This window comes from Lampris incognitus, chromosome 1 (genome assembly GCF_029633865.1).
Source record: "Lampris incognitus isolate fLamInc1 chromosome 1, fLamInc1.hap2, whole genome shotgun sequence".
NCBI classification, from domain to species: domain Eukaryota; kingdom Metazoa; phylum Chordata; class Actinopteri; order Lampriformes; family Lampridae; genus Lampris; species Lampris incognitus.
Window position 1 is genome coordinate 145,878,829 of NC_079211.1, and position 144,179 is coordinate 146,023,007.

The window sequence follows — 144,179 nt, forward strand, 5'->3', positions numbered from 1 at the left end:
ACTGTGATCCTTGGCTTCTTGGGGACAGGGAAAATGGTGGAGGCTTTGAGGCAGGCTGGTACTCTGCAGTCCTCCAGGGATGTGTTAAAAATGTCTGTGAACACTGGAGACAGCTGGTCTGTGCAGTGTTTAAGGAGTGAGGGGGAGACAGCATCGGGGGTTCTGTCTTCTGAACAGCCTGTTAGCATCTCTCTCCTGCATCAAGAGATAACATATGGTAGGGGGAAGGGGGAACTCAGGGTGGAAGTTGGGGGTGAGTTGTTGGTAATAGTAAGAGCATCCTTCAGAGCGGTGGGAGAATGGAGCTGCTGGAGCACAGGGGCTGATGGCTGGGGGTTCGCTGGGGGGGGGGGTTCGGAGGTATAGTCCAAACTGTCCTTTTGTCTTTCCAAACGACAGTAGAACTCATTCAGCTCATTAGGAAGTCTGGAGTCATTCAGCGTGGGGGAAGGTTTGGGTTTTTAATTGGTGATCTGTTTCGGTCCTTTCCAGATTGAACAAGAAGAATTGGCTGAGAAGTGCCGTTCCGTCTTCTTCTATTTGGCCTCATTCACACCACCTTGCCAAACACGCACTTTGCCACTTTAAACCCGTCCTTGTCCCCGCTCCTAAATGCCTCCTCCTTTTCCAAATGACACTGTCTTGAGTTTGACTGTGAACCAGGGCTTGTCATCGTTATAACACACCCTGCTGTGTTGACTCTACAGAAATGAAATTAGATCTCAGATTTAATCATAATGACATTTAGTCAATAGCAAACCACAAGTGTTTAAAACCAGACCAGAGCTCAACATCAGAATAAGGTGGAGGTACTGGGTGGCTCCCAGTTGGACAACAGTAGGCTACCGTTGTTGTACTGGGTGATTCCCAGTTGGGAACATACAGTATGAATGTGAAACAGGTTAATTCAGAGTGGCCAAATCATTGGATTAATTCAGATAATGTAATTAATCAACTTACCTACCGACCTACCTACCTACCTACCTAGGTTATCCGTCTGGACGCCCCTTATAGGGTTTCGGTTGTGCATGTTTGTTTAAATCACGGAGCGCTACTTCACATGCAGTTCTATGGTTCTCTGCTAACCATTGTCAAGATGCATTGATCATCTGCAAAGCCACGATGTCCCCCGGTCAATAACATCAGTCTATCCATGAATTCACCAAGGACTAATTAATCAATTAATCTAATAAATACAAGGGCTGTGTTAAACCAGTGGTTTTTAAACTACGGGTCAGGACCCACAAGTGGGTCACAGCAGGGATGTCCACAATAAACACGTTTTATTTGGAGACAGGGGGGGGGAAAGGGCAAATTTATGTTCCGACGTTATGAGTCAATCTAAACACTGAAATGATTAACTTGTATTCCCGAAATGTCGCTTATATAATGTTTATTTAACGTGATCGTTAGTGGGCCATGAATCAGACTCAGAACGCTTCATTCATCCCCGAGGGGAAATTGGGTAAAGGGAAGACTGAAAATGGGAATACTGCACTGATGAACAACAGAGAAAGAGTCGCACATGTTGACAGGTATTGGGTATTTATTGCTTATTGTACTGCACAGGATCCGGGGCCAAAAAGCCGCTGAAGGGTTGGTGCAGGGTGGGTAAAGGCCCGGGGGCCGCTGTGTTGAACGGTGAAAGCTATCACCAGAAATAGCATCACGCTAACCTCAGAATCCAGCGCTATGAAGAAGAAACCGCGTCACAACATGGAACAGCATCCAAACCCACAGTAACGTTTAAAATGGCAATGACAGCAGAGGTCACGACCTCTGTACCAGCCTGTGTGTGTTTGTGCGTGTGTGTAATTGCACCTCTGTGTTGTCTAACAGTTATTTCTTGATGATGACTTTATCACCCCAGACAGAATCAGCCCGCGGGTAAGGATGACATGACAGAGTCATCTCCTCATCTCCTCGCCTCTCTCCTTGGCTCTTTCCTCCTCTGATAATTCTGTGCCTTGGCAAAGAGGCACACAACTCTGTACACAAGTGTGTGTGCGTGTGTGTGTGTGTGTGTGTTTTCAGCAACAACATGACTGAATGCAGATGCGCAGTAACTCATCCGTCTTTGCGTGTGGACGCGTCGTGTTGCTCCAGCGTCTCCTGAGGCTGCGACCACAGAAACATACTGAGAAACTTCTGGAATGTCTCCCATCACTTTGATCCTCACATTCACTCTCTGCATGCCCTCAGTCACTGCACACAACATACACACACACACACACACACATACACACACACAACATTGTATAACTTATTAAGTCACGCAATACTGTATGCTGTAGGTCACCCACACGCCACACTTACCATACAGTCAGCCTGGAACACATGAACTTGAACTTACCACCCATTTATAACTATCTAGCTAGCTAGCTAGCTAGCTAGCTAGCTGTCTGCAGAACGTCTTGCTGTCCTAAGAACTTGAACACTTCTTGTCTATTCATGGACAAATTCCACACCCCTCATAATGGCCTACACTAAAGCCCACGCCTCCAACACATCTGGCCACTGATAGCTTAGCAACCTTTGCCCTCTTGACATTTTCGCCTCTCAGAAATCAGAAACACAGCCCGCAGCAATACAACACACAGACAAAAACACACATAACACATATATCTAAACTAAACAAACAAACAAACAAAAAAAATCACTGTCCACGGGAACGAACGCCAGCCAGGATGACTGCTAGCAGTTAGCTTAGCCCGCCCTGCTTCCGGGTCCTGGCAGACCACCCTCGGTGTTTCGTCTTCGGCCGCAGTTTAGTTTACTTTAGTTTAGGTTGTTGTTTATTTGACCGGGACAACGCACAATTTTACAATTGCACCAGAGTTAGCCGGCAGCTAATTTGCATCTGCAGCCGGGAGAGCTGGCGCTGGATCGGCTGGGAGGGCTTGGTCTGCTTCGTCGGGTGGGCCTGGGAACCACGGCCCCTGCCTGGAGCTGCGCCCGAGGAGGAAACGCCAAGGGCGGTCTGACAGGACGCGGAAGTGGGGCGGGCTAAGCTAACTGCTAGCCCATGCAGACCGGCAGTTCCGACAGTCATCCTGGCTGGTGTTCATTCCCTTGGACAGTGATTTTTTGTTTAGTTTGGATATGTGTGTTAGTTTGGATATGTGTGTTAGTTTGGACATGTGTGTTAGTTTGGTTATGTGTGTTAGTTTGGATATGTGTGTTAGTTTGGCTATGTGTGTTAGTTTGGATATGTGTGTTAGTTTGGTTATGTGTGTTAGTTTGGGTATGTGTGTTAGTTTGGTTATGTGTTTTAGTTTGGATATGTGTGTTAGTTTGGATATATGTGTTAGTTTGGATATGTGTGTTAGTTTGGTTATGTGTGTTAGTTTGGTTATGTGTTTTAGTTTGGATATGTGTGTTAGTTTGGGTATGTGTGTTAGTTTGGATATGTGTGTTAGTTTGGATATGTGTGTTAGTTTGGGTATGTGTGTTAGTTTGGATATGTGTGTTAGTTTGGATATGTGTGTTAGTTTGGGTATGTGTGTTAGTTTGGATATGTGTGTTAGTTTGGATATGTGTGTTAGTTTGGTTATGTGTGTTAGTTTGGATATGTGTGTTAGTTTGGACATGTGTGTTAGTTTGGATATGTGTGTTAGTTTGGTTATGTGTGTTAGTTTGGATATGTGTGTTAGTTTGGGTATGTGTGTTAGTTTGGATATGTGTGTTAGTTTGGGTATGTGTGTTAGTTTGGGTGTGTGTTGTAGTTTTTGGGTGTGTTTTTGTCTTTGTGTTGTGTTGCTGTGGGCTGGGGGAAACGACAGTGTCCCTGATTCCTGATCCTGATTCCTGATCCTGATTCCTGATCCAGATGTGGATGATCTGTGAAAAACAGAATCGCGGAATCATCAAGACGGATTCACGTTTCCATGGCAGCACACAACACAGCGTTGTCCATATTCCTTACTCCTCATAGTCCAGTGGTGGCCATTTTGAATGTACCAGAAAATTCCCACCAAGAAGCAATTAAAATCCCAAACGCTTAGTTGCCAGGTAATTTATCTCTGGGATAATGTACAGAAATAATTCTGACACCTTCAGACAAAGAGCGTGGGCCCTAAGATATGAGGGTTTGCTTGAAAAGGAGGAATACCTGTTAAAATAAATCAGGGCACCTATCTCGCCAAGTATTCATGTCTATAGTGAATAGAACAGTCTCGAAATGAAGCGGCAGCTTGTCAGATTCGGCCGAGGCTGTCGGGATCCCAGCAAAACCAGCTCAGCTGCAGGAGCCGGTGAACCACAGAGGCTCTTGAGTGATGGAGGGGAAAAAAAGTGTCGAAGGTCAAGAATAGCCGCTACAGAAAAGGGAACGACGCTGTTTTTGGTTTCTCACGTTTTGAGACACGGTGATGCTGGATGTGGTTCATTCATTCATTCACTATCCAAACCACTTAACCTGCTCCCAGGGTCGTGGGGATGCTGGAGCTTATCCCAACAGTCATTGGGCGGCAGGCGGGGAGACACCCTGGACAGGCCGTCACAGGGCCGACACACCCACACACATTCACACCTAGGGACAATTTTCAGTACTGTAACGACTACGGACGACTAGACTCGCTAGCCCTTGGCTAACGGGTCGGACCCTTTAGTCGACTGGTTAACGTTGTCGCCCTCAGTGAGGGAAATCTGAGTTCGCGTCCTGGCTGCGGCGGTTCCCAGCTGGCCCCCCGATTCGCTACAGTACAGCCGAGTCACCTGGCCTACATGTCTTTGGACCGTGGGAGGAAACCGGAGCACCCGGAGGAAACCCACGCAGACACGGGGAGAACATGCAAACTCCACACAGAGGATGACCCGGGATGACCCCCAAGGTTGGACTACCCCGGGGTTCGAACCCAGGACCTTCTTGCTGCGAGGCGACCGCGCTGACCACTGCGCCACCGTGCCGCCCTGGAAGTCGTCTCACCCCTTTAGATCTTATTTCGCGGAGCAGGACTCTGGTGGTGGGCCTTTTGATTCCTTTCGTTGAGTCAGTAGATGTGAGTCAGGACGTCTCAGTGAACGGAACATTTGGGCCTTGTGACTATTTCGAGATTTGACCTTCGTATGACCTTGGTATAGTATCACCACGTTGGCTGGCTGGCTGGCTGGCTGGCTGGCTGGCTGGACGGATGGGTGTGATGGACCTCCGTCGTTTAAGCGGTTAAATTGTCTTTCTGCAGGCGTGTCACTGATCAGACCACCGAGCTCCAGCCAATCCCGGCGTTCGTACTGTTGCCGCTGTTTCAGTTGCAATTGAGTCAACAAGAAACCTCCACAGCCCTTTTCTGAGTACGTGACGGCGCGTCTCGTCCTCTCTTAATAAAGGGGAGGGCAGGTCAATGCTGTTGTCAAGTCTGATTTTGTCCGGCTTTGTGTCATCTCTAAATCAAGTCCTTTCTTTCTTTCATTCAGAGACCTACCGTCATCCACGCTCCTAATCTCGCCCCGACAACACTTTTGTAATTCCCTTTATCCGCGGATTAACCAGTCATCCCCCGCTCGCTTTCAGCAAACCAGAACGCTGCCGTTTGACTCCTGGGAGGCTCCATTAACCCTGTCCTCCCCCGCACGGCCTCCCGGCAGAATGCCTTTTCAAACCCCGGTTGGTTTAAAGCTTTAAATGGTGCGACCCCCTCCTCCCCTCCCCCTCAAATATATTGCCGCCACAGATGGAGAGAATACACAGAACCCCTGTTTAAATAAAAGTACTGCTACTTTACTTGAGTACAAGTATTGACGAAGAAAATGAGTCGAGTCAGAGTAAACGAGTTTCTTAGGGAAAACACTACTCGAGTGATTACTTTTGTGAGTTACTTTTGTGAGTTACTTTTGTTCTCTTCATGTCAGCCAACTAAATATCATCAGAAACAACCAGGACCAACACACGGGACGAACCAACCACGTTTATGTTGCCATGGTGACTCTCCACAAACACCCAGCATCACTAACACGTAAGATTTATTCAAACCAAGTCTTCAGACCTAGTCTTCAGACCAGGTCTTCAGACCAGGTCTTCAAACCAAGTTTTCAAACCAAGTCTTCAGAACCAAGTCTTCAAACCAAGTCTTCAGAACAAGTCTTCAAACCAAGTCTTCAAACCAAGTCTTCAGAACAAGTCTTCAAACCAAGTCTTCAGAACAAGTCTTCAAACCAAGTCTTCAAACCAGGTCTTCAGACCAGGTCTTCAGACCAGGTCTTCAGACCAAGTCTTCAGACCAGGTCTTCAGACCAGGTCTTCAAACCAGGTCTTCAGACCAGGTCTTCAGACCAAGTCTTCAGACCAAGTCTTCAAACCAAGTCTTCAAACCAAGTCTTCAGACCAAGTCTTCAAACCAAGTCTTCAAACCAAGTCTTCAGTCAACCAACATTCAATTACCGCTTATCCTCTTACAGTTAACACCGGGGGGGAAGTGAGTGGCTGAAAGCCACTTTACTGGACATTGTGTTCTTACAGTGAGACCTGTCCTCTGCCTGTAAGCCATCCTGTTGGACAGGAGCAGTGGGCAGCTGCAGCACCCGGGGACCAACCGTTAGACGGGACTGGCGGTCTGAGCCCCCCCCCCCTGGCGTTGTGTGTGAATGGTACGCCCCAGCAGGAAATGGGGATTTGGATGTTCCGTTTTATTCATGCCAACTACAATAAAGCAGTCATGCGTTGCACATACGCTGCCGTCTCCGTTGTGATTGTTTACACAAACACCAACTCCAGTTCTTCTTTCCATTGCCTTGCTCAGGGGCACAGGCAGGAGGAGTATTAACCCTAACGTGCATGTCTTTTTGATGGTGGGAGGGGGGGGAGGCATGCAAATGTAGCGATCATGAATAAGTGGACTCGCTAGCCCTTGGCTAACGGGGCGGAACCTTTAGACGACTGGTTAACGTTGTCACCCGGAGATCTGGGTTCACGCCCTGGCTGCGGCGGTTGCCTGCCGCCCCCCCCCCCCCTGAATTCGCTACACAAACTCCACACAGAAAGGACCTGGGACGGCCTGGGGTTCGAACCCAAGACCTTCTTGCTGCGAGGCCACCGTGCTGCCTATATATACAGAGGGCAATGAGGGCATAAAACAAAATACAGCTGAGGATAAAACGTGAGGCGGTTGGTGTCAAAAGTTTACAGTAAGAAGAAGCGTCATGTGTGCAGAGGGCGCACGCGCAGCAGTAACGCCAGCCGCCATCACAACACTGCAGTCGGTGAGATTTATGGGGCGATTGTGTAGCGATAGATTACATGATACTTTCGGGTGTAAAGAGGAGCAATTCACCGACCGAGCAACTCCACGTTGAAAACAAACTTGTTTATTTGGCAGTGCGCGACCAGCAGCCTGCGTGCCTCGGGGTTTAATGGGAGACTGCCATGACAACTGAGCGAAGCACAAATACACATTATCCCAGCTGGCTAACTCAACACGGCTGAAGTGTGTTGTGTTGACACGCAGGGGTGAAGAGTGCAGCGTTACAGCTTGCGTGGTGTTGTCCTGCACGCCATCTCAACTCTGCACAGATATGAAGCCCGAGGCCTTCCTGCAGCTCTCATGCGCTGCTCCCACTAATTACCTCAGCTACGCTTCAATGGGGGGCCGTCTGGAGGGATTTGTGGAAAAAAGAAATCCAAAAGAAAATGAAACAAGAAGTTAATCTAATGTAATCTAAGCAATCTAGTATATAATGTAATCTATTATATAATATTATATAACAGTGTATTATATTCTTCATCCTTCAGATGAGACGTTAAACCGAGGTCCTGACTCACTGTGGTCGTTAAAGATCCCATGGCACTTTCCACAAAGAATAGGGGGTTCCCCGGTGTCCTGGCAACATCCCCAGCCTGCCTCCCTCTCCAGCCTGCCTCTCTCCCCAGCCTGCCTCCCTCTCCAGCCTGCCTCTGTCCAGCCTGCCTCTCTCTCCAGCCTGCCTCCCTCCCCAGCCTGCCTCTCTCCAACCTGCCTCTCTCCAGCCTGCCTCTCTCTCCAGCCTGCCTCCCTCCCCAACCTGCCTCTCCCCAGCCTGCCTCCCTCTCCAGCCTGCCTCCCTCTCCAGCCTGCCTCTCTCTCCCCAGCCTGCCTCCCTCTCCAGCCTGCCTCCCTCTCCAGCCTGCCTCTCTCTCCAGCCTGCCTCTCTCCCCAGCCTGCCTCTCTCTCCAGCCTGCCTCTCTCCCCAGCCTGCCTCTCTCCAGCCTGCCTCTCTCCCCAGCCGGCCACCTCATGCTGCGTCCGATTACAACTCGGAGGTCGGAAATTCCTAGTTCCCACGAGGACAAACCGGCACGTGAGCTCGGAGTTCGTAGTCGCGAACCCCCAGTTCACGACACGGAATTATATGACGTCACGTCAACATGGCTGCCCACGGTTGCCGATGGTAGGATCACATTAATCTTTATCAAGCTTTACGAGGTTGTACGCGTTTTAAAAACACCCTCAAGTTGGATTTTCCGCATGGTGCGCTTTTAGATCAATAAAGACACCCCCATACAATGGTTGGCTAAACCTGTGAAATTAAATATGAGTTGTTATTAGCGGTTTGAAGAAGTATTTGATTCCGGCCCGTTGCTGAGGAAAATATGACAGCATTGCTGGCGAGCTGTCACGGAAATCCGCCCTGGACTCCTTCCGCATGGGTGAAACACCTCCGCAGCGTCTGCTGCTCAGCACTGCGAGCGTCCATGTGTTTTTTTTCCCGCCTGGTAGCTCGAACCCAAGGCTGTCGGTAATGACGTGTTCCCGACCTCCCACCTCGAGTGCGGCTAATCACCCCCCCCCCATGTAATTGGCTCAATGGTTCCTCCCTCTCCACCTCAAGCTGGTGTGTGGTGAGCGTTCTGGTGCAAAATGGCTGCCGTGCATCACCCAGGTGGTGCTACACACTGGTGGCACGTGGGAGGGTCACGCTATCCCACCCCGAACAGGCGCCCCGACCGACCAAAGGGGGCGCTAATGCAGCGATCGGGACACATACCCACGTCTGGTTTCCCCACCCGCAGACACGGCCAGTTGTGTCTGTAGGGACCAAGCCGGAGGCAACACGGGGATTCGAACCAGCGATCCCAATGTTGATAAGCAACGACATAGGCCGCACAGGCAGCCAGGTTGCTGAACAGCTGACGCACCCATATGCACCTGACGTTGTTGTGTTATCATGTACTGTAAATTGTGTATACAGTGTATGAGTTCACAGTGTACATAGTCTGGTTTTTTCCATGTGGCGTGTCCTTGTGTCCCTTGTGTTACGGCAGAGAGAGCCAGACTACAAGAATTTCAATGTATTCTAGATGCATATGACAACAGAGCTTGAACCTGAACATTTTGCCTGTCAGTCTGTGGAGGCGCAGCCTCCTACGTGGACCCTGATGTGAATGCGACCAACTTTGACATGAAATTGACAGGCTGTCAATTTCAAAGCTCTCATTAAAAGACTTCAAATAAGAGAGAACGAGAAGGAGGACAGTGGAATGGTGAGGGTGCAAGGAGTAGAGGTGACGAAGGCGGATGAGTTGAAATACTTGGGGTCAACTGTTCAAAGTAACGGGGAGTGTAGGAGAGAGGTGAAGGAGAGGGTGCAGGCAGGGTGGAGTGGGTGGAGAAGAGTGTCAGGAGTGATGTGTGACAGAAGGGTACCAGCAAGAGTTAAAGGGAAGGTTTACAAGATGGTGGTGAGACCAGCTATGTTGTATGGTTTGGAGACAGTGGCACTGATGAAAAGACAGGAGGTGGAGCTGGAGGTGGCAGAGGTGAAGATGTTAAGATTTTAATAGGGAGTGATGAAGAAGGACAGGATTAGGAACGAGTATATTAGAGGGACAGCTCAGGTTGGACGGTTTGGAGACAATTCAGTTCCATTCAATTCAATGTATTGTGATTAAAACAATGTGCAGCAGGCACATGTTAAAAATGAAACGAGGGCTGTGGCTTCACCAAACAGTGCAAGACAGACACAGACAAACACAGCAAACACAGTATAAGATATACACACATGAAGACCAAAAGCTAAAAATAAGCTAAAAAAGAGCTGGAGAACAAAATATTTAAAAAATATCTACAGACATTCTGTGGGTGGCCAGGTTCAGGTGGGCAACAGCTTGTGGAAAGAAGCTGTTTTTGAGCCTGGTAATGCGGGCTCTGAGGCTCCTGTAGCGCCTCCCAGAGCGCAGGGGGGGAGAACAGTCCATGGTTGGGGTGGGTGGGATCTCTGCTGATGCTCAGACCCCTTCAGAGGCAGCCTTGGTGATAAATGTCTTTTACGGCTGGGAGCTGGGTACCGATGATATGCTGAGCCGCCTTGACGACCCGCTGCAGAGCTTTCTGGTCTCCTGAGGTGCAGTTGCCGTACCACACTGAGATGCAGATGGTCAGGATGCTCTCTGTGGTGCAGTGGTAGAAGTTGGTGAGAATGTTGGGGGGATAGACGGGCGCTCCTCAGCCTCCTCAGGAAATGCAGGCGTTGTTGGGCCTTTTTCACAAGGGCCTGGGTGTTTAATGTCCAGGAAAGTTCCTCGCTGATGTGGACTCCAAGACAAAGCAAGAGAGGCAAGATTGAGATGGCTTGGACATGTGTGGAGGAGAGGTGCTGGGTATATTGGGAGAAGGATGCTGAATATGGAGCTGCCAGGGAAGAGGAGAAGAGGAAGGCCAAAGAGGAGGTTTATGGATGGTTGATGCTAGATCCAACGGGGTGTAGGCACAGAAGTAGACGTGAGTGGTTGTTGGTTAGAGTTAGGGTTTAAACTCTTTTTGAATTTCCATTGTTAGCAAGCGTTAACGTTAGCTGTCGTTACAGTACAATCTGGCAATGTTACGGTCAGTTTTAAGCTAGCCAGCTAAATGTTTCAGTGCGCATCGTTTGTTTCAAGTCAGTGCGCTTCAAGGTTCCCCGCTGTCTATTGGCCAACGCAATAGCCAGTCACGGCTACTTCCGTACCTACACCCCGCTGGATCTAGCATCAACCTTTATGGATGTGGTGAAAGGGGACATGCAGGTGGCTGGTGTGACAGAAGAAGATGCAGAGGACAGGAAGCGATGGAAACGGGTGATCTGCTGTGGCGACCCCTAGTGGGAGCAGCCCAAAGTAGTAGTAGTAGGAGGAGGAGAAGGTCGTGGGGCGCCCTAGTGGCTCACCTGGTAGGTCATGTAGTCAGGTAATTGTATCAGTATTCATTGACTGCTATTCACTGGATGATCCAGTGAAAAAGGAAGCCTTCTGATTGGGTGGGCCTCTGTGCCAAGTAGGTGGACCCAGATCCACTTAGGCCCACCCACAGCTACACAGCAGCTGTGACCTTGACCTGACATCTGACCCAGAGAACTTCAGTTAAACTGGAAATATTTGGGGATGTTTTATGCCTATACTGAGATAACGTAATAATTCCGGTGTTTTATTACAACCAGGGTCTTATTTTTTAGGGTTTTTTTTTTCATCATATCAGTTATGATATTATTCTACTCAACATACACGGGACCACCGCTGAACTCAGCTTCATGGGCCAACTGAGCACGAGTGTCAGACATGTTTCAACAAGCCCAGTTTAACCAATTATGTATCTAACTGAAACGAAAGTACAAGTTAAACGCATGATGGCAGCGACTACAAAAATAACACCCAGGTTGTTAAATGTCTGGAATTATCATTTAACCTCAACTATAACCCCTGTTTATGCAAAAATCAACCTTCTCAACTCGTTGTGAGAACTGTGTTGCAAGGCGCCCCCCTGCAGGGCGGCGCTTCTCTCTGTTCACTCTCAGTCAGGAAAACAGAAACCTCAAGCTAAAGAGGCGGCAAGCTATCCTGGGTGCAAGCAAGGCTAGATTAGTACCCCCAGGGGCCCCTGGGCACTGAAGCTCATACCCCCCCACACGCACGCCCACCCACCCACCCCACACCCCACGCCCACCTCACACCCCAGCCCTTAAATCCTACCTTAATTATTTGAGCTTCCAGTCAAGCTGCCGTGTCAAATCCACCAAACCATAATCACACACCAATGTAGCGAATTGGGGGGGCAGCCGGGAACTGCCACAGCCGGGATGCGACTGTGGGGCTGTGGTTTCCTCCCACAGTCCAAAGACATGTAGGTCAGGTGAATCGGCCGTACTAAATTGTCCCTAGGAATGAATGTGTGTGTGTGTGCGTGTTGGTCCGGTATGATGGCCTGGCGGCCTGTCCAGGGTGTCCCCCCGCCTGCCGCCAAAACGACTGCTGGGATAGGCTCCAGCATCCCTGCGACCCTGAGAGCAGGATAAGCGGTGCGGATAATGGATGGATGGGTGGATCTTGAATCCATGCTGATGTTATCAGGGGCGTTTTGAGGTCAGTGTGTCAGAGAGCCGATGCCGCCAGCAGCAGGGATCAGTTTGCCTAACAAATAGATTGAAGTCACACTAACTAGGACTTAAGCCGGAAGCGATACTGTACAAAACATGAGGACAACCTAAAAAGAAAGAAAAGAACACAAACAGACAAAGCCAAGCGAGGCAGAGAGATAGTTGACATGAGGTCCAGCAAGACGGTCTGAAAAGTTCCTACAGTGAACTTCTCTTCAGCTGTAGCGATCTCAACAGAGACTCAAGCTCTGCTGAATTCCTGTTGCTGTAAAACTACCACCCATGGGCGGGTGAGGTTATATTTGGAACAAACACTCCCTCTGGTCTATCAGGATGAGCACGGGCGGGATGAAGTTCATCTGAAAGTCAACACATTTCCCAAACACTTCAGCAGAACTTCGTACTCAATAGGACAAAAACAGATCCACTGCTAAAGGCCGCGGCTCCCTTTAAATGTTCATTTTGTCATGACGGCCTCGTGATAGCTGATAATATCAAGACAACTTGCAAACGTCACTTTTTTGTGGGGGGGGATTTCCCCCCTTTTTTCTTCCCAATTGTATCCGGCCAATTACCCCACTCTCCATCCCGGTCGCTGCTCCACCCCCTCTGCCGATCCGGGGAGGGCTGCAGACTACCACATGCCTCCTCCTATACATGTGAAGTCACCAGCCGCTTCTTTTCCCCTGACAGTGAGGAGTTTCACCATGGGGATGTAGCACGTGGGAGGATCATGCTATTCCCTCCGGTTGCCCCTCCCCCCCGAACAGGCGCCCCGACTGACCAGAGGAGGCGCTAGTGCAGCGACCAGGCCACATACCCACATCCAGCTTCCCACCCGCAGACACGGCCAATTGTGTCTGTAGGGACGCCCGACCAAGCCGGAGGTAACGGAATAGGCAACGGAATAGACGCCACCCGGACTCCCCCTTATCCAAAGTTAAAAGCAGGAAATTTAGTGACATCCAACTTTTCACAGCAGCCAAGCAGGCCTCTCAGTCAGTCATTTGAGTATGATCATCAGCCCTTATAGGCACATCCAGCTGAGTATCATCAGCATAGCAATGGACATTTATTCCATGACTGCGTATGATTTGGCCGAGAGTGGAACTATAGAGAGAAAAGTAGAGGGCCAAGAACTGAGCCCTGACGTACGCCATATTTAATGTAATGTAATGTTATTATCACAGACACAATGTGTTCTTCCAGTCCCCCCGCCCGAACAGGCGCCCCGACCGACCGGAGGAAGCGCTAGTGCAGCAACCAGGACACATACCCTCATCTGGCTTCCCACCTGCAGATACGTCCAATTGTGTCTGTAGGGACGCCCGACCAAGCTGCAGGTAACACGGGGGTTCGAACCAGCGATCCCCGTGTTGGTAGGCAATGAAATAGACCACTATGCTCCCTCGACACCCCGCACATATCACATTTTAAAAGTGCTTATGTTTGATATAGCTCACTTTCGCATAAAATTTTATTACGTAACTTTGACTGGCTTTCGTCAAACATCCAAGTTAAACGAATATCATGATGGTTAGATGATGTTTTCACACTCCCCGCCAACATGGCCGAGCTAGCTAACAGGCACGGCTGGCTAATTCTCATTCGGTTAAAAAAACACTCCACATTTCTCCCAAAGCCAACATCACACTCTGGCAGTTCCAGATAATGTGTTGCTCCGCAGTGGTACAGATTACCTACTATACCTGCCATTATAGCAAAGTGCCCTTTAGCAAGGCATCTAACCGTGACCCTCTGCTCAAAAGAAGCACAAAACCCTGAGCACCATTTCAAGTTTCCTACTCTGTGCGTGCGTGCGTGCGTGCGTGCGCGCGCGCGAGAGAGAGAAAGAATCGGCATAGCGTGACAGCAGTGATCCGGTCTGAGTGCTCTGTCAGTGTTTAGCTCATTACCGACAGACAGGCTGAACTCTGTAATTAGCTTATTAAAACACAGTTCTGGTTTGGCAGCCACATCATCATGTCTGCTGCTATGGACTGTTATTAATACAGCTACACGATGCACGAGGGAGGCTGAGAGAGAGTGTGTGTGTGTGTGTGTGTGTGTGTGTGTGTGTGTGTGTGTGTGTCTGTGTGTGTGTGTGTGTGTGTGTGTGTGTGCGTGTGTGTGATAATCACTGGCTGTTTGTTGTGCACGCCGAGGGACATGCCTTAACACCTGATCTAGTCTCCACGAGGAATGACGAGCTCATTAAATGCTAATTAAATGTTTAACCTGCGTTACAGACACACAACAGAGCGAACTCACAACGCCGTTTTAACACCGTCTATAAGACTCTGATTTGTTGCATAGCGGAAGTTCACAATCTCTCTCGCGTCGTGATGTAGGAACTTTTGGGACCCACCAAACCGTTAGGGACCCACCAAATGTTCAGTGCAGTAAAATAAACGCACAAGTCCTCCAACTCATACGACCACACAGGTCGTACACCCTCTAATACGACCCGCAGGAGCGTTTCCTGAATTACGCTGTCTGTGGCATCTCCTGCCCCCTGCCGGCGGCAGGAGATGCCACAGACACTTTTCACCTCTGCGCATTGTGGGTGTTTATGTACTTGCTGACGTCCTTTTTACGACGCCTCATAGACAGGCTAGTAAAGGTGAGTCGTCAGTAAATAGTGATAAAAACAACTGGAGAACAATCGAATATTGTAGCGAATTCGGGGGATAACGCAACCACAGGAACTGCCGCGGCCGGGAAGCGAACCCGTACCGCCCGCACCGCAGGAGACATCGCTAACCGCTCTACTAAAGGGTCAGACCCGTTAGCTAGGGACTAACGTGTCTTATTAGTAGTTTACAAAGACAAATGTTTTCTTTTTTTTTCTTCTTGAGAACATTTTTATTACATTTTATTCAGATTAAAAACCTTTGATCACATAAATGAGATAAAAGAGCCCCCCCCCCCAGTGTCTGCGGGTGGGTGGGTGCAGTTTCCACACTCACTACGTTCCCGTGACGTTATAACTACTACTACTACTACTACTACTTTCGGCTGCTCCCGTTAGGGGGCGCCACAGCGGATCATCCGTTTCCATTTCTTCCTGTCCTCTGCATCTTCCTTTGTCACACCAGCCACCTGCATGTCCTCCCTCACCACATCCATAAACCTCCTCTTTGGCCTTCCTCTTCTCCTCTTCCCTGGCAGCTCCATGTTCAGCATCCTTCTCCCAATATACCCAGCATCTCTCCTCCACACATGTCCAAACCATCTCAATCTGGCCTCTCTTGCTTTGTCTCCAAACCGTCCAACCTGAGCGGTCCCTCTAATATAATCGTTCCTAATCCTGTCCTTCTTCGTTACTCCCAGTGAAAATCTTATCATCTTCAACTCTGCCACCTCCAGCTCCACCTCCTGTCTTTTCATCAGTGCCACTGTCTCCAAACCATATAACATAGCTGGTCTCACTACCATCTTGTAAATTTTCCCTTTAACTCTTGCTGGTACCCTTCTGTCGCAAATCACTCCTGACACACTTCTCCACCCACTCCACCCTGCCTGCACTCTCTTCTTCACCTCTCTACTGCACTCCCCGTTACTTTGGACAGTTGACCCCGAGTATTTAAACTCAAATGCCTTTGTCACCTCCACTCCTTGCATCCTGACCATTCCACTGTCCCCCCTCTCATTCATGTATAGGTATTCCGTCTTGCTCCTACTGACTTTCATTCTTCTCTCCAGTGCATACCTCCACCTCTCCAGGCTCTCCTCAACCTGCACCCTACTCTCGCTACAGATCACAATGTCATCCGCGAACATCATCGTCCATGGAGACTCCTGCCTGATCTTGTCCGTCAACCTGTCCATCACCATTGCAAACAAGAAAGGGCTCAGAGCCGATCCTTGATGTAATCCGACCTCCACCTTGAACCCATCTGTCATTCCAACCGCACACCTCACCATTGTCACACTGCCTTCATACGTATCCTGCACCACTCCTACATACTTCTCTGCAACTCCTGACTTCCTCATACAATACCACACCCCCTCTCTCGGCACCCTGTCATATGCTTTCTCTAAATCTACAAAGACACAATGCAACTCCTTCTGGCCTTCTCTATACTTCTCAATCAACATTCTCAAGGCAAACATCACATCTGTGGTGCTCTTTCGTGGCATGAAACCATACTGCTGCTCGCTAATCGTCACCTCTCCTCTTAACCTAGCTTCTATTACTCTTTCCCAAATCTTCATGCTGTGGCTGATCCACTTTATACCTCAGTAGTTGTTACAGTTCTGCACATCGCCCTTGTTCTTGAAAATCGGTACCAGTATACTTCTTCTCCACTCCTCAGGCATCCTCTCACTTTCCAGGATTGTGTTAAACAATCTAGTTAGAAACTCCACTGCCATCTCTCCTAAACACCTCCATGCCTCCACAGGTATGTCATCAGGACCAACTGCCTTTCCACTCTTCATCCTCTTCATAGCTGCCCTCACTTCCTCCTTGCTAATCCGCTGAACTTCCTGATTCACTATCCCTACATCATCCAACCTTCTCTCTCTCTCATTTTCTTCATTCATCAGCCCCTCAAAGTGCTCCTTCCACCTTCTTAGCACACTCTCCTCGCTTGTCAGCACATTTCCATCTCTATCCTTGATCGCCCTAACTTGCTGCACATCCTTTGCAGCTTGGTCCCTCTGTCTAGCCAATCGGTACAAGTCCTTTTCTCCTTCCTTAGTGTCTAATCTGTCATACAACTCACCATACACCTTTTCCTTTGCCTTTGCCACCTCTCTCTTTGCTTTACGCTGCATCTCCTTGTACTCCTGTCTACTTTCTTCATCTCTCTTACTATCCCACTTCTTCTTTGCCAACCTTTTCCTCTGTATACTTTGCTGTAATTCCTCATTCCACCACCAAGTCTCCTTGTCTTCCTTCCTCTGTCCTGATGACACACCAAGTACCTTCCTAGCTGTCTCCCTCACTATTTCTGCAGTGGTTGTCCAGCCATCTGGCAACTCTTCACTACCACCCAGTGCCTGTCTTAACTCCTGCCTGAACTCCACACAACAGTCTTCCTTCTTCAACTTCCACCATTTGATCTTCGGCTGTGTCTTCACTCGCTTCCTCTTCTTGGTCTCCAAAGTCATCCTACAGACCACCATCCGATGCTGCCTAGCTACGTTCTCCCCTGTCACCACCTTGCAGTCTCCAGTTCCTTTTAGATGGCGCCTTCTACATAAGTTATAGTCCACCTGTGTGCACTTTCCTCCACTCTTGTACGTCACCCTGTGTTCCTCCCTCTTCTTGAAATATCTATTCACCACAGTCATTTCCATCCTTTTCGCAAAATCCACCACCATCTGTCCTTCCACATTTCTCTTCTTGACTCCATACCTTCCCATCACCTCCTCATCACCTCTGTTCCCTTCACCAACATATCCATTGAAGTCCGCTCCAATCACCACTCTCTCCTCCTTGGGTACCCTCTCCACCACGTCGTCCAACTCACTCCAGAATTCTTCTTTCTCGTCCATCTCACACCCAACTTGCGGGGCATATGCGCTGATAACATTCAGCAATAAACCTTCAATTTCCAGCTTCATACTCATCACTCTGTCTGACACTCTCTTCACCTCCAGCACGCTCTTGACATACTCTTCCTTCAGAATTACCCCTACCCCATTACTCCTCCCATTCACACCATGGTAGAAGAGTTTGAAGCCACCTCCGATACTGCTGGCCTTACTCCCCTTCCACCTGGTCTCTTGCACACACAGTATGCCTACCTTTCTTCTTTCCATCATGTCAGCCAGCTCTCTCCCTTTACCAGTCATAGTGCCAACATTCAAAGTTCCAACTCTCACCTCCACATGCCTACCCTTCCTCCTCCTTCCTCCTCCAGAGGCCCAACAGTAGCATAGTTTCCACCGACACCCTGCTGGTTAACAGTACCGGTGGCGGTCGTTGGTAACCCGGGCCTCGGGTCCGCATATTTGATTTGGCAAAGATTTTACGCCGGATGCCCTTCCTGACGCAACCCTCCCCATTTGTCCGGGCTTGGGACCGGCACTAAGGATGCACTGGCTTGTGCATCCTCAGTGGCTGGGTTAACGTTATAACAAGTGTATTTACTGTGTTGGTCCGGCTACAACTGGACGTTTAAAATCCGTGTAAAGGCGTTGGTCCGGCTGAACTCGACACTTCCGGGAGTGGGACTAACACACCTTTTATATCCGCTTCCATCGGGCCCCGCACCGGCCTAAGCGTTCTGCGCATGCTCCGTAGTTCCCGCGGCGGTCTAACGGTCCAACAGCAACCGGCTGAAAGGGGGCATATCGCCACCTACCGTACCGGGGTCGGACATGCTTCCGTCGATACATCGGTTCTGCCCCGGTTCCGGAACAGTGGGACGGAGGTAGTCCAGTTACGAGGCCTGGTCGAGACTTAACCAGCAGCTCGACTCAGCTGCGACTGTCAGTGATGAACGACAGAACGGGACGTGCAAGAGAGGGAAAGAAGACGGACGCCGTCAGTATGAAAGACACGCGCGCGCGCGTACACATGCGCTCGCTCGCGCTCGCTCGCGCGCACACCCTAATGCTGTGAAACAGTTTTCCATTGAGAGAAGCTTTGTTCAGTCCGAACGGATTCTCCTGATCGACCTGAGTAGTTGTGTAACACAGCCAACCAACCAGGCGACACACTCGGGCTGTGTGTTTGTGTGTGTGTGTGTGTGTGTGTGTGTGTGTGTGTGTGTGTGTGTGTGTGTGTGTGTGTGTGTGTGGAGCGAGAGAGAGAGAGGGGGAAGACAATGGGAGAGAGAGGATTTGTTTTAGTACATTGACCCCATTTAGAACAATTTAGCTTGTTTTTCCTGGTCAGGACAGGACACACAAACACACACACACACAAACACACACACACTCTCTCCCTCCCTCTCTCTCTCTCTCTCTCTCTCTCTCTCCCTCTCCCTCTCCCTCTCTCCCTCTCCCTCTCTCTCCCTCTCCCTCTCTCCCTCTCCCTCTCTCCCTCCCTCTCTCTCTCTCTCCCTCTCTCTCCCTCTCCCTGTCTCTCTCTCTCTCTCTCTCTCTCTCTCTCTCTCTCTCTCTCTCTCTCTCTCTCTCTCTCTCTCTCTCTCTCTCTCTCTCCCTCTCTCTCCCTCTCCCTCTCTCCCTCTCTCCCTCTCCCTCTCCCTCTCTCTCCCTCTCCCTGTCTCTCTCTCCCTCTCCCTCTCCCTCTCTCCCTCTCCCTCTCTCTCCCTCTCCCTCCCTCTCTCTCTCTCTCCCTCTCCCTCTCCCTCTCTCTCCCTCTCCCTCTCTCCCTCTCCCTCTCCCTCTCTCCCTCTCCCTCTCTCTCCCTCTCCCTCCCTCTCTCTCTCTCTCCCTCTCCCTCTCCCTCTCTCCCTCTCCCTCTCTCTCCCTCTCCCTGTCTCTCTCTCTCTCTCTCTCTCCCTGTCTCTCCCCCTCTCCCTCTCTCCCTCTCCCTCTCTCCCTCTCTGATGGTGTGTTTTGTTCGCTTCTGTGGTGATAGAAAGCCTGTTGTTGCAGCAGCAGCAGCAGCAGCGGGGAACATTGACATTGTTTTTGAATTACCCATCAAGCTTTGCCAGTTTCCCACCCCGGGCCCTGCGTGGGCACGTAGGCGGCGGGCCCTGCAGACTGCAGAATAGATGGAATGAAGGGTTTTAATTAAATCAACATTCTCCCATGGACATGTGGCTGAAACTTTGAGGGTGACAGCCACAGAAAGTTCTCACCGGGACAAACGTCCTTGTTGTTCCCAGAGTATTCCCATCCTGTTTATTTGTTTGTTTGTTTATTTATACAACGTATTCTGCTTTCCCGAAGCCTCCTGTGCACGATATAGCAGTCGGGCTCATGCAGAACATACAAGGAATCTGTGTTGATGCAACTGGGGGGAAATTACAGGAAACAGTGACGATAAAAGCTAAAAAGAGCAATAAATAAAACATATATACAAGATAAAATAAAAGCAAAAGTAAGGTACAATAAGGTGCAGTCACCGCCGGTTCAGAGTAGAAACAACAGCCCATGTGGCAGCCCCTGGTGCCTGGCACTGGGTGGCAGGAGTTATAAAAAGTTAAGTGAGAACGTTTAGAAATTATTTACAGAGTAAGAGTAAGAGTTAGGGACAGGGGGGCGTCCGGGTAGCATGGTGGTCTATTCCGTTGCCCACCAGCACGGGGATCGCTGGTTCAAATCCCCGTGTTACCTCCGGCTTGGTCGGGCGTCCCTACAGACACAATTGGCCGTGCCTTTGGGTGGGTAGCCGGATGTGGGTACGTGTCCTGGTCACTGCACTAGCGCCTCCTCTGGTCAGTCGGGGCGCCTGTTCGGGGGAGGGGGAACTGGGGGGAACAACGTGATCCTCCCACGCAAAACATCCCCCTGGTGAAACTCCTCACTGTCAGGTGAAAAGAAGTGGCTGGCGACTCCACATGTATGGGAGGAGGCCTGTGGTAGTCTGCAGCCCTCCCCGGATCGGCAGAGGGGGTGGGGCAGCAAACTGGGGTAATTGGCCGGATACAATTGGGGAAATGAAATATGCAAGGTGTCCATATAAAGAGATCACAGTAGGGACGATAGAAGGGGGGTGGGTGGGGTTGGGTAGGCGGCAGTGTCAGGATCTGTGGATGTCTGGGGGCTTGGTAGAAAGGCCTACTGCTGCAGAGAAGAAGCTGTTCTTGTGGCGCAAGGTTCTGGTTCTGGTTTTTATAGACCTTAGCCTCTTGCCAGAGGGAAGTGCTTTGAGGAGACCATGGCCTGGGTGGGAAGGGTCAGCCATGATCTTTCCTGCTTGCCTCGGTGTCCTGGAGGTGTACAGGGACGGGAGGTTGCAGCCAATCACCCTCTCAGCCGAGCGAATGATACTCTGCAGTCTGCCCTTGTCCTGGGCAGTGGCGGCAGGTACCAGATAGTGATGGGGAAGGTGAGGGGGGCAATTGGACAACTCAGCCTCTGTCTGGGAGGGCCTCACACGGATCACCAGCCGCCCTGCACTCTACTAAGGACTTGCGCCTGGCCAACGATCTGAGTGAGTTCCACCTGGACTCTGCAGGAACCTGTGCCCGGATCCTGTTTGCGGATTTCAGCTCCGCAAGACACGCTGTCCCAGCTGCACATGCCTGTCTCCACCAGCAGGTGTATCACTGACTTCTTATCTGACAGCACGGGAAGCTGGGAAGACACTTCTCTGACTCCCGGACCATCAGCACTGGTTCCCATCAAGGCTCTGTACTTTCCCTTCTTTTATTTGTATGGCTCCCCCCCCCCTCCCTTTTCTTCCCTACAGAGGCTGAGTGGTTTCTGAGAACGGCCGTTGAAGTCTGTCAGAGTAGTCGTTCAGCATCTCTCATCGCCTCGCTGAACCTGTATTTAGACTCTTTAAACCGGACCTCGTCCCCACTCTTAAACGCTTCGGCCTTTTCCGACCAGAGTGTGCAAGTTTAGCTGTAAACAGCGGGTTGTTGTTGTTGTAACTAGCCCGGATGTGTGATGGTACACAGCTGTCCCCCCAGTGTGCTCATCCAGCCCTGTTGGTGGCTGTCAGGGGAACATCTCAGTCAGTACAGTTCAAGCACACGCGAAGATCCTCCGTAGCTTCGCCGGTCCGCCTCTTAAAAGAGCCGCTGCTGATGTCTTGGTGCCGGATACCAGAGGACACCTTCAGAGGTCTTGTGGAGTCCATGCCGTCATGGGTCAGCACTGTTGTAACAGCACAAGAGGGACCTACACAATATGAGGCGGGTGGTTTAAGTATTTTTGGCTGATCGACGTGTGTGAGTGAGCGGTCAGCCAGCCATTCTCCATCAGCGTCCGGCTTCCTCCAATAAAAACACGAGTACCCCTCCCCCCCCCCCGTCCACGCGCACGCGCACACACACGCGCGCTGTGCACGCAGCTCTGTTTGCGTCATTCTAACTTCCTGCCCCGCCCCCTGGCATCTGACACCCAGCCGGTGGACTTTCCTCAGTCCAGTCACACTGCAGTGACCACTTCAGCCTGACCTTTGACCTTTGGCGTCACGTTGTTTTTACATCAAACTTCCTCGTCATCGTGACGGAGTTAGTTCGTAGTTGTGTGGTTGTGTTTGTGCTTCTTAAAACGTGTTTTTTTTTTTTTACGGTGCCTTCCTATGTAGTCTATTCTACGGAATGGCCTGTGTTTTGTCTGGACCCTGACTCTGGACTAAGAAGCCAGCATTCATTCATTCATTCAACCTTTATGTGAATCAGTCTTATGTTGTTTCATTCACTCTCGCTTTCTTCTTTACATATTCATCAGTAAAATACCGCTGTCGTCCATTTCCAGTGGGAACAGTTTGATGTTAGAGCGCCATCTACTGGAAGGTATAGGTAACATTCACAACTACAACTTGTGGAACTTGAACGTTAATGTCGCCTGAAGCCTTTAAAGAGAGGGGAAAACATACAAATGCAAGACCTTTGCAATCCAGAGTCGGAGCCAAATAAACCGACAGGTTGATGGGAATTTTGATCCTTACACTTTACAGTTGTGCTCCCAAACAACGTAAATGTTGTGTATGCAAGTGTGTTGTCAGCATATAGTGTATGTAAACCATATACACCGAGTAACATTTTGTGGCTCTACATGAAGTGGCCCATGAGGAAAGGCCGCCCTGGGTTGATTCTCATTTGTTTGCTGATTTACACCACAGCAGCAGAAAATAAAAGTTCTGGAGTCAAAACTGGAATTTCAAATTTTTACAAACAAAAACGCACCTTCTGGATGTGCTGCATCTGCTAAAATCAAACAGCTGACATTGATAAATAGATAAAAATATATAGTTTTATTTTCCGAGGGACGTTAAAACACACAGGATATAAAATTACAGGGATCGGAAATGGCAAACAGAATTTACATCAAGTTAATTTGTGCTCCTTCGTGGCAGCTTCTACAGAAATGAGGTTAATAAGCCCCAAAGTCCGTTTGGGATGTACGAACTGTACGGGGGGGGGGGTTGTTTTTACACTTACATGTTAAAATGTGTTGAAGATTTCTACATTTGTTGGGACGTTGTCTCGGTGGGTTTTCTGTTTGACAGCTTGTCCACTGGATCCTGCAAAAACTGGTCTTCAATCGCCATGCAAGAAACAGCAAGTACTGACTCAACATCCGGGGTCTCATACCCCCCAACGGTCACTTACATAACGCTGACGCAAGAAAAACATCATTGGTTGGATTTTGTTTTTGAGTCACACTCAGGGACTGGAGACGAGAGTTTACTCCAAACATAACGCCGAGTCACTCCATTTTCCAGGTCTTTCAGCCGCCCCCCCCATCCATCCCATTGCATTCTGCATCAAACCACTTGAAAGTTTTGGTGTTGTCTCTCAACTATCTAAAACAGACAGGTCATAATTACTACATATAATTAATTTCCAACAGTAAGAGAAGTTGTTCTGAGGTGATGTAAGTGTCACGTGCAAAATGGATTTGGGGGTGAAAGACGTGGCTGACGGGGGAACATGACAAGTCTTTCTGTTCACATCGCTAAATGTAGAGCTGTAGAGGAGATGGATGACAGAAGCTTGTAGGAAGGGAAGAAGACTGGGGCAAAGAGGACTTTCACACAGGGAAGCCAGTAAAGGGGACGGACTACAGGTTACAGGACAAAAGTCTTTTGGTGTCTTTTTAAAACGTGCTGGGATGCCATAGTGAGTTAAAAGGAATGCATCACGTTAGAGACAGTTTAGCGCCCTCTGTTGTCGAATTACGGGAAGCTCAGGTTTCCTCAAACGGGAACTTAAAACAACAGAACCTCCTCCTGTCTCAAGGAGAAACTGGATGCCCTCAGATTTAATTCCCACAAGGAGTCACTTGAACTGCTTAATTTGAGGTTTACTTCAAGCGAGACTGCTGACTTTGGCCACAACTGACTGTTAACCGATTGAAGTTGATAGCCATATCAGAAGGATCTAGATTTTTCTTGGACGCGAGGGTGATGATATTGGAGATACGGTCCAGCGCGGATCTCACAGAGATTTGAAAGTGATGCATCTCAAGTCTTAAGTGACCTGCCCAGGGCACTTGTCGGTGTGATTTCTCAGAGACTTGTTGATCTGACCAGGCACAGATGAATCCTCTGTGTCCTGACTTTAAAACACGAGCCAGGACAACCTGACCCCTGACCCCGTCCGGTCATCTCTGGTCAACGGTGAAGAACACAACCATGTTAGCAGATCGATGTACATCTGGACTGAGTTCTCACACCATCTGAAAAATCCCCATATCATCTCAGAGCAGGAGACAGACGTTACTCCTGCTCGGAATCTGAAGACATTCTGGCCAATCAGAATTGTGGCAGGAATGATGATGGTGATGATGAAGACGAGGAAGAGAAGCGCTGCCATTGTGCGGGTGCGAGTCAGTCGACTTTGTATGTGAGAAGGAAGGTGATGATGCCCGTCAGCACTACCATCATTATCACCACCAGGGTCACGAGGAAGGCTCGGCAGGCCGGCCTACCCGTCAGTGTGAGCAGGAACTCGCTCACGCCTCCTTCTGCACCAGTTACCCTGGGACCTCCTGCTGGTGGGCTGGGAAGTCCCACATGCAGAGAGTGGCTAACGGAGTTTAAAGAGGTCAGTGACCTTCGATCCCACCATCTGGGACCTTCAGATGACCTTTAAGACAAGGAAACAATGGTAAGAACATCTGTACTTGGTCCAACAAAGCCCTCTAGTGGCACCCCCTTTTTAATCTCAACTTGTTTGATTTCAGATAGATGGAGTTTCCCCATTTACATAAAACGCCAACTCTCTATGGGCCAATTCTGGTTTTGTTTATTTTCTACAACAAAATATTGCTATAAGTATAAGTGTTGATCAGGTTGTGCGAGTATCAGTGAATCACTCTAGATTTCAAGCCGAGCTTGTCAGCAGAGGACGCCAGACCTTTTACATTCTCACCTGCTGTCAAACGTCTACAGACTGGTCACTGCCAATCTGCAGCCATCCCATGAAGTCAAATGTTTCATAGAAAAGACAAACGTGAGATATTTTGAATTTACCATATTGCAAAGTTTGCATGCCAACTAAAAATCTGACCTTTTGATCTGCAGCTTTCCTTTGCTGCGGCTGTAGCGGACGCTGTAGACTCTCTGCATGGCTGCTGGAAGAAAGGACAGAATATCCGAGTCGGTGGCCAGCTTCGGAAGCCCCAGTGTGGGGAGAGGGGTGAGGAAGCGGCACAGCGGGCACTGGATGGCATTGGGCTGAGCGGACTTGACGTTGATCCGGGCCAGACACTCCAGGCAGAAGGTGTGCCGACAGTGGAGCATCTTGGGACAGCGGAAGATGTTGTTGAACTGGCTAAAACATATGGCGCATTCCAGGTCAGGGCAGGAGTCCTGTGTCATGGATAGACGTGGAGACACGTGGCGGTCCGGGACAAGGTAGGGGTTTGTGGCGAGGGTGATGGGAGGTGTTCCTGTAGTGGATGGAAGCGGGTGGGGCTGAGGTCCAGATCTCAAACCGGCGTTGAGGTCTGGATCAGAGGCCGGCTGGAGGTTTGGGGCTTGGGGAGTTTGAGGTGATGTTTGATGGGAAAGTGGGTTGTGGGTAACAGTGGTGTTGGAGCTCATGCCGGCATGGACGACCGCTGGAGATGGTGGGGTCAGTGATGGGGAAGGTTCACGGGGGTCCAAGTTAGGGCTAGGGGTGGTGCCATTTTGGGAGGTGACACTCAAGTTAATATCTCTGTGGGGATTCATGACCAGGTGGAGATGTGGAGGAGGGGGATTTTTACAGAGGACTGGAGCAGCGATTTAGGGATGAAGGAGAGAACAAAGAGGAGGAGGAGTGGAGGGATGGGAGCAGAGTCATAGGTCACCGTGGGGATGGAGGGAGGGCTCCTCCCGTGGCCTCAGTCCTCAATCAGAGCCTAAACAAAACAGATGTTTAAACCAGCACGTGGTAAAGATGCCACACCGGCAAGACCTGGAAGAAATTGAAAATGTTATAGATTAATAAGGGGGGGGGGGTTACCAGGGCTACAAGGCTACAAGGGTTAAAAAATGAACACGTATAAAAGCAATTTCTAGTAAAAAGGTGATGGATAAAAGCACTCTTGCAGCCAAGACGTGCATGTCTGAAAGCCAGTTTTAAGCAGAATTCCCTCATCATGGAGGATTTCAGGGTAGGCGTCAGAGAAATGCCAAAACAAAGTCAATGTGCCACAGTGTGACCAACTCCTCACCCACGAACCAAACTGAAAGCCATTCAATAGCAAAACACATCAATTAAACAAAACAGTAACGTCTTTTTCTGAAGAGACCTTCAGACCCAGATATCAAAATTGCTGTGGCCTGGACCCGTCCCACACCCGACACGTCATCCGGCCCACCTACCACGTGGAATGATGGCACTTGGGCGGTCCGCTCCCGTTTGCCAGATCTGGGCCAGAACCAAGCCATAGCAATGCCGCATGTGCCACATATTTGCCAAAGATGGCCCATATTTGTTTTGTGATATTTGGGCCATAATCACCATTTACCACACGGGCCACTTCAGGGTCACATCCAGATTACATGTTGCCCAGAGCACCGCATCTTTGCCCAAAAAGGCCCACATGTGATTTGGCATATTTGGGCCATATTTGCCATTATACATGTGGGCCACTTCAGGCTCACATCCATTTTGTCAAGGCTAGAAGAAGGCCATCAGTGCCGCATCACTGCCTGAAGTGGCCCACATCCGGATGCTATCTGGGGAAGAATGCTAATTATGTTAATTCAGCTCTGGGGCAAATGGTGGGCAGCAATGGCTCCATGTGAAATATAATGATGCTCCCCTCTGTTGAAAAAGACGAGCAGGATCTGTTTATGAATAACACAGTGTGCATCTCTATGCTAGCCAGCCCTCATCATGGCTCAGTCTCTGAAAACTTAATACTGGTTAAAACCGAAGCCCAGTTAGGATGACGGTAGGTTCGTTATTTTGCATGTTAACCATAAATTCAGGCGAGCTTGCCCAATACATGTTCTGCTTTTGGCTGATCACACGTTTTGATCTTTCTGGCCAAATGAAAAAAAAACAGTGAAGAGACTCAACAACAGCTGGTTCCTTTGCAGTAATGACCTTGAAACCAATGAAGGGGATTGTGGTTCTGCTGAGATGCTGAGATGAAAGCCATTTTAGGTTTATGGGCAGATTCCTTTGGCTGCATTTGCCTCAGGTCTTCTCCAGCTTCCCTTGGCAGAAACAACCAAAAGTTGAGGGGCTGCGGCCATATTTGCGGATATTGGAGATCAGAGGAAATTGTGACGTGGACACAGGAGGAGTCCTGTATGTGAAGGTCCTCAGTCTTCTAAATATATAGTGTGTACAGGCAGCGGCATTGTAGTGGGGGGGGGGGCTACCAGAGCCTAGAAGGGAGAGGGCGGGGGGAGGGGGGCTCGGAAAGCCCGGAATTAAAAGTTTGTTTTGGTTTGCAAATTTTTATTTCTAACCAATTAGTGCCATAACTTCAGTTAAAATTGGCTCAACACATCGGCTGATGGACTTAAAGAAAACAGTGGAGGCTCTCTGAGGCCCCTCTCACCCCTCCCTGAGGCCCCTCTCACCCCTTACAAAAGGTGCAAAATGGCTTAGTCCGCCCTTCACGAGCGTCTCTCAATGCAGCCCATCTAGTCCTGTCGCGAGTGACTGCTGTTTTCACACTCCGCCCCCTCTTGACCTCCTCAGTGCCAGCTATAAGAAGCTGCTGCAGAGTATGTGGGGAGAAACTTGTCTAGCACTCGGGATTTTCTGCACACTGGCCGTGACTGTTGCGGGGAGGGGAGGGGTGAACGGGCTTTCAGCAAGTTAAACTAGTTAAAACTACCTCAGATCAACGATGTCCCAGGAGAGGCTGAGCAGCCTGGCACTTTAAAGATCTAATCAATGACTTTGCAAACAAGAAGTCCCGTCAGTGGGCATTTGCTGCGGAATAAACGTCATGGGCGTCAGCATCACTACCCCAAGATGCATCAAAGTTTGAAGCGATACTGTACATTTTTTTCCAATCACTGCAAGATAGTTAAGTCAGGTTAAAACAGATTAATGTACTGTAACTGTAAATAACATACAGCATGCTAGAACTCAAACTAAGTGATGCGCGAGAGACAAAAGAGGAAAGGGGCCCTCAGAGACTGCTTACGTATAGGGCCCAGAATTTTGTGCTACATCCCTGTGTACAGGCAACCAACACCAGTCGGTCCAGTTAATAAGAAATAAAACCATTGCAAAGGGGGCCAAAGAGCGGCCCATAGCTTGTGCTGAATGCAGTAAACCTGCGTGTGCTTTAAAACAGCCTGGCTGCAACCAGCATGCAGAAGGAAGCGGAGGGTCTGGGACAGAAACCGCTTTATGAACCGTGACTCTTGCAGTCTGCTTTCCAGTAGTCCCGAGCTTCTTTGTCTCGTCATTAGTCCGGTCTGCCACGGGAATCATTCAGGTCTTCATCCGGGATCAACATGGGTGTCTCCATCATTTAACGACCATTAAGTCTGATCATTGCGGTTTGCTGGTTCTGCTTACCGGCCAGCTTCCGGAGTGAATCCAACTCAATTAAAATAGACACGAAACAAAAATCTAGAACTATTTTTTTTGCTATTTTCGGACCAAAGCACTGGGAGAAAAGAACCTCCACTGGAACGGGAGAGGATTAACGATGTAACGCAGTTTTACGACTCAATCGCGGACGAAGAAAAGAAGGAGACGGACGTTACCATGGAAGCGCAAAGGTCTGGAGGCTGTCGCTCATCCCACGCCGAGGAACGGCAGGACTCAGAGGGACCGACGGCTTATCGGGTTTTTCTGTCGGATCCTCGTGTCTTCTTTAGTCTTTCCTTCCCTCCTCCTCCTCCTTTCTTTTTCCTCTCTTGCTGGGCCTGACCGCACAACTGACGTGAACAGAAAACCGCATCGCGCGCCGACACCTGCCTGCCTGTCAAATCACCGGGGCGCGTGACCGAAGCGTGGCACACCTGAGGAGAGTTGACGCTGATCACCCGAGAACCTCGTTACACGTCCACCCTCCTCACCCCATCCAGCACACGGCTGACCTGACCTGGTCCCGACTCACTGCAGCCTCCCGTTTGTAAACTGCGTTTTTCTATTAAGTGTAAACTACTAATAAGACACGTTAGCCCCTAGCTAGCTAGCGGGTCTGACCCTTTAGCCGAGCGGTTAGCGATGTCGCCTTGTGGTGCAGTACACCCCGTATCGAATCCCGCACCGGGCAAGAAAATAACCGGTTACATTGGTAGCAGCGGTGGGATCCGGAAGTGTGTGGATCCTCAGAAGTCTCTTCGGAGCGCGGGAAGAACCAAGCGCGAGGGCGCGCTTCCGGGGAGGGTGACGACTGTAAACTACTAATAAGACCCTTTAGTCGAGCGGTTAGTGATGTCGCCTTGTGGTGCGGTACACCTCGTATCGAATCCCGCACCGGGCGAGAAAATAACCGGTTACAGTACCTGTATCTATTTTGTGGAAAGAGTTTATTTTCTTGTGTATGAGCACATGCTTCTTTTACGAAGTCAGAAGACATCGCTAGCAAATTGCTAATCGCAAGCTAATATTCTCCACCCATGGCGTACGGGGTTCTAAATGACTACACTTGACTAAATGGTGGAGAAGATTTAGCCAAGTGGTGCCAGCCTCTGGCCTTCTGTTACTGTCCAATCCCCGCCCTCTGCCGTGTTTTCCCGCTCGCTGCTGGAGGGGACGGGACGCGGGAGTCAGCTGGCCGACATCATTCTCCTTGGACGCTGAAGACGACTTGGCCACCATCACCCACCTCTGTTCTTGGGTCACTTGAGTATCACAGAACATATTTCTTTGGTATTGAGCGCTATAATTTATTTTATTTGGGTTTTTTTTGGGGGGGGGGGTTCCCAATTTTTGTTTTGTTTCAACTGTTTATTGGGAGTGTTTTCGCCCTTTCGAGGAGTATCAAATCAAGGATAAAGACATTATTTTCTGGAAGTTTTAACTGATCATTGTTCTACAACAGTAATAATTTCACTTTTGATTAAGACTGAAAGAAAAATATATGGTAACGTGCATGGATAAGACGACACGCTGGCGGCCGGCGCGCGGGTCTGACCTAACAGTCTAGCGGTTAGTGGTGTCTCCTGCGGTGCGGGCGACACGGGTTCGCTTCCCGGCCGCGGCAAATTCGCTACACTATTGAACAAGAATTTTTAAAATTTTCTTTATAGCTAAACTATTGTCGTTCATTCATTCTCTTTCATTTTTAAGTCATAACTTTTACATTACAGCCGAAGATAGTTTATTTTATTTTTATTTATTTTTTTGTGCGTTTACTTAAAAGGCTGACATTCATTAGAGGGAAGATAGGTTCCAGTCCATTAGCTGATTATTTGGACATCAGCAGCACGCTACAATTTAAATCTGGGCTCATCTTGATTTATTTCTCTTTAAAGAGGGACAAATAGAGACTTGGTTACATAATCGCACCCCATATTGTCTCTGTGGGACCATATTTTAAGAGAAATAAATCAAGTATTTAAGTAATCTATATACAGGATGTATTTCTGATAAGGAGATAACTAAGAGGTCAGGTGTTCTGGACCTCTTAGAGTCAGGTGATGAGGTCATGGCCGATAAGGGCTTCCTTATCAAAGACCTGCTCGATGAAATAGATGTAAAACTTGTCATCCCTGCATTTTTAGGCCCAAGTGGACAGTTTAGCTGTGATGAGCTCACAGACACACAGAGTATTGCTGGCTTGAGAATACACGTCGGACGGTCAATAAGACGCATAAAGGGGTACCACATTTTTGATGGAGTCATACCCCTTTCACTAAGTGGAACAGTCAACCAACTGTGGACTGTGTGTGCTCTCCTAACACATTTTCAGGGACCACTGTTTTAAACCTTTGTTAAATTCAGCTGACAAGAAAATAGTGCACACAAACCTTAGCTGGATTGAAACACATTCAACTTCATTTCAGTACAGTCCCATTTTTTAGCCCACACCTTGAGATGAGCAATCACTATCTTAGTTTAGTCAACAATTGATGATTTGAGTTGGTAGCAAGTTCCAGTTTATTGCTACAACAGAACGACAGTGGACCCAACATATTTTAGTTTAAAATGAACCAACAGTTTTGTTAAAGTTAAAGGACAAAGAATGAAAATATTGTAGATGGGACAATCTAATGTATAAATATTGAATGTACAGTATAAAAATGAAATGTATCTTATTTTTTATTTTATTTTGATTAAACAGCTTCTTTGAATACAGCCCTGTGTGTGTGTCTCCTCACTGGCACAGGAGAGGCAGAAAGTACTGGAAAAAGAAAAGATCCAGCTTAGTTTTCATATTGTGGTAAATGACGGTAGGTGCTCGAGGTTGGTAGTCCAAACCATGTTTGCTGCTGCTGGCCCCGGCTGCATTGATTTCCGATGAGTAAGAAGGGGGCGTGGCTAAATTCCCACCACTTCTTTTTTTAATCCAAGATGGCCGCGGCGTGAAATGGGTGTATTGATTTCCGATTGAGTAAGAAGGGGCGTGGCTAAATTCCCACCACTTTTTTTCCCCTTCAAATCCAAGATGGCCGCGGCGTGTCCATTCTTTTTGTCTGTCCAATTTTGTGAGCACAGTGTCCCCTGGGCTCAGTGGGGGCAGAATCCTCACTCCATTCCTGCGGTTGTAGTAATATGCCTGCGTCTGTTTAGTTGTGGCATCGGCCTTTTTAATTTCATCTTCATCGGGCCAGTTTGGTTTCAGATTGTCCTGCAGAGTGGGTAAAGTGGTCCTGAGTTTCCTACCCATAAGCAGTTCGGCCGGACTGGCTCCAGTAGAAGCTGAGGGTGTGGCTCGGTACATTAACAGAGTGAGGAGGGGGTCTTCCTGTCTTAGTATCCCTTTCACTATCTGGACAGCTCTCTCTGCATGCCCATTGCTCTGAGGGTAGTGTGGGCTTGATGTTACATGGACAAAATCATAGTCCTCACTAAACTTCCTCATCTCTGCTAAGCTAGTTGGGGTCCATTATGACTCACTAACACTTCAGGGAAGCCATATCTTGCAAATGTAGCTTTCAGCTGAGCCACTACCTGACTGCTAGTAGTTGTTGGCAGATTTCGGATCTCCAGGTATCTACAGTAATAGTCAGACACTCTGAAGTAGTTTTGCTTTTTAAACTCACATAGGTCTATGGCAGTTTTCTGTCATGGCCAGGATGGGAGCTCACTTGACATTAAAGGCTCCTTTCTCTGTGTGTTCTTGTTTTCTCGACAGAGTGCACACTGCTGTGCTTTTGTTGTGATGTATTCTGACATTTTAGGTTACCAAACGGATTGGCTAGCTCTTTCTCTGCACTTAACTAGACCCAGGTGCCCGTCATGGATTCTCTCCAAGATCCTCTCTCTCATAACTGCAGGGATGACAATGCGACTTAGCCCCCTAACTCAGATAACTCCCCTCTCACCTGGTAAAAGTCTCTGACTGTCTCAGGCACCTTCTCTGCATACTCAGGCCATCCGTGCCTGATGAAACCCAGTACTGTCTGGAGTTGCAGATCCTCATCTGTTTTCTTTTATCGCCTTCATTCTTTTGGGTGTAGCTGGCATCTGGCACATGACAGCATCATCCGCCACATCATCGTGGAAAGCTCCATCTCCAAAGCGCTGCTCTGCCTCTAGAGAGAGCATCGGCCACTGCCAGCATTTTGCCTGTGCATATTCAGCTATGCCATTGAAGAGCGTTAACCTCATTAACAGCCTCTGGCATCTGATGGGAACCTTGTCCAAGTCTTTGCTGTTCATAAGAGGCACCAGAGGTTTATGGTCAGTGACAAGCCTGAAGCTATGAAGTCCGAACAGGCACTTCTCAAATCTTTCACAGGCCCACATGCTGGCCAAGCATTCCTTTTCGATTTGGGTGTACCTTGTCTCCGCGTCAGGCACGGCTCCAGGATTTCAGTTTTGGGTGGGTCAGGCCGATTATGGATGGGCCTGGAATTCCCTAGGGGCGTCCGGGGACATGCTCCCCCGGAATAAAAATGTTCAATATTGATATTTTAAATGCACCAATTTGGTGCATTTTGAGACCAAAATCGAGCTAGATAGAATAACGAATGTAATCACAAAAAAACCCTCATAATTCATGCAACATTGACAAAATGAGCCAAAATGTTAAAAATTACTCAGTGCAAAATGTATGTTGCTTGAACAGCAGCAGTACCATCACTTGCCAACGTTGAAAGCCAGTGAGTGACCATTTTGAACTATAATTCTATCACTGACCGACCAATAGAGGGCGCAACAGGTCTGTGACCAAGCAACCACAGCCCAATCAAAGGCCCCGTCCCGATACCCACCCTACGTGCTACCTAGTGGTGCAGTTTGGTATTACAGCGTTGCGTAGGGCATGCAAAGTTCCCTTTGGGAAGGAGCTTTAAATGAATTGAACTGGGACGCCTGAGTAACGCGAGCAGAGCAGCGAGCCAGTATTCAGAACTCGCTCATAACGTCATCTGTCATGTGAAGACATGCGTGTCTCATGAACTTGCTTGCGCATGAACATCAACATATAAAATTATGTTTATAAAAACTATTTTTAGCACAAAATCATGCGATTATTGACTGATTTCAAATCATTTATGACTAAATGAAAATTTGTAAAAAATAATATATATATAATATTTTTTTTGGGTGGGAAAATTGTAGGGTGGGCCTGGTGAAAAGTGGGCGGGCCTAGGACCGTCAGGCCCACCCATAGCGCCGTGCCTGCTCCGCGTCGCTTAGTTAATGTAGTAGAGGAGGCAACAACTTATGATTTTTTTTCACACTTAAGTTTTCAAAAAGATATAAACATAACAGTACAACAACATCAACACAAAAAAGAATACAGTAAAATATACCATCCATCCATCCATTATCTGAACCGTTTATCCTGCTCTCAGGGTCGCTGGAGCCTATCCCAGCAGTCATTGGGTGGCAGGTGGGGAGACACCCTGGACAGGGCCGAGACACACACTTACACACGCGAGCGCGCACAATTTTATATAGCCGATTCACCTGACCAACATGTCTTTGGACTGTGGCAGGAAACCGGAGCACCCGGAGGAAACCCATGCAGACACGGGAAGAACATGCAAACGCCACACAGAGGACGACCCAGGATGACCCACCCAGGTTGGACTTCCCCGGGGCTCGAACCCAGGACCTTCTTGCTGTGAGGCGACCACGCTAACCACCGTGCCACCGTGCCGCCCAGGAAAATATGCAACAGGTAAAAATATTTTTTTTAAAATAACAAAGAATAACAATAAATAGTTGTCTGGAAATATTTCAATATTCACACAAATATTTTAATTATGGATTAATTTAGTCAGTGTCATTTCCCGTATAAATGTTCAATTTCCCAGTTCTTTTTAAATATATTCTCTTGGACTCTCAAAATGTCCACTTTCCCATAACACAAATGTCTTGGACAATTTCCGTCCACTGTTCCTGTTTTGGGGTGTTAACATTAAGCCAGTTTGTGGTAACGGCTTTCTTACTTTCTGCAAGTAAAACTTTAGTCAAGTAGAGAGCTTCTCTCTTCACAGCATCATCAATGTTACTGAGATACATCACCGGGCAGGTATTTGGGATTTCATATCCCCAAATACTGTTGATACCTATATTAACATTCTGCCAATACAGCCTAATCTTTGTGCATTTCCAGGAAATATGTGTGTGGTCAGACTCCAACACTGTTGTTGTGCAGCAAGTTGCCTGCTTTTTATTTCGGGTGTTATGAAAAAGCGAGTTAGATTCTTCCAGCAGAATTCCCGCCATATTTGTGAGTTTGTGGATGTACATTGTGTGTCACACAATTGATAACCATTCTTCCTGTTATCTGAATCTTTAACTCTGCTTTCCATTTTGCTTTTATGTAGAGCATTGAATCCCCCCTGCTTCCCCCCAAAGCTTGGTACAAAGCAGGGATGACCCCTAAGCCCCTTCTGTTTGTGTGCATCCACAATCACCCCACTCACATTATTTGAGGTTTCATCTGGTTCCCACCTCATCTGTTTTGTGAAGTAGTCTCTTAACTGCATGTAACTAAAAAAAAATATTTGTTTTCGAGATTTTTGCCTTTAAATCTTGGAAGCTCATAAATTCACCATTTTCTAGAACTGTACACATTGCCGTAAGGCCTTTTTGTGCCCATTCTTTGAATGTTGGAGCATACACCCCAGCTTAAACTTTGAGCCATATGCAAACCTCCTCAGTGTGTGAACCCCTCTCTAATTTATATTGTTTTACTATAACATTCATATTTCTAGCGTAAATGCTACTGTTGGATCCATAACATGTTTCATTGCCCCTATCAGATATTTGTCTACCACCAAATCTGGGTCTGGTAACCCTGTATCTCCCTATAACCCTATCTCTGTCTCTGTCTGTCTGTGTCTCTCTCCGTCTGTATGCATCTGTCTCTCTGTATGTCATTCTGTCTGTGTGTCTCTGTGTCTGTGTCTGTCTATATGTCTTTCTGTCTGTGTGTCTCTCTGTCTGTATGTCTGTGTCCCTGTCTGTCTGTCTGTGTCTTGGGTCTATCCCTGTTTGTCTGTCATTACATCTGAAAAGAAATCATACTGAAAAACAGACTGTAAAAAACAGATGTAAGAGAATAAAAACACAAGGCAGAGGAAACACAGATAATCTCTTTACTGTTTAAGAAGACATTTCAGGACAAATGCAAAAAAAATTTTTTTTTCATAACTATGAAATGGAGGATCACAGTGCACACCATTTAGCTCTTTAAAACTTTGTTAGAACTGAGTTATTTGTTAAAATTTACTAATTGGGAAAATAGGTTAACTTTCCATGCAGGACATGGGTTGTGTGCATAGCTTAAAACCCTCTTTCCAGACCAGGAAAATAAAATTCTATACTACACATAAATAGAATCTGTCAAAAAGATTACTAAGGGCTGTGATGACGTAGGCCCGGACCCGCTTCCAGACCATGTAGACAGTGGTTTCACCCAACGTGTGATAATACCTAACCCAATACCATGAGATAAATACAGATAAACTCTAAAAACAAAGTACTCTACTGGAATATAACTAGTGAGTAATTTTACACAATGTGCTGGATTTCAACCACTGAAATACACTGAAACCATCGTGTTCTTGTGTGAGACGGAACCTTAGAAACTCGACTGTGTGCTGCCTCCTCGTGCAAGTTCCCCACTTAAACTGTCCCTCTTCTCCAAGTCAGTCTACACAGAACCCTAAAAACATTATTTCTGACAAATAAACGCAAACCCCTAACAAAGAGAGACCTCGCCCTTTTCCGCTGCGATTTTCAAGGATTTTTCTTAGAAAAAGTGGCACTGTTACAAAACGAGCGATCGCCACACAATTTAAGAAAAATGTCACCTCATTCAAAATGTTCAGGAAAAGCTGATTTTGCATTGGAACCAAGAGACAGGATCTCACCACCGTTGTTTTTCTCACATTAAGAAAAAAAAATTAAAATTTCCTGGTAAAATGGACATACTTGCTAATAAGTTGCTAAAATTTAGTACATTCTGTTAATATGAGAAGCATAAACCAGCCCGCTGGTTAACAACACGATTCTTTGCTTAGGTTTGGAACCGTTGAGCAACGAAGGGAATTCAGATGCGGTCTCTTCTCCGCCTCTTTGGTGTTTGCGCCATAGAAAGAGGATGTGAGTGATGATATCTGTCTGCAGGACCTGAAAAAGCATCCTCTACTACAGGGGTTCTCCAACCTTTTGGGGTCAGGGATCCCTTACAGGAGAGAAAAACTTCTAAGGACCCCCTCATAATCGTAACACTAATTAAACGTATGCTTGACTCCCATTTGTACTCTTAGATGCTATTGGAAAAATTTGTATTCTAAAAATTTCAACCTAAATACTTCACACCTGCTTCATCGTAATAAACAAAAACACATTTCAATTTGAATCATGTTAATACCACTTATTCCCACTGGGTGGGAGTAATGGACACAATATGCTTGTTTTATTGGCACAAATGGTCCCCCTCTGTAGATATGCACTTCTTCTAGCCTAGGAACCAGATGAATTCGCATTTGTGAATTGGTCTGGCTCATCTTGGTTCATTTTCGATTTCCAAGGGGCGTTATCAATGGACCAGAATGCCTCAGGCCACAACTGACTAGACCTACAACCAATTGGAGCAACGAAACGTGTGACATAGCGCTTGAACTTTTACTAAATCCTTTCGGAAGTACGGCAAAGACATCTTCCTTATCAACAAACGCTTTAAGTGCAGTTGTTTGATATTCTTTAAGAGAAAATATACCATCTAGCTCATTTAATACTGAGATCATGGATACAAGAGGCTGAAATGAGTTTCCTCCGTAGGGTGTCTGGGCTCAGCCTTAGAGATAGGGTGAGGAGCTCGGACATCCGGAGGGAGCTCGGAGTAGAGCCGCTGCTCCTTCGCATCGAAAGGAGCCAGTTGAGGTGGTTCGGGCATCTGATTAGGATGCCTCCTGGGAGCCTTCCTTTGGAGGTTTACCGGGCACGGCCAACTTGGAGGAGACCCCGGGGTAGACCCAGAACTTGCTGGAGGGACTCATGTCCATTCTGGCCTGGAAACGCCTTGGGATCCCCCAGGAGGAGCTGGAGGCATTGCTGGGGAGAGGGACGTCTGGAGTGCCCTACTTAGCTTTCTGCCACCGCGACCCGACCTCGGAGAAGCGGCTGAAGATGAATGAATGAATGAATGAATGAACAATAGTGGATTCAACAGACCGTTCCACTTCAGCCGCAGCCAACGGCGCTCCTCTGTATGTCAGTGTTGGTTTTTTTTCTCCCCCACCTGCATTCCAGGAACACCTGCCCCTACTCTGTCTGTGACTGGCTAACCCTATCCCAAACCCCACCCTAACCATAACCAATGGAGGTAACGAGTACTAGCCAATCAGAGGCAGAGTTCCCGGACTGTGGTTGGAAAAAAATAAGGCTGTACGTCATTGTATCAAACCCGCCCCGTATTAGATAAATGGTTGTGATTGGCCCAACCCGGACCAGGTCGGCTGGAAATTTGTCTGAACGGGGGGGGGGGGGGGGGGGGGGGTGACCAGACGTGTGTGCCAGAGGAAATGTAAAACATGAGCTTGCAGGCTCGTCTGGTTCCCAGGCTAGCACTTTTTAATGATACGGCACAATTTTATAGTTTATAGCAAATGATTTTGCAAACCCGCTCGCTACGCCCACTTCGAGAGTCACTGCTCTAGTAAACAATCAAGGGCCAATCGCCCGAAGCCAACAGCAGACCAAAGCTGTGGGCCAACGACATTTCTGTGTGGAATGTTCCATAACAGAACCAAGAGTAGCGGTTTTCAAACTACAGGTTACAACAACGTCCCTTGTAATTTAACTAGCTTAAAAAGAGCGAAACTGGATCCCCCCCCCCCCCCCCAAAAAAACAGTTTCTCTTGGGGATGAAGCCTAAGGTGCAGCAATAATTCAGAAAGCAAGAAAACAAGTGTGAGCTCTGGAAAAAACTAAAGGAACACGTGCGTTACAACGTGACACAACAAACGAAAAGCATCTCTTCACCACTGCCAGCACTAACAAATCAGTCAACCTAAAGCTCCGGGGTCATTTAAGAGAAACTCCCACTTTACAGCTGTGGTCTGTAACCCTGTGCTACGGAGGGGCCGTGGCTCTTTCCAACCAAACGCCGCGGCGACTCAATTCTCCAGTTAGCACATCTTACAGAGAGAGCAGAATTAATCACTACCATCTTCTGGTGCAGCGTTCAGGGGGGAGCAAATATCTGCGCACTCGTGCTGGCACAGCGTTCGACACCGCCGCTTTTAGAGGCACTGTGGCTAAACTGGACCTCCCCGGTCAACGGGATCGGTCCACACACGTGAACGAAAAAAGGCACGGTTCTCACATCTCTGCACATTGTGTCGCAGTGGTCGAACCCCTCGAGAGACGCGTGGTTATCCGATGTGTTTAGGTATCGCCGATGCGAGGACGCTTTCGCCCTGCTGGTAAGCAGACGTTGCACGCATTGTGTTTAGTTTGTACTGCGACAAAAGTGAATGTGGTTCTAATCACTGTGAAATGGATGTCTTTCATCAGAGTTGAACCCGGAACCATGAACGCAGAAGTCATGTTCTATCATGAAAGTCAAAAACATCACCCGGTGAGTTGTTAACCACGACTCGCGTGTCCACGTCTGCACCCGGATGCACAGCGACACAAAGGCAACGCCGACTAAGTGTGTCCACAGGTAAAGGACAACTCGTCACGACAGTTTGACAGCAACCAGAACACCGGCAGGAAAAACGTGTGGCTGCAGAGTTGTCTATCTCGCTAACTACTAAAAGCAAATCCGGAGAAGCAGGAATTGGAAAGTGGACCAGGACGGGGGGGGTTTGTAAGGCAGAGATCTGGACCGACCTGTCCTGCTGACCCAGTAAGTTCCACCGCCTCTACAGAAGCTGTGAGGTCCTGCAAATATGAAGAGGAAGAGTCAAGAGTAACCTTGATTATAGTACTTCCCGCATTTTCAGCTACTTTATGGAGGTTGACGGCCCATCGCACCATCCAACACAGACGTGTATTTGATGGTATAAAACCCATAAAAAAGAATAATAGAAATGGCTGACGTTTGCCCGAGTGTAGCAGGGTATAAAAAAAGCGTAAACATATGGCAGTGTGAGGATGGGGGGGGGGGGGGGGAAGACCCGCTCATACGTGACCCTAAACACCAACGGCACGGCTAAGTGGAGCACAGGAAACATGCGACGACACGTCTGGACATAAAGTGCAAGGTGTGACACGGGGGGCTACGAGCAACCGGACGGTAAACGTTGGTGGTGGCAGCCGGGGTTAAGTTCTCCTCTCACAGCATCAGGTCCACTGATACTCCAGGAAAACCCCGGAGATGCAGGAAGACAGCGGCCGGTCTGCGGGCAGCTAGTGGCTCTCGATCACTACCGGCTCATAGCCGCCAGCAGACACCCTGGAGGGACGAGAAGACACACGACAATGAGACCAAGACTTTGTGTGTGCATCGGATGGGGGCTAATCAATGTGGGGGGGTTTTCGCATGTGAGAGCAAGACAGAACATGAAAGAAGGACAGACAGAAACAGAGACTACAAAAAAGAGACAGACGGAAAGGAAAAACTCCCACCTGTTTCCAAGTCTTATCCCACTAAGCGCAGTGGTCCCGTCTCTGCTGACGAACAGGCGGAGGTTACTGTCTGGAAAGGAGAGACAGGCCAGAGGTCAGCGGTGGAACCCGACGCCAGTGAACAGACCACACAGACTCGCGTAGTTCCACGGTACAAACTCAAAAGTCCACGTCGGAATCGGAATCGTGATTGTTGGCCATGCAGGTTTGCGCAAACATGGAATTTGACTCCGGTTCCGTGGCTCTCTCTAGTATTCCACGTGAAGTACACCACCGCAACACAACTCAGATATGTACTTAGTGACTCATCCAGGTGAAATGAGAGGCGATAGAGTGCAGTGGTGCAGGGAACATATCAGAGATGCTGAACTAGATGTTAGCAGGGTACTTGCATACATGCCTGAGGTAGATGGACATGGCACATGGTATCCATGTGTACACATGGTACACATGGTACACAGACCACGGGACCTCTTAACAGACCGGCCATACTGTGCACGTTGCTCAGCGAGACCTTTATGTCGTCCTTCCAGCAGTCTACCGCTGGCTGTGCTCCCGTCGTTACCTTCAGTGTTGTTGATGTCGGCAAAGTTCTGGCTCTGGACAATCTTCTCCACGATGTCGTCGGCGTCCATGCGAGTGTCGTTCACCCACGTGGGCTGGCTCTCCACCGAATCCTGCTTTCTCCTGGGTGCCGGCACATTCCAAAGCGAAACGAGAATCATAACAGTTACTGAAAATCCCAAAGAACTGCCTTTTACGTTATGCGGCTGTGCTCGTACGGGCGCTGCGAGCAGGATTACAGCTTATAAACAGCAGACACACGTCTCGTCCATTGTTCTGGACATTTCTCACTCGCCGATTCTTCATTCAGACATTTTTCTAAATCTGTTTTTGACGCCAACCTCGTGTGCCTATCCGTAATATATTTACATAAATGGATGGGGTGAGAGAGGAAGATGCAGAGGACAGGAATTAGGACACGGATGATCCACTGTGGCGCCCCCTAACGGGAGCAGCCGGAAGTGGCAGTAGATATTTTTGTTACTTACACTACTGCCACTTTTGTTTTCTTAATTTGTGAGTTGCGTTTAAAGGTTAACTTGACTAATACGCCGGGTCACCTCCCTGGTAATGTGAAGACAAACTCTGATAATGAAACGACACACAGGAAGTCAGTGTATAGTAGAGGGTTTTGCACCTTGAGGGCCGGTTAGGGGGTAAGACGGGCCGTGGGGGTCGCGGGGGTCTCTCCGGGCGACCGGCATCCTTCTCGCCCTCTGCGGGCAGGTCCACGGTTCCGCCCAGACCCCCGGAGGCGCTGCTCCCTGTGGAGGTGTTCCGGCGGTGCGTCAGGTCAGACAGACTGGATGAACAGGAGTGCTCGGTGCTGTAGCCTGTAGAACAGCAGGGAGGTGAGACGGTTTAGAGACAAACGCGTCGCAAAGACACTTGCGCAACACCGCCGCCAGATGGCGCTAGAATCGCAGAACTGGTAAGAAGCCAATGCTGTAGAGACCAGCTGTATGCAGATGTACCCTGGTTGTGAAAATGTCAGTGCTTGCTTTTTGGGCCCTGTTCATAAAAATACGGATCATTCCTTTACTGACCATGTTGAGATACTCTAAAAGATACGCTGTTGTTGTTGTTGTTGTTGTCGTTTGCTGCTGTAGAAAGTGTTTGTTGTCCTCTGCGTTTTCGATTTTGTTGCTCCCAATCAAGTTAAACATCTTGTGTGTGCAAACGTAACAGAGCTGAAGCGAAGGTCTCTGCTGTGTGTGAATTTCGACACATAAGGCAGCTGTAGCCAGTATAAGGTATCATGGAGCGCCACATGTGGTTATCCGGTGTACTGCGGGTCTGTGTGTGTTTGAACCTGCCGTGTTGCCGAAGCTAGTGTTGCACGAATCGGGCGGGTTGCATTGTGCAGGGAAAAAAAATCATCTTGGGCAGGTGGACTGAATTTGGGCTAGTTTTCCACGATCTGTAGTATATTTGGATGCAAGGAGTGGAGGTGACAAAGGCATTTGAGTGTAAATACTTGGGGTCGACTGTCCAAAGTAACAGGGAGTGCAGGAGAGAGGTGAAGAAGAGAGTGCAGGCAGGGTGGAGTGGGTGGAGAAGAGTGTCAGGAGTGATTTGCGACAGAAGGGTACCAGCAAGAGTTAAAGGGAAGGTTTACAAGATGGTTGTGAGACCAGCTATGTTGTATGGTTTGGAGACAGTGGCACTGATGAAAAGACAGGAGGTGGAGCTGGAGGTGGCAGAGGTGAAGATGATAAGATTTTCACTGGGAGTGACGAAGAAGGACAGGATTAGGAACGAGTATATTAGAGGGACAGCTCAGGTTGGACGGTTTGGAGACAAAACAAGAGAGGCAAGATTGAGAAGGTTTGGACATGTGTGGAGGAGAGATGCTGGGTATACTGGGAGAAGGATGCTGAATATGGAGCTGCCAGGGAAGAGGAGAAGAGGAAGGCCAAAGAGGAGGTTTATGGATGTGGTGAGGGAGGACATGCAGGTGGCTGGTGTGACAAGAGGAAGACGCAGAAGACAGGAAGAGATGGAAACAGATGATCCGCTGTGGCGCCCCCTAACGGCAGCAGCCGAAAGTAGTAGTAGTAGTAGTAGTAGTAGTTTGCACGATCTGTAGTATAGTTTTTAACTATATTACAAATTACAACACATTAATGAAAGCCGAAAGCCACTTTATTTGACATTGTATCTTTGCACATAATGTGTTCTCTGCATTTGCCCCATCCTATTGTATAGCAGCAGTGACTCCAGTTCTTCTTTCTACTGCCCTGGCAAGGGGCAACCCTAACATGCATGTCTTTTTCTTTTTTTAAATTTCCCCCTTTTTTTCTTCCTCCCCCCCAATTGTACCCGGCCAATCACCCCACTCTTCCAAGCCGTCCCGGTCGCTGCTCCGCCCCCTCTGCCGATCCGGGGGAGGGCCGCAGACTACCGCATGCTTTCTGCGATACACGTGGAGTCCCCAGCCGCTTCTTTTCACCTGACAGTGAGGTGTTTCACCCGGGGGGGACGTAGTGCGTGGGGGGGGGATCACGCTATTCCCCCCCCCCCCAGTTCCCCCTCCTCCCCAAGCAGGCGCCCCAAACACCTGGAGAAAACCCACCACAGACATGGGGAGAACATGCAAACTCCAGACAGACGACGACCTGAGATGACCCTCAAGGTTGGACAACCGTGGGGTTCGAACCCAGGATCTTCTCGCTGTGAGGCGACGGCACTAACCACCGTGCCGCCCTCTGCCACAGTGACATACATACTGTGTCAGCTATGTTGCTGTGTATTTGTAATGTTTGAGGGAAGTTCGTATCCTGTCAGTGACTATTTCCTGACGCCACGTTACAGCCAGGGCCGGCTCGTCACCGGCAGCTGAGACCAGTGCAGTTACGCAGCACACCAGATGCTCCTCAAAGATGAGTCACATGTTTGTTTCTTCTGCTGCTCGGCTTTCAATAAACAGCTGACACGAGAGACGCCGTCCGTGTAGTCCTTGGCCAAATGACAACCGTTATAAAAACTCGCTTGGCTCAAAACAAAAAAACATGACCATGATTCTCCCTGTATAAAACATCATGGGAGGAAAGCTGCGGGCTGTCGTTTGCAAGGTTTTTGTATACGCACACTTTAAGTATTGCGTATTCTGCGGCTTATCCTATGTATAGGTTTCTGTATCTTCTACCTGTGCTCAAGTTAAGGTCACGGTGTTGCACGTTTACCTATAAAAGGAGTTCATTGGCTGTGTCAACGACCCGGTTCCCCACGGCGATGGTTAAAGTGTAACGAATCTGATAGAAATAATCACGTCGAACAAGTACAGGATAACGAGTACCCCCACCGTCACGCCAGCAGCTACTACCACCAGTAAAGAACCAGCGGTCGTGGATGTAGGCCCTGATGGTGCACCAAAACGAAGCAGTACCCCCACCCACAGGTTTCCAGATATGCTGACGCCTGACTGCATGTGGCACCCCGACCAACAGGGGGCGCCAGTGTCAAGATTTTACATATTCCATTGAAATGAAATCCGTATGGACGAGAAATTACACTGGAGTTTAGCACATGATCAGATTTGCCATAACGTTTCAATTTGCAAATAAAGAGAACACGTAATCCGATTACTTTGTGTTGTTGATCATTATCTAATTTGCTATTCACGAGACATTTTTGCTTTTCGATACTTATCTATCTTTGACATGCAAGTCTTCATTTTTGTAAAAAAAGAAGTTTGGGTTTTTTTTGGCCAGAAAGCAGTGGCGGCTGGTGTTAAAAAATTGTGGGGGGGGGGGCAATTTAGCTTAGCGCAGCACACCTGACAGCTGCTTTAGTGTCCACACAGTCACAGAGTTATTAAGAAGGACAGTGTAGCCTATAGATTTTATCAGGGTTCGTAGACGGTGAATGATTGACAGTCGAGACGAGGCGTCCGGGTGGGTGTGAACACGATTGACAGCCATGAGAATTTTCCAGTGACATTAGATAAAAAAAAAAAAAACAGTAAAACAATACCAATTCACCGCCACCCCGCAACCCTGAGAGCAGGATAAGTGGTTTGGATAATGGATGGATGGAGGGAATTCACTGCCAATAAAAGTGGGCGTGTCTGGGGCAGCACAGAACTGCGCCCCGTGGAAAATCTGAAGAAACCAATCAGACAGCAGCCTCGGGTCACCTGCTCACCACAACTTTAAGGGCTTACATAAGGTCTGGTTTGGCCGGCGCCCCTCACCCAGGAAGTATATGCTATTCGGAACCAGTATTTATTGGCTGCTGACAGGCGCTCACAGACTGAAAAAACACTTTTATTTCATTTTGCATTATACAACTAAATTATATTTAACATGTTTAAGTAGATTTTCATCTCTTGATATTTGCAGGGGGCGGCGCCCCAGCGCCCTGCACTGACCAGCCGCCACTGCCAGAAACTAAGAACCGACTCTAGTGGGGGTTGTACCTGAGATTCTGCTGTGCTGACTGGCGTAGCTGGAGTTACGAGAGTGACCGGACTGGAAGAAGTCGCCTGGACAAGACGCGTTCAACTCAGATTCTTCTGGAAGACCTGGAAACAAAGGAAGGAAATGTGGTTTAAAATCGTTGTATACAGTCTCTACCAGGACCGGACAGTATACATTTCACTGTTTACTCTCACAGTCAGGCTGCACATTTAATCTGACATAAAATCAGGGTCATAACATCACGGAGAGCAACTTCTGAGTCCCAACTCAGGCGTCTTGCTACACAGAGGGAAGGCTCGTCAGAAGACCTGGAAAACGAAGTGTTCTGGTACAATATCAGAATTATAATTATTACAAACCGTTAGTTCAGCACAGAGACCCTGGCTAACAGTTGGTTTTACAGTTTCTTTGGCACGAAAGCCCAGCCAAAAACACTTCTATACAGATCTCTCTCCAGGAGGTTCTGGCTGGGGTTGTGAAACCCGTCTGGCTGAACTGCGGTCGGAGCGGGTTTGACTTGGGTCTGACGGCACCGTTTTTGCATGTTTTAACCCATTTACTACAAAGGGCACACACTTTACATTGCTCCCAATCTTTCTGCAAAGCACACCGTAGTACTTCAGATGTCTGAATGCAATTTCCTGCCATCCAGGCAACCGCTGGTTTGGTGGCACACCCTCCACTACAGAGACGGACTAAATGCTGAAATTATCTGTCGTGGAGTCCAGCGGGAATGAGAACCTGTGTACTCTTGGCCCTCTGAAGCACCTGTTTGAATTCCCCGTGTTGTTAGGCAACCGAGTAGATCACAAAGTTTGCGTGGGAAGTGGCGTACGCCTCTTTCGGTCTCCGTTTCGTGCATATGCAACGGTTACACATGAGACCCCAGATACGCCGCTGGATCCTGGATCATCTGCAGAGGTTTGAGCGTACATGCGGAGAGGCCTGCCAGTAAAGAGCTGCGGTCGTCAGTGTGAGTGTGATATTACGAGAGCCTGTGCGAGGAGTTGTGCTGCATGTTGAGACAGGTAGGGTCTGGTCTTCCTGATGCTGCACGGGGAAAATCCACACGACCGAGCCACTGAGGCCACGTGAACCTTGAAGGTTAGCTGCTTATCGATTTGAGCAAAGACCTTGTTTTAGACTATTTTCTTGGGAGTTTTTGAGTTCTATTTCTGCATTTTGAAGGGTTTCATTTTGTTTTGGCCCCCCCACCCCCACCCCCTTTTGTTCTCCCCCATTATACCCGGCCAATCATCTCACTCTCCAAGCCGTCCCGGTCTCTGCTCCGCCCCCCTCTGCCGAGCCGGGGAGGGCCGCAGCTACCGCGTCTCCTCCGATACATGTGGGGTCACCAGCCGCTTCTTTTCACCTGACAGTGAGGAGTTTCACCAGGGGGACGTAGCGCGTGGGAGGGTCACGCTATGCCCCCCAGTTCCCCCTCCCCCACAAACAGGTGCCCTGACCGACCAGAGGAGGCGCTAGTGCAGCCACCGGGACACACGTCCACATCCGGCTTCCCACCCGCAGACACAGCCAATTGTGTCTGTAGGGATGCCCCACCAAGCCGGAGGTGACACGGGGATTCGAACCGGCGGTCCCTGACCGCCACACTACCTGGACGCCCCTTGAAGGGTTATTTTTGCTCGGACTTGGACTCTGAACACTTAGAAACTGACTGAAATGAGCTTTACTTTAGGCTCTTTGCCAGCGTAGTAACATCCATCTAATCGGCTGTTTGCAGGGACGGCCCGGACCTTCTGCGATGGCAGGGTTTCTACAAGTGAGCTGCTTGTCACATCACAGTCCATCAGGTTGAATATTTAGCCAACTGTATGTTTGGTAAAAGTTATATTATCATCGTGAGATAACCTGGGTGCTGACGCTCGGGAGCTTCAGACTTCACAGCGAATCTCCGGAGCTTCACATAGCAGCGTAACACGTGTCCTCTGATTTAATGAAAGACTTTAACGGTTAAGGATTCGGTGGTTTTACACATTTTCCAAAAGCTTTGGGTGTATCTGATGCGCGTCTGTGATCCCGAGGGATTTGGTTGAACGAGGTCCTGTCTGTGCACTTCTTGTGACGTAATGACTCGTGACATTTTTTCCTTATCTTGGGTGGACTATAGACCTACATAACTGCTGGTTATGACAGGCTGCACACCCGAGACAACGCCCCACAAAGCGCTGCGCAGCAGACGCGCAGAAACGCCATCCTGGCTCCAACGAATCTAAGAGTGGAGATTTATATTTGCTTATCATTGTTTTATTGTCATTTCTCAATACTCGTGAATTTTGTCCTCTGCATTTAACCCTTCCTATACGCTAGGAGCAGTGGGCGGGGCCAACTCCAGTTCCCCAGTTCAGTCAGCTATGAGCCTAAGCCTGAACCCAGCAAGAGTCAAACACAGATACAAAACCCCCATATTTCTGTTATGACAACACGTTTAATGTGGGCTTCTGGGTGGCGTAGCGGTCTATTCCATTGCCTACTAACACGGGGATCACCGGTTCGAATCCCCGTGTTACCTCCGGCTTGGTCGGGCGTCCCTAAAGACACGACTGGCCGTCTCAACAGGTGAGTAGCCGGATGTGGGTATGTGTCCTAGTCGCTGCACCAGCGCCTCATCTGGTCGGTTGAGGCGCCTGTTCAGGGGGGAGGGGGAACTGGGGGGAATAGCGGGATCCTCTCACGTGCTACGTCCCCCCTGGTGAAACTCCTCACTGTCAGGTGAAAAGAAGCGGCTGGTGACCCCACATGTATGGGAGGAGGAGGCATGTGGTAGTCTGCAGCCCTCCCCGGATCGGCAGAGGGGGTGGAGCCGAGACCGGGACGGCTCGGAAGAGCGGGGTAATTGGGCAGAAATTGAAGATGAAAAGGGGGGAAACCCCCCCCCCAGAAAAAAATTTAAAAAATAAGATAAAATAAAAATCAATACTATTAATGAGACAGCCGTAACAGTAGAAATACTCAAAAATTGTTCCGGCAAAGAACTCACAATATTACCCATTACTGACACAGTAAAGAAGGAAAACTAATTATAACACCAGCAGCCCAGCTGGGCTCTTCCGGCATGTTCTCTCCCCTTGACCGGCCGACGTGACCTGGAGCGCGGCATCGCTGCTGTGAGTGAGGGATGTCACGCGCCCAAGCTGACGGGGTGTGTATTTCCACAGTTTAAGAGCAATTAAGAAGTATAAATATAGTACAACGTGCTGACAGAATGTATTGTTGCAGTCCACCTTTATTGGTAGCCTACATTCACACAGAGAGAGAGAGAGAAAAATAATATCCGAATCCCAAAACTGAAAACTGAATGCCGACCCGACGAACAAATATCCGGCGAGACAACACCGCTGAAGTACTGACTGGAGGAGCTTAAAGCCCGCTGCAGTATTCTGCGGCGATAGTTGGGTTAGGGTTAGGGTTAGGGTTAGGGTTGGGGTTGAGTTTCACGCGGTACGGACATGAACGGCGAGCTAACGCTGTGTGGAAGGTGGGGAAAACTGCATGTAAACTAGTACGGTGCACTCCTGAACATGGTCGGGAGCAACCTTAAGTAGACGCCATTTGGACTAAACAGGCTGACGCTTGGGGAAAACATCGGTACGGTTCTTTAAGATGAGCGTCTCAACACCCGCCAGCGGGGAGACGGGGGACATCTTTAAGAAGTGCCCGTCTGTCTGAACGCCGAGTCCTACCTGAGCCGTTGGCGGAGGATCTGGGCTTGGCGGCTCTGCCCAGAGCGACGCCCCCCGCAGGCCCGGGATCGGCCGTTCCCTCGCCCTTGCAGTCCAGCTGAAGGGTGTGCTCTCGGCCCGGGATGGAGATGGACTTGGCTGTGCTTGGGGGACTGCGGGGAGGGGGGAGACAACATCATCAGTCCAACAGAGACTTAGATTACACAAGAAGTCAATGAGCCTGTAGGTGGGCAGGATGAGGTGAATCAATAACAAACTGCTCTGATAGATATCAATAACAACAGGACGTCATCCTGATGCTGCAAACTCCCCGGGACGATGAACGGGTTATCGGATAGCTGCAGTTTCACTTCGGTGGGATGTAAAAATGGGACTTTAAAAAGCAAAGAAGGATGATGAGGGACATTAAAACGAAAGTACTTACGTTTTAAAACAGGGGTCGCCAGACAGGAGGGTCATGCCGATGATCACCTGCAACGGAAAGGAGAACAGCTCACAACTCATCCGGTGTGTCCAACAGATTCTTCTACGTCACTCGAAAGCTGCCGTGCATCTCTAGCGCGAGCCGCCGCCGCCAGCTCTGACTCGGCCGCCGCCAGCTCTGACTCGGCCGCCGCCAGCTCTGACGCGGCCGCCGCCAGCTCTGACTCGGCCGCCGCCAGCTCTGACGCGGCCGCCGCCAGCTCTGACTCGGCCGCCGCCAGCTCTGACTCGGCCGCCGCCAGCTCTGACTCGGCCGCCGCCAGCTCTGACGCGGCCGCCGCCAGCTCTGACGCGGCCGCCGCCAGCTCTGACTCGGCCGCCGCCAGCTCTGACACGGCCGCCGCCAGCTCTGACTCGGCCGACGGCAGCAAGGGATCGTAGCGCGAGTCTGGGAGAGACGTCTTTCCCCCCGCCGAGCCAAACGAAATGGAAAAACCCTTAAAAAGCACGATCCGCCGATCTACTCAGAGACTCCTCTGACCTGACGTGGCAGCGGGGGGGCTGATATTGTGAAACGACGACATTTTATTTCTCTTTCACTGCCACGAGTTGAAATAAAAAACGGACTTAAAGAAAAACCGGTTTGTTGACTTGGAGCTTATCCGTCGCCTTATCCTCCTCTGACCCGATTGGGGGATAACAACAACAACACGTCGTCGTTACTCGAAGACGGCTCGTCTCTCCAAACACATTCCGGCAGGTTCTGAAGTCATTTAACTCTTTAAAATCTGTGTGTGTGTGTGTGTGTGTGTGTGTGGGGTGGGGGGGGGGGGGGTCCTTGGTTTCCAGCTCCTCCTTGCCTTCAGGATGGAGTTGTCCTGCCTGGTGTTTTTCGTGTCATATCCCTCCAGCAGACAGCAGCGCACGGTGGAGCCCGAGCCAGCAAACTCCGCCATGTTGAGGTCGGTGAAGCCCAACTGGAAGAGAGAGGGGGGGGGGGGGAGTGCAGTGAGAGAAAGACACAGAGACACAGAGAGAGAGACAGAGAGACACAGACAAGACACAGAGAGATAGACAGACAGAGATACAGAGAGAGAGACACAGAGAGATAGTGACACAGAGAGAAATAGACAGTCAGAGACACAGAGAGATAGACAGAGAGAGACACAGAGAGATAGACAGACAGAGAGACAGAGAGATAGACAGACAGAGACACAGAGAGATAGACAGAGAGATAGACAGAGACAGAGAGATAGACAGACAGAGACACAGAGAGATAGACAGACAGAGACACAGAGAGATAGACAGAGAGAGACAAAGAGAGATAGACAGAGAGAGACACAGAGAGATAGACAGACGGAGACACAGAGAGATAGACAGAGAGAGACAAAGAGAGATAGACAGAGAGAGACACAGAGAGATAGAGTGACACAGAGAGAGACACAGAGAGATAGAGTGACACAGACAGAGACACAGAGAGATAGAGTGACACAGAGAGAGATAGACAGACAGAGACACAGAGAGATAGACAGAGAGAGACACAGAGAGGTAGACAGAGAGAGACACAGAGAGGTAGACAGAGAGATAGACAGAGAGAGACACAGAGAGATAGACAGAGAGAGACACAGAGAGATAGACAGAGAGAGACACAGAGAGGTAGACAGAGAGATAGACAGACAGAGATACAGAGAGAGAGACACAGAGAGAGACACAGAGAGATAGTGACACAGAGAGAGATAGACAGACAGAGACACAGAGAGATAGACAGAGACACAGAGAGATAGACAGACAGAGACACATAGAGATAGACAGACAGAGACACAGAGAGATAGACAGAGAGATAGATAGAGAGAGACACAGAGAGATAGACAGACAGAGACACAGAGATAGACAGACAGAGACACAGAGAGAGTCACAGAGAGAGTCACAGAGAGATAGACAGAGAGAGACACAGAGAGATAGACAGACAGAGATACAGAGAGATAGACAGACAGAGACGCAGAGAGATAGACAGACAGAGATACAGAGAGATAGACAGACAGAGACGCAGAGAGATAGACAGACAGAGATACAGAGAGATAGACAGACAGAGATACAGAGAGATAGACAGACAGAGATACAGAGAGATAGACAGACAGAGATACAGAGAGATAGACAGACGGAGATACAGAGAGATAGACAGACGGAGATACAGAGAGATAGACAGACAGAGACACAGAGAGATAGACAGACAGAGACGCAGAGATAGACAGACAGAGATACAGAGAGATAGAGAGAGTGACACAGAGAGAGACACAGAGAGACACAGACAAGAGGCAGAGAGATAGACAGAGACACAAAGAGATAGACAGAGACAGAGAGACACAGAGAGATAGAGAGTGACACAGAGAGAGATAGAGAGACAGAGATACAGAGAGAGAGACAGAGAGACACAGAGAGAGATAGAGAGACAGAGATACAGAGAGAGAGACAGAGAGACACAGAGAGAGATAGACAGAGAGACAGAGTGAGACAGAGAGACAGAGACACAGACAGAGAGAGAGAGAGAGACAGAGAGAGAGAGAGAGAGAGAGAGACAGAGAGAGAGAGAGAGAGAGAGAGAGAGAGAGAGACAGAGAGAGAGAGACAGAGTGAGACAGAGAGACAGAGACACAGACAGAGAGAGAGAGAGAGACAGAGAGAGAGAGACAGAGAGAGAGAGAGAGAGAGAGAGAGAGAGAGAGAGAGAGACACAGAGACACAGAGAGAGATAGACAGAGAGACAGAGTGAGACAGAGAGACAGAGACACAGACAGAGAGAGAGAGAGAGACAGAGAGAGAGAGAGAGAGAGACAGAGAGAGAGAGAGAGAGAGAGAGAGAGAGAGAGACAGAGAGAGAGAGACAGAGTGAGACAGAGAGACAGAGACACAGACAGAGAGAGAGAGAGAGACAGAGAGAGAGAGACAGAGAGAGAGAGAGAGAGAGAGAGAGACACAGAGACACAGAGAGAGATAGACAGAGAGACAGAGTGAGACAGAGAGACAGAGACACAGACAGAGAGAGAGAGAGAGACAGAGAGAGAGAGAGAGAGAGAGAGAGAGAGAGAGAGAGAGAGAGAGAGAGAGAGAGAGAGAGAGACAGAGAGAGAGAGAGAGAGAGAGAGAGAGAGAGAGAGAGAGAGAGACACAGACAAAGAAGAGAAGGGGATGAAAGAGGAAAACAGAGTGAAGAAAGGAGACACAGAGAAACGTTGTGGGTTGTTCCTGTCTTACTAATGTGATATTTACAAGGCTTTTCTTTTTGGCTGATGAGCCGAGTCTGTGTCCAACCATTCAAAACACAAAGGAAAATTATACGTCTTTAAATCCACGGGTGCCCGATGTTCCCTGAATAATGACAAAACACAAAACCCGCACTTCCTTCTTGAGCATAAACGAGGTGGCGGCGCTGTACAGGCTCTGTTGAAAACTTCACTAGTGACTTCAATGTGGCCCTCTCTAGTCTCCTCGGTTCAGTCGTACCTCTCACGACCAGAGCCGGGCGACTAAAGAGGCCTACACCCTGGTTTCACGGCGAGACACGTGCTCTTAAGCACGCCTGCAGGAGACTGGAACGTAAATGGCCAAAGTCAAAACTGGAAGTTTTTTTTTACCTGTCCTGGCGTGAGTGTTTACTGGAATACCAGTGTGCTCTATCTGCTCCACAGCCAACACTGACATTGAGATACACCATCATCTCAGCTGTGCCAGCCGGGCCTTCTCAAGACTGAGTAAACCACGACCTTCGGGCCAGAACAAAAACTCTGGTGTACAAAGTGGTAGCACTGCCCACCCTACTGTACGGGCCAGAAACCTGGACCACCTGTAGCAGGCACCTGAAGGCACTCCGGGCATACCAACAGCGATGCCTCAGAAAGATCCTTAAGATCAGCTGGGAGGATAAGCACACCAACTCCAGCGTCCTCGAGGAGGCCAACAGGCCTACTATGACTGTCACCATCGCACAACATCTGGCCATGTCCTCCTCCTGTCTGACTCTCGCCTCCCGAAACAAGTCCTTTACTCTCAGCTCGTGACAGGACGCCGTGCCCCAGGAGGACAAATGAAGCAATATAAAGATAACACCAAGGCCCACATAGAAAGGTTTGGCATCGACCTCAACACCTGGGAGCAAGCAGCAGAAAACAGGGGGGCCTGGAGACTGGCTGTCCATGAGGGTGCTGGGCACTACACCCACGACCTCCACTGTGCTGCTGAAAACAAGTGCAGACTCAGAAAGGAGCGAGTTACCAGAAAGGCCCAAGCCACATCCTCAACCACTTCTTCACACCCTTGCCCACATTGCCCCAACATATGCGGCTCCAGGATCGGCCTCTACGCCCACCTGAAGACCCACAAGGATCTAGAGGGAGGGCAGTCATACTCGACCCAGAGTGACTGCCGATGATGATGATGATGATGATAGAGGGCTTCTCACATGAGGTCTAAGCTGAAACTGTATGAAGTTGTCAATGCCACTTCCCACTGAGTCTTGCTACCCCTATCTTGACCACCAAAAAAGCCGAGTGATCGGAGATTCCTTTAACTATAATGATTCAACATTATCAGTCTCTCAACACACCCCACCCTAGGATTTTATTCATGGACGTTTCTTCTGCTTTTAATACCGTACGCGCAAACACACCCTACTGCACTGCCTAGTGGAGCTTCGGGTCAAACTGACACCGGTTTCATGGATTAAGAGTTCTTTACAGGACAGGCCACAACTGGTGCTTGTAAAGGGTTTTAAATCCAGTAAGTCGATTTTAAACACAGGGCACCCCCAGTGTTGTGTTTTATCCCCCATCCTCTTCTCTGTCTACACTGACAACATCTCTTGCAGTAGTGAAGGAATGACTCTTTTCAAGTACACAGATGACATGGCCCTCGTGGCCCACATGACTGGCGCCAATGCTCTATCTGAATACCATCAGGCAGTAAACAACCTGGTCCAGACATTTTGGGAAAGCTCCCTCGCGCTCAATATTACCAAGACCACGGAGTTGCGCCGTGGGAGAAGAGAGACGCCAAGACTCACAAGAACCACCTCTTTTCCAGCCCCTCAGTATCAAAGGCCAGCTGGTAGAAGAAGTATAATCATTTAAATACCGTGGGACGGAGACAGACACCTCCGTTTCCTTTTCCCAGCACACCGACTCTGTAAAAGAAAGCCCAACAGCACCTCCATCTGCTGAGGAAGCTCAGGACTTTTAGTGTCAGCGAGGACATTTTAACCCTGGTTCACAGGACACTAATCGAGGCTACGCCCACCTTCAACATTTCACCCTGGTACGACGCCCTCACTACCAACCACCAAACAGAACCCTCCAGCATAACGACCCAGTTCAGCAAAATAACTGGTTCACCCCAAACCCCCCGATTCGAACTGCTCACCCAGTCAGGTCAGTAATCAGGAAAGCCAGTCTGATCAATAAGGACCCCCCACCCCCTCCACCAATCCTTCCAGTTACTGCCATCAGGTCGATGCTACCCAGTCCCACAGGCCCGGAAAACCGTCTATCATTGTTTTTTCTCTGCGATCGTCAGCCTGACCAGATTAAAATAGGCACTGCACTCGGACCTGTTCAACACCGTTCTTGTCAGTTGTAGCTTTAACCATTTAAGTCCTATTTTACCGGTGTGTGTGCTTTTAAATGTGTTTTAAATGCACATTATTTAGTCATTGTTGAGCCTTGTCAAAGGAACATTTCTGTTACTTTGTGACAAAGTTATCTAACTATCTATCCATCCCCTCTATCTATTTATCTATCCCCTCTATCCATCTATCTATCTATCTATCCCCTCTATCTATCTATCCATCCCCTCTATCTATCTATCTATCTATCCATCTATCTATCTATCTATCCCCTCTATCTAATCTATCTATCTATCTATCTATCTATCTATCTATCTATCTATCTATCTATCTATCCCCTCTATCTATCTATCTATCCCCTCTATCTATCTTTCTATCCCCTCTATCTATCTATCTATCCCCTCTATCTATCTATCTATCTATCTATCTATCTATCTATCTATCTATCTATCTATCTATCTATCTATCTATCTATCCCCTCTATCTATCTATCTATCTATCTATCTATCTATCTATCTATCTATCTATCTATCTATCCCCTCTATCCATCTATCTATCTATGTATCCCCTCTATCTATTTATCTATCCCCTCTATCTATCCATCCCCTCTATCCATCCCCTCTATCCATCTATCTATCTATCTATCTATCTATCTATCTATCTATCTATCTATCTATCTATCTATCTATCCCCTCTATCCATCTATCTATCTATCTATCTATCTATCTATCTATCTATCTATCTATCTATCTATCTATCTATCTATCTATCTATCTATCTATCTATCTATCCCCTCTATCCATCTATCTATCTATCTATCTATCTATCTATCTATCTATCTATCTATCTATCTATCTATCTATCTATCTATCTATCTATCTATCTATCCCCTCTATCCATCTATCCATCTATCTATCTATCTATCTATCTATCTATCTATCTATCTATCTATCTATCTATCTATCCCCTCTATCCATCTATCCATCTATCTATCTATCTATCTATCTATCTATCTATCTATCTATCTATCTATCCCCTCTGTCATGATCTCACGAGGTCTATTGGAGAATAACCACGTTTCCTTTTTTTCAGGCTGTGCCGTTTACTGACCGAGTTAGTGGTTTTAAGGGAAGCCAGTTTCGGAGGCGAGTAGAGGTATATTTAGCGAGAGGAAGTCTAAATGGAGGATGGGAAAACAAAGGACAGGGTTCGTGCCAGAAAACAACCTGAAGGGATTAATACAACTTCTGTCTCTGTGAGGGGATTAAACCGGGCTGGGACATACTCCTCCTCACAGGTTCAGGGGAGACCTGCTATGGTTAAGGGCGACCGTGATACCGGAAGGATGTTTTAAATTCCCGGGAAACGTGGCGACGAAGTGGACGGGCGTGTGATTTACATACAGGCCAGCAGGGGACACGTGCATGCTAAGGCGTGGCGAGGAATGAGCGTATTTACATGAAACGACAAGTGTTGCCACGTACGGACACGCATACCTCCCCAGCTGGCACTAAGTGTTTGGAGAAGGAGCTCCTTACCTTCATGTAAGCCTTTCCTCCTTTCAGTTCCTGCAGGGGAAAAACAGGAAGAGCAGGATGAACCCAGAGCAATACCAAGTCAGCGACCATCAAATTACAGACGTTTACAATTACAGGGTTTAAATAGCAGGGTTACTGCCGTGCACGCGGTCCCCGTGTGGCGCTCATGGGCAGAGTCTGACACCCATCACCGACAGGGTTGATATTCTGTTAGCGGGCTGCCAGACGCCCCAGGCTGGACCCCGAGTGCTGTAAATGTGTCTCGCAAACCGTCTTTCACGGCCAACTCTGCTAAAGGATTGTCGGGTTTGAAGTTTGAAGTTTGAAAACACCCGGCTGGAGGCTTTTCACTGGCTGTTTACAGACACCGACAGTCCACCCGGACGACTCGACATGAGAGCTACCCCAATAATCACCTTTATTCATGCGACTATCACTTTTAAATGTTCGCCGAAGTGTGTGTGTGTGTCTGTGTGTGTGTGTGTGTGTGGGCGAGTAGTCTGGTGCGCAGTTCCCCTTTTTGCCTCTGTGTGTTTTTAACGTCTCGTACATGCAGGCTGATCGTTTGTATATTTGCTTTAAGGGCCGGGATGGGAAAGTTGAGAGGGCAGCTGCTGTTTTTCAAATAGTAAATCCTGCATATTGTTCTAAAGTCAAACGTGCAACAGATACATTTAGAATAAAATAAAAAGTCATTTCAAAATGCACATTCAAAATTCTGTATTTTGGAGCGTTTTGATTTTGTCACATAATGTTGCCTTTGGCTGGAATACAGCATGAATTATCCTGACTGCCGGGTTAACATGCCCGTGAACAAGGCCGCAGCGGTGCAAGGCTACAGTTTGATCCTCGGCTCAGTTTGCATCATTTAGGCTAAATTCTACCGATTTAAGGGGACACACAATGTGAAGTCAATCTATTTTGATGATTTCACTTCTTTTACTTCTACAAACTGCAGAGCCTGTAGCGAGTCAGACACGCCTGCCGGAGGTTTCCAGACTTTCGGGCTTTTTAAGCCGAGAGGTTGTCCCGCAGACACGCCGCGACACGCAACCAACATGCAAAAACAAAGACGTTCACAGATCTGGCAGCCCAGCAAAGGTGATTTATTTACTTTTCTGAGGGTCTTACCTTCCTGACAGACACCCTGCAGATGGAGGGGTCCAGCACACCGGTGTGCGGGTTAGCGCTCATTTTACACACAAAAGTAAACCTCTTCCTCCAGCGAACACAGTTTTCCTGAACTTCCTCTCTGATGGGAAAAGAAAAAAAAAACACACCGTGTGAAGGCACATATTAATATCGTTACATTTTTTTAACAGATTATTAATAATCAGTTTGGTATTTCCCCCATCAGGTCCTCTCAACATGTTTTTCCTATTGGCAGAAAGCTGAATCAGTGCATCTGGACACAACGTTTGTTGACGGATACGTCTCATCACTCGTCCAAGTGACCCCTCCTCAGTCTCTGTTTTTCCATAACCCTCCGTGGTCCAGGCCGACCTTAATCTCTAGAGGGTTTCTAAGTATGACTTTTAACCTCGTTTGTGGCATTGTCTTGCTAGGTGTGTACCATACTAGTCACTTACATATATAGGATATACACATATGTACTTTGGTGGGCCGTCCAGGGTCTCCCTACCTTCTGCCCAATGCATGCTGGGACAGACTCCAGACACCCATAACCCTGAATATCTCTGGCGAGCCAAAGCAACTCATATATTGTTGTTTATTTTGGTAGAACATGATCTTCAGCAACAGAAGAGCAGCCTGCTCGTATCACCCGGCCAAAACCAGAGCACTTCCTGTTGATCCCTGACTAAACCCGTCCATTCGGGTTTTAAGGAACCATCAGCATGCAGAAGGCTCGGCAGTTCTGTGTTTTGTGACTGGCAGTAATCCCATTAAGGCTCGCATCTATGGTTCATTATGAGCATCTCTCCAGGATTAAACAGGGAAACTTCCAGGAATCCAGGGTCGGGGCATTTGCGGGATTCCGATCCAAATCATCGAAAAGCCGTTATGAAGAAGGAAAAACCCCCCAGAGGTTTCTCTTTACTCCCTACAGCTCATAAACACATTTTTACTCCCGCGCTTCCTGGCGCCACGTACATAAAAATGATGCGATAGCAACCACCATCAGTATGAACTCTTACACGGTTACCTTGTAAATATCTCTACTCCTGCTCAATTCCCATCACGTAAATAAAGTTATGCATTAACTCCATCACTAGTATTAGCAGCACTTAATGCCTCCTTGCACTTGTTTTTCAGTTGCATTAAAATTTGTACTACCCCAAGAGCGTTTGCTTCCATGTTTTACGGTTTGTGTACATTTAATTTGGGCGAGGACAATAAAAAATAAAGGTAACACTTTAATATGGGGAACATATACACCATTAATTAGGTGTGTATTAGCATGCAAATTAGCAACATATTGGCTCTTCACTGGTCTTTATTAAGCACTCATTAATGCCGTATTCTGCACGGCCTTATTATACAACCAGTAAGCCATTAACTATGAGTTTTCCCTCTATAACCTCAGAAGTGTTGCTTATTAGTAGCACCATCTCAATATGCTTTGCTTAGTATGGCCTTTATAAGGTGGTAGTACCACAAGAAGAGTTATTCTCCCTTACTAACACTTAATGAATATGGTCTGTTCTTACATAACAACACACAAAAGTACAAGTGTTCATAGTGTTAAATTACTCTAAATTAAGTTTTTGTTACTTAGCATATGTTCCCCATACTAAAGTGGCATCTTGATCATTACTAATTCACTAGCAATTAAGTTTTTGTTACTTAGAATAGGTTCTCCATACTAAAGTGTTACCAAAATAACAATATAAAATACAAATAAAACGTAAAGCCCCCTGAGGCAAATTTGTGATATTGGGCCACACAAATAAATTTGACTTGACTTGACAATGGTCCACAACTAAAACCCCCACTCCTTATAATAATGTTAGCATCTTGTCCCCCGAAGACTTGAGCTACATACCAACTGAACGCAGCCTGGCTCATTTGAAACCTTACTGTGAATCACATCACAGACAGATGCTGTCCTGCTTACTCATTTTTACAAGGAAAAGCTTTTCCATGATGGGTGCTGGGAAGGACAGATCATCTGGTCAGCCAAAAGTCTCTGGAGTCACTAACACGGAGCAACGACTCCATATTTCCACTGTCAGCAGGTCATTTATAATACACAGCTCCTGGCTGATATTTGGAAAGATATTAAAACAAAGGGCTAAAATTAAAACAACGACAACTTGGCAACATGAACTGATCACCTTGGTATTTCGGTCACTGTGGAGTTTTGTTAAACGAGGCACTGTTGGGCCAGAGTCTTTGTGCGTGCTCAATAGTCCAGATAAGAAAATCACAGAAAGTTGAGTCAGTTCATCTGGACACGACGTTTATTGAGAGAAACGTTTCATCACCCACGTCTATAAGTGCCCTCTGCACTCTCAACTGACTGCCCTTATAAACACTACAGTCAGTACCTTTACATGATGTTAGAAAAAGTGGATTTATTGTGTTAGTCCGACTAAAACTGGACTTTTAAAATACATGTCAACCTGTTAGTCCCACTGAAATCGTACTAAATGGAATTTCTCGAAGTGGGACCAACACGCCTAGATAATGCGGTTGGGGATGGATTTACTCTGGCATGTATACGCTTCAATCAGCCCCGAACTGCATGATCCGTAGTTCCCGCGGGGGTCTTTCACCCGGAAGTCGAACAGTGCAGCATCATCATGGCGATTGCCAGAGAGTGTTGTGTCAGATAACTTGCTGGCGCTCGCTAACTTGTTTGTCACTTGTTTGGTATGTGATGCAACAGGTCAACCAGAAGAAGGTCCAATAGCAACCGGCTGAAAGGGGGCATATCGCCCCCTACCGTACCGGGGTCGGACACACTTCCGTCAATAAATCGATTCTCCCCCTGCTTCTTGTACACTGGGATAATGACAGTAGTCCAATTACATGGCCTAATGGAGCTGTAACCGTAGCTCGACTTCACCGTGCATGTAAACGCGGTCACTGGCATAACGACCGAAACCAACGACTGGTTTCATATGCAAACTGCCATGACCGTTAACTAGACACTCCTTCACGGATGAGGATGTGCACATCCTTGATAGGGAGGAACGCTGGTTTGAACGAGGAGTCCAAGAGGCCACCTATGTGAAGAGGGACCGACCATCCCTGAACCGGGGCGGGCGGGCGGGGGGGGGGGGGGGGGGGGCTAAGAGTACATACACTGATTCAACTTTATGTGATTGTTAGGACAGTTATTAGGAGAGAAGGCTTAATTTACAAGCCAAACACTTTTAAGTGAGTTTACATATTCTGCACATCAGTCTTGGAAGGAAGTTGAACATTAAGACGCGAGGACACAAACTTAAAAGTGCTTTAGCCGAGAGCGTCTACAAAAAAACGATCTACGTGCCTGAAATCAGCCAAAATGCTTCGACCTCTGATTTATAACAAAGTGAGGAAATAATGGCGCGATAGTTTAATCTCGCTCTCGCTCACAGTGTCACCACAGTAAAGTAAACACACACAGTTCTTATCAGGAATCCCATGCTATTCATGGCGCTCCTCCAGCCCAACAGACAGCGCTCCTCATTCACATTCCGATGTCCGGATGTCTTTGTTCAGACGCTATGGAAATCTCACACGCCTCTGATTCCCCGGCAACGCTCGGCCAGGAACGCTGGGGAGGAGGAGGCGGAGGAGACAGACACTTTCTGTCTTCACTCCCGACATGTTTGTTAGGAAACCCTTTACTTTCTCCCTTACCCTCGCTCTCGCTCTCTACATCTGTTTGAGAAATACAGACAGACAGACAGACAGACAGACTCATAACCTCTTTTATAGAGGTAGTGATTAATGACATGAAGAAGTGAAAGGGTATATTTGAGTTGACGGACGGTAATTTCTTGCTGACAGCGTGCCAAAATGACAGAGCGGAGACCAGAACCTCGCCAACCCCGTTAAGAACTGCAACAAACAGCTCTATAGACACAGGACCAGAATAATTACACGAGAAACTGCAACAGACACAATGGAGGCAATTCAACAACCCCCCTGAATCCATCCTGCAATACTGCTGCAGGTGTTCTCTCCCGGCTACTGCACATTAGGCCCATTTTCCTAAACGGTAACGCAAAAGTCTTAAAGATCCTAATTTCAAGCCCCCTCCTTGATATGTCCAATAGCTAGTAAAAGGAGCTAAACCTCATTTATTTCCAAATATGTCCTCTCTTGAGGAAGCTAACAGAGCGCCACAGTGGTAACTTGTTTTTTTATGGCCAGGAATCAGGGCGCTATTTCATTGCCAGTGATGTTTAAGTGGCCATATCCTGCTTACTCCTGCTGTATAGTTTTATTCTGGACTTCCACTAGAGTAGCTTTGCAATCACAGTTAGAAGAAATCCTTATTGATTATACTGGCCCTTTATGCAGCCCCTCAGTCCATCCTGTCTGAAACAAGTCGTTTTAGCTTGTTTTAGCTGTCTCTTTAAGGCCCCCTTCCCTAAAAGCCCACTGCTTTCTTCTGATTGGCCAACCCCCGGAAGCCTGCCAGGAGAAGCAGGCAGTGCTTTTAGCACTGCCTCATCCTCAGGGGGAAACAGAGCTCGATGGCGAAACAGAGTCCAATACAATAATAGGGGTGTAAGAAACTATCGATACACTCGGGTATGGCGATATTATATTTTGTGATACTGTATCGATTCTCAAAACCACTGTATCGATTTTTCATTGTTTACGTGTAAAGGTTCGTGATAAACACGTTATGTTGTGTGTCACCCCACGACCGCTAGATGGCAGTGTTGTAATCTATCTTCAGCCATTTGACTCTTCCACTCCAACCCAACAACGTAAACTTAAGACAGGAAGTAGCATAAGCACAAAGAACACAGGCCTATGACATCACAATATATCACCTTTCTTACAGTATCGCGATATATCGAATCGTAACCCATGTGTCGTGATACGTATGGCACCGCCAGATTCTCACCAGCACACAACCCTATACAAAAACGGTGTAGGAGGTCCCGTGAGCAAACTATAAATCTACTAAGTAGCATAATTTCTTGTCCTTGATTGGAAATGGCAGCTTCTCAAACCCACCCACACATGTTGGAGCCCGAATACGATCCGGAATATGAGAGTGGAGAGCACGATCATCCGCCAAAACAAAGATCACATCAAGATAACGGCGGATTTCCATCACAAGCCTTATATAGAGATGTGTCTCCAAAACCAACCCACAACCATTATGTATACCACAAAAAAGAGCCATAAGGGTAGTTAATGTAGGATATCGTGAACGCACCAAAAAAAAAGCTATTCTTAAAGTCAAGTGAAGTTCAGGGATTTCGTAGAATTTAACGCAACGCAAATAATGTTCAAAGCAACAAACCACCTCCTACCGAGTAATACACAAAACATATTCTCAGGAGGGGAATTCAACTATGCGGTGTTAACGGAGTTTTATTTACCTCTAAAGATTACGACATTTTTCTTTCTACGACACCGAGTGGATATTTGGGGTGTACGTCGCATCAAGATCTGTTTAGTCTTGGTACATGACATTAGGATGTGTTTTTCTTTATTATTTCTCTTGTGTTTTTGATGTGTCTTTTTTGTCCCCCTTTATTCTTATTGTTCACAGTAGTTGAGTTTGTATTGTGCAGCATGACCGGCATTGAATGTGAACTCTACAGTACAGAGGGACTTGAGTTTGTATTGTGCAGCATGACCGGCATTGAATGTGAACTCTACAGAACAGAGGGACTTGAGTTTGTATTGTGCAGCAGCTGAATTAACTGAAGAGTAGGTGAGAAGGGGTAGGAAAAAAACAAGTGTCTACTTCCTCCTCCTCCTTTTCCAACACGGAACAAATAATCTGACGTATATGGAGATTTGTTCGCTGAGTTTGACATGTGGACTTGTTGATCACTTCAGATTATTGGTAATGTATGTTATATCCTGCTCATTTACATGTTCGACATAAATCATCATTCATTCGTCCTATGTATGCCTGTTAATCATGTACGCGTGGGAAAAGCGCTAAAATGCTGACTGAAGTGGAAAATCTCTGCTGACGCGACATAACAAAGGCTACATACACTACCGTTCAAAAGTTTGGGATCACCCAAACAATTTTGTGTTTTCCATGAAAAGTCACACTTATTCACCACCATATGTTGTGAAATGAATATAGAAAATAGAGTCAAGACATTGACAAGGTTAGAAATAATGATTTGTATTTGAAATAAGATTTTTTTTACATCAAACTTTGCTTTCGTCAAAGAATCCTCCATTTGCAGCAATTACAGCATTGCAGACCTTTGGCATTCTAGCTGTTAATTTGTTGAGGTAATCTGGAGAAATTGCACCCCACGCTTCCAGAAGCAGCTCCCACAAGTTGGATTGGTTGGATGGGCACTTCTTTGAGCAGATTGAGTTTCTGGAGCATCACATTTGTGGGGTCAATTAAACGCTCAAAATGGCCAGAAAAAGAGAACTTTCATCTGAAACTCGACAGTCTATTCTTGTTCTTAGAAATGAAGGCTATTCCATGCGAGAAATTGCTAAGAAATTGAAGATTTCCTACACCGGTGTGTACTACTCCCTTCAGAGGACAGCACAAACAGGCTCTAACAGGTACTATTTAATGAAGATGCCAGTTGGGGACCTGTGAGGTGTCTGTTTCTCAAACTAGAGACTCTAATGTACTTATCTTCTTGCTCAGTTGTGCAACGCGGCCTCCCACTTCTTTTTCTACTCTGGTTAGAGCCTGTTTGTGCTGTCCTCTGAAGGGAGTAGTACACACCGGTGTAGGAAATCTTCAATTTCTTAGCAATTTCTCGCATGGAATAGCCTTCATTTCTAAGAACAAGAATAGACTGTCGAGTTTCAGATGAAAGTTCTCTTTTTCTGGCCATTTTGAGCGTTTAATTGACCCCACAAATGTGATGCTCCAGAAACTCAATCTGCTCAAAGAAGTGCCCATCCAACCAATCCAACTTGTGGGAGCTGCTTCTGGAAGCGTGGGGTGCAATTTCTCCAGATTACCTCAACAAATTAACAGCTAGAATGCCAAAGGTCTGCAATGCTGTAATTGCTGCAAATGGAGGATTCTTTGACGAAAGCAAAGTTTGATGTAAAAAAAATCTTATTTCAAATACAAATCATTATTTCTAACCTTGTCAATGTCTTGACTCTATTTTCTATTCATTTCACAACATATGGTGGTGAATAAGTGTGACTTTTCATGGAAAACACAAAATTGTTTGGGTGATCCCAAACTTTTGAACGGTAGTGTAGCTGGTAAAATGTTCCCAGCGAGGTGAATCAGTTCATCCGGACACAACATTTCGTCACTCATCTCAGTGACCTCTTCAGTCTCAAGTGACTGCAGGTATCCCCACACCCTTATAAACAATACAGAGGCATGACGACCGAAAACAACAATCGGTTTCATGTGCAAATGACCATTAACTAGAGTTACAATGGCCATGTGTCCTATTCACAGAGGATTGGGGAATGATTGCAATCACAGCATTGTAAGATGGTGACAGATGTACTCTTAGCCCCCCCCCCCCAATTAGGGATGAAGGTCGTCCCCTCCTCACATACACGGCCTCTTTGACTCCCCATTCAAATCAGCGTTCCTCCCTACTGAGGACGTGCACATCCTCATCCTTGAAAGAGTGGCCACTGGCCTGTAGATGGGTGTAGACCAGGGGTGGGCAGTCTTACCCAGAAAGGGGCCAGTGTAGGTGAAGGTTTTTGTTCCAACCAAGCAGTTACACACCTGACCCCACTAATCAAGCGGTAGAGTCTTTGCTGAGGAACTTGATTAGGGGACACAGGTGTGTAACTGCTTGGTTGGAACAAAAACCTTCACCCACACTGGCCCCTTTCTGGGTAAGACTGCCCACCCCTGGTGTAGACTGTGGAGTCCTGGCCTGACGCGTTAGCTCTCCGGTGCTGTGCCATCCTCTTGGCCACCATCTGTTTGGTTTCCCCAATGTACAAGTCGCAGCAATCTTCCTGGAACTTAACAGCGGACACTATATTGCTCCGTTTGTGCCGGGGGACCCGATCCTTGGGATGGACCAATTTCTGGCGCAGCGTGTTTTGGGTATGAACGCAACCAAGACGCGGTGTTTGGAAAAATCTTAACTGTTCCGACACTCCCACCACATACGGAATCACCACTGACAATATGCACATTACTTGGGTATCGGAAGGGCTCCCTCCACCATCTGCAGTTGGGTTTTTTTAGGGAGTTGTTCCTTATCTGATGAGAGGGTCTACAGACAGGAACTTGTGTTGCTGTAAAGCCCACTGGGGCAAATTTGTAATTTGTGATATTGGGCTATACAAATAAAATTGATTTGGTTTGATACAAAACGCCACCGCTCGGCTCATTACTGGGCCAAAGAGACATGACCATATGACTCCTGTGCTTGCCTCCCTACACTGGCTCCCTGTTATACCAGTTGATTTTAAAAATGTATTACCTTAAAAGTGAGAATCAGAAAGTGAGACGTATTCTGATTCTCACTTTTAAGGCCTTAAACCAGTGTTTCTCAACCCAGTCCTCAAGGACCCCCTATCCTGCAGATTTTCTTTGCAACCCTGAATAGGTACCTGTTTGTAGTTATTCAACCAATCAGCGATGAATGTCTGGGTTTGCACACCTTGCACAATTAAGTGCTATGAGATGACTGGTTGAGTAAGTACAAGCAGGGCTACCTATGCAGGGTTACAATGAAAATCTGCAGGATAGGGGGGGTCCTTGAGGACTGGGTTGAGAAACACTACCCTAAACGGTCTTGTTCCTACATACATTTCTGATTTATTGACCAGGTATGTGCCCTCTCCACCATTAAAGTCTGCAGGTGGAGCCCTGCCGGTCATTCCCAGGTGTCGGTTTCTTCCAAAGGGTGATCGGGCTTTTGCTGTTAGAGCCCCCACGCTATGGAACCAACTTCCTGCTGAACTGAGACTAACCAAGTCTCTGGCTTCTTTTAAATCTCATCTTAAAACTGTTCTCTTTGTGAAAGCTTTTACAAATGTTCGATATTTGTTTTTGTTTATTCATACCGTTTTTATTTTTGCTCTTACTTATTTGGTCTTGTTCTTATTTTTGCCTTGTCTGGTTTTATTTCTTTGTAAAGCACTTTGTTACATTGCTTTAGAAAAGTGTAAAATAAATAAAAGCTCTCCATCTATCTATCTATCTATCTATCTATCTATCTATCTATCTATCTAACTGTAGGAGTACCAATTGAATAACCAAGTTGGTAAGGAAGCACTAAGTAAATGGTTTCGGGGAAGAAAGAAATCCTTCCAATATTTTTTCTACAGTTTGACTAGATGTGCGATATGAAAATGTTCAGTCTGTACACTGCGGCCCCTGAAGTACCCCAACGTGTGATGACTCAACATGTCAGCAATGCACCAGTGAGGGATGCTTATCTCCCATCCTGCCCCTGTGGGCTCCTTGGGGCCCGGCCCACATCAGAAAGACAAACAGCAGCCGGCCCGTGTCACAGTGTCAGAGGCCGGGAAGGGCTTAAATAAACAGCCTGCCAGCCGAGTGCTGAGGAAGCAGCCGGATCCCGGGGGGGTGGGGGGGGGGTGACGTCGAGCCAGTGAGTCTCGATGGGACAGCCTGGCTGCTCGGAGGGGACGTCCCGTACTAGAAAGATCAATGATCAGAACCCCAGAACCTCCACTGTCCGTCAACGGGCAAGCGGGGCAGAAGGCTGCAAACTCATTTTAAACAGTGCTGAATGGGAACCCAAAAAGCTTAAACACAGAAAAGAGGACATTAAAAATCCAGATATGATTTCTCCACCTTCACACCTCGCCTGTATGGAGCTTGTCTCAAATACCGAGTAACCGAACTCACAGTAGACACGAGCTCAACCGAAAGTGGGAGAGTTAAACAAGCGGGGGAGGATAAGGGAAAGCCCTCCCATTCCCAAAAGCCCTCCCATTCCCAAAAATTCACAGGGTGAGTCAACCTCACAACCATTATCAATGTGCCGTCCAAAGTGTCCCGGAGCAAGACCCAGAACCTGTTAATTGTTTCTTTTGCTTCTTGAACTTGGTTAAGAACAGGCCCATTATTAGGTCCCATGAAACGCCATTTGGAGCCCTGCACCCTTCCACGCCTTGGCAAATATCCAAGTAAAACACAACGCTCGGTGGGATTTAGTGAGGGGCGGGAGACTGATTTGACTGACAGTCAATCACAAGCAGTCATTTTTAGAACAACGTGGGCATCGATAAGCTATCAGCTAGTTCCAGTTTGGTGGTAGAACGTCACGGCCTTCTCTCACTCGGTACCTTTACGTGCACGGTTAAAGCTCGGTCAGGCCAAGTAATTGGACTACTGTCGTCGTCCCAGTATACAAGAATCGGAGAATCGATTTATTGACGGAAGTATGTCCGACCCCGGTACGGTAGGTGGCGATATGCCCCCTTTCAGCTGGTTGGTTGTTGGGTGAAAGACTATGGGTCATGTGCAGAACGCCTAGGCCAGTTCGGGGCCAGTTGAAGCGTAGACATGCCAGAGTAAATCCATCCCCAACCGCGTCACCTAGGTGTGTTAGTCCCACTTTGAGAAATTCAATTTAGTACGATTTCAGTCGGACTAACACTTTACATGTATTTTAAAAGTCCAGTTTTAGTTGGACTAACACAATAAATCAACTTTTTCTAACATCATGTAAACGTAGTCAATCTCACGCCACTCATTCATTCAGTCATTGGACATTTTTGTGAGCGTACATCCGCAACGTGACATTACTAAAAAAGTATGTCAGGGAGAGAAAAACATTCTGGACACAAAAACACCCCTGAATTTCCAGAACACGGTGTTAAAAGGATGCCAATTAAGTGCAGATAAAAGAGGTGACAAGATAGTCTGATTTTTCATTTCACAGGGCCTGTAACGATCCTTGACCGACTCAGTTTAGACATTCGCTTTTCGAACATCCTCTTTACGTCGTGTGCCTTTCATGTAAGTAACCACCCAGTCAAATTCCTTGGACATCCAAAACCAACACGGCAAATAACAACAAGTTGGGATCCTGAAACTCTGCAACTTTCCCAGCAGAACGGCCATCATTCAACGGACCACCCCCATCAAGACAGACGAATGAGGCCGGAATGCTAATCTGGAAGAGCAGTCTTCCGAGGTCATTCATTGGTTGAATCTGAAGCGGTGTTCCCGTTTACAGAGCCGGCACACTCGGTAACCGGCCGTCTACATGAAACCTGATTTAGTGTTTGTCAACCAACTGGCGTCAACTAGAACAGTGGTTCTCAACCTTTTTGGGGTCCTGGACCCCCTGCGTATTTTTGATCTACCCTGAGGACCCCTCCACCTGATCTTGGGGGAGGGGGGTGGCAATTTGATAGAAACAGTAGAAACTGCATTTTAAATTGCATTATAGCATTTATTCACTCTTTGGGGCAAAAATAAGAGCTTTCAGTTGTAACTTAGATATAGTTAACAAAACAGAATTCTTATGCAGTAACTTTCAGATATATGTAACAAAACAGAATATGTATTCAGTAACTTTCAGATATATGTAACAACACAGAATATGTATTCAGTAACTTTCAGATATATGTAACAACACAGAATATGTATTCAGTAACTTTCAGATATATGTAACAAAACAGAATATGTATTCAGTAACTTTCAGATATATGTAACAACAGAATATGTATTCAGTAACTTTTAACGATGCAAACGGGAGCGAGATCTCTTATTAAAATACAATAAATTACACTTGTGAAACAGATGTAATTAGAGAAAAAAGTCCTGTTACCCTTTATAGTTTAGGCAGATAAAGGCCTCAGTCACATTTGAGTAAAATAATCCCATTTCTATAAATGTCATAGGATCTTTTTTTAAAAAGATATTTTATTTTCACGGACCCCTTGCAATTACACCACGGACCACTAGGGGTCCGCGGAGCCCCGGTTGAGGAACACTGCGCTAGAACAATTTCAAATGGAATTCAACTCAAATTCACATTTAGGCTGTTAAAGGAATGAATCTACAGGCTCCGTCTGCTGACAGGAAAAGGACTTTTCATCCAATAATTTCAGGTAGTGTAATGGTGTCGTAGGACTTCCGGTTTTCATTTTATCAGGGGAGCAAAATTCAAATCCTCTTCAAAAGAGACTTTTATGGACCATTTTTTTTTTTAAAGCCAAAGATGAGCTTTGTCCCCATTCGGATTTCTTCCTCATTTCACTACTGCACTTTCATGTTACGGCGTGTATTGCGACATCATTATTGTCATTATCAGCATTTTCTGCTGCTTATCCGGGTCCAGGTCGTGGTGGTAGCAGGCTGAGGAGGGAAGCCCGGACATTCCTTTCCCTGGCCACAACCACCGGCTCCTCCAGGAGGAGCCTTGGGATCCTCCTGGAGGATCCCAGCCAGAATATATAATCACCCCAGCTTGTCTTAGGTCTACCCGGGGGGGGTCTCCTCCCAGTTGGTCGTGCCTGGAACGCCCAGGACGCATCCTAACTAGATGTCCAAACCACCTCCGTTGGCTCCTTTCAGTGCGGAGGAGCAGTGGCGCTACTTCAAGCTCCTCCCAGATATCTGAGCTACTCGTCCTATCCCCAAGGGTGTGCCCAGCCACCTGACGGGGCGCACCCTTAGGGATTGGATAAGGTGAGCATATTATTATCATCATCATTATTATTATTACTATTATTATCATTGTTATTAATATTACTGGATAACAGAGACAACAGGAATATTTTAGTAACAGTTTCCAGTTTTGCAGCAATAAAGCCTTAAAAATAATCAGTTTGACCGGAGTTTGGGGTTCTCCTCAGAGGAGGAGGTTCATTTGGCTACCTGCTCACACTAAGGGGGGGGGGGGAAATTGCCAAATGATCCCACCACCCCTCAAAACACCAACGGCTGGAAAACTGCAAGGAAAACAGGAAACAGCTGTTGAGGAGCCACTTGTCCCGGTCAAACTCTCACTCTTGCCATAAACCCCCATTCGTCTGTGGAGTCTTTCCTCTTCCCTCCATTCGCTCTCATCTCTTCCATTCAGCCTACCGAGCCTAACCCCCACCCACACCCCCACCCCCCACCCACACCCCAACCAGACATTCACCTACTCTCACTAAATGGTTAAAAACACATGGAAGATAATGTCGCATAGCGCCAACTAAGTTCATACTGGCCCTTTGTCAAAGGAAACAAATAAACCTCTCTCGGGCCTAATCGAACCCGCTTTTAAGATGCCGAACAATAAATTTCAGGTACGAAAGGTTAGTTGGACTTCCAGTACTGAAGAGGTTTAATCAGCATTTTTCTTTTTATAGTACATGAACCCTTCATCTAATCGTGGAGCGAGTACTTGCTGCAAAGGTAGCTGGGTGTGCAAACCCTCATACTGTACACGTGGAAACACAACACACGCTCTGTGTGTGTGTGTGTGTGTGTGTGTGTGTGTGTGGCCACAAGGCCGAGGCCAGATCTGATTTCGGAACAGGAAATAGACACATCTGGCCACGTTGCCACATCAAACGGAGAACTCCTCTGGCCGTGGTCTCTACAGCTCCACCAAGACTCAACTCCCCACCCCCTCCATCATATCTGCCATGTAAAACGGTGCGACTACTGCAGAGAGACCATTTCATCATCCCCCCTCCCCCCCGTACCTGTTTCATATTAATCATATCACATTACCTCCCACATGCACAAACAGTGTGCTTTGTCATTATGAAACTTATCATGCAAACGAACACACTGGTGTGGAATAATCTGGTTTGCCAATTCAGACCAGCCTCACTACCGCTTGTATATAAATATATATATATATATTAAATATACAGAAAATATATAAATATAAAATAAATAATGAATAAAATATAAAAAATATATAAATAAAATTAAAAAATATAAAAAAATATATAAATAAAATAAAAAAAATATTAAAAAATATATAAATAAAATAAAAAATAAACAGAAGAAAAATAATAAATATATAAAGAAAGAAAAATATATACAGATTTAATTAATACTGTCTCGCACTTATGCTTTTTTGTGGTTGTACACATTATAACTAGGGACGCACCGATACCCATACTGGTACTGAATACTGGGCTGATACCAGGCAAAAGTGGGGTACCAGTGTAGGAAATCTTACTCAAGACTAAAATCGGATACCAGAAGGTCACGAGTAACATGTCATAAATAAAAGCAAAATGGTTTGATTTAATGCATTTTTGGCACATGGAATCTCATATTTCTTCAAAAGTGGGGGGAAAAAAAACCCCGATTCCATCTGAATTGTTTTGCCCACTGGCCCCCAAAGTTATGGTCTAAATCTGCACTGCTCAGCAAAAGGAATGGATCGGATCGGTACTTTTGGTATCGAGGCTCGTCCTCAGAATCAGTATTGGCTGGGAAAATACGACACCGCACCAGCGCAGCCCTAATTAGACGAGGATCATCAAACTTACACCCTTAACTATATCACATCTCCACTTTTTATCTGCCGCCTCTCACATTTTGTTTTGTCAGACTATCTCGGTGGGGAGCACATGGAGTCCTGATCCGGCTCACGGGGCAAGTAAACACAGATCTGAACTGAGATTCGGATAGAGACATCTCTTTTAACCAAAACACGACTTCGTGTGCCCTTCTCGGATACGCTTCTTGAAGCAATAAAAGGAACCGTACTTCCCCTCTGCCCTCTCTCATAAGCTGCGGTTATCCATTCCTACCACTTCTCTATCACGCTCGTGACCCTTGCCGGGGTCATTCAGAGAGTGCTGAGCGCCTTGCAGAAGCGAGATGACGAGGTCAAAACGCGAACATAAACCAGAAGGACGAGGTTGGACCGACGGAGCCTCAACAAGCGCACGGCAGCAGGCCGGGGTTTCCCCCGTCCCAGCCGTCCAGCGACCATATGGGGTTCCCTTCTCCACGAGGACCGACACGGTCCCTGTCCGTGAGAGACGCCTTCGCAGCGTGTTGACGATCGAAGGCCGGCTGTGCTGTCGGTGGGGGGACAACACCTCCGGGACCTGGTCTCCGCGGGGCGCTGAAGCAACACTGTTCAAAACGCTGTTCTCTATTAATAAAGGCCGTTTAGTCCAGTGTTTCTCAACCGGGGGTCCGCGGACCCCGAGTGGTCCGTGGTGTGATTGCAAGGGGGTCCGTGAAAATAAACTATCTTTTAAAAAAAAGATCCAATGACGTTTATAGAAATAGGATTATTTTACTCAAATGTGACTGAGACCTTTATCTACCTAAACTATAAAGGGTAACAGGACTTTTTTCTCTAATTACATCTGTTTCACAAGTGTAATTTGTTGTATTTTAATAAGAGATCTCGCTCCCGTTTGCATTGTTAAAAGTTACTGCATAAGCATTCTGTTGTTACATTTATCTGAAAGTTACTGAATACATATTCTGGTTTGTTACATATATCTGAAAGTTACTGAATACATATTCTGTTTTGTTACATATATCTGAAAGTTACTGAATACATATTCTGTGTTGTTACATATATCTGAAAGTTACTGAATACATATTCTGTTGTGTTACATATATCTGAAAGTTACTGAATACATATTCTGTTTTGTTACATATATCTGAAAGTTACTGAATACATATTCTGTTTTGTTACATATATCTGAAAGTTACTGAATACATATTCTGTTTTGTTACATATATCTGAAAGTTACTGAATACATATTCTGTGTTGTTACATATATCTGAAAGTTACTGAATACATATTCTGTTTTGTCACATATATCTGAAAGTTACTGAATACATATTCTGTTTTGTTACATATATCTGAAAGCTACTGAATACATATTCTGTTTTGTTACATATATCTGAAAGTTACTGAATACATATTCTGTTTTGTTACATATATCTGAAAGTTACTGAATACATATTCTGTTTTGTTACATATATCTGAAAGTTACTGAATACATATTCTGTTGTGTTACATATATCTGAAAGTTACTGAATACATATTCTGTTTTGTTACATATATCTGAAAGTTACTGAGTACATATTCTGTTTTGTTACATATATCTGAAAGTTACTGAATACATATTCTGTTTTGTTACATATATCTGAAAGTTACTGAATACATATTCTGTTTTGTTACATATATCTGAAAGTTACTGAATACATATTCTGTTTTGTTACATATATCTGAAAGTTACTGCATAAGAATTCTGTTTTGTTACATATATCTGAAAGTTACTGAATACATATTCTGTTTTGTTACATATATCTGAAAGTTACTGAATACATATTCTATTTTGTTACATATATCTGAAAGTTACTGAATACATATTCTGTTTTGTTACATATATCTGAAAGTTACTGAATACATATTCTGTTTTGTTACATATATCTGAAAGTTACTGAATACATATTCTGTTTTGTTACATATATCTGAAAGTTACTGCATAAGAATTCTGTTTTGTTAACTATATCTAAGTTACAACTGAAAGCTCTTATTTTTGCCCCAAAGAGTGAATAAATGCTATAATGCAATTTAAAATGCAGTTTCTACTGTTTCTATCAAATTGCAACCCCCCTCCCCCAAGATCAGGTGGAGGGGTCCTCAGGGTAGATCAAAAATACGCCGTGGGGGGTCCAGGACCCCCAAAAGGTTGAGAACCACTGGTTTAAGCAACGGGATGACCCGTTTTTTCCGGTCTAGTATCTGGACACACCCGTCTACTTTCCTCAGCAGAATCCCCATCGCACCGCTCTCGGTAACACTGCTCCTCTCAACCGCCCAGAAGCCAGCACTGTGCTACCTGCACTGGGAGTGGGAAACGAAGGCACTCTATCGCCTCAGAAGTCCACGCCACCGCTGACGTACCGGTTGCTCTATGGAGTTGGGCTTTAGTATTTATGCATTTCTACATTTGCCGCCGTCTCTCCCCGCCCACATGGTGGTTTCATTTTGATCACAACTACAACCGTGTGACTGTGAAAACTGGGGCACTCATGTCTGCCTTCTGCTTGCAAAGGTTGTTGTTGTTTTGTTGTTGTTCCACTGGAGCAGGACTTGCCCTCTGACCTTAAAGTGCTATGCTGGAAATAGGCCCACATAAGAATGTGATCAGACGCCACTCGGCTCCTCAGAACAGCAAACGGGTTATGAGCAACAATTCTAGTTATGGAATCAGATCAACGCCAGCCTTGGTAACTCGCATCACTACATGTGATCTGCCCTGCCGACGCGCCAACTTGGAACCCATGAAAGCGGAAGTTCCCCCCCCCCATCCGTCCGACCACGGTTATAACCTCCGCGCGAGCGAGGCTGGGCCGGCCGAGCCGAGGCCCGTCTGGAAACAAAGAGGCAGTTTGTGCTTCTGAGCACGATGACATAACAGCCCTAATCTGCGCCCGTCTCCGAGGGACCTCCCAGCGCCGTCTCCGCTTCGTTTCTGAGAGGCCCTTGTTGTTCAGCTCCCAGAGACGGTCAGAGATTTAGATCATAACTGAGCGGAGATGAATCTCGGGGCTGTTATATAACTCTGAGAAAAGGATGAACTCGGCACACGTCAGAGACCTCGGTTGTCACCGGTCATCTTAAGCAGAGCAGAAGGCGGTAGGGGTAGGGGGGTGGGTGGGGGGGGGTGTTCCTTCAAATCTGTTATATCTTACTGGGAACCGGCGTAAATGGAAAGCTACTGTCCTCTGACGAGCTATCGCGGTGTAGATTATCGTACCCTTCTTCTCTGGTCTGCTCTCGCTCTCAAAGGGCCACAGCAGGGACCTTCCCCCCGGTTCGGGCCTCCTCCATGGAGGCCGGGAGAAAGTCGTCTGTCACGTAGACAGCACTCAGCTCAGGGCGGCAAAGCCAAACAGGCTTGTTTGAACCTGTAGGAGAGACGGGGCGTGGCAGAGGGACGGGTTTCAACTCCAAAGTCTTCATGTTGAGAGAGGGCGCGCTGGTTTTCCTCACTGGAATGAACGTAGGCCGACCTTCGCTTGCCGGGGTCAGCTGGTAAATGTCAGACATCTCGAGAGGACCCGTTGTTTTCCGCCCCGTCCCCAGATAACGCGTCGGAACAATGAGATCAGACCCACTCGTTGGTCTAGAAACCAAGTCATCTTTCAAATGTCTACGTTGAGAACAGGGCCGCGTAAACAGCCCCTGGACCCGCTGCTGGCTCCATATATAGTTTTACAAGATGAGGTCCAAGTACGAGTAGGTCAGCGTGAAAGAGCCACTCGAGAAAGAGAGAGAGACGCGAGACAGTCTTTATACTTCAGGCAAGGTACCAGAGAGGAAGGACAGGCTAGGTAGGAGTCGACCAATTATCAGACCGGCCGATTATCGGATCCAATATTCAGCATTTATGCAATTATCGGAATCATTAATATCTTTTTATCTCGTTGCAGTGGCGGATCTAGAGATTTTTTCCTGGGGTGGCAAGAGGTTCATGGAGGGGGGCAATGGACGTTATTCTAAACGTATTATTATTCAAAACTCGGATTTCACCAAATGTATTTTGTTCTCTACTGTTTGAGATGAGTTTGGTGCGGGCCTCATTGACCTTCACCATAAAATATACTTTAAAAACATATTATCCGATTTACAAATGGGGGGGGCAAGACTGTGCCCCAGAGGTGGCAGCTGCCACCCCGTAGAGCCGCACCTGCTCTGATTGCTGCTAAAATAATGAATTTTAAAACGTGCTGCTTTGGCTCTGATGCAGCAGCCTCTCTCCCGTCTGTAGTCGCCCCTCTGTTGTCTCGAGCAACGTCCCACCCGCAGCACTATCCGTTGGGTACACATCCCCAACAATAGCCTATATAAGCATGCATTTGCAGACCGCAACAGCTCCGGCGAGCGAGCGAGCGCATTTGTGTTTCTACGGTAAGGGGAGCAGATATTGCTGAGGTTCCAATAAACGTCACAATTCTCTACACTGAAGTTGCAAAAACGCCACAATCTTATGGTCCGTTTCTACGAGGACGAGCACGCCCAGTTAGCCAGTTACACCGCTGAAAACGCCCAAATAACGCACTTTGTGGCAGTGATGTGCACTATATAATATAGTTAATTTGTGTAGCGATAGCTGTATCGTTGTGGAACGTTGGTGCCAGTGCAGCTGCAACTTACTTTAGCCACCATATTGCGGACATCAACATTACTGGCCTGTACGAGCTAGAGTTTTTACATGTTACTACCGCAGCTCCCGCTCATCCAGACTTCACACTCAACACTCGCAGGAAGACGGGTGTACTCCCCCCTCCGACCCCAATGTGGGTTGCAGTGGCAGAGTGGCGCTGTTCATGCTTGTGAAGAGTTAACAGTTAATGATCTGTTAATGAGCGTCGGTTATCGGTCAGGAAAAAAAAACCAAATCAAAATAAGAACCGCTTATCCTGCCCTCACGGTGGCAGGGATGCTGCAGCCTATCCCAGCAGTGATTGGGCGGCAGGCGGGGCGACACCCTGGACAGGCCGCCATGCTTTGTTGTTGCTGGGAACTCCCTGGACTTTTTGTTTTGAGATATAATGTTGAAAAGTTCTGTTTTGACCAAACATATGCTTGAAGGCATTTCGACCAAGTTTGTGTTGGAGTTTGTGTTACTCTACATTTCGACACCAAGATTTTCATCGTTACCGCAGATGTATATCTATTCCAAACATCGGTTATCGGTCTCCTCGATTACTAATAATTGGTATCGGCCCCTGTGGCGTAGGCAGACACCGCAGTGTGGGTGGGCATGGGGAAAATCAGGTGGGCCTTGCCGATCCAAGACCAGCGACACTTAATAGGTTCCGAGACTCACATGTGAACCAACATATGCGATTACAACTACACTTGCCACAAGCCCCATACATCACCAGAGGTCATGTTACAGGCACCAAGATGAACATTAACAGCCTCACATAGCCTGGCACAGCACACACACACACACACAATTGTACCCAACAAAACTATACACCATCAACAACACATAATGAAATAGGCAATAGGCTACTACAGTCTGAAATGGTAAATTAGCTTACTTTCGATGACTACAGCAGCAGACGATGGGGCTTGCTACTGAACGCTGAGATTATTTCATTATAGTCCAACGGGTCAGTCAGTTCTCGTTCAAAGGGGAGCAGGGACAACGAATCAGTCTGGATGTCCTCACCGATGCCCCGATGCCAGTTTTTACCCGACTTCCAGTTGAAAAGAGTCTTTCAGCAGTACAGCTCGTTACGGGTAGGGTGACGAGGGCCCTTAGGAGACGATTCACTGTGGGAAACGTGTCACTGGGGCCATGCGTCGAGCACTCCATCCAGCGATGGAGAGGCCCCGTCCGCTGTGACCTTCCTCCTCGGCTGCTGTACGAACACGTCGTGTTCTGCATCTTCACCAAATGTGTTGGACCGAGGCAAGCGAGCAGCGGCAGCTCTCGTAAACCTGTATGTGTCCACCTTAAAACGAGTGTCCAGGGCGTCCAGGTAGCGTGGAGGTCTATTCTGTTGCCTACCAACACGGGGATCACCGGTTCGAATCCCCGTGTCACCTCCAGCTTGGTCGGGCGTCCCTACACACACAATTGGCTGTGTCTGCGGGTGGGAAGTCGGATGTGGGTATGTGTCCTGGTCGCTGCGCTAGCGCCTACTCTGGTTGGTTGGGGTGCCTGTTCAGGGGGGAGGGGGAACTGGGGGGAGTAGTGCGATGCTCCCACGCGCTACGTCCCCCTGGCGAAACTCCTCACTGTCAGGTGAAAAGAAGCGGCTGGCGACTCCACAGGTACCGGAGGAGGCATGTGGTAGTCTGCAGCCCTCCTGGGATCGACAGAGGGGGTGGGGCGGTGACCGGGTCATCTCGGAAGAGTGGGGTAACTGGTCGGATACAATTGGGGAGAAAAAGGGGGGGGAAAACCCCAAAAATGATCTGCCTGTCTAGTATATCACTGAATATATATATATATATATTTTAGGTCTGAGTTGTCCTTTACACGTGACGTGATCTTTTGCCCCTGGTAGATCCAACCTGCGTATCGCCCAGCTTAGCTGGCAACTTCCTCTTTCGAGACCCAGCGACCTCCCAGCTCAGAACGTCATGTTTCTTCACCACATCGTCTGAATGCACTCAATTAGATCAACGCAGTCTGTAACTGATACGGCGGAAGACTGCAAGCGCTTAGTGGCGCAGTCGCTCGTTTCAAACAGCTTGTTGAACATGACAAGTAGAGACACAATGTCTTTCATTTGCATTTGCTGAAGTAGAGAGTTGGGGAAAATTATGGCTAGCCTTCTGGAAGCTCTCACCCTCCTAAGTGGTTGGCTAATGTCGCCCTCAACCATTATAACTATAGCTGATTACAGGACTCCAACACTCTGCAGGGCGTCCAGTCAGAGGCAGAGGTGGAGCTGAAGTTCAGAACTTCACAGTCGAGCTCTTCACCACATACGGTGCTTCCACACACACCCACTAGTAGTTTCCAAAGTGCAATAATACATCCATTATCCAAACCGCTTATCCTGCTCTCAGGGTCGGGGGATGCTGGAGCCTATCCCAGGAGCCATTGGGCGGCAGGCGGGGAGACACCCTGGACAGGCAGCCAGGCCACCACACAGGGCCAACACACACATTCACACCTAGGGGCAATGCAGTACGGCCGAGTCACCTGACCTACATGTCTTTGGACTGTGGGAGCAAACCGGAGCACCCGGAGGAAACCCACGCAGACACGGGGAGAACATGCAAACTTCACACAGAGGACGACCCGGGACGACCCCCCCGTGGTTGGACTACCCCGGCGCTCGAACCCAGGACCTTCTTGCTAACCACTGTGCCACCAAGTGTAATAATGTGGTTCTGAATTAAAAATAATAAACACTGCGGAACATCGTATACACACACAGAAATGCATACATATACACACAATCACAGATAGAAATCTAAATTAGGGCGCTGTCGACACAAAAGAGTGAACGCACAAAGTCTCAATCTCCCTGATATCAAATATTAACTGCCCATGCGCGGACGCATCGTGGTAGAAAAGTTTAGAGGCTACCGCACAATATTAATAACCATCCTAACATGCTACCATAACTTCACGGGAACTAGGCAGCGCTAGTAAACAAACACTTCGCTTAATATAACACACGTACGGCAATTAGCAGTCCCACTTACACATAACATTTGCAGTCAAGCCCTGATAACAAACACATCTGGGCCTAATCTGGGGCACTTTTGGTACTTACGGCTCAGTTACGGCACTGGCAAGTGTTGTGTGGGCCAGACGTGGCCCAAATGTCATAAGCCGGGCCTCACTTGGGTTACGGCAACTGTTGTGTGGGCCAGACGTGGCCCAAATGTCATAAGCCGGGCCTCACTTGGGTTACGGCAAGTGTTGTGTGGGCCAGACGTGGCCCAAATGTCATAAGCCGGGCCTCACTTGGGTTACGGCAAGTGTTGTGTGGGCCAGACATGGAACAAAATGTAATGATCCGGGCTTGACTTGGGTTACAGCACATCCTCTGTGGGCCAGATGTGGGTCATATAAGGTGGACCTGTGGCTGAGTGGAGGCAGCCACACTCACCCCGAGTCAACGCCGCCATTCAAGGCCAAATGTGGGCCGTAAGACAACTACAGATGTGGGCCATATGTGGGCCAAAGACTCTTTGCCTTCTGAGGCGTGTACAGTAACGTGAGTGGATAACCATGGTAGTTGACTGACAGCTGTGATAAGTAATAGAAAACTGATTAACGCAAATGGAAGATAGAGTGAGGAAAGTTGGCCTCTTTTAACAGCCGGCTTCAAATTTTGTGTGGCCGCAGCTTTCAGAGAATTCAGCAAGGGTCTCCAATATTGAGCCAACAAGTGTGAAGACTTTTCTCACTGCACTTGACCGCGAACTCCATCGGACATCACGGGATCTCTCTAGGTCCAAAGTTTGTTTCCCTGATCGCAGCTGTTGTTGGATTTCCATAAATCTAGCATCTCTATGTGACCCTGTCACGAAACTATGCAGGTTGCTAATGACATCAAAAAATGTTGAAATGCTGGGGGACACCCTTCATGCTGTGCACAGGGCGAGGTTTGGGCGACGGGAAATGCAGTGCACACATATGTGGCATAGAGAAACGCTTTCTTTAAAATCACATTTCCCCCTTCTTTGTTACCGGACATAACCGATGCCCCGTCAAAACCACATCCAACGCACAATGCCGGGTCCAGCTGCAGCGGCTCCAGCACTTGCAGGAACTTTGCTGACGTAGCAATTGCGTTCATGTCCCCAGTCTCCACAAAAACCAGAGCCCTTTCCTTCAACACGCCTTCGTGCATGTATGTGATACAGACTGCCACGCGCTCTTGCTTCGACAAGTCCTTACACTCGTCCGCCAAAATTGCGCAGTATTACGTGCCGGTCTCGTCATGCAAATCCGCCTTTATTTTGCGGCTATGTAGCGATGCTGCGATTTCCAGTATCTCATTCTGGACGTCGGGGCTCGTAAGTTTCCCGTTTCTAGGTAATTCCTCCAGTCACGGTTTTGTTTCTGGGTCACGGTTAGAGATCAGTTGCCTCTGTTCAGTGCTTCTTCGTTTTCATGATGTCCTCGCCACGTGATATCTTGTTTTGCACAAATTACAGTGCGGTCTATTGCAACTTTAATGTGCTCTCTATCCCTTTCCACAAACGCCCTGTTGACAATATTTCCCCGTCCTGGCTGATGGCTTTGATTGGATGCCTCGGTTCTGCCCAGTGCTGTAGCATGTGCCCTGCTTTGCCTCGCCATAATCTTTTTTATCCTGCAGTAGTAGTAGTAGTCCTTAGGGGTGTAAGAAAATATCGATACACTCGAGTATCGCGATATCATCGTTTGTGATACGGTATCGATTCTCAACACCACCATATCGATGTTTAATTGTTTACATGTAAAGGTCTGTGACAAACATTTTGTGTTGAGTGTAACCCCACGACCGCTCCATACCAGTGTTGTCATCTATCTTCAGCCATTTGACTCCTCCACTCCAACCCAACAGCGTAAACTGAGACAGGAAGTAGCATAAGCACAAAGAACACAGGCCTATGACATCACAATATATCACCTTTCTAACAGTATCACGATATATCGCGATATATTGAATCGTAGCCCCTGTATCGTGATACATATCGTATCGCCAGATTCTCACCGCTACACAGCCTTGTAGGCCTCCGTTCCTCTGCAATGGCGCAGCTGTACAGACTCGCAATCTGGCTTTTGCAAAAGGCACTGCCACACGAAAAAATCTGACTTATCAAGAAGCAAGAAATGTTTTACTTTTATTGGCCCTGTAATCCTATGGTTCGGCACTATAACAAATGTATAAAAACTAAAACAAAGCAGCCAAAACCTGTATAACTGCTATATGACTCAGGGGAAAGTCCCCGGACACAGGGCAGAAAGTGCTAGGCGTTAACGCTCACATCGACTAACAATACAAGCGATATCACCCATGCATTCTCCATTTTTAACATGGACTAATGGCAGAACATTGTTTAACCCTGAACTAACCCCACAGCCGAGTATTCAGATAATTGAAACAGTATTCACTGACTGCTATTCACTGGGTGATCCAGCAAAAAAGGAAAGCCTTCTGATTGGATGAGCCCGGGTGTCAAGTGGGTGGGCCCGGGCCCACCGAGGCCCACCCACAGCTACGTGTCCGACCGGCCCTGTAATAACCATATCGGGTCGACCCCCCAGTACAAGCGAAGGGGTTGAGAGTGCCCGAGTACCACGGGACACCCGTCGTGTCCTGTGTAATATCAGCCATCACGCCTGGTAAAGTTACACGGCGTCAAAAACACCAAACAAAACCACTCAGCTGTGTTCGGTGTGACCTAAATAATCTGGCTTTGTAAACCGAAGCTTACAGGAAACAAGCTGTTCATCTATTGAAGCCGGGGAGGGAAACAAGTGCCTGTTTACGTTCCGCTACACTTGTAAGGACCAAATTGCTTCTTCTGCTTCTTCTTTTTGCCCACAAAAGTGAGGACGCTGGCCAGTCCTAACTTCTTTAACAGTCCATTTTAGGGTCAGGACTTTGGTTATAGTTAGGGCAGGGTTAAGGTTGGGCATGTAGTTCTGATGGTTAGGGTTACAGGCTAGGGGATGAATGTAGTTAGTGAGGGTTAATCGATCACTCAGTCAAGTTGTATTGTATATAGTGCTGTTCTAGCTGCAGGGCCCTCACAAAGATGGAAAAACAAATGTGTGTGTGTGTGAGAGAGAGAGAGAGAGAGAGAGAGAGAGAGAGAGAGAGAGAGAGAGAGAGAGAGAGAGAGAGAGAGAGAGAGAGAGAAATTAAAATGCCAGAGGTGAGGGGTGGTCAGTACATCTGGCTATGATATAGATACGCTGCTGATCTGAGACTAGATGTCTTCTTGTGTTGTGGGATTGTGGTCCTTCCTGGTAACATGGTGATATAACTTAAATGTTGTCAAGGGGCAATTTTCTGAACCTATTCCACTGTTGTGGTGAAATGAAAAAACAAACGTCTCTACCTGCTTGGTCATCATATCCACATTACTGAAGCTCATTTTTCTACATACCTGACGAGAGCACCAACGGTCACCCACTAAATGTCACATTGTCCGCATGGAGGTGTTCCGTAAAGAAAAACTATTGCAATATTTTTTATGTCAGTATCTCCTAGGCCCTCTTACAGTTTTCACTTTTCGTGCAGTTACATCTTAAGTCAAGTCCATTTTGTTTGTACAGCCCAATGCCACTAAGTTAATGGGATCTTGTGGAGGAGGGGGAGGGGGGGTTGCTGGCAGATAGGGACGATATTATGGACGCGATCTGTCATTAAACCCATCAAACCGGTCCTCGGTATCGAGTCCACATAACTCGGTAATGAGATAACCATTTTTATTGTATTAGGAGCTGGAAGGAGGGTGGGTGCTCTGACACGTCTGTGATCCAGACTACAAACGTAGAGGCCGGCTGAAGAAAATCCCGAATCTGAATAAACCTCACTTATAGTTTTCGTCTCGGGCCTTCCCCCGTCCGCTTCACGCGTTTGTGGACGTTCGCAGCCAGCGTCGGGACCGACGCCGGCGTCACCCACGCCGCGCGCCCGGCGATAGCCCGGTGCCGCGACGCGTGCGGCTTCTAAACTTCCCCGAACCTTTTTGTTACATTTTTGGTTCCAATTTTAACGTTCTGTTTGCTGACGTCACAAACGGACGCGGGCGCGCTCGGCGTTTACCTCGAAGAAGTCGCGACGAAGTCCCCGTCCAGCAGCCGCAGTTTGCAGAATAGCACCCCGTTGACGAAGGGCACGGCCGTCAGCTCCTCCAGAGTCAGCTGCGTCTGGAACTTGAATTTCTTCTTTTTCACGAAGAAGGCCATCTTAGCCAGCCCCGCGCGCGCGCCGCAGGTACGGGCGGCGACGAGAGAAGAAGAAGAAGAAGAAGAACTTGGAACAAAAAAGGTGAACCGGAGCCGCCGTTTCTTCTCTTTTCTATTTTTTTTCTTCTTCTTCTTTTTACTTCATGTCTTCATCCGAAGTCTTCCTCGCTGATGACTCGGCGGCTCGTGGATCCGCCCGGTTCGGTCCCCCCCCACCACCCCCGAGTTTAAACGGAGCCCTTTACGAGTTCGACGGTGAAGCACAGCGCGGAGCCGCGTTCTGCATCATGACAGGCGGACTTCTCCTTTCCCCTGCGCCTCGAGGGGAACTTTGAACTCGCAGACTGCAAGGAGACACCAAAACGCCTTCGTCCGAGTTAAAAGGAGATAGAGCGCCACCGCGTGGCTGCGGCGTGTACTGCAGGTATTACAAATGTGCGGCGCGCGCTAGGGTTTCACATGGCAAAGCGTAAAACCAAGAGTGACCAGGAAAACAAAAAAGATAAATATCCACGAGTTTCCTGGGGAGGGGGAATCGCTAGGGGGGAACGATTATGGGTAATACTTCCGGTGTTCGGCGGAAGCAGTATCACAGACCGGTGGCAGATTTGGCTGAAGAAGTGTGAGCTGTTGCTGTTCGTGTTTTAAAAAAGACGATATAAGTTGCTAACCTACGTGTAAAATGTGGTTACGGAGCTCGGGGACGACATGTGCTGGTTTTACGTACAACCAGACGAAACTTAATGAGCGGCCTAAAGGGGCGTGCTTCGGTCATATGGATGGAATAGCCTAAATAGTGTAACGTGCATGGATAAGAAGACACGCTGGCCGCTGGCTGGCGGTTCTTACCCTTTAGTCGAGCGGTTAGCGATGCCTCCTGCGGTGCGGGCGATACGGGTTCGCGTCCCGGCCGCGGCAGTTCCTGTGGCTGCGTTGTCCCCCGAATTCGCTACAATAGGTAAGTGTTGAACAAAGCAAAGAGGTAAGGTTAAACCAAGGGAAGCAGTGCCTGAGTATGGACTCGAATTCTAGTCCATATTTTGAAGGCCTCGGTCTCGTCTCGGACCTGACAGCATAATGACTTGGATTCAACTCAGACTGTGACGACTGTGATCATTTTAAGAGGGGTTTTGTACTCAACTGATCTTGATTAAATTCCATTTGATCATATTTGAAATGAATGTCAAACTTCTCATCCTCTCCCTCATCCTCGCCCTGGGATGGCCTGGCGGCCTGTCCAGGGCGTCTCCCCGCCTGCCGCCCAATGACTGCTGGGATAGGCTCCAGCGTCCCCGCGACCCTGAGAGCAGGATAAGGGGTTTGGGTAATGGATGGATGGATCAAACTTCTCCTAAGGATGGAGAGTTTAAATTAGATTAAATAGAGTCTAATCTAATGTGGTTATTTTTATTATTATCAATTTATGTTTGTGAAACATTGGAAAGTTCTACAAGTTTTTGGCCTCATCAGAGATGAGTTGGACTCACCACCTTAAAGACCTGGACTTGATAAGCTTCAGTCTCGGACCAAAAAGCTGATCTGGACTTGGGTGGTGTTGACAACAAGGCAAGTCAAACCATACAGTACAGTAACTGTATGTGTTCTAGGGATTAAAGTGATTTATGGTCCTGGGACCATGAGGAGTTTCTACAGGTCCACAGCAGGACTGTGTTGGTACAAATGGCTGAGTTCTGTACAAAGGAAAGCATGCTCATCTATAAAGGACCTGGAATCTGAGCTTTCATTGACATTTTAATTGGCTGGTTAAACTTTTTTCTTCCCGAACAAACTAAAATTCCACAGTCATTTGGTTTAAGCAAGATAAACGTAAAATCCCAGCAAACTCTGACTTGCGACCCCGTGTGATGTGCAGGTCAGAGGCTCATACGAAAAACACGACCGCGATTTCACTCCTACCTAAAACGAGCGAATTCGGGGCACAACGCAACCACAGGAACTGCCGCGGCCGGGAAGCGAACCCACATCGCCCGCACCGCAGGAGGCATCGCTAACCACTAGACTAAAGGATCAGACCCGCCGACCGGCGGCCAGCGTGTCTTCTTATCCATGCACGTTACCATATGTTAGTATGTCTGTTATGAAACTGACACCAAAATTAACACGTTAACAACTTTAATACTATTTTCAAACAATTTAAAATGGCCGCTGTCCAACGCCTGTAAATCCTGCAGCGCCTCGGTGGGAGTCATGGTGCATCTGTACCCAGACATGTTGGCCATAATCAGACGTCAAGTTTAGACTATTTCTCTGCACTGGAGGACGCTGGTGTGTTTCTAGGGCAGAGCAACGAACTTCACGAAGGAAATGACGTAACCAACACACGTCATGAATAGCCACATGACGTGTACGATGACGCGCAAATTATGAGCGGTCACGATGACCGCTCGTGGTCGTTTAAGGTAGAGCTTATAACATTTTTATGCAATTGACCTACAACTCATTTTAAATGCAAATCTGTGCAGTTCTAGGAGAATTCAGGGAGCGGCGGGTCTGTACCCTTTTTTCACAAAGTTACTAAACTTTGAAAATCCCGAACGGTCATAATGACCGTCTTGGTCGTTCTGAAGCAAAATGCACGTCAAATCACGGCAAACTCGGACTGGCGACCCCGTGAGATGTGCCAGGTCAGAGGTCAATCGGAAAAACATGTTTGGCAAAATTCAGCCAACAGGGGGCGCCAGAGGTCAAGTTAAACAGGGGCCGCAACACCAAGGGACCTGCGTCCCAGCAAATGCAATGAGGCGAGTAAAGGAGTGAACCATGAGGAGAACCAGAACCACAGCGATTTGAAAAACGTCCTGCCACGAAAGAATACCAAAGTAAGGGAATGCCCATCAGAACCCCGTGACCATTGCTCATCACGTGGTTGCCCAGGAGTATATTCGAATAGAACACGTGCTTTGATTGTGAGATTTCAAATAATCCACGTTGAGGGAGCAACAGGAATGGCGGATTTTCCCCCTCTGCTCTTGAAAATCAAATGTTGTGCGAAGACGAGTGGCCAGAGACAGAGTGTCGTCTTCTGTCGTGGAACAGAACGGCCCTCGGAGTTTCCATTAGTCTCGGTTTTCTTATCAGTTCACGGGCGTTCGTTTGCTGGATGAACTTACTGACACTGTGACATCTAGCAACGACAAGCCCTGATTCGCGGCTAAACTCGGGCAGCTTCATCAGGCCAGAGAGGGAGTCCGCAGGAGGGGAGCGAGGATCCAGCGCAACAAAGCCAGAAATACCCTCACAAAGGCGACCAGCGTGGCAAAAAGGTGCTTATCGGAAAACAGGTCTCCTGCCAACGACCCGTCATCAGTCGGGAGAGGTTTGAAAGACATGACCCCCTGCAGGAGACCACCCCCCCCCCAAACTGCAGGGAACCATCAACTGGCTGATGACCTGAATGGGTTTTACCGCAGGTTTGATAAGCAAACTTTCACACCCCTCTCCCCTCCCCACCTGCACTCAGGATCTGTGTTGAGGCCGCGTGCCGGCTCTTCCAGAGACAGAAGACCAGGAAGGCACCGGGCCCCGGATGGCGAGTCACCCTCCTGTCTGAAAGTCTGTGCTGACCAGCCGGGCCCCATCTTCACACTGAACTTCAACAGATCACTGGCGCCGCCTGACGTCCCCTCCCGCCTCAAGAGCTCCACTATCATCCCGGTCCCCAAGAAACCCCCGTGTCATAGTGTTAAATGACCACAGGCCCATTGCCCTAACGTCTGTCGTCATGAAATCCTTGGAGAGACTTGTGCTGGGACATTCTGTTTGGGATAACAAAATGGCTTGGGCCGGCCCTGCTCCCTGCACACCGCGTGCCTGTCTCGACGAGGTTTGTATGAACACATTCGTGTCACGTTGCAGCCCCGAGTAAAAATAGGCAGTCGTATTCCGTAAGAAACATGCCGATCATGAAAACTACTGGCGTGGTTTCAGGCCTCGGAGGTGAAGTGTCGGCCGTTTCGTCGAGGTCAGCTTTTCTGAGACGTAAATCCTCCGACCACCTGACAGCAATAGAAATGGAGCGGACCAAATAAGCAGACATTTTACTTAATCACATCAAAGACTACATAACAAAAATCAATATTTGTCAAAATGCCTTTATGCATGCTCAATAATCCGGCGGGGGGGGGGTCACAGAAAGGTTTAGCTGGAGAAATGTTTCTACAGAAATGTTTCTACAGACTGCCACCATACCACACTGTCTTCCATGTATTATAACTACAACTGGGTAGTTTGGGTTGCAGTGAGCACCTAGAATGCATGATAACCAGTGGCGGCTGGGGCTAAAAAATTTGGGGGGGGGGCGCAACTCACCTTGGCGCAGCACACCTGACAGCTGCTTTAATGTCCACACAGCCGCAGAGTTATTAAGGACAGTGTAGCCTATAGACTTTATCGGGGTTCGTAGATGGTGGATGATTGACAGTCGAGACGAGGCGTGGTGGTGGGCGTGAACATGATTGACAGCCACGAGAATTGCCCAATCACATTGGATCAAGAACCATTAAAACAATACCAGTTCACTGCCGATAAAAGTGGGGGTGTCTGGGGCGGCGCAGAGCTGCGCCCCCTGGAAAATCTGAAGCAACCAATCAGACAGCAGCCTCAGGTCACCTGCTCGCCACAGGTTCGAGGGCTTACATAAGGTCTGGTTTGGGCGGTGCCCCTCACCCAGGAAGTATATGTATTCAGACAGGAACCAACCAAACACCATTTGGACCAATATTTAATGGCTGCTGACAGGCGCTCACAGACTGAAAAACACTTTTATTTCATCATTATTATACAACTACATTATATTTAACATGTTGAAGTAGATTTTCATCTCTTGATATCTGAAGGGGGCGGCGCCCCAGCGCCCCAGCGATGATAATCTAATATAACATGTTAGACTGAACAAAACAACAAGGGGATATTATCAGCGGACGCCACTGGTGTTTTTCAGTACTTACGACTGTTTGCCCCGTCGGCCAGGTTAAAGGGCTGTAACAACATCCTGTTTGTCACAGATACCAGTCACTATCTTAAGGGTTATCTTTTACTGTGTTCTGCTATGAATCCCAAGGCACAACAACAAGTAACAGGTGTACTATCTCCCAAAATAGTCCTGCACAATCACAATAACACACATAGCGTCGGCTGCACATGGAGTTCACACTGTACGCAGACCGACAGGCTGGGATAAAGCTGTGGTAAAGTACAGCGTGTACTATAGGCCACACTCTCTATTGTACTTTTACCCTGTACTATTGCATTATCTCCTTGGCAGAGCGCAGGAGAAGAATAAGTGCGTCTGCATCAGAGCTACAGTACAAATCTAACTGAAAAATGAAGAAGAGGAAAACATTGATGCATTCAAAGAGGGGGGAGAGAGCAGGATTCAGTGAAAAATCTCTTGTTTTCCCACTTGGTTAATCCATCCATCCGTTATCCCAACCGCCTGTCCTGCTCTCGAGGATGCTGGAGCCTATCCCAGCCTATCCCCTATCCCACACCCTGGACAGGCCTCCACACAGGGCCCACACACAGAGTCACACCTAGGGGCAATGTAGTACAGCCGAGTCACCTGACCTACATGTCTTTGGACTGTGGGAGGAAACCGGAGCCCCCGGAGGAAACCCACCCAGGCACGGGGAGAACATGCAAACTCCGCACAGAGGACGACCCGGGACGACCCCCAAGGTTGGACTACCCCGGGGCTCGAGCCCAGGACCTTCTTGCTGTGAGGCGACCGCGCTAACCACTGTGCCACCCCCACTTGGTTAATGTGCTGCATGTTATTATGTTTAATATGCATAATGTCATTACTATTAACTGTGTTAATGTGCTGTGTCCATAGTGGACAGCGCCAGTTCCAGCGAGGGGGACTCGGCCTCTGACGGCGAGGGAGACCAAGCCATGATGTCACCCAAGGAGGTCTGGCAGGACAATGCTCTGGCCCTGTGGTGGGCTGGACCAATCGGCTCCGGCGCAGAGGAGAGCCGAGAGGAGCGCACACCGCCAGCGGAGGAGGCCCGAAGGCCCGCCATTCATACGAGCTGACCTTTACTTCCCCTGGACCAGCCCCAGCTGATTCCCACCGGTCATGAGGTATTTGGTTTGAGAGTGTTCGGTGTTTAGGGAGCTGTCGCTGTTCATCACGGGTTAGTTGAGTTGTTCTGGAGACAAAGAACATTTTCTGTCTTCTTTTCTTCAAACAGCTGCTGCAGATTTACAGCACGCTTAGCCAGCCACCGTCCGTACGTTGGTGTCTCTTTTAACCCTAAAATGGACCTTTGCCTTGAGGCTTCACTCAGTGTCCCGCTAGCGTCATCGCCAAATTGCTGACGAATACCCAGAAAAGAAATATGGTCGATGTTTGAAAGCAGGGCAATTTGGAAAGTATTCTTGGAAGATCCCCACCCTCACTCAGGTGGAGATGAGACCCACACAGAAGAGGGCCTCTGCCGCCAGCGGGGGAAGCGGGCCGTCGGCATTGGCAACGTCGAGGTTAAATCTCATTCAGTTTCAATTCATTCACCCAAGCCACTGCTGGACGATAGTGCACTCTGTCATTTAAAAAGGAATTTTTATTTTTTATTTTATTTTAGCAGATTTTTCTCATTTTTTTTGTAGAAAACCCAAGGGCGGCACGGTGGCGCGGTGGTTCGCGCGGTCGCCTCACATCGAGAAGATTCTGGGTTGGAGCCCCGGGGTAGTCCAACCTCGGGGGGGTCGCCCCGGGTCGTCCTCTGTGTGGAGTTTGGATGTTCTCCCCGTGTCTGTGTGGGTTTCCTCCGGGGGCTCCGGTTTCCTTCCAAAGATATGTGGGTCAGGTGACTTGGCCGTACTAAATTGTCCCTAGGTTGGATGTGTGTGTGTGTGTGTGTGTGTGTGTGTGTGTGTGTGTGTGTGTGTGTGTGTGTGTGTGTGTGTGGGCCCTGTGATGGCCTGCTGCCCGGTGACTGCTGGGATAGACTCCAGCATCCCCGTGACCCTGAGAGCAGGATAAGCGGCTTGGATAATGGATGTCTGGATGGATGATGTGCTGCAGGATATCTTGTAAAACGTAAAACTGTTTGGTAGAAGCACTGGAGACATGCCCTCTTCATTTCCTCTAATGCATTTTTATCACTTCTGAGGTAATAGATATAAGACCACTTAGGTCCGAGTGAACCCGTGAAGCCTCTCTAATGGATGTCTTTATGCGTGCTCAATAATCCAGGTTAGGAAATCCAAAACAGTAGAACCGGTTCATCTGGACACAGCGTCTATTGAGAGAAACGTCTCATCGCTCATCTACGTGACCTCTTCAGTCTCACCTGACTGCAGCCATCCCACCCTTACAAACAATAAAATGCAGTGGCATAACAACCGAAACCAACGATCAGTTTCATATAACAACAACAACTTAGTTTTGTATAGCACCTTTCAAGGAACCCAAGGATGCTTTACAGTAGATAAGAGCAAAAAAAAGAGAAAATAAAAAGATTAAAATTAAGCTCAAAAGACTACAGACCATAGGCCTTAGTAAGAAGGTCGGTTTTCAGCATACTTTTAAAATCGTCCAAAGAAGCAGCGTTGCGGATCTCTGCTGGAATAGAGTCCCAAAGGGTGGCAGCTGCCACACTAAAGGCTCTGTCCCCAAAAGTCCGCAGGCTGGTGTGGGGCATGGAAGGCAGTTCTGTGTCTGCGGACCTCAGATTCCAGGAGGGAATATAGGGGTTGAGGAGGTCTGATAGGTACTGGGGGGGGGGGTATGGGCATGGAGGGATTTATAGGTGAGGAGGAGGATTTCATAAGAAATGCGGGATTTGACCGGGGGCCAGTGAAGGTGGACAAGGGTGGTGGGAGTGATGTGTTGCCTGGGTTTGGTGCAGGTGAGCACCCTGGCAGCTGAATTCTGCACATACTGAAGCCTGTCTAGGGCTTTGCTACGTACCCCAGACAGGACTCCATTGCAATAATCCGGACGGGAGGCGATGAAGGCATGGATGAGGGTCTCTGCCACGGAGTCTGAGAGTAATGCCTGGAGCCTGGGGATGTTTTGGAGGTGAAAGAAAGCAGATTTGGTGTGTGACCGGAATGAGAGGGTGGAGTCCAGAATGACACCAAGGTTGCGGACTTCTGGGGATGGGGCAGCCGGGGCAGCCATCCACCTCGAGGAGAATATCTCCAACCCTCCGGAGCAGCACCTTGGAAGCCACAACCATGAGCTCAGTGTTATTGGTATTTAGCTCGAGTAGATTTGATGACATCCAGAATTTTATTTGGTGGAGGCAGTTAACAAGGGATTGTGGGGGGGGGGGATGGCTGAGAGGATGGTCTAGTGCTGAGATAAAGCTGTGTGTCATCAGCATAGCAATGGAAACTTAAACCGTGGTGGCGAATGATCTAACCAAGGGAGAGCATGTGGATGGTAAAGAGCGAGGGTCGAAGCACAGAGCCTCTGGTTGACTGGGGCTCGGGTGGAACTGGAGTCTCTGATGGTGACAAACCATACAAATATGCAAATTGCTGTAAATATGAACTAGAGTTTCAATGGCCATGTGTACTATTCACAGAAGATTGGGGAATAGTTGCAATCACAGCATTGTAAGATGGCGACAGATGTACTCTCGGGCCCCCAAAGAGAGAGCCATGACAGAAGGACAACAGCTGCCTGAATGTAAACCAGTGGTGATTCTGTACGTGGCAGGAGTGGCAGAACAGTTGAGATGCGTAGTTTCCAAACACTGCGTCTCGGTTGCTTTTTCAAACCCCAAACACGCTGCACCAGAAATTGGTGCGCCCCAAGGGTCGGGTCCCCCAGCACAAACAGAGCAATATAGTGTACGCTGTTAAGTGCCAGGAGGATTACCATGACTTGTACGTCGGGGAAACTAAACGGACGCTGGCCAAGAAGATGGCACAACACAGCACAGAAGAGCCAACGTGTCAGGCCAGGACTCCACAGTCTACACCCATCTACAGACCAGTGGCCACTCTTTCAAGGATGAGGATGTGCACATCCTTGATAGGGAGGAACGCTGGTTTGAATGGGGAGTCAAAGAGGCCGTGAAGGGGGGGGGGGACTAAAAGTACATCTGTCACCGTCTTGCATGCATGAAGACACTTCCTTGATACCAAAATAACTTTGTTCTGACTGAGCTTTCCATAAGAGGCTGTGTGTGCGTGTGTGTAACAGGGGTTAGTTAGCCTGCAGATCTTGGCGTTCTTTCAACGGCTCACTGGCTCTCGTCCCCATTCCTCTAACAGGCTGTCTCTCCTTATAACCCGATAAGTCTGCGGGACAGCCGAGCTTCACAGACGTCTGTGACAGGGCACATCTTGTACATTCAAAGAGATTTCTTTACAAGGAGAGGTCATAGGTCAGACACTTTGGGACTGAACTCCGAATTTCTGTGCGATATTTCTTTGCAAAACAGCATAACATTTACACCAGTTTTACTGCTGAAGTGCAATTAAGGTTTGGTGCAGTTTTGTATTAACACTCGGGCATCGACCTAACACCAGAGGGATGAATGTTTTGCTCAACGGCACTTTGAAAGCAAAGATGGCAGCTTATCTACACGTTAGCTGTCGCAGGCGTCGAACCTTTGACTTTTAGGTTATCTGACATCTTTTTAACCATGTGGACGCCATTTCATCTTGATTACATTTCAGTTAGGTTGTACCTTGCACCATTATACATTTTGCACCAGTTAGGCCCACAAGTTGTTTCTCCGTCCCCACTGAGTCCAGTAGTCCACATGCACAGATTCAGTAGGAATTAATTACTATGTTCTGGTTAGCTTAAATCCAAATGATTGGATAATGATAGAAGCTCTGCTCTTACACCTTTTAGATCAGAGGACCTCAGCCCCAATTCTCTAGACCCCTCGTCTCCTCTGTGGAGATACAAGTGTTGCCATGACATGGTCGCATTCTGTGAAAATCTTTGCCTTATTGCTAAATGGTCCATTTGAGGCCGCGTCATGCAAGTCTTTTGCAATCACTTGATTAGGATTAAGTTGCAAGAGACACTGCATGTGGACTAAACTTTGACGTTATTCTCACTGCATGATCGGCCATGGACCAGTCCTTCGCATGCATGTCGTACTTTGCAATAAAGAAACGAAGTTTCCGATTCTTTGCTTGATACTTGCTGTAAAATTATTGTTTTCCCTTTCCTCGGATATTCTTAATGATAACAGCCATTGAGTTATCATGCAACAGTTTCCACAGACGGTCGTAATAATAGCCGTGTGTGTGAGACAGCTGTGTCCCCTCTGCTTTTCATGCATTACACAGCTGTGCATTTGTCAGGTGTCAAATAATCCACCCATTAGCCAAGCCGCTTATCCCAGTCAGGGTCGTGGGGATGATGGAGCCTACCCCAGCGGTCACTGGGCGGCAGGCGGGGAGACACCCTGGACAGGCCGCCAGGCCATCACAGGGCTCATTGCTGGGCAGCAACTGCGGGTCCAGCCCTGCACATGCCGCACTCAGTCACCCACTCAGTCACTGAGTCACTGAGTGAGTGATAGAGTTTCAGCGTTGGTCGGCTGACCGACGACGTCACTAGTAAACACGGAAGTGTTTTCCCCCCTGCTGGCCGTGAATCAGCACAGCGGTTCGCACACTAACCAACGTTATATAGTGCTGCTCATGGATACTACTGAGCCTCGTTGCAGAAAAACAAAGTCCAATTCACAAAGAGCCGCGCTAATAGCCACACGCACCTAGAGTGAAGTGGTGTAGTGTCCTCAGAGAGTCGGTGGGAACTGAAGCGCAGTCATATAGGGGCGTCACGGCCAGACTTTCCAGTGATCATGGCAGCAGCGATTGTGGCCAGGTTATTATTTCATATCGTCGGGGGACGACGCAACCACAGTAACTGCCGCGGCCGGGAAGCGAACCCGTATCGCCCGCACCGCAGGAGACATCGCTAACCGCTCGACTAAAGGGTCAGACCCGCCAGCCAGCGGCCAGCGTGTCTTCTTATCCATGCACCTTACACTGACCCTTGAGTCTAGCGCAGTGGTTCTCAACCTTTTTGGGGTCCTGGACCCCCTGCGTATTTTTGATCTACCCTGAGGACCCCTCCACCTGATCTTGGGGGAGGGGGGTTGCAATTTGATAGAAACTGCATTTTAAATTGCATTATAGCATTTATTCACTCTTTGGGGCAAAAATAAGAGCTTTCAGTTGTAACTTAGATATAGTTAACACAACAGAATTCTTATGCAGTAACTTTCAGATATATGTAACAAAACAGAATATGTATTCAGTAACTTTCAGATATATGTAACAACAGAATTGTTATGCAGTAACTTTTAACACTTGTGAAACAGATGTAATTAGAGAAAAAAGTCCTGTTACCCTTTATAGTTTAGGTAGATAAAGGTCTCAGTCACATTTGAGTAAAATAATCCCATTTCTATAAATGTCATAGGATCTTTTTTTAAAGATATTTTATTTTCACGGACCCCCTTGCAATTACACCACGGACCACTAGGGGTCCGCGGACCCCCGGTTGAGAAACACTGGTCTAGCGGTTAGCGGTGTCTCCTGCGGTGCGGGCGATACGGGTTCGCTTCCCGGCCGCGGCACTTCCTGTGGTTGCGTTGTCCCCCCCCCCCCGAATTCGCTACGATATGAAAAAGATAAATCGGCGCCATGTAACTGTATAAATAATCAGGGTTTGAAAACTGCTGCCCAGCACAGCCGCTATTCGCGGAACCGATGTCAAAACAGCCGCTTTTTAAACGTAGGCACGCCAAAACCAGCCGCTTCCTGAATGTAGTCGCGGTCCAGCCATGTATCGGGTTTTCACCTGGCCTTGTTTTCTTTTTTTCTTCTTAGTGTTTTGGTCGCCGGCACATGTCCCGGTCAACGTCCTCGCTTTGAAGCCGCGCTTGAAAGAAAGCAGAGCAGGATTGGTCAATCGCCGGTCAATCATTTAGCGTCTGGGGCAAACGGAAGGACAGGATTGGTCCAACGGTTTGCACCGAGAAGGCGGGACTGTAGCGGCTCAGTCAATGGACGGACAACGCCATTGGTCAGTAGTACATGCGTCATCGCTTTAGGGCGTCGTTATTGCCAACATCCAATGACGCAAGAGGCATTCCGGGAAAGGCGTGGTCTCGCCGCGCTCTTAACACGCGGCACTTCCTTACCGGCATTTCTGTGTCGTCTCACGCAGGGGGAGTGAGCACGGTGGTCTATTTATTTATTTATTGTAAAAAGTTTTTATTTTTATTTTTACGCGGAACATGCTCGGCCTGTGCCTTTACGTGCCCGTCCGGAACTCAGACCCGGTTGAGGTTGAGTACTTCGAGTCAAACGGGCTGCCGTCGGAGCTGAAGTCTCTTTTCAAGCTCAGCGTTTTCCTGCCGTCTCAGGAATTTTCCACCTACCGGAAATGGCGGACGGTAAATACGCCCGAAGTCTTACTTTTACTAAACCGCCGATTTTCAGCCAGTTTTGTGACCATGATCATAGATAGACGGATAAGATAAGATAGATATCATTTATACCATTAAATGTAGGGCAGCTTTTTTTGGGGGGTCTTTGAATGAACTCTTCACTTATGGCGCCCAACCGCCCAGCTGCGCCGGTTGGCGCATGTGGAGAACAGCGGGGGGACTACTTTATCGCGGAGGGAGGGGCTCCCTTGTATCCCCACGCGCCCTCAGACTGGTTCTGTGTGGGGGGAAGTTGGGTTTTTTTTACTGGTTTTGCAGCGCAGTGTTAAACGCTTTGACTGTGAGATTTGGCGAACGTTAGGTATCGCTTCCTGTGTGCAGTACAGGCGCGACCCGACCCGAACCTTCTGCTTCTGCGGTGTCTTATGCTTGAAATGTTGCAGCAGCATTACTAGTAGTAGTGGTAGCATTACTAGTAGTAGTAGTATTAGTAGTAGTAGCGTTACTAGTAGTAGTAGTGGCAGCAGCAGCATTACTAGTAGTAGTAGCATTACTAGTGGCAGCAGCAGCAGCATTACTAGTAGTAGCATTACTAGTAGTAGTAGTAGTAGCATTACTAGTAGTAGTGGCAGCAGCATTACTACTAGTAGTAGTGGCAGCAGCATTACTACTAGTAGTAGTAGTAGCATTACTAGCAGTAGTGGCAGCAGCAGCATTACTAGTAGTAGTGGCAGCAGCATTACTACTAGTAGTAGTAGCATTACTAGTAGTAGTAGTAGCATTACTAGCAGTAGTGGCAGCAGCATTACTACTAGTAGTAGTAGTGGCATTACTAGCAGTAGTGGCAGCAGCAGCAGCATTACTAGTAGTAGTGGTAGCATTACTACTAGTAGTAGTAGTAGCAGCATTACTACTAGTAGTAGTAGTAGTGCCTCTCACAACGAAGCCCCACAGCTGCTTCACTTGGTGCTAAATGCTGCATGCACGACACAGATAAGCCTTGCAATGTGGGGCCCCAGAAGCGGGGTAAAGTTAACTAACTTAGCCAACAGGTTCCAGCAGTTGGAGCCCTTTCGGCTTGCGAAGGTCATGACCACCACTAAGCCCAAATGTTAAGTTGTCCTGGTTTAAATATCGGTTCAGTTTATCAAAGTCAGTCAAATCGCAGATGCAATGTGCTTTGTATGACGTGAAAGTGCACACAGAAAAAGGTCAAGGGGGGAAAAAAGAAGACAAAATGGAAACATCTGGCCAAGCACATGTTTTCAGTAGCTAGATGTCTCTCTCATCTGGGGTTCACCATCCTGCCCACTTTGGGGCTTGAACCCAGTTTTCTTTCGTTTGGGAATCAAACCCCCGGTTATGGGACCATTAAATTGGTTCTTTTTAGGCAGGACTTGGAACACCCGAAATATCCGTTTGCCTTTGATGTACTTCTCAACAGGTTGAATTTACATGTTCTCTGGGCCGGTCAGCCTTGCTATGCAGGGCAGCCTCGATCGTGTTGCAGGGTTCTGCATGCCTAGCAGAGAAGTTAATGTACAGAAGGTTCTGGAGTGATGTTACTGTATGACTGTCACGCCTGCAGACAGCGGCTCAAATATCACTCAATGAGCTCCCCTGTGTTCCTGCCCTAGTTTAGAGCAATTAGCCGCCGCTTACATAGGATTATACATCTGCCGGTGCTGGCAGGTCGACCTGTGGTTAAATTTAAAGATAGACCGGAGATATCTACGACTAATACCCCCAGGTCATTAAGACGTGGATGTCATCGCAGACCTAGGTCTGCGATGCCAAAAGACCTGTTTCTCATGGCAAGTGGGTCACAGCATCTTGTTGGGTAGAGAAGGACAAACTAGAGCTGCTACTAAAGTCCAGTTTTGTGTTCGGGGGTCTTTAGTCTCATTTGTTTTATTTAAGAAGTCAAAGAGTAAACGTTGGAACAGAATAAAACAGATGCCTGACATGGTGTACATTCCAGATAGTGACTATGCTCATATCTAATTGTTATGCCATGGGTGCTTCTGTTACCCTTTCTCTGCATGCCACTGCTCTCCCCCTCTCTGTCACAGACACTATATTATGAAGACTTGCTGTGTCGACTGAATTTTCTGTTAGTTCCACATAGGTCGACCATAGCCACCTCTACCAGCACATGAAACCCATTTAACCTTTGTCCAACAGCCTCAGTGTCAGTCTGCCAGACCTGTTTTAATAGACCAGGGCTGTTAAATGTTTTGCTGTGGGAGAATTTGCCGGTCAAAATCCTAATTATCATCTGCTGAGTGATTTGAAGTGAGAATGCCACTTCTTCATAACCCCGTTCTTCTTTTTGTAGAAAACGAGAGGAGAAGGACGAGAAGAGAAGGATGTTGATGGACAGCTGGACTTTGACGAGTTTGTTCACTACTTGCAAGATTATGAAAAGGACCTGAAACTGGTTGTAAAAAGCCTTGACAGGAAAAATGCAGGTATGTTTTCACTTTTCATGTACCCCTATTGAGCTGGTGTTTTCAAATTTAGATGAATTTTGATGAGAATGGTCTCACTCGGTCTTTATGCATGCTCAATAATCCAGGTAAGAAAATCACATAAAGTTGAATCGGTTCATCTGGACACAACGTTTATTGAGAGAGAAACATTTCATCACTCATCTACGTGACCTCTTCAGTATCAACTGACTGAAGTGACTTGTTCATTGGGTAAACTAAACAAACGCTATGGCACAACACAGAAGAGCTACCACGTCAGGCTAGGCATCCACAGGCTACACCCATCTACAGGCCAGTGGCCACTCTTTGAAGGATGAGGATGTGCACATCCTTGATACGAAGGAACGCTGCTTTCAACGGGGAGTCAAAGAGGCCATCTAGCATCTTACAATGATGTGATTGCAACTATTCCCCAATCCTCTGTGAATAGTTCACATGGCCATTGTAACTCTAGTTAATGGTCACGGCAATTTGCATATGAAACCGATCGTGTTTTTCGGTCGTTATGCCTCTATATTATTTATAAGGGTGGGGATACTTGCTGTCAGTTGAGACTGAAGAGGTCACTTATGCCCCTTTCCCACTACATGGTACTGGCTCGACTCAACTCTACTCGCTTTTTTTTTTTTTTTTTCCACTGGGCAAAAGTTAGGGATAGTACACGGTACCAGGTACTTTTTTTTGGTGCCACCTCCGTCAAGATTCCAAGTGAGTTGAGCCGATACTAAAAGGTGACGTGAAAATACCACTATAAATAAATAAATAAATTCTAAATAGATATAAATATATGTATATTTATTTAAATACAAATAAAATCTTAATAAAAAAAAAACAGTCAACACACCCACAAATGACCAGCGGGGGCTTTGCCGTGAGGGGATACTATCTACAGTGGAAAACGAAATCCCAAAAAGTAAAGTGAGTCAAATAGAGTTGAGTTGAGCCAGTACCATGCAGTGGAAAAGGGGCCTTAGATGAGTGATGAAACGTTTCTCTCAATAAAGGTTGTGTCCACATGAACTGATTCAACTTTCTGTGGTCTCACTTGGGTTCTCCTGCCTCATATGGCTGTCATGTAACCTGTTTTCTCTGCTTTCTTCATCAGGGCGCATTGATTCCAAGGATCTCATGCAGTCTCTGCAGGACCTCGGTGTCCATATTTCGCTGCAGCATGCTGAGAAAGTCCTTAAAAGGTAATTATCGTGGAGATGGGGTGAAGGTTCACAACTCTGTCATGCAGCATTAGCCAAGTGGTTTTCATTGGAGGGCATGGCACCATTCTGGTGTTACAAAATGAACCCTATCAGTATGCCCTAGGGAAAGTGAAGACTATTTGATGTTGTGCAGTGCTATTTTTGGTACTTAATTAAATTATCTTGCCCTATACTGCGACATATTTTGAACACACAACCACTGTGCAAATATAAAGTAAGCCTATTTGTTTTGTTGGTGACAGACATTCCAGTTTGTAGTCATTTAAATTCGAGGAATTCATTAAATGACTGAAAGAACATGTTAAGCAAGGACTGCCAGTAACACATTAACAGCTCTGGTTGAGGTTGTTAAACTGACAGTCATCACAACACAAGATGGTGTTAACCCGAAGTGTTTTTAATTTGGTTTTTTACAGTATGAACAAAAATGGAACGATGACAATCAGCTGGAATGAATGGAGCAACTATCCACCGGTGGAGACGGAGAGCGTCCCTGAAATCATCCTGTACTGGAAACACTCCATGGTAAGATGCACATAAACGCACACTATAAACAGGAAAAAAAAACCGTGACATCAAGTGTAGAAAATTTACCAGATTTGCTGCTTCACCTACTAGGACGTGACCTGGGTGTTTTATGTTTAATGCGTTTATGGCGGCGAAGCGCCCAAGTAAAACTTTAACGACAGCAAGCGGCTCTCTCTCTCTCGCTGCAGCTAACTATAACCCTTTTCCCGCTGGCCCAAAAAACCCGCTAATGTCCACCTTTGGTCAATGTAAAAAGGTGGACGTTGGCGTGGGAAAAGGGTATATGGTAGAACACGAATTGCAACTGCCAGTGAGTAAACGACTATTCAGCAACAGTACAACACTTTAATGTTGTTTTAGAAAAAAAATAAAGTAATTGCTTGAGAATAATATCTGGTTTGTAAATTGTCTTTTGAAAAAGCTAAAATGCTCTTTTAAAAAAAAAGCTCAAACTTGAAAGAAAAAGCTAAAATGATAGAAAACGATTACAAACCAGTAGCTGAATCGATACATACAAGAGGTCGTTATAAGTTGTCGGGGCAATACGATTAAGACTTTGATCATCCACAAAAGCACAGATTAAGTGTCTTTTTTTTGTACCTTCTTGTTACACAACTCGCATGTTATCAAAGCCAACATCACAGAGATAATTTGATGCCCCTGTACAGCCCGGTACGGAACGAAGGGCATGGGAACACAACCCGCCTAGTGGAGATGATAAGTCGCAGTGCTGTTGTTTCAGTGTCCCATTAATTCAGTTGTTTTATCTGTTAATGGCTTTGTTGAAATGCAAATCCCTAAGAATGTTTTAGGTCGGCACATGTGGTGCGTCAGCAGAATAAATGCTATTAGCATTTGAGATGCTCCGGTCGCTGGCAGATGAGTCTGTCGGGAGGATTTCATGGGTTATCTGGTTCTTATGTAAAACCAGGCTGCAATCAGAGCAAGTGGAGACCCAAAATTAACTCCCTGAACTGCCTCACAGGAGGACAGTATGATCTTGGGTGGTTTACAAACTCTTGACATCTTAGAACATCCAGTGATTTTTTTTTTTTATTTTATAGCGCCTCACCTCGTCTTGTCCTGCCAATGTCCAGGGTTAATAATAGAATAGGGTGTCAGCCAAAATGACAGCCAAAACAAAGGCCAAATGAAATGGCAGGGTGCAAGGCCTGTACTAAAACAATCAAAGCTGGGTTTAATTGGCCTACGAGAATTTTCTGACATGGCATCAGAGAGGTTATTTCTGTCTGAAAGTCACAACTGTAGTCGTGGCTGAAATGTCTCCCAGCGAGTCATCTAAATGTCTTTTTAATGTGGAACCGCTCCTTCTTTGGACGGAATCAGCGCTGTACACTCTGGCACGGGTCCACAGGTGCAGGTTTAGATGGCTCCGGTTAAGCCCGTGTCTGAGCACTCCTGTCCTGACCCAAGTGGTTACGAAACTGTCTCTTTAGAGTCATGCTCTCCGGCCTGTTCTCAGGAAACATTAAGATTTTTGCGGCTGAAATCTGATCTGCAGTGTGCACGAGGAAAACAAACTAAGCTCGCATGCTGAACTTTAAACTTGGTGGGTTTGAGCGGTCACATGATGTTAACACTAGTCTGAAAGATGAGCTCCACTGACGCACATTTAGCCATCATCAAGGCCATTCACGTGGCCCTAAAGAGAAAACCCTACTGAAAAGTTCACATGCTGAATATGAAATGTTACCCATTAAACACAAGGAGCTGAAGTATCTAAGCATATGTCACCTGTACCTAAAACCATTTTACCAGCTAGCTTGGTTCTGATAGAAAAGAGTTAAATTCAAAAAATGGCTGACACCTTCCATATTGGTTGTAGTGGACGAACTTGACCATCCACAGCCAGAAGTTGTCAGTGTTAGGCAGGAAATGTTCTACTCTATTCCTAACATTGTACCATGTCTTGTCCCTCTTGTAGATTTTCGATGTAGGGGAGAACCTGATGGTGCCGGATGAGTTCACGACGGAGGAGAAAATGACGGGCATGTGGTGGAGGCACCTGGTGGCAGGTGGAGGGGCTGGTGTCGTGTCCAGAAGCTGCACCGCACCTTTGGACCGCGTCAAAGTGATGATGCAGGTGAGAGGACTAATGGACTGCTGTTTTTTTTTTTTTTTTTTAGATTGGAGAATTTCAAAGTTAAAACAAGCCAGATTCTTTACAATCATTCCAGTGATGAACATCATGGGGAACGTATGCAGATATGAACTGGAAAAATATTTGGGGAAATGGACATTTTTAGGCCCAGATTAAGCAGTTGCCTAACAAATGCTGACAATCATTTACTTCAGACGAAGGTGTGATGAGATTATCTGAGGGCCATAAACAGGTTAATGTGCACGGGACAGTTCAGAAGCTGCGGGGCCAGAGTTAGGGGGCAAATTGTTAAATGTGCTTCACCAAACCAACCAATGAGAGCTCATGCACCGCTGTCATGCCCCCTTCAGAAGTGATAGGAGAGTGTAGACTGACTTAGTCATCAGTAATCAAATGGTCTGATCGAAAAGGATCTGTGTCAGTGGCCTCCCATTTGCGTCAGTAGGCCTGTTGCAGAAAGTCGACTTTGACACTTCTGACAAATCATTCCATTGAACTCTTAACTTTGTACCATTGATCGTGATCAAGTGTCCAAGAAATTTTATTTTCTGATTGGTTAAACATACACCTGACCTACTTGGCGGTCCTAGTTGTCAGTAAAGGCTCCATCGACCTTGCCTTTAGCTCTCATTAACCCCCCCGCCAGGAAGAAAAAAAAAACACACATCCACCAAACATGTTTTTTCTCTCCCCCCCCCCCCCCGCCCTCAGGTTCATGGTTCCCGTAGCAACAACATGTGCATCATGAGCGGGATGGCACAGATGATAAAGGAAGGAGGGATGAGGTCGCTGTGGCGAGGCAACGGAGTCAACGTGCTAAAAATCGCCCCAGAATCAGCCCTCAAGTTCATGGCATATGAGCAGGTAACATCCATTAATGACCTCAAAAACCAAGAATTCTTTTTCTGTTTATGTAGACATGAGGACATGCACAGATGATACTTTTATTTTCAAAAGGAAGTCATTCCAAACCTCCATGCAGAGAAGAGCGTATGAACAGGGCTCCAGTCTAACTTTCTGCATTAGTTGCACTGGTGCACCTAACTTTTTCATTTAGCTGCACCAGCACATAATTTAGGTGCAGCCAAGATTTTTCAAGATTTCTTGGCATCGCAATAACACGTTATAAGCATTAGCTTTTCAGTCGGATCCACGATTTGAACAGACACTTCTCTTTTTTTTTTTCTTCTTCCAAAGTGTCGGTGATCATCTCAATGAACTTGGCTCACGCAGTGTTTTGTTATTGTAGGCCGGGTTTACATGTAACCCGTTCTTTTTCATAAGGATGATCTGGGACTTAAATGTAGTAAAAGGCACTTCTTCTTTGGCTGTATTATAAGCAGTGTTAAATTTCATTATCATACCTGACTCCTCACTGCTTTGGTTTGCCACTGCCTGGCACTGAAAACACCTTTCCCCACCCGCATTCCGCGAAGACCCGCCTTACTCTGCCTCTAATTGGCTAGTACTTGTTGCCTTCATTGGTTAGATTGGTTAGGTTTAGGCATGAGGAGTGAGATGATTAGGGTAAGAATATCAGTTTCAGAGCCAATTGGAGGCAAAGTAGGATGTCTTTGCAGAATGTGGGTGGGAAACAATAACGCTACACACACGCGGACCTAAATTTCAGGTGCACTGGTGAGACCAATGAAAGTGTTTAGTCTCACTTTACAGATTTTTGGTCGCATGTGCAACCCTAGAGCCCTGATTAAGTTCCATTTCCTGTTGAGGATGTGCTCTGAGTCAGTTTGATAACGCGAGTCTTTGTTCTTCTGTGCTTAATTGACTTTCCCAGATCAAACGTTTGATCGGCAGCGATAAGGAGACACTGAGCATAGTGGAGCGCTTTGTCGCCGGCTCCCTGGCAGGAGTCATCGCCCAGAGCACCATCTACCCCATGGAGGTGATTATCTTTAAGTCAAGTCTACTCTATAAAAACAGATTTCTAAAACCTTTAGATTGCAGAGTCTCTCAAAGACCTTCCATGTCTTTTATTATAATTGTTTCTCAACCAAATTAAGCTTTTCTTACGGTTCTGAGGAACATTCTGTTGTTTAAAAAAAAAAAACCCAGCTTGACGGTGTCGAGGTATTGTTTTTTCTGTTCCTCAGGTCCTGAAAACTCGTCTTGCTCTGAGAAAGACTGGGCAGTACTCTGGTATCTCTAATTGTGCGAAACAGATCCTCAGGACAGAGGGGCTCCGAGCGTTTTATAAGGGTTATATCCCAAACTTGCTGGGCATCATCCCCTACGCCGGCATCGACCTGGCGATCTATGAGGTAAGCTACCACATTTACACTGAATGACCACAGACCCAGCATGCTGGAGACCGATTGTACAGCTACATGATTTTTGATTTTTTTTTTTTTTTAAACTGATTTGATGATTGACTACTATTTTATCCAACTTGTGTTTTTTAAATCTTTTTTTTTTTGCCCCCCCCCCCCTCCAGACGCTTAAGAATCGCTGGTTGCAGCAGTACGGTACCAACAGCAGCGATCCGGGTGTGTTTGTCCTGCTGGCCTGTGGCACGGTGTCCAGTACCTGTGGTCAGCTGGCCAGTTACCCACTGGCTCTCGTGCGCACTCGTATGCAAGCCCAAGGTAAAGCCCACTGCCAAGAAATACCCCTCCAAACTTAACCAGTGTGGAGTTTAGATCCTAATGCATGGCTGGAAAGCCAGCAAGATGAGCTGTGTCAGATTCAAGTCTTGAAAGTGGTCGGATAATTTTTGTAGATACACTACCGTTCAAAAGTTTGGGATCACCCAAACAATTTTGTGTTTTCCATGAAAAGTCACACTTATTCACCACCATATGTTGTGAAATGAATAGAAAATAGAGTCAAGACATTGACAAGGTTAGAAATAATGATTTGTATTTGAAATAAGATTTTTTTTACATCAAACTTTGCTTTCGTCAAAGAATCCTCCATTTGCAGCAATTACAGCATTGCAGACCTTTGGCATTCTAGCTGTTAATTTGTTGAGGTAATCTGGAGAAATTGCACCCCACGCTTCCAGAAGCAGCTCCCACAAGTTGGATTGGTTGGATGGGCACTTCTTTGAGCAGATTGAGTTTCTGGAGCATCACATTTGTGGGGTCAATTAAACGCTCAAAATGGCCAGAAAAAGAGAACTTTCATCTGAAACTCGACAGTCTATTCTTGTTCTTAGAAATGAAGGCTATTCCATGCGAGAAATTGCTAAGAAATTGAAGATTTCCTACACCGGTGTGTACTACTCCCTTCAGAGGACAGCACAAACAGGCTCTAACCAGAGTAGAAAAAGAAGTGGGAGGCCGCGTTGCACAACTGAGCAAGAAGATAAGTACATTAGAGTCTCTAGTTTGAGAAACAGACGCCTCACAGGTCCCCAACTGGCATCTTCATTAAATAGTACCTGTTAGAGCCTGTTTGTGCTGTCCTCTGAAGGGAGTAGTACACACCGGTGTAGGAAATCTTCAATTTCTTAGCAATTTCTCGCATGGAATAGCCTTCATTTCTAAGAACAAGAATAGACTGTCGAGTTTCAGATGAAAGTTCTCTTTTTCTGGCCATTTTGAGCGTTTAATTGACCCCACAAATGTGATGCTCCAGAAACTCAATCTGCTCAAAGAAGTGCCCATCCAACCAATCCAACTTGTGGGAGCTGCTTCTGGAAGCGTGGGGTGCAATTTCTCCAGATTACCTCAACAAATTAACAGCTAGAATGCCAAAGGTCTGCAATGCTGTAATTGCTGCAAATGGAGGATTCTTTGACGAAAGCAAAGTTTGATGTAAAAAAAAACTTATTTCAAATACAAATCATTATTTCTAACCTTGTCAATGTCTTGACTCTATTTTCTATTCATTTCACAACATATGGTGGTGAATAAGTGTGACTTTTCATGGAAAACACAAAATTGTTTGGGTGATCCCAAACTTTTGAACGGTAGTGTACGTATGTGTTGAAATTGCAGGATATCCGTGGTTATGAATAATCTGGCTTTTTATGCAGTTTGTCAGTTTAGTGACATTCTTGTTATTGACGAAGAGAAAAAAAACTTGTATTCCATCTTTCCTCTTAGTGTTTCTATTGACATGGATCAAAATTAAAACCCAGTTTTGAAATAAGTCTGGTTCGTGAATTTGAAAATGTGTTTGTTGCTTGTCTGTGGCCAGCAGCTCACAAGACTAAAGTTTTTTTTGTTTGTTTGTTTGTTTAGCTGTTGTGGAGGGCAGCCAGCAGGCAACCATGACGGGACTCTTTAGGCAGATCCTCCAGACTGAGGGCCCCACAGGACTCTACAGGGGCCTGGCTCCCAACTTCATGAAGGTCATCCCGGCCGTCAGCATTAGCTACGTTGTGTACGAGCGCTTGAAAACGACGCTGGGAGTGACATCACGCTGAATCGACTCACGGCCGTCTGTTCAACATTCAAGGCTGGACTATGACCCCTGCCCACAATAGCTGACACCCCACCCCCAATCCAGAGCTCAGTCCAGAGAATCCAGGGACCCTGTGAGGTTCCCGAGAGGTTTGTGGAGCCACCTCATTCTGTGAATGTCAGCCGGTGAAATACAAACCAGTACACTAAAGACATGAACCTCTGACACCTGAACTTTGTGAGCTCAAGTTTTGAGGGATGGGGGCGCGCTGTCGTTTCCCCAAAATGCTGCTATTTATGTTTTAAAGAGAAATTCTTTTGATAGTGAGGAAAGCACAACACTGTGTGGGTGATGGAATATAAACCAAGGACCAAATGTTGTCTGGCTCACCTAACATTTTGGGTTTTAGTGCCTGAGCAAATCTTTCACCTTTGTTCATTTTTAATCCGTCACTGTCGGTTAGACGTGCACCACTGCCCTTAACACAAACAGGAAATGAAAAGAAATGACTGCAGATGTTGCATCAGTGTTTTGAACGTTTGTTAATTTCGTTCTGCCTGCCGCAGAGAAGTTTTATCAAATGAAGGGATTTCTGAATGAATGTGTGATCAGCCAGCACCTGTATTTTCTTCAATGGAAATAATAGAAACGTCCCTCCTGAGTGAATGATGGCAGTTTGCCATATGATCTGTATTTATTCATCCATCCAGTATTTATTGTTTTTATTGTCAAGAGGTTTGCTGGTGATGGGCTGAACGCACTTTACTGGTGTTGAGTTGCTGTTGAAGAGCCATATGCGTCCGAATGCAGCTGGAGAAGTGTGTGTGTGTGTGTGTGTGTGTGTGTGTGTGTGAGAGAGAGAGATTACGTTCAGGGTGGGGAAACTGAGCAGCACACGGCTGACCACGTTAATGTTCCTAGCCACTCGGGAGGGTGACCGTCCTTTTTCATGTCCTGGTAAAATGGTTTCTAGTTACTTTTGTGGCTGGTGGGCTGAAACTTGGGTGTCCTCCATTGTTTTTGATCTACTTTAGAGATTGAACACACTATCTTTTTTCTTTTTTTTAATTATGTGTTAATTCTTGCAAGTATGTATTTTGCCCTCAAAACTAAATGTTCGTTTCTCAGGTTAGTGGGCAATTTGGATGTTTAATTTTTTTTGTTTTCCATACTTGTTGGAACACTTGAAGCGTCTTTTCAAGGGTTTATGCTTTGAGAAACCGTGGCTTGAATATATGAGCTAAAGAATGCACTTTAATCACGCTGGAAGGGCTTCTGGATGTTAGTAATGAACACACTTGAAGAGAAGATATGCTAATTCATTGGTAAGGAATGATTATAGCATTGCTGTTTTGATGGACCATTTTTATGTAAATAAAAACCAAGTCGTGTAAAAACAAGCATGGTGTCTGTTGGATTCCCATGCAGCAAACCTGGATGACAGCACAAACCAGCTGGGATGTGGTTTCTCTTTCTCACACCCACTTTCTCGCCTTAAGTGAAAAGACATACAGGGTGAGAACCTGAAATATGTAACAGCTTGTTTCAAAAATGCAATTTTATAAAAAGCATTACCTTCAATCTAGCTTTAGCTATTCGCACACTGGTTACAGAGGAGCACCGAGCGAAGACCATTTGGAACTGAGTGCTGTTAGCAGTTGGAGACACAAACTTTCACATCACATCAGGGTTCTCACTGATATAAGGGCGGTTCTTCAATCTGGGGAACTTTTGGCTTTCAAAAATTTTGAAAAAATAAATGTCTTTAAAATCTGCCCCCCCCCCAGAGCTCTATTAATTAAGTGGTCTGGAACAAATATCTTAATAAGGTTGACGTTATGACGCCTCTTTCAAAGCTGTAACAGCAGCGTGTGACGTCACGACGCTCCTCACCTTTTTGGAGAAAAAGTTGGCCGGGTCTTAAACTTGCTAAGCTAACCTGTTAGCTAGCACACAGTGTACAATGAATTTTCTTATTTCTGAACTAAAATACTCGGTAACGTGTTTGGTGACGACGCCTAATAAGCATCCTCTCAGATCAGGACACAAATCTTCACATGACATTTGCGGCCATGAAAAGTCTCGCCTCCGCCATGACTGGTCACGCGCCTCTGGCACGTCTCGTTTCCATGGCAACCACACTGTTGTTGTTTGAAAAACGTCCTGGCTCTAAAATGCTGGGTGTGACGTAATGACGGATGTGTGAGGGACGGCGACATTCAACTATTAAAATGTGCAAATTGCACATATATAAACCACATGCATTTGAAATATGTCTTTAAATTACTATGGGAAAATGCAAAGTAAAGCTTTACTGAACCATTTTTATGACTTTATTATTAAGAAGAAGTTAAGAAGTCTGGGTTGGGGACAAGCCCAAAGCAGGGACATTCTGGAACGTTTGAATTTCAACATACTGAAAACGCATTAAAATGTCATCACTGAGACACAAATCTTTTTTTCTCATAGCGAACACAACCTAACTCTAATACAATACAATTGTTTTTTTCCCTTTAAAATCTACCCTGGGGACAGAAAAACTCCCTTAACTGAACAATCACCCATATATTTTTGTATCTTTTTTCCATTCTTTATTCAACACATTTTCATATACAACGGTGCAGACACTGACAGAAAACAAAACTAAACAAAAAAAGATCACATTTTACAATGCCAGAGTTTCTGTTACAGGCAGCATATTAAATTCGCCTAGTAATTCAAAGGTCTCAATAGCTTTTTCTGTTTTTAAGACTACATAAAATTGTGCTATATTGTTTAAATTCACTAATGAAGTGCAGGAAATTTGGCTTGGTTCCTGACCATTTTTTTCTAATGAATATGGAATTTTCTAAAAATAACTAGTTGTATGATATACAGCCTGTTATTTCCAATCCTATCTTTACTCAAATATAGCATTACATCAAACATATCCATTTCAATATTCATGCTAAGTCTCTTTTTTTTTAGAAAGTTGGCTACATCAATCCAGAACATTCTTGTATATATACACTGGAAGAGTAGTTGGGTAATGCTCTTTTTCTAGTCCACAAAAATTACACTTATAATGAATATCAAGTTTGACTCTTTCTAGCACAAGCTTTACCAGATAAATCCTACGCAGTATCTAGAACGACACTTCCTTAAACTTGTTAGTTTTTTTATATATATTTTTTTATTGAACATTGTTCATATTCATGTACAGATTCTTGAAGAAAGTTCATTATAAAACAAACATGGCAAATATACATTCCATCCAAAAACACATAGAGATATCCAAAGTGCCAAAGGGAACAGTATGTAAAAATTTCTATACAGTACATCAGGAAGTGCATAGAGATTGAATGTCACATGACAAATATAGGGTAATGTATCATGAAAATAAGGGTACAAACAATAAATTAAATACACGACATACACTAATTGTAAATAATAAAACATAGTCCAGCATACAAGGGGGAATTAATAAGGATATCAGTCTTCTGATTCAGTGGGAAAATGTCTTAACACCTCATAAATCTTTAGAGCTTTTGCATCGGTCATTAGTTTTAAAGATTTCAAGTATAATCTAAATTCATTAAAAAAAAAAAAACAACAAATTTGGGGGACGACTTAAAGTATCTATTGTTATGAATAAAGAATTTGGCTACTTAGAACTCGTTAGTGGTTACAGTTGTATCGCCGCGGCAGCCGACTAAAATGGCTGACGCTTAACAGCGCGGCCAATGACGGACCCCCCCCCCCCCCCCCGCAGCCGCCCGGAAGAGAGTCGAGCCGTATCCGTACGGCGCGCGTTGTACGTTACAATGCGACACGGCCAGCTTTACGTAACGCGCAGCCGCTAAACCACGGAGCTGAACTCACCGACGGGACCGGAGCTTAACGGAAACGCACACCGGAACATGACGACAAGCCCTGCCGGAAGGAGCGGCCCCGCAGCCCACCGATCAGAGCGCAACGTCGCCGATTCGAATCCAGCCGCGCACCCCCGATCAACCCTAATTCTACTTCTTGCCAAATCCCACAGTCACAAATGTAAATGTGCAAACAAAAAACTAATTTCTTTGCATTTATGAAAGAAATGGAACAATATGCGTCAACGATTTCTTCCTGTAACAAAAAAAAAGAGAAAAACAATGAATGTGTAAACTACTACTAAGACCTAACGGGTCTGAGCCTTTAGCCGAGCGGTTAGCGACGTCGCCTTGTGGTGCGGTACACCCCGCATCGAATCCCGCGCCGGGCAAGAAAATACCAGGTTACACGTGTTCGCACACCCGTGCCTTTCCTCTCTCTATCTATCCTAGCTGGGTCTGGACGCTGCTCGTCGTTGTGTAACTCGACCCATTCTTCATTCGATTCTGTGCTCTACTTTTGTTGTTAAGTTAGCAATAAAGATTTATTAACGACAACAAAAATCCAGCCGGCGACCTCTACCTTTGTTGAAAGTCATACCGCTCCCTCCCCGTTTCCGGTTTGCTCCGCTGTTCAATAAAGGTTTTGGAAAAAAAAACTTTATATAAAAAAAAAAAAGAAAAGGCGGCGACAAACCGGGGCCGCACGTCGCGGTTTGAATCGCACGGCTCCCGTACCCAAACCGGAAGTAGTAACGCGGAAGAGACGGACGGACTCAACCGGAAGGCGTCTTGAGACTTAACGCTGTTGTCCTGCCCCGGCTTGAGTTATGGTTTGGCGTGAGCCCCCCAGAAGGAGCCGCTTCTCCTCCTGTGTTTAAATGAAGCGGCGAACGGGGAGGCGGCGGCTCATAGTCGGAGGTGCGAAAGGAGATGTTTGAAAAGATGTTTGGATCCGGTTTTCTTGTCCGGACCACACACACCGTTCTGACGTGGGTCATAACTCTCATACTGTTTCTGCACAACACTGGTGAGTCATGAGACCAGTCGTCGCTGTTTGTTCACACGGTTTGTGTTAAAATGATTTTTTTTTTACACAACACCGATCATTCATAAAAGACTCAGCATGTGTTCGTAGTGCTAAAGACGTTTGAACTGGAAACAGCAGGAGTGATGCTGCTGCAGCTTGATATTGAGCTGAAATCAAACGAGTAGTCAGCTGACCGCTATCCGGGTATTTGAGGACCAGTAACGTCTATTCCTGTATTTTCACAATGTGTGTCTGGTGTGGTTAGTGTGTGTCTGTGTTAGTTAGTGTAGATAGCCGAAAACTAAAGCATTTATGATCATAATGCTTTAGGTGTTGTCTCAGAGAGTAAAGGGAAAAATCCCAGAAAATTAAAATTATGCATAAATATGCAAAATATGCATTTTTCTAAAAATGGCTAAAAACCACTTTTCTCGGCATTTCAGATGATTCTGAGCATCTTTGATTTTTTCACCTATATATAAAAAACATTTTCTGGGACTTAGAAATGTTTTGGCATTATGCAAAATATATGCATTTTTGCAAAAATGCACTTATAATCCTAATTTTTTTGGAGGTGGTAGGTATTTTTCCAGAGAGGACCAGAAAAATAGCAGAACATTAAAATGTAATTATAATAATTATGCATAATTATGCAAAATATGCATATATATTTTTAAATGGCACCACTTTTCTCGGCATTTCAGATGATTCTGAGCATTTGGGGGGAGGGTGTTGGAGTGGGGGGGGTGTTTAGGGCAGGGGGAAGGCGGTTAGCTGGCAGGATGAAGAGGAGGGAGATTTAGACGGGTGGAGAACCAAACCGCTACATTGTAGTGGGGTTCTTCTAGTAGTCTTTATATCTTCGATTCATGAGACGGGTAAAAAGTGCAGTAAAGTAAATCGTCAACTGTATTGTTATTCCAGATTTGCGGAGATGCGAGGAGAAGGGAGAGTTAACGCAGCCCATTTTGTTCTCCCTTCTGGTGCTGCTGTCGGTCATGCTGTACTTCAGTGTGTCACTAATGGACCCGGGCTTTGTCCTCACAGATGCCGTCAAGGTAAGATCAGACTTCACCCAACAATTACAACAACCACATGAAACTCAAACACCCGCTCTCCTCCACTGGCAAGTCTTCATCCATTAAGAAAGACCTCCATGAGCTGTCAGGTGTTTCCAGCTCCAGGGTGAGGAGGTCGGATACCTGTTCGAGTCTGGGTGCTTTTAAGTGAAATAGTATCTGAAAAAAGCACATTGTTCTTATCCCACAGAAGCTTTGTTGTTTTTATGTCCCGTTCTTGCTGCCGTCGTTTATCAGCTTCAGAGCTACACCCACATCACTTCACAAACTGAAGGCTCTTGATGAGCAGTAGGCATTATCTTCCTCCACCCCTCCATTTCATCCCCCTTTTCTACTCCTTTTTTTCTAATAGGCCTAATATTGAAATAGCTTTCACAGTACAGTACCCGTATCAGATGTTTTTTTTAGGGGGGAGGGATTTTTCCCCCTTTTTCTCCCCAATTGTACCCGGCCAATTACCCCACTCTTCCCAGCCGTCCCGGTTGCCGCTCCACCCCCTCTGCCTATCCAGGGAGGGCTGCAGACTACCACATGCCTCCTCCGATACATGTGGAGTCACCAGCCGCTTCTTTTCACCTGACAGTGAGGAGTTTCGTCTGGGGGATATAGCGTGTGGGAGGATCACGCTACTCCCCCCTCTCCCCCGAACAGGCACCCCGACCGACCAGAGGAGGCGCTAGTGCAGCGACCAGGACACACACCCACATCCAGCTTCCTGCAGACACGGCCAATTGTGTCTGTAGGGACGCCCGACCGAGCCGGAGGTAACACAGGGATTTGAACCGGCGATCCCCATTTTGGTAGGCAACGGAATAGACCACTACACTACCCGGATGCCCCACCCGTATCAGATTAACCAAACCTGCTGCCACGCCTCACCAGCTGATCCAGAAGGGTTCTCCTCACGTTTCATTACAGCTCCTACCATTCTTTCAGGGCCCTCCCTAAATGAGAATTTTTTGAATGAAATGACCCATGATGAAAGAGAGAAGGTGGTGGCTGATGATAGAAATGGACATCTTAACCGAGTCATGACACTTTTAATGAAACTGTCTTTGACTTTATCAGATCTCTTGAAAAGTTATTGCTGTTTAAATTCACATGCAGTTCACATCTACTTTTCATTGTTTTGATTGTTTTATCCACCTCCTCATATGCCGTGTGTGTGTGTGTGTGTGTGTGTGTGTGTGTGTGTGTGTGTGTGTCTGTGTGTGTTTTGCAGTGCCCCACGGGCTCGGCCGAGGAGTCGGAGGTGATGATTCTTCAGTTGCCTGTGCCGCGGTTGCGTCGCTGTGGCTTCTGTTTACTGCAGGTAACGTCCGTCTCGGGCTGTGGATCAGTTTCATTGTGTATTCATGAATTTCCTTGTCAGAACATCCTCTACTACAGTTACACTAACTAACTAATCTATTGAAGAGTAGAATAAAAGCCAAACAGACTCTTGGCACCCCCAAACGAACTTCAAATTAATATCATATCAATATTAATATAATACTTTCTTGTTCAGACTACATTTTCTCTCCGTGTGTTTCTTTCTCTCTTTTTCTCAGTTTCTCTGTTTCTCATCCTCATTCAGTTCATTCTGTCTCTCTGTCAACATTTTGTCATTTTGGAATGAAAGAGCTTTGATGGAAAAGACAAATATCGAATAAAATCCCCCAAATTCACGTACGTTTTTCTCGCTTAAGCCGGATAAACTGTTAATTTGATTAAAAGCAATAAATGGCGGCACGGTGGCACAGTGGTTAGTGCAGTCGCCTCACGGCAAGAAGGTTCTGGGTTCGAGCCCCGGGGTAGTCCAACCTTGGGGGTCGTCCTGGTCCTCCCTGCCTGCCGCCCAGTGACTGCTGGGATAGGCTCCAGCATCCCCGCGACCCTGAGAGCAGGATAAGCGGTTCGGATAATGGATGGATGGATGGAAATACAATATTAAAATGGAAACACTCTCCAAATAAAAAATGAAATGTGAATAGAACTTATTCACATGATCAGCTGTTTCTCCATCTTAACGTCATATGGGCAATAGAGGACGGTAATGTGGCATAATGCAGCTGTATATTCAGTGATTGATAGGGATTTTTTTCAATCACTACAAAAGTACCTGTGGCATTTCTGCCTTCATCTTCAGACAGTATTAACAGAAACCATCACCTGAACCACAAGAGCAATAAAAACCTGCCTAATATGGGCGTCCGGGTGGTTTTTGCGGTCTATTCTGTTGCCCACCAACACGGAGATCGCCAGATCGAATCCTTGTGTTACCTCCAGCTTGGTTGGGCGCCCCTACAGACACAATTGGCCGTGTCTGCGAGTGGGAAGCCGGATGTGGGTATGTGTCCTGGTCGCTGCACTAGCGCCTCTTCTGGTTGGTCAGGGCACCTGTTCGGGGGGGGGGGGGAACTGGGGGGGAATAGCGTGATCCTACCACGCGCTACGTCCCCCTGGTGAAACTCCTCACTGTCAGGTGAAAAGAAGCGGCTGGCGACTCCACATGTATCGGAGGAGGCATGTGGTAGTCTGCAGCCCTCCCCGGATCACCAGAGGGGGTGGAGCAGCAACCGGGACGGCTCAAAGAACGGGGTGATTCGCCAGGTACAATTGGAGAGAAAAAAAGAGGGGGGGATCCCCCCCCCCCAAAACCCCCCAAAAAAACCCCATCTAATATGAGTCAGTTCTGTCCATATTTCTGGTGGGTGTTGGAAGTTGGATTTAAATCTCTCTCTCTCTCTCTCTCTCTCTCTCTCTCTCTCTCTCTCTCTCTCTCTCTCTCTCTCTCTCTCTCTCTCTCTCTCTCTCTCTCTCTCTCTGTGTGTCACCGCTGAGCAGCAGCCAATGAGAGCCAAGCATTGTCGAATGTGTAAGCACTGCGTGCGTCGGTTTGACCATCACTGTCCCTGGATAGAGAACTGTGTTGGGGAGAGGAACCATCGCTGGTTCATTGTCTACCTCGCCGTGCAGCTGGTGGCGCTGCTATGGGCCCTTCAGATAGCGCTGTACGTGTGGTAAATATGAACAGAATAAAAAGTAGTTTAACGGTTTAATGAAATACTAACAGACCCCGACTAGACAGTATTTGCTGCGGACAGTTTGTTTGTTTTTCAGAAGTAGATTTTAAGCCTGAGGGTTGAGGTGACATACATTCTAACGTACATATTAAAATAGTGTGTACATTCCATTGTTCATAATGTACATCATACACACATAATGTACAGTCTAGTCTGTGTAGTTTTGCGCATCTGCAGAAATGGGGTCAAAGGTCAGTGCTTTGTTCGTTTCACAAGGGTGCAACAATGTAAAAAAAGTCTTGTATTTTTTTTCCTCTAAGTTTTCTAAGTTTTGATTTTTCTTTGGGGGGGGGGATTTCCCCCCTTTGTTCCCCCCAATTGTATCCGGCCAATTACCCCACTCTTTCCGAGCCATCCCGGTCGCTGCTCCACCCCCTCTGCCAATCTGGGGAGGGCTACAGACTACCACATGCCTCCTCCGATACATGTGGAGTCACCAGATGCTTCTTTTCACCTGACAAGAGAGGATTTTTGCCAGGGGGGCGTAGCGCGTGGGAGGATCACTCTATTCCTCCCAGTCCCCCCCCCCGCCCCCGAACAGGCACCCCGACCGACCGGAGGAGGCGCTAGCTAGTGCAGCGACCAGGACACATACCCACATCTGGCTTCCCACCTGCAGACACGGCCAATTATGTCTGCAGGGACGCCCGACCAAGCCGGAGGTAACACGGGGAGTTTTCTAAGTTTTATCCCGTATCTGACTTTCCACTAGAGAGAGACCGGAAATAAAGGGTAGAACCAATGGAAGACAACTATAAAGAAAAAGAGTTGAATTCAGGCCTGAGTCATGAGCACACTCTGCTAGCTTCCATGTTAGCCATTTAGCTGACATTCTCCTCCAGAAAGACTCATTGGGTGGGCAGGTGGCGGTTTAGCAGTTTGCTCCAGCAAACTTGGGTAGCACATGTCGGCTGAAGTTTCAAGGATTCCTCCTTGGTTGTTTGGTTTTTGAGGAGCGGTCCCTCTGAGTGTTCAGTGGAGTGACCAGACACTGCGGTGTGTGTGGTAACACCAACCTTTCCCTTGTGCATGTCTTTCAGGTCGGGCCTGACACCCAGTGGCTCGTGGGAGCGCTGGTTCCAGCTGAACTGGTTCCTGCTGGCAGTGCTTGGCGTGGTGGGTGTGTTCTCCATCGTGGTGGTCCTGCTGCTGGGCTGTCACCTCTACTTGGCCGCCATCAACTGCACCACCTGGGAGTTCATGTCTCGCCACCGTATCTCCTACCTGAGAAACTGCGTGGAAGAGGAGAACCCATTTGACCGTGGCATGGCCTGCAACCTCTGGGACTTTTTCTGCATCTGCCGCAGTGTGGTTTGGGAGCACGTCTACCACAGAGGCAACCGCAATCCCGTCTGATCGGTATACCGACGGCAGAGCACCGTCTTCATTGGACTTGCGAGGCATATTATTGATTATATCCACTGGAGGGCGACATGGGTTGTCTACTGTGAATTGAGTCTCTTCCACCATCGTGTTGCAGTTTGGAGACACCAACTAACCAACTGCAACCGCTTTGGCAAGACTGTAAAGGTCAGGGCTGCAGCAGTGTCTGCTTTTATTCTGTAATTACAGAGGAACTGAGTTGACGGAGTGGAGTGAAATACATAATTACTGCTGTAATACCATGTAGGATTCACAGTGACAAACTGAATCTTCATACAAACTTGACTTCTTTTCACTCCTGTCACTAGTCCATGGAGCCAGAAGCCCACACAGGACCTTTTTATTTACTTAAAGTGCCTGGTGGATTCCGAAGCTTACCAGCCATCTTTATTGTTTAACCAGTTACAGGGATGCAAACTTGTCACCTTTCAATGAAAATAGCCGTTTTGAATCCAAAATAGGAAATTTGTGCGATTCGTGTAGACCCAATGAGGTTTTGAGATTGGGGTCTGCATGGACAGAGTCACGGGGAATGAAATGAGTACCACCCCTTCTGAGTTGGCAAAAAAAAAGAAACGCTACTGCCTTCTGTACTTGGCATGTGCAATGCACTTGAGAAGAGTTAAGAATGAAGAGGGCCAACTCTGGGAGGCAGTTTTCACTGCCCGCATGCCTTAAGGTCAGAATCTCCTACAGTAGCGTTATGATACCCTTAACTGGCTTATATGATGATAAGTCAAGTTTAGGACTGTTAATTAGCCTGATAAGGTGGAGTTGTTTTGATTTAGCGAATGCTAGCCATCCCAATTTGGATTCAGTGTTAAGTGTTAATGTTATTTCCATGGAGTCTAACGTTAGCTAGCGTACTTGTTACTCCAACCTCCACTTGTATAATGTGACTGACATTAGGGCTCTGGGACTACTCATGTAACATTACTAACATTACCATTTTGCCGACGATTACAACATCAGTCGAGCTCTTCAGCCAAAGTGCCAACTTAATGTTACCCCTGAAGGTGCCATTTTCTTTATGCAAAGCTAATAGTAGCAAGGCTAATACCGTCATAACTACAACATAATTACACAGTTTGCTTTTGGATTTGTTTTTGGAACATGACACTAATTCAGTATACAGTGGTATAGACATTTAGCAAAAATGGACCTACATTACTTATCCAGCCATCCTTTATCCAAACCGCTTATCCTGCTCTCAGGCTGGCGGGTATGCTGGAGCCTATCCCGGCAGTCATTGGGCGGCAGGTGGGGAGACAACCTGGACAGGCCGGAACACTTGTTACAGTCGCCTAATTATGTTGCTCGAGAAGGGGCAAATGCCAAGTTCACTGAAAATGACAGATGACAGTTTTTGTTTTAGGTTTAGTAGTTGTGAAATCAATTTATAAATGTCGTATTAAGCCCTGTGTTTTTCTTTATAAATTTCTTTATACATTTATTTCTGATTTTTCCCTTTTTCTCCCAATTTAGTGGCCAGTTGCTCCCTATTCTAGTTCAAACACCCACCCTCGTACTGTATGCGTTCGCCAACTGCATCTCTCCGGCCGGCAGTCTCGAAGGAGACGCCTCGCCACTTCCGTGACAACTGCATCTCCCAGAGGCAGGGGACTCTTCTGCAAGAGGGAAGAAGGCACAATGAGTGTGACTGCCACCATTCAGGCGACGCTCAGGGGAGCAGGAGGGCCACAGCCGAGGAGGAAAAAAGGTCCAGGCTCGAGCACGCTGCAAAACTTGAGTTGTTGCCTCCCGACTAAGTGTCGTATTTGTGTTTTTCTTTATAAATTTCTTCATACATTTATTTCTGATTTTTCCCTTTTTCTCCCAATTTAGTGGCCAATTGCTCCCTATTCTAGTTCAAACACCCACCCTATAGTCGGATCTGACGAGACCGAGGCGCGAACCCCGGTCCCCAGTGGGCTAAGTAAGCCCTGTGTTTTAATTGACCAAACAGCAGACCGCGAGCTCTGCTGAAACATCCAGTCTGCAGGAACCACCGACAAGGTCCAGAGGCAGAGGACTCTTCTGCAAGAGGGAAGGAGGCACAATGAGTGTGACTGCCACCGTTCAGGCGATGCTCAGGGGAGCAGGAGGGCCACAGCCGAGGAGGAAAAAAGGGTCCAGGCTCGAGCACGCTGCAAAACTTGAGTTGTTGCCTCCCGACTAGATCCTTGCTTGTGTTGTATTAACGCTTAGATGTGCGTCGCTTTGGATAAAAGCGTCTGCTAAATGAAATTGTAACAAAAGTAAGAAAGCGGGCACTTGAGACTCTAGTACAAGCCAAAAAGAAGAAATAAGCTCTCTCTCTCAAAAAAAACAAGAAATAAGGACAGTCTCTCTCACAAAATATAACATAAGCTGTGTTTTCCATTTGACTTGTCAGTTGTTGTGCATATTGTGTTTTTGTTTGTTGTTTGATAAACTTAATCGTATAGTTGATGCAATGCACCTACAATTGTGGACCTGGTTTTGCACTCTTGACTTCTTGTTTTGGTTTTTTGTGCCCTGAGCTGACGTTCCCTCTTGCAGTACGGAAGTTTTGTCTCCCCCTTCTGGCAGTAAGAGTAATTACTTCTCGTCTTTCAGCGCTCTCCAACGAGGAAAAGCTGCACCAGTATCCGGGTTTGTCCTCGCGGTCGATCGCTTTCATTTTATTTTTTTAATCCTTCTTCTGAACACCGAGTTTCTTTTTTCTCTGGAGCATCAGAAACTTTTCTTGGACGCTTCGGTTTTCCCGCCAGTTTCCTTTTGTGTCCGTACTTTTAGATGAGCATCCACAATCATTTCGGCAGATTGGTGCCTATTCATTCTGAAACTTCACCTCGCCTTTGCCTTTCACTAACAAAACCAGTTCTCCCTCTCAGAACAACCACATCTGTTTATTTCTTCAGTCAAAACATTCATTCGTTCATCATCAGCCGCTTCTCTGGGATCGGGTCGTGGGGGCAGCGAGCTAAGTAGGGCACTCCAGACCTCCCGCTCTCCAGCAACGCCCTCCAGCTCCTCCTGGGGGATCCCAAGGCCTTCCCAGGCCAGATTGGACATGTAGTCCCTCCAGCCAGTTCTGGGGGATCCTGAGACGTTCCCAGGCCAGATTGGACATGTAGTCCCTCCAGCCAGTTCTGGTCTACCCCGGGGTCTTCTCCCAGTTGGCTGTGCCCAGAAAACCTCCAAAGGAAGGCGTCCAGGAGGCATCCTAATCAGAGGCCTGAGCCACCTCAACTGGCTCCTTTCGATGCGAAGGAGCAGCGGCTCTACTCCGAGCTCGCTCCGGATGCTCCTCACCCTATCTCAAGGCTGAGCCCAGACACCCTACGGAGGAAACTCATTTTAGCCACTTGTATCCTTGATCTCACCCTTTCGGTCACTACCCAAAGCTCATGACCATAGGTGAGGGTTGGAAGGAAGACTGACTGGTAAACTGAGAGCTTTGCCTTCTGGCTCAGCTCCCTCTTCACCACAACGGTCCGGTACAACGTCCGCATTGCTGCTGATGCTGCACCAATCCACCTGTCAATCTCTCGCTCCATCCTACCCTCACTCGTGAACAAGACCCCGAGATACTTGAACTCCTTCACTTGAGGCAACAACTCATCCCCAACCCGGAGGGAGCAAGCCACCATTTTCCGGTAGAGAACCACGGCCTCCGACTTGGAGGTGCTGACTCTCATCCCGGCCATTTCAGTCAAAATACGACAAACAATATGTACCCACGTGACATACATGATAACTGGGTCTTAAGAGGAGGTGCATCTTTCTTTAAAGAACAAAAACTGCATGTTTCTTAATTTAAATAGAAAGCCCTCAAGGCGAGCCAATCAGAGGCATGCAAACGCTTTCGTCACACGGAGGCTCCGCCCTGGCAACGCTGCTTTTTTTCTTTCTTTTGTGAGGAATCTGCGCGCTTGTGGAACTGTCTTTCTCATGAACAGCCAGAAGGTGTCGCAGTTTCCAGTACAGCGGATAAGGTTTGATATTGACGAATTCAAAAAAAAAAGAAGGGAAAAATCCCAAATGAACAAAGCAAAAAGATAAAAGGAAACAAAATCAAGGAAACAAAATCAAGAAAAAGGAGAAGAGCTGAAGGTAGACAGGTCAGAGTTCACCTTAACCAGCAACACGTGCGTTATGGGTAAATGTCTCTTTCTTCTTTTGATCTCCGGTCGGTCAAAACATAAACAACGCCCCTCCAGACTGCCTCATAGAGACCCCCCTACCCCCCACCCCCACAAGACGTATCCCTAACCCAGCACACCATAACTCATGGCAAGGGGGAAAGAAATAGCATAGATATTGGATTATCTTGTGCCACCTCCCCTCCTCCCCGAAAGGCAGAGGGGGAAGCTAAGGACCCCCCCCCCCACACACACACACACACACTATACTTTTAAAATACCTTTATTATCCAAACAAAACCTGGCCATAACAATAACAAATAATATAAATCAGACTCGGCCATTACAATTTTTTTTTTTACTATTTCACAAAACAAAAATAAAATAAGGGAGAAAATAATCCAAAAGACAGAGGTCCAATCAGAAATCAATATATGTATGTTTTTTATAAATAGTGAAAGCTTGTTTGGGGTTTTTATACATTCCAGTGCTTCCTTAAAATGTATTAACTCATTCATGAAGACTAAGAATAGTGGCCTGACGTTAACACATCCAGACCTATGGATCAATTGTTGAATAATCAAGGCTTTTGCACAACATTTCCATATTTGGTAACACTTTAGTATGGGGAACATATTCACCATTAGTTAGGTGCTCATTAGCATGCAAATTAGCAACATATTGGCTCTTAATTGGTCATTATGATGTACTCATTAATGCCTTATTCTGCATGGCCTTATTATACAACCAGTAAGCCATTAACTATGAGTTTTCCCTCTATAACCTCAGAAGTATTGCTTATTAGTAGCACCATCTCAATATGCTTTGCTTAGTATGGCCTTTATAAGGTGGTAGTACCACAAGAAGAGTTATTCTCCCTTACTAACACTTAATGAATATGCTCTGTTCTTACATAACAACACACAAAACTACAAGTGTTCATAGTGTTAAATTACTGTAAATTAAGTTTTTGTTACTTAGAATATGTTCCCCATACTAAAGAGACATCTTGATCATTACTAATTCACTAGTAATTAAGTTGTTGTTACTTAGAATATGTTCCCCGTACTAAAGTGACATCTTGATCATTACTAATTCACTAGCAATTAAGTTTTTGTTACTTAGAATATGTTCCCCATACTAAAGTGTTACCCCATATTTTTATCCTCCATGATAACTCCAAATGTAATACCCTTATAGTCTAAACTGGGCAAATGAAAGTCGTCCTCAGATACCCAATTTTGAAATGATTCCCGGAAGGCTCCAGTATAACTACACATAAAGAACAAAGTTTCCATGACAGAATCACAAAACGTACAACCGCTTTCATCGACGTTGACTCTTCGTCTCAGAACCTCGTCACAAGGAGAAATATCATTTCTCATTTTAAAGTGAGTGAATTCTGACTATAATCTCTTTAGGATCATCTTTTAATAGACCCCCCCTCTTTTTAATGGTAAAGGGATGAGTACGGAGGTAAGGACGCTCCTTACAATTTAGTTTGTGGGTTTTTCTCCTTAAAATCGAGATTGTCTACATAAAGTGAAGGCATCTGTGGCGCTAACACGTCACAGGACAACACACCTTTTATCATATTCACCATGACTTGTGGGATTGCCTTGATAACCACTGAGTATTGTTTTCTTGTACGCTTCACATAGAATTTAGGCCCCACACTACACACACAGTAACCTTCCCCTCTTGTCCTATAGCTGCCCCTGGATATGCCCGTTCGTGTTACTGCCGTAGACAACAGGCTGATGCTGATTACCGTCAATCTATTTTAAAAGACAGTTGGGCGGAGGCCAACCCCAACTAGACAGACCTCGATCATCTAGCTTAAAACGGCTCAAAATTCTTTCTAAGTGTTTCTAAGCTGGCACACGCCAGGGGCACCTCAGAATCAAAAGTCCCTCCCACCATCATACAGCCAATCACAGAGACATTATCGTCTCCTTGTTAGTTTTTCCCCTATCTCGCCCCGTGTTCCTCTCAAGTGGAGCCTTTTGTATGCGTGGTGGACCTCTCTACCTTCCTCCCCTCCTCCTCCTCATATGCCTGCATACTCTACAGGTCGCTCGTTCTCCATAGAGGGCGGTGGAGAAACACATGTAGTCCAGGCCCCGGGGGTGGCGTCAGGCCCCGTGTGAGTCACCATGCGGGCGATATAGTAATCAATACTGTAGGGGTACAGTATTGATTCCAGCTGCTTTTCTGTCCTCTCCAGTGACTCGCTGTGGCTCTTGGTGAGAGACCCCACCCAGATAGCAAATTTGCTGTGACCCGTCCCACACCGACACTTTCATCCGGCCCGCGTGCCACGTGGAATGATGGCGCTTGGGCGGTCCGCTCCTGTTTGCCAGATCTGAGCCAGAACCAACCCATAGCAATGACGCATGTGCCACATATTTGCCAAAGGTGGCCCATATTTGTTTTGTGATATTTGGGCCATATTCACCATTTACCACACGGGCCACTTCAGGGCCACATCCAGATTACATGTTGCCCAGAGCACCGCATCTTTGCCAAAAAAGGCCCACATTTGATTTGGCGTATTTGGGCCATATTTGCTATTATACATGTGGGCCACTTCGGGCTCACATCCATTTTGTCAGGGCCAGAAGAAGGCCATCAGTGCCGCATCATTTCCTGAAATGGCCCACATCCAGATACTATCTGAGGTCACTCTCTCCACAGAGGGTGGCGGAGAAAGACATGTAGTTCAGAGCCCCGGGCATGGCGTCGGGCCCTGTGTAGGTCACCATGCGGGCGATATAGTAATCAATACTGGACAGATACAGTATTGATTCCAGCTGCTTTTCTGTCCTCTCCAGTGACTCGCTGCGGCTCTTGGTGAGAGACCCCAGAGTGTCCCACTGGTCGCAGTTCCTCGAACAGTGAGCGTCGACACTGGGAGAGTCATAGTAGTCCAGCTTGTTGAGTTCCCCGCCCTGGTAAAGCAATCCTTGCTAGTTGACATAAAACACATCACTACTGGTGCTCCAGCACAAGAATGTCGCCACAGACTCCAGATTTAAAACTCCGGTAGCCTATACTGAGAAATGCTGGGATCGTTGACCCGGGCGGTGATAGGCTTAATCACTAAGTGAACTCGTTTGGCAAGGGCTTGAATGTCATGGACGTTCGTTTATATGTAAAAGTCCCGTACTCTTGCTTTAAAAAACTCTTCTTCCTGGGGGAGGGGGGGCGCAATGTCCCGGACCTCCTAGGGGGCTCACATCTTTGTCACCTTTTTCCACCCCTGATGAGTTTGCATCCCTGTAGTTAACAAGCTACTATTGCTGGCATTTGTTTTAATGAGGGCGGCATGGTGGTGCAGTGGTTAGCACGGTCGCCTCACAGCAAGAAGGTCCTGGGTTCGAACCCCGGGGTTGTCCAACCTTGGGGGTCGTCCTCTGTGTGGAGTTTGTATGTTCTCTCCGTGTCTGCGTGGGTTTCCTCTGAGTGCTCCGGTTTCTGCCCACAGTCCAAAGACATGTAGGTCAGGTGAATCGGACTTACTAAATTGTCCCTAGGTGTGAATGAATGAATGTGTCTGGTCTGAGATGGACTGGCGACCTGTCCAGGGTGTTTCCCCGCCTTCCGCCCTATGACTGCTGGGATAGGCTCTGGCCTCCCGCGACCCTAATTAGGAAAAGCGGCTTGGAAAATGGATGGAGGGATGGCTCTTCCCGAGGAACAGAGTAGTTCAGATAGTGCCAGCCATGATGCCATCACAGAACGCTGTAGTAAATGTGATTTTTGAAATGTTTTCCTGTGATGGCTGAAACCATCAGGTAGTTCATACAGAGGAACGGAGTCTGCCTGCCAGATGTGATGTCTGCTCAGACCTTTTTGGATCTGCCAGGAGTTTTTGATTGTGGTTGATTTTCTCTGTACGTGTTTATTCTTCTGTCCCTCTCCTGCCTGTTTTAGTTGAATGTGTGGGACATTAAACTTTCAGTGACTCCCTGTTTAGTCCTACGTGGGGAAGATCTCGCCCACTGAGGAGTCTGAAGAGAAATAAAAACTCTAGAACCTCTGGTTCTGCTCAGCTCTCCACGTTACATTGTATTTTCTGTTCTTCTGTTTTCTTACTGAACACGATGTGACCTGGTCTCTGTGTCTCCTCTAGTTGTAATTAATGTACTGTGGTGCTGTTTTAATATACTTGCCGGCAGCCATACCAGCATATTCCCTGGTTTGATTGATTGATTGATTGATTGATTGATTGATTGATTGATAAGTTGAGTCTTTAGTTACAATTGGAAAAAAAAGATACAATATATAATTGGAAACAGATTGCCTAAACCCTCAAGGTGCCTGAAAAGGGGCATTCTCCAGGCAGCATACTACATCAAGAACACTCATTCATGATACATGCAAGTATACACAAACACTATCATTAACAGACTAAGAACACACACTCATGTGATATGGCTTAGAGTTTTCCCAAGACAACAAAGATAATGGAGAAAATAAACACTATATTATATATAGTATAGCAATGCTATACAATAGAACGCTCTGACGGCCCGGACGGCATTCCAGGCCGGGTGATCAGAGCATGCGCAGCACAGCTGGCGGGTGTCTCCACGGATATTTCCCACCTCTCCCTTTCCCTGTGTGTAGCCCCCCCCCCCCAGCTTTAAATCATCAGTCATTGTACCAGTGCCGAAGAAGACCAAGGTAACATGCCTGAATGATTGGCGTCCTGTTGCTCTCACTCCCATAGTGAGTAAATGCTTTGAGAAACTTGTTAAGGCGCTAATCTGTAGCATGTTACCGCCCACCCTTGACCCCCCACCAATTTGCCTACCGACAAAATGGATCCACTGATGACGCCATACTGCCCTCACCCTCCTGGAGAAAAGGGACTCCTATGTGAGAATGCTGTTTGTAGACTACAGCTCAGCATTCAACACCATAGTCCCCTCCAGACTCTACACCAAGCTCAGGGACTTAGGACTCAACCCCAGCTTGTGCAGCTGGATCCTGAACTTCCTGTCGAGCCAACGCCAGGTGGTGAGGATGGGCTCCAACACCTCTGCCCCTCAACACAGGAGCTCCCCGGGGCTGCGTCCTGAGCCCCCCCCCCCCCACTGCCTGTACACCCATGAATGCATGGCCACACATAGCTCCAACTTGGTGATAAAGTTTGCTGACGACAAGACAGTTATGGGCCTGATCACCATATACATTTACCATTCAATCTTCATTCCAACTCTCACCTATGTTCATGAGCTTTAGGTAGTGACTGAAAGGGTGAGATCGCAGATACAAGCAGCTGAAATGAGTTTCTTCCGTAGGGTGTCTGGGCTCAGCCTTAGCGATAGGGTGAGGAGCTCGAACATCTGGAGGAGCTCTAAGTGGAGCCGCTGCTTCTTCGCGTCGAAAGGAGCCAGTTGAGGTGGTTCAGGCATCTGATTAGGATGCCTCCTGGGTGCCTTCCTTTGGAGGTTTACCGGGCACGACCAACTGGGAGGAGACCCAGAACTCGCTGGAGGGACTACATGTCCAATCTAGCCTGGGAACGCCTTGGGATCTCCCAGGAGGAGCTGGAGATCGTTGCTGGGGAGAAGGATGTCTGGAATGCCCTGCTTAGCTTGCTGCCACCACGACCCGACCCCGGAGAAGCAGCTGATGATGAGATGAGATGTTCAATGTTGAGGAGTCCCGAAATTCACTATCTAATTGTTGGAAGGTATTGAGAAAGTAGTCTATCAAAGGTCCATTTGCTTGATCATATAAGTCAATGTTTGCATGTAGTAAGCAAGACTGGTGTAGGAACATGTTGGTAAAAGGTGTCAGATTGCTTGGGTGGAGATGATGTCAAGGTATTTTGGTAGGGAAAGAAAAACGCATTAAAAAGTAGTCACCATATGTATCAGGGTCCTGCTGGCACAGATTCACTCATGCGGTGTGGTTGCTGGCATCTGCTGAAGCTTTCGTGGTTTAACTACCAGTCTGTCTTAGTTAATGATAGCACAATTTCCTCGTTTCCTGGCTTGTTCCATTGCTGGAATGAGGTCTGCTCTCTTCTTCCTTAGCAATTCAGAGAAGTCCTCATTTACATAAATTGTAGTAATCTTGAGGTGAGCTCTCGACTTGACAAGAACGAGTTCTTTGTCTTTGTGCTTTGGGAATTTCACTACAATTGGTCTTGCTTTTCCAGAGTTCTGTTTCACATTTCCGGTGCAGTGGGCTCTTTCAATTTCAGTAGACTTTGGATCAATTTTCGATTTGCTGTTGAAAAACTCTCTGACTTCCTGTTCAGCATCTGACCAAGACTCATAGACACTGTCCTGTATCAGACCGTCAATAATTACATTGTTCCGTCGACTCTGATTTTATAAATAATCAATTCTGGATATAATGTCTTTGCTTTCAAAGCTCACGCACTGAGAGGACAGACTGCAGTTGTGATTCAAGCAAACAAACAAACTTTCTTCTCCATCTCTCTCAAGGCATCAATTTGGGCTCGAGAGAACTGAAGGCTGGATTTGACCTCCTGAACCTCTTTCATGATTTAATCAATTCTGGTAGAGCTGCTGAATGATAGAAGCTAATCAGGTGTGGGCTTGGCTCGTACTTGGATGGGAGACCTCCCAGGAAAACTGAGTTGCAACCGGAAGTGGTGTTGGCGGGCCAGTAGGTGGCAGTCTTCCCTTTGGTCCTAATAAAAACAAATATCAAATCCCAATGCCCCCGTGCAGTGAAGGGGACGCTGCTGTAGGAGATGCTGTCCTTCGGATGAGACATTAAACCGAGGTCCTGACTCACTGTGGTCATTAAAGATCCTATGGCACTTATCGGTTGGCAAAATTCCCAACCTGGCTCTCTCCATCTGGCCACCTACTCACCCCCCCATGTAATTGGCTCAATGATTCCTCCCTCTCCACCTCAAGCTGATGTGTGGTGAGCGTTCTGGTGCAAAATGGCTGCCATGCGTCACCCAGGTGGGTGCTACACATTGGTGGTGGGTGAGGTGAGTTACCCCCCTTCGATGTGAAGCGTTTTGGGTGTCTAGAAAAGCGCTATATAAATGTATTCCATTGATCAGACTTTGATGTCACTTATTCTGCCTGTTGTTAAAAAGCGAGGATGGGGGCGTCCGAGTAGCATAGCGGTCTACTCCGTTGCCTACCAACACGAGGATCGCCGGTTCGAATCCCCAATGTTACCTCCGGCTTGGTCGGGCGTCCCTACAGACACAATTGGCCGTGTCTGCGGGTGGGAAGCCGGATGCGGGTATGTGTCCTGGTCGCTGCACTAGCGCCTCCTCTGGTCGGTCGAGGCGCCTGTTCAGGGGGGAATAGTGTGATCCTTCCATGCGCTATGCCCCCCTGGTGAAACTCCTCACTGTCAGGGGAAAAGAAGCGGCTGGTGACTCCACATGACAATCACAGGAGGCATGTAGTAGTCTGCGGCCCTCCCAGGATCAGCAGAGGAGGTGGCACAATTAGCCAGATACAATTGGGGAGAAAAAGGGGGTTAAAATCCCAAAAAATTAAATAAAATTTAATTTAAAAAAGAAGCGAGGACTGGCACTGACTTATTCAGTGGGGAGATGACATTGTGTGCTTTTTCCAGGTCACCATTTGTACAAATGTGACATTTCGTATGACGTTTGTTCTTTTTGCATTTATTGACAAGAGTACATTAACACACTAACTGGTATCTGCGGGTATACAGAGCATGTGTGTACGTGTGCGTTTATACCTCGCGTACACTGAGTCACATGGTAGGACGACTGACATTCAACACCAGCCAACAAGCACTTAACTAAACCAGTGTCTGTTAAAATGCTGTCTCTTCTACATTCACAGTCTACAAATGGGGTGGATGTTCTCGCCTGGACGGACAAACAGGGAGTGGACACAGTTCTGTTAAGTGGGGTGGGTCGGGAGGTAGAGTGGGTCATCTAGTAATCGGAAGGTTCCTGGTTTGAACCCCGGCTCCTCCAGAGAGTGTATCGATGTGTCCTTGAGCAAGATGCTGAACCCTTAACTGCTCCTGATGAGCAGGTTGGCACCTTGCATGGCAGCCTCCGCCATCAGTGGATGGATGTGTGTGAACAGGTAAATGAGTGGCATACACTGTAAAGCACTTTGAGTGGCCGGTAGACTAGAGGAGTGCTATATAAATGCAGTCCATGTACTGATGTTATCTCACGGACACTACAGGTTGGAATTTGCAAGCTTTAAAATACAACTTTTCATTATCACTGCTATACTGGAATTCTCTGTGGCTCTTTAAATGCAGTTATATTATTCCTAGTGCACAACTATGGTGCCATGCACTTCTACTCTTGACATAACAGCTTATCGGGAGTTTTGCATGTCAGCGTGCACAATTTTTGCTACTAGGGAGTGACTCGATAGACGGATTGCATGTTTTCATGTTGAATTTGATTCCTTAGAAAAAGGTTTAATTTCAGAAATAGGGGACGGTCAAGGCAGTGGGCAAAGCCTTTCACAGTGATGCATTCAAATGGCAGGCAGCACTTACTGTGCCTCTGAAGAAAACTTCATCTAAAAATAAAAATTATATATATATATATATATATATATATATATATATATATATATATATATATATGAGGGCGAAAAAGCATGCCCAGGCTAACACACACCTGACAGGATGTTCTGGTTTGCTGTCCAGGGGCGTTTTTATTTTCTTCCATCCGTATCCCGACAAGTCCCGCCGTTAAAATGTATGCCCCGATTTGACCTCTTTACCTTGACCCCCTCAGGGGAGCTAGCTAAACTTGACGTCTTGTCAACCGTCCAATCGGCAGACTGCATCTTCGCACAGGAGGCGGGGCTTTTCGGAATACAGGTGAGAGAAAGGTCATCCCTTTAAAGGTTTCTTTGTGCGTGCACAATAATCCAGGTAAGGAAATCACAGAGAGTTGAATCAGTTCATCTGGACACAACGTTTATTGACAGATATGTTTCATCACGCAGCTACGTGACCTCTTCAGTCTAAACTGACTGCAGGTATCCCTACTCTTACAAACAATCCAGTGGCATAGCAACCAACACCAACGATCAATTTCATATGCAAATAGCCATGACCATTAACTAGAGTTTCAATGGCCATGTGTACTATTCAGAGGATTGGGGAATAGTTGCAATCACAGCATTGTAAGATGGTGACAGATGTATTCTTAGGCCCCCCTCCTTGGTTCAGGGATGGCTGGTCCCTCTTCACATAGATGGCCTCTTTGACTCTCTTTTCAAACCAGCGTTCCTCCCTATCAAGGATGTGCACATCCTCATCCTTGAAAGAGTGGCCACCCACCAGTGTAGACTGTGGAGTCCTGGCCTGATGTGTTAGCTCTCCTGTGTTGTGCCATCCTCTTGGCCGGCGTCTGTTTAGTTTCCCCACTGTTCAAGTCATGGCAATCCTCCTGGCACTTAACTGCGTACACTATATTGCTCTGTTCGTGTCAGGGGACCCGGTCCTTGGGGCGGACCAATTTCTGGCACAGCTTGTTTTAGGGTTTGAAAGCAACTGAGGCGCAGTGTTTGGAAAATACGCGTTTCAACTGTTCCAACACTCCCGTCATACCACCACGGAATCACCGCTTAGGCAGTTGTTGTCCTTCTCCTCTCTTCAATCGGCTGGTGCACCGTTTGGGCATCTTCCTGGCTTTGAATCAGGAGTGGTGATTCTGTATGTAGCGAGAGTGACAGAACAGTTGAGATGCGTATTTTCCAAACATCCATGTCTCAGTTGCTTTCAAAACCCAAAACATGCTGGGCCAGAAATTTGTCCACCCCAAGGATCGGCTCCCCCCAGCACATACAGAGCAGTATAGTGTACGCTGTTAAGTGCCAGGAGGATTGCTGTGACTTGTACATTAGGGAAACCAAACAGACGCTGGCCAAGAGGATGGTACAACACAGGAGAGCTAACACGTCAGGCCAGGACTCCACAGTCTACACCATCTACAGGCCAGTGGCCACTCTTTCAAGGAGGAGGATGTGCACAACCTTGATAGGTAGGAACGCTGGTTTGAACGGGGAGTCAAAGAGGCCATCTATGTTAAGAGGGAACGACCACCCCTGAACCGAGGGGGGGGGGGTCTAAGAGTACATCTGTCACCATCTTACAATGCTATGATTGTAAACATTCCTCTGTGAATAGTACACATGGCAATTGAAACTCTAGTTAATGCTCATGGCAATTTGCATATGAATCCGATTGTTGGTTTTGGTCGTTATGCCACTGTATTGTTTATAAGGGTGGGGATATCTGCAGTCAGTTGAGACTGAACAGGCCACTTAGATGAGTGATGTAACGTTTCTCTCAATAAACATGTCCAGATGAACTGATTCAACTTCCTGTGATATGCCTTTGGCGCGTCTTTTGGCACTGTTGGCGCTTCTTCCCTCTGGACCAATGAGAAGACAATGTAGAAATTTAGTTTCATGTCTGGTTGGTCAAATTCTGCCATATATGAGGATTCAAAGAAGAGATCTCAACCTCACAATCTTTACCTTTGTCGTTTCTCCTCAATTTTAACTCTTGGCAACCAATTTCCATACATTCTGTCAGTTTAGGCCTTTGTCAACTCTCTCATATAATTCTATACATTATGGCACCCAACCAAGTTTTTATCAATAAGTCAAATCACAAGAGCATGATAAGGTGGGAGTTCACACAGTCTTGCTGCTAGATAGACAGACAGTATAGTAGATGAGTCAAATGGCTTTACTGCCATCACAGAAAACAGAAGTGCCTACAATCCCTTCTCTTTACTCAGAAAACTCAGCCTTGTTAGCTGGTTGGCGTTTGGTCTCATGATTGTATTGAGAACCGTCACAATGCAAATCTGCATGGATATGATCATATTTGGCGTGAAACACGCAGTGTCCTGTCTTATAATCAGTCACACAGCAGAACTGTTTCGTCATAGTCCAGGAGGGTCAAAAAAGGCTCAACTAACTACTGTTTCCATCCATTGGCGATGGTGGTCGGCAGAGTCAGGGTTAATAATTCATCCTTAATAATTCATCCTTATTTTGACTATTGCATTTGCCCAGCCGAGTCTTTCCTAATTGGAACAGGATCTCTGAATAAAGATTAGTCACCTGCCAGCGGCTGGTTGAGAGGAGACAAACAGAAGAATAGGAAAGGTGTCCAGGTAGCGTAGCGGTCTATTCCGTTGCCTACCTACACCGGGATCAACGGTTCGAAGACCCCTGTTACCTCCGGCTTGGTCGGGCGTCTCTACAGACACAACTGGCCATGTCTGCAGGTGGGAATGTGAGTATGTGGGTATGTGTCCTGGTCACTGCACTAGCGCCTCCTTTGGTCGGCCTGTTTGGTGGGAGGGGGACGGGGGGAGGGGGAATAGCGTGATCCTCCCATGCACTACGTCCCCATGGCGAAATTCCTCACTGCCAGGTGAAAAGAAGTGGCTGGCGACTCTACATGTATCAAAGGAGGCATGTGGTAGTCTGCAGCACTCCCCGGATCGGCAGAGGGGGTGGAGCAGCAACCAGGATGGCTCAGAAGAGTGGGGTAGTTGGGCGGGTACAATTGGGGAGAAAAGGGGGGGGGAATCCAAAAAAAAAGAAGAAGAAGAGGAAGAAGAATGGAGACAGCTTCCAGTTGGTGTCTGGGGTCCATCTGCCACCCTGGTGGAGACGGTGGTGTCTGCGGTCTTTTCATCCGTGCAGGGCGGAGAAGTCGAAGTCAGCGAAGGCTTGCTGCTGCTCAGGTGAGAGGTTGAGCGGCTTGGAGGGCGGCGATAAGATGGGCTGCATGCAGGTGAACTCACTGTCGAAGTTGCTGACATCAGCGGACTCCTTGATGGACGGCAGGAAAGGAGGGTTGACCTTCTTGGCGAGCAGAGCCTCCCAGTCTATGGTCTTTGGAGAGAGAGGAGACACCAGAGAGAGACAACTCTACCTCCTCATAACTTTCTCCACCACCCTCCCCTTCCTCCCTGAACACACACACACAAAATCCTATTTTATCCATGACATGCTCTACATAAAGGATAATCGCATTCTGTTGTATTTCGCTACAAAGAATTCTTATCATTTTAATTACGACGTTGAAAAAGCAATCTGTCTTAAAGGTGGCTTCTTTTGTTTGTTACACTAAAATTGTGTTAAAATGCTGCTAAACAAGTAACTTCCATTCAAACCTAAACAAACTCAAGTTTATTTCATTCCTGTTCTTAACTGAACTGGGATGGTTGTGGCTGGCAGCAGAACGTAGTAACAGAGAGCAACAGATTTTATTCTGTGTTGTGTACTTAAAGAGAAACTAAACCCCAAACCATGTTAGTGAGTTTGTTGACATCTACAGGTTAAAAACCATGTCAAGGTTAAAAAAACATGGCGGGCTGGTCTTGGTACTCTGTGACGTTAGATAAACACATTAAAAAGAAATAACAGTGACTGCGTTTACATGCACAGTTAAGTCGAGCTACGGTTATAGCTCAGTTAGGCCATGTAATTGGACTACGGTCGTTGTCCCAGCACACAAGAACCGGGGGAGAATCGATTTATTGATGGAAGTGTGTCCAACCCCGGTATGGTAGGTGGCAATATGCCCCCTTTGAGCTGGTTGCTATTGCACCATCTTCCGGTTGACCTATTGCATCACATACCAAACAAGTGACAAACAAATTAGCAAGTGGCAAGCAGGTTCCATGTCAAACTGACACAACATAAAGTTTGTGTCCTCGTCTGTCCAGAAATGCGTGGTTCTCGCTCTAGCACTCGCCATGTTGATACCACGCTGTTCGACTTCCGGGTAAAAGACCGCCACGGGAACTATGGATCATGCGCAGAACGCCTAGGCCAGTTCGGGCCCGATTAAAGCGTGTACATGCCAGAGTAAATCCATCCCCAACCACGTTATCTAGGTGTGTTAGTCCAACTTCGAGAAATTCGATTTAGTACGATTTCAGTTGGACTAACATGTTTACATGTATTTAAAAGTCCAGTTTTAGATGGACTAACACAACAAATCGACTTTTACTGAGTAATAATGGCTCTGCTTGATTATCAGCATTGACACAGACAGAGCCAGCACTACCAACAGTCAATAGTACAGTCAGTGCCGCTTCGTTAACACACCTACATCCAATAGACTCATTATTAAAGTTCACTTCCAGATATATTTTTTCTTCAGAGGAGTTTTTCCTCCTTTTTTTCCCAACTGTACCCGGCCAATTACCCCACTCTTCCGAGCTGTCCCGGTCACTGCTCCACCCCCTCTGCTGATCCAGGAAGAGCTGCAGACTACCACATGCCTCCTCCGGTACATGTGGAGTCACCAGCCGCTTCTTTTCACCTGACAGTAAGGAGTTTCGCCATGGGGACTTAGCGGGTGGGAGATCACGCTATTCCCCCCCAGTCCCCCCCTCCCAAACAGGCGCCCCGACCAACCAGAGGAGGCGCTAGTGCAGTGACCAGGACACATACCCACATCCGGCTTCCCACCCGCAGACAGGGCCAATTGTGTTTGTAGGGATTCCCGACCAAGCCGGACGTACCACGGGGATTCGAACCGGCAATCCCCGTGTTGGTAGGCAATGGAACTGAACAAGGAGAGCAGTGGCTTATGGTCTGTGCAAATGGTGAACTTCCGGCCATAGATGTATTTGTCAAACCTCAACACACCAAACATTACTGCTATACCCTCTTTGTCCAATTAGGAATAATTCTTTTCTGCTGGTGTCAGCGTTCTAGACATAAACCCTGTTGGTCTCTCTGTTCCATCTCCCATTTTATGTGACAGCACTGCCCCGACCCAGTAAGGTGATGCATCGCATGAGAGAATGATCTCTTTCTCTCTGTCATAGTGTACTAGCACACTGGACGACTGCATGAATTTCTTTGACAGTTCAAATGATTTCTCTTGGTCTTTTCCCCACTCCCAGTTTGCCTTTTTTCTCAGGAGTAAATGGAGCAGAGCTAACGCTGTTGACAAGTTGGGCAGAAACCTGTTGCAATAGTTAAGCTGTTCCAGGTATGCCTTCAACTCTGTCACATTAGAGGTTGCCGGTGCTTTTTTGGTGGCTTCCACTTTGTTTTTCAATGGATGGAGTCCTGTTGTATCCATTCTGTGACCCAGGAATTCCGCCTCTGCTCCCATGAAGGTGCATTTTGTCCTCTTTAAACGCAGGCCTGCAGTATCCAGTCTTTGCAACATTTCTGCCAATGTCTCCTGGTGTTGATGATCGTTTGAGCCTGTCAGGAGAATATCATCCAAATACACTGCCATATTTGGAAACCCCTAAAGCACTGCTTCGATAGTTCTCTGGAAGATAGCCGGGCTGGATGACATTCTGAAAAGTAAGCGTGTGTATGTTAACAGCCCTTGGTGTTTGTATAGTTACCAGCTTCTTTTCTTCCTCATCCAATGGAATTTATAGATATGCATGGGTCATGTGAATTTCTCTCCCCCTGCCAGGTTTGCAAAAAGATCCTCTGTCTTTGGAATTGGATATTGCTCTAGTTTTTGATACTCTATTTACCATCAGTTTATATTCACCACATATTCTCACTGAGTTGTCAGGTTTCTGTGCTGGCACTATGGGCACAGTGAATTCAGTGAACTTGACAGGTTCAATGATTTTCTCTTTTAAAAGACAGTCTAATTCTTCTTCAGCTCTCGGTTTCATAGCATATGGCACCGGTCTTGGTTTGAAAAACCTTGGTGTTGCATCCTTCTCTACATACTAGATCTTAGCTGGGAGACCTTTAAATGTTCCAAGTTCCTCCTTGAACACATCGTGTTTGGCCAGCATCTCCTGTAACGTCAGCTGGTTACCTTCGTCTATATGATTTACTGCCACTCTCCAGCCTATGTTAAGGGCTTTTATCCCGCACCTGCCTAATAGGTTTGGTCCTGAGCATGCGACTACAACTACTGGAAGGTTTTGTTTCGTACCTTTGTGTTGCACAGTGACTCTAGCAACCCCTAACACGTCTACTCTTTCTCCTGTGTATGTTTTGAGCTTAAGGGAACATTTCCCTAATTTAGGAACATTTGCATTGTCCCACAGTTTTGAGTAATCTGACCAAGTCATTAGAGTTACACTGCACCCGGTGTCAACCTCAAAGTTCACTTTTGATTTGTTCAGTTGCAACTGTAATGTGATGGGGGACGCTTTTGGTATTTGCTCGGCGACACTATACGTTATGACCACATCCTCTTTCTCTTCTTCTGCCTCCCCTGTGTCAGCTTGCCCACTGATGTGACGTACTCCATGACCCCTCCTCACACTCCCTTTTGCGCTCCCCCCCTTTTCTTAAATCGGGTTTCTCTGGGGGTGAAGTAGCCCTACATGCCCTTCAAAGGGACACTCACTTGCCATGTGGTTTCCCTTACATCTGTAGCACAACCGCACTTGTTCCTCCTTTGAACGACGCATTGTGCACATTTGCCCCAGCCCGACCCCTGCTTCCAACTTCCCTCAGCACTGTCCAAACATTTTCCATGCAACTCCTACACACCCTTCCTCGCTGCCTCAATGGCTCGAGCAAGCGTCAATGCGTGCTCAAAAGTAAACTCAGCCTCGGATAATAACACTGGTCTACAAAAATATAGTTATGGACTTTGGAAACTGTTTCTGGCTAAGTTTGGGCTGCTGAATCCAAATCTGAGCTCAGATTTGCTCTATCACATCAAGTTTTTGTGCTATCTGTATGCTCCTTGTTCAGGATTTTACAAAAGTTGACCATCTAGTCTGGCAATCTTGGTGGGGATAGAAATGACCCCTATTCATTTCCTAAGTCATTTCATGCTAGGCTGAGTGTTTATTTGTCATATATTTGAAATAAATGTATTTTATCATGTAATATCACATGTGTTCTATAAACATATTGCTTTTTCATCACAAATGAAAGTTTTTACTACTGTTTTTACTAGTGCTTCTTGCTGGGATCCCAGCAAGAAGCACAATACGGTCATCATCCACCTCGCAGGCTAGCCTGTCTCTTAGCATTTGTGTCTGATTGTCCCCGTAACTGCAATCTTGAGCCAGCTTGCGCAACACAGCAACCTAGTCCATAACGGACTCACCCTCGTTCCTGATCCGCGAACTGACTTTAAGCCGCTGCACGATTTCGCTTGGCCTGGAACTGAAATGTGCCTTCAGCCATTCCGCCATGTCCCCGGACGATGTCCCCCTCGTAACTCCGGACTGGGGAGATTTCTCGTCAGACTGTAGGTTTGGGCACCCACAGAACTGAGCAAAACTGACTTCTCAATGTCCTCTTCGGTAATTCCGTTAGCAATTATAAAAAAATTGAATTTCAATATATTCCTCCCATGACTGCGACTGGCTACCAAAAGCAGCGACCGTCCCTACCGCCGCCATTGTTCTTCCCTCAGCGGTTAGCTAACTCCGCGCTAGCGCTAACACGTTCGATAAAACTTTCGATCGGGAAAAAAAAACAAAAGCGAATATTTCCTCCTTCCGGCTTCCTTTTACCTCTTCGCCAATTGTTATGGCCCCTAAGGGCCAAACGCAGAGTGCGGGTAGGGCAGGGGTTTATATTTAACTTCTTTAATCACTAACATGGAGGAAAACACACCGGCGCAGACACGCGGTCACGCGGTCGCTCCTCCACTTCCTCGCTGCTCTACTTGGTGCAATGTGGTCGATGGAGTCTAAAGCGCCACCTAGCGGATAACCTGGATATACAACATCTACTCATATATTTTCGGAATGTGTGTGTGTGTTAGTGTAGATAGCGGGACCGAAAACTAAAGCATTTATGATCCTAATTCTTTTTGGAGGTGGTAGGTATTGTCTCAGAGAGTAAGGGAAAAAAAATCCCAGAAAATTAAAATTATGCAAAATATATGCATTTTTGCAAAAATGCACTTATGATCCTAATTTTTTTTGGAGGTGGTAGGTATTGTTCCAGAGAGGACCAGAAAAATAGCAGAACATTAAAATAATTATAATAATTATGCATAATTATTCAAAATATGCATTTTCTAAAAATGGCTAAAAACCACTTTGCTCTGCATTTCAGATGATTCTGAGCATTTGGGGGGAGGGAGTTGGAGTGGGGGGGGGCGGTTAGCTGGCAGGATGAAGAGGAGGGAGATTTAGACGGGTGGACCACCAAACCGCTACATTGTAGCGGGGTTCTTCTAGTGTTCTATATGTTCTAGCAAGGAAGACAGAAAGCATTGCGAGAGGAAACTCGGGCTAAGCACTGGAGAGAAACCTCCCGATCCGTTCATGCTGGCCGAAGCTCGGTGGACAAGTGATATCACGAAGCTGCCAAACATCGGCTGGAGGCACGTGACTGAATGCGGATGCGTTGCGTGACGGCAACGCATCCGCCATGTTGGAGGACAACGGCTCCAATCCACAAGATAAAATTCTTTAATTTGATAAAGAAAAGATAAGAGAAAATACAATTTTTAGATTTTTTTTTGTCTCAGAAATAAAGGAATCGTTTTCAGTCATAATTTGCCTTCAGTCTCATTTTGTTAAAGCAAATCGTGAGAAAATAGTGCAAACCAGTGCTTCTCAACCTTTTTGGGGTCCTGGACCCCCTGCGTATTTTTGATCTACCCTGAGGACCCCTCCACCTGATCTTGGGGGAGGGGGGTTGCAATTTGATAGAAACAGTAGAAACTGCATTTTAAATTGCATTATAGCATTTATTCACTCTTTGGGGCAAAAATAAGAGCTTTCAGTTGTAACTTAGATCTAGTTAACAAAACAGAATTCTTATGCAGTAACTTTCAGATATATGTAACAAAACAGAATTCTTATGCAGTAACTTTCAGATATATGTAACAAAACAGAATATGTATTCAGTAACTTTCAGATATATGTAACAACAGAATTTTTATGCAGTAACTTTTAACAGTGCAAACGGGAGCGAGATCTCTTATTAAACTACAATAAATTACACTTGTGAAACAGATGTAATTAGAGAAAAAAGTCCCGTTACCCTTTATAGTTTAGGTAGATAAAGGTCTCAGTCACATTTGAGTAAAATAATCCTATTTCTATAAATGTCATAGGATCTTTTTTTTAAAAGATATTTTATTTTCACGGACCCCTTGCAATTACACCACGGACCACTAGGGGTCCGCGGACCCCCGGTTGAGAAACACTGGTGTAAACTACTAATTCTGACCCTTTAGCCGAGCGGTTAGTGATGTGGCCTTGTGGTGCACTACACCCCGTATCGAATCCCGCACCGGACAACAAAATAACCGGTTCCAGTATCTTGAACTCGGTATCGTGAACTGTATCGAATCGCGAGTTAAGACTACCGTTACATCCCTACCATCCACCCCTCACAGCAGCCTGCCATGTTTCTAACCTCCACATGGTTTTCAAGATGTCGACGTCAGCAAACTCAGTGAAATGGTCTGGGCTTTATTCAGTTGCTCTTTTAAGGAAACTTAAAGCCAGTCTGACCTGGAAGAACTTCTCGCCTTTCACGTCGTTGGCGTCTCGTTCTCCGGCTCCCAGGCGTTTCAGCGGGTTTTTCTTGAGCAGCTTCATGGGGAATGTTCAGAAAACACACAATTTGTTTTGCTCTGATCCGAGTCGCACCAGAGCTGAGCGAAACCAGACAACCGAGGCCTTTTGCAAGGTCAATGTGAAATAAAGCATGGTTTGACATGTCATATTACTAGTATCGTATCATAATGACCAGTAAATATCACATGACTTGTTAACATCATAACATGACTGGTAAATATCATGCAATGACTGATAAATAATAATAAATGAATGCAATATGACTATCATAACATGACTTGTAATTATTAGGAGTTTACTTCATGGTAAGAAATTTGGATGAATACCAATACAAGACTGCACAAATTATGTGTTTTAGGTATTATTAAAGAGAGCAACATGAAGATATGGTTAATTGGCTGAATGGATAAAAATCATTTTCATTTCGGCGAGTCTCTAAAGATACGTTTTGCTCTTTATGTGGGCTCTTTACTGTTGTAGAGACAACGCTACACCCTTTAATTTCTTTTAAGTCTCAAGGTGAACCTCAGTAAGGCTCTCGTAGCGTTACCGATACGGTAACACATGTCAAGTGATATCCCAGTTTCCACTCAGAGGATACGGTTTAACTGACCTTATAGCACCACGTCCAACATGATTTAACTCTAACAACGTAAATGAGGAGTACAATGGATGTAAATATATATATATATATATATATATATATATAAACACCCCTTGTTAAAATGGCAGGTTTATGTGATGCAACAAAATGAAATCACCGTGATGGATCATGTCAGAACCTTTTCTACTTTTCCGTCTAAATTGCAACCTTTAAAAAATGAAGTGCGCAACAATCAGAAACGTTTTAGTGGGAAAAAATACAAAAACTTCTCATATTTTGTGGAGGCACCTTCTGATTTGATCACAGCACTCGGCCCTTTTTTTGGGGTAAGAGTCTATCTGATTGTCACATCTTGACTTGGCAATACTTTCCCGCTCTTGCTGTCACCACCCGCTCCGGATCCCCGGTCGTGTTTTGTGTGAGTTTCATATTTCCTGTTTTATTTTGGTATTAATGTTCGTCTCTCGTTTCAGATGTCTCTTCCTGTCACGTTTCCCTCCAGTGGGATTGCCGGTTCCGCCCTTGTGTGTCATTGTCTCCCCCATGTGTCGTATTTAAGCCATGTGTGAGCGTTCCTGCATTATTTTCTTGCCTCCCCAGTGAGGGTTTTGACCGTTGGCTTGTTTTTCTGTGACTCAGCCTTTTTGCCTGATTAAACCTTCTTGGGACGTTTACTACCTGTGTCAGTCTGCTCTGTGGCTCCTTCGTCATTGTGAGCCTGACACTTCCTTGCAAAAACATCCAGATCCATCAAATTGCGAGGGCATCTCCTCTGCACAGCCCTCCTCAGGTCACATCACAGATTTTCTATCGGGTTCAGGTCCGGGCTCTGGCTGGGCCATTCCAAACACTGGTCTTCTTTTGTTGAAGCCAGTCCTTTGTTGATTTGGATGCATGCGTTGGGTCATTGCCGTGTTAAAAGGTGAGATTCCTCTTCGTCTTCAGCTTTCTGGCAGACGCCTGAAGGGTTTTGCGCCGAAAATCGACTGGTATTTGGGGCTACTCATGATTCTCTCCACCTCGACTAAAGCCCCAGTTCCGGCTGGAGAAAAGCAGCCCCAAAGCCTGACGTTGCCACCACCGTGCTTCACCGTGGGTCTGGTGTTCTTTGTGCTGTGCTGTTTTTGTGCCAAACACACCTTTCGGTATTATGGCCAAAAACTCAACCTTGATCTCATCAGGCCACAACACCTCTTTCCACATGATTCTGAGAGACCGGGTGTGCCTTTTTTGCAAAATGTTGCTCGCATGTTTATTTTCATGTCACAAGGCTTCGCGTTAACCTTTCATATCTAATTTCGCATTGAAAGGTGGGGAAAGTTCTGACATGATTTATCTTGTTTTCATCTTTTAAAACCACAAAAAAACCTGCCATTTTCACGACAGCAGGTGGACTTTTTACATCCGGTTAATGAATCTGAGACGGCGATAGGAAGTTACAACCAATTACCTTCTGGATGATGGACATGGCGTCTGGGGGGAGGGAGGGGGGATACTGTACGTCATCGTTAACGATGCTGTCGAACACTTCCTCCTCGTCCTCGCCCGGGAACGGTGACTAGAGGGACAGCGGCAGAAATGTAACTGGCCATGCAGAGCAGCGCACCACGCCGGTACATTAGCACCAGCTCGGCTACAGTACACTTCACAATACTGAATCCTGCAGATTGTGCAGCAATGAAGAAACCTTTCAGGTGCATAACAGTCAGACTGGGAAAACTGCCACAAGCAGCAAGAAAAATGTTGCCAGATAATGATTTGTATTTCTGACAACGAGTCAGCAACAGGAGACCAGCAGTTAGTGCTTCGTGGCTCCAGAAACTTAGAAAATCGTCTATTTGACTGGTAACGTCTTGATGCATGCTCAATAATCCAGGTAAGGACGTCCCAGAAAGTTGACACAGTTTAGTTGCAGGGGTCGGCCACCTTTTGGAGGTCCCCTGCCACTCTAAAAAAATAAAATAAATCACAGACCCGAGGTGCCAGTTCATTTTCATAATGAGCAGCGATCGCTTCATTTATTTACCGCTGCTGATAGTCTCCCCGTCTGGACTGTGCATGCCAAAAGAGCTGCACTCCACACAATTTAATTAAGCTCAGTGAGTGTGGAGAGGAGGATTTGGCGGTTAACCGAATTCGTTTGTCCAAGACGGCTGGACGGAGCGAGTACCAGACGACATTGCTTCTGCCATCGTCGGCTGTTCTCGACATAAACAAGACGAAGCTAGCGAGTTATGCTACGTTCTCATTACTGCTGTAATGCTGCACTCATGGGCAGATCAGAGGGAGGGGGATGACAGGCCGTGTCAATTGTGTGCGCTCTCTTGCTGTCAAACAGTGGTGTCTTTTGAGGCTAATTATGTCAGTGTTTTAAATCGAATCGTTCGTTTAGCTAACCGCATCAAAATGTGTTTTATTGCATTGCTCCATGTGCCCGTGGTAATGGCCTCGCGTGCCACCGTGGGCACGGGCGTCATAGGTTGCCGACCTCTGGTTTAGTGGGAGAAACGTCCCATCACTCACCTAGGTGATGTTGTCAGTCTCAACTGTCTGCAGATATCCAACCTTATAAACGGCACAGTTGCACAGAGAAGGAAAATGGCGGCTGGTTTCATATGCAAAGGCCGTGATCATTAATTAGAGTTACAATGGCCACATGCACTATTCAGAGGCTTGGGGAATAGCTGTAATCACAGCGTTGTGAGATGGCATCACCCCGGAGATGGATGAAAGAATGTTGTGTTACACCCCTACTCATGACGCAGTGGAGGTAGTCCGTCTGAAGTTACAGGATGATCCCACCCGTAAGCAATAGGACCTGTGTGTGTGTGTGAAGCTGTCTTCAGTCTATGTACTTCACATACAGGGGGTGTGCTATGGGTTTCCCAGTTTCACCTATAGTTGCCAACTTGGAGGAAGTGGAAAAGAGGGCTCTGACATCCTATCCGGGGACACCGCCGAGCCTTTGGTTCAGGTATGTGGAAGACACCTGGGTTGAAATTAAAGCTCAGAATGTACCACATTCACATTTCACAGACCACATTAACTCTGTGGACGATCACCTCAGGTTCACCAGGGAGGAGGTGAAAAATGACAGGTTAGCCTTCATAGACTGAACTTGCAATTGGTGATGGGGGACAACTGAAAGTTGTACTGTAAACCAACACACACTGATCAGTACTTAAGGTTTGACCCTCGTCGTCCATTGGAGCACAAAC

The 144,179-nt window shown here is 46.9% G+C and overlaps 4 protein-coding genes across 8 annotated transcripts in view; 2 read left to right on the top strand and 2 right to left on the bottom strand.

The window, feature by feature from the left end:
• Nucleotides 1-38,410: 38,410 nt before the first annotated feature.
• Nucleotides 38,411-84,512, bottom strand: eeig1a (estrogen-induced osteoclastogenesis regulator 1a). Its single transcript, XM_056284068.1, has 11 exons — nt 84,053-84,512; nt 57,886-58,006; nt 56,755-56,784; nt 50,463-50,579; nt 49,604-49,650; nt 49,180-49,331; nt 45,475-45,579; nt 41,692-41,887; nt 41,056-41,177; nt 40,491-40,560; nt 38,411-40,317 (listed from the first exon to the last, which is right to left on the bottom strand). The coding sequence occupies exons 1-11, from the start codon at nt 84,193-84,195 to the stop codon at nt 40,272-40,274; spliced, it is 1,149 nt and encodes a 382-aa protein (XP_056140043.1). The 5' UTR covers nt 84,196-84,512; the 3' UTR covers nt 38,411-40,271.
• An 11,861-nt stretch (nt 84,513-96,373) lies between these two features.
• On the top strand, nt 96,374-108,723 carry slc25a25a (solute carrier family 25 member 25a). The gene is made up of 10 exons (XM_056302231.1): nt 96,374-96,605; nt 98,938-99,070; nt 100,197-100,284; nt 100,722-100,830; nt 102,779-102,937; nt 103,667-103,819; nt 104,751-104,858; nt 105,067-105,234; nt 105,408-105,558; nt 107,161-108,723. The coding sequence occupies exons 1-10, from the start codon at nt 96,447-96,449 to the stop codon at nt 107,343-107,345; spliced, it is 1,413 nt and encodes a 470-aa protein (XP_056158206.1). The 5' UTR covers nt 96,374-96,446; the 3' UTR covers nt 107,346-108,723.
• A 3,229-nt stretch (nt 108,724-111,952) lies between these two features.
• On the top strand, nt 111,953-120,182 carry zdhhc12a (zinc finger DHHC-type palmitoyltransferase 12a). 4 transcript variants are annotated; one of them, XR_008809853.1, is made up of 7 exons: nt 111,953-112,204; nt 113,129-113,262; nt 114,506-114,595; nt 116,110-116,276; nt 117,389-118,410; nt 119,217-119,451; nt 119,577-120,182. XR_008809853.1 is itself a non-coding variant. In XM_056274980.1 (5 exons), exons 1-5 carry the CDS (start codon nt 112,108-112,110, stop codon nt 117,702-117,704), a joined length of 804 nt encoding a protein of 267 aa, XP_056130955.1. In that variant the 5' UTR covers nt 111,953-112,107; the 3' UTR covers nt 117,705-119,148. The 4 variants fall into 4 exon arrangements, 1 of the variants encoding a protein (XP_056130955.1); XR_008809852.1 differs by lacking the exon at nt 119,577-120,182 and having other exon boundaries at nt 119,217-119,538; XR_008809854.1 differs by lacking the exon at nt 119,577-120,182 and having other exon boundaries at nt 117,389-117,878; nt 119,217-119,538.
• A 13,357-nt stretch (nt 120,183-133,539) lies between these two features.
• LOC130108106 (serine/threonine-protein kinase N2-like) overlaps nt 133,540-144,179 on the bottom strand; it is a 51,759-nt gene continuing 41,119 nt past the window's right edge. The window contains exons 18-20 of one of the 2 annotated variants that reach the window (XM_056274955.1): nt 142,412-142,519; nt 140,292-140,372; nt 133,540-133,743 (exon numbers count right to left, since the gene is read on the bottom strand). In XM_056274955.1, the coding sequence (XP_056130930.1) occupies nt 133,540-133,743; nt 140,292-140,372; nt 142,412-142,519 (393 nt within the window). Of the gene's footprint in view, nt 133,744-140,291; nt 140,373-142,411; nt 142,520-144,179 lie in introns of those variants that run through there. The other variant, XR_008809851.1, reaches the window with a different exon arrangement.

Coding starts and splice junctions, on each gene's coding strand:
- eeig1a (XM_056284068.1), bottom strand. CDS start 84,195: ATGGCCTTCTTCGTGAAAAAGAAGAAATTCAAGTTCCAGACGCAGCTG. Junction 50,580..56,754: donor GAGGAAAGGCTTACATGAAG/GTAAGGAGCTCC, acceptor TCTCTCTTCCAG/TTGGGCTTCACCGACCTCAA. Junction 49,651..50,462: donor AGGACAACTCCATCCTGAAG/GCAAGGAGGAGC, acceptor TTTCCGTTGCAG/GTGATCATCGGCATGACCCT.
- slc25a25a (XM_056302231.1), top strand. CDS start 96,447: ATGCTCGGCCTGTGCCTTTACGTGCCCGTCCGGAACTCAGACCCGGTT. Junction 96,606..98,937: donor CCTACCGGAAATGGCGGACG/GTAAATACGCCC, acceptor TTCTTTTTGTAG/AAAACGAGAGGAGAAGGACG. Junction 100,285..100,721: donor GCTGAGAAAGTCCTTAAAAG/GTAATTATCGTG, acceptor GGTTTTTTACAG/TATGAACAAAAATGGAACGA.
- zdhhc12a (XM_056274980.1), top strand. CDS start 112,108: ATGTTTGAAAAGATGTTTGGATCCGGTTTTCTTGTCCGGACCACACAC. Junction 112,205..113,128: donor ACTGTTTCTGCACAACACTG/GTGAGTCATGAG, acceptor TTGTTATTCCAG/ATTTGCGGAGATGCGAGGAG. Junction 114,596..116,109: donor GTGGCTTCTGTTTACTGCAG/GTAACGTCCGTC, acceptor ACCGCTGAGCAG/CAGCCAATGAGAGCCAAGCA.